A 144,179-nucleotide genomic window follows, 5' to 3' on the forward strand; every position below is an offset into this window, starting at 1 on the left:
CCTAAATGTGCTCGTTTCTAACCCTAACACTAAGTCGTCAATTTTAACACTAACCCTAAGCCTAAATGCACTCTATTCTAACCAAAATGCAATCCTGACACTAAGCCTAACACTAAACCTCGATTCTACGAAAAAAACTCTACTACTAACTATAACGAATTCTCACATAACTCTAACCCTACATGTGCTCCTTTCTAACCCTAACAGTAAGTCGTCAATTTTAACAGAAACCCTAAGCCTAAATGCACTCTTTACTAACGAAAATGCAATCCTGACACTAAGCCTACCACTAAACCTCGATTCTACGAAAACAAACGCTACTACTAACTATAACGTATTCTCACATAACTCTAACACTAAATGTGCTCGTTTCTAACCCTAAAACTAAGTCGTCAATTTTAACACAAACCCTAAGCCTAAATGCACTCTTTTCTAAGGAAAATGCAATCCTGACACTAAGCCTAACCTTAAACCTCGATTCTATGACAAAAAACTCTACTACTAACTTTCTCACATAACTCTAACCCTAAATGTGCTCCTTTCTAACCCTAACAGTAAGTCGTCAATTTTAACAGAAACCCTAAGCCTAAATGCACTCTTTTCTAACGAAAATGCAATCCTGACACTAAGCCTAGCACTAAACCTCGATTCTACGAAAAAAACTCTACTACTAACTATAACGTATTCTCACATAACTCTAACCCTAAATGTGCTCGTTTCTAACCCTAACACTAAGTCGCCAATTTCAACACTAACCCTAAGCCTAATTGCACTCTTTTCTAACCAAAATGCAATCCTGACATTAAGCCTCACCATAAACCTCGATTCTACGAAAAAATCTCTAATACTAACTATAACAAATTCTCACCATATCTCTAACCTTAAATGTGCTCGCTTCTAACCCCAACACTAAGTCCCCAATTTCAACATTAACCCTAAGCCTAAATGCACTCTATTCTAACCAAAATGCAATCCTGACACTAAGCCTCACCATAAACCTCGATTCTACGAAAAAACTCGACTACTAACTATAACCAATTCCCACATAACTCTAACCCTAAATGTGCTCGTTTCTAACCCTTACACTATGTCGTCAAATTCAACACTAACCCTAAGCCTAAATGCACTCTTTTCTAACGAAAATGCAATCCTGACACTAAGCCTAACCCTAAACCTCGATTCTACGAAAAAATCTCTACTACTAACTATAACGAATTCTCACATAACTCTAACCCTGAATGTGCTCGTTTCTAACCCGAACACTAAGTCGTCAATTTCAACACTAACCCTAACACTAAATGCACTCTATTCTAACCAAAATGCAATCCTGACACTAAGCCTAACCCTAAACCTCGATTCTAGAAAAAACTTTGATACTAACTATAACAAATACTCACCATATCTCTAACCCTAAATGTGCTCGTTTCTAACCCTAACACTAAGCCTCCAATTTCAACACTAACCCTAAGCCTAAATGCTCTCTATTCTAACCAAAATGCAATCCTGACAGTAAGCCTAACACTAAACCTCGATTCTACGAAAAAAACTCTACTACTAACTTTCTCACATAACTCTAACCCTAAATGTGCTCGTTTCTAACCCTAACACTAAGTCGTCAATTTTAACACTAACCCTAAGCCTAAATGCACTCTATTCTAACCAAAATGCAATCCTGACACTAAGCCTCACCAAAAACCTCAATTCTACGAAAAAAACTCTACTACTAACTACAACGAATTCCCACATAACTCTAACCCTAAATGTGCTCGTTTCTAACCCTAACACTAAGTCGCCAATTTCAACACTAACCCTAAGCCTAAATGCACTCTATTCTAACCAAAATGCAATCCTGACACTAAGCCTCACTACAAACCTCGATTCTACGAAAAAAAATCTAATACTAACTATAAAGAATTCTCACCTTAACTCTAACCCTAAATGGGCTCGTTTCTAACCTGAACACTAAGTCGTCAATTTTAACACTAACCTTAAGCCTAAATGCACTCTATTCTAACCAAAATGCAATCCTGACACTAAGCCTAACCCTAAACCTCGATTTACGAAAAAAACTCTACTACTAACTATAACGAATTCTCACATAACTCTAACCCTAAATGTGCTCGTTTCTAACCCTAACACTAAGTCGTCAATTTTAACACTAACCCTAAGCCTAAATGCACTCTATTCTAACCAAAATGCAATCCTGACACTAAGCCTCACCATAAACCTCAATTCTACGAAAAAAACTCTACTACTAACTACAACGAATTCCCACATAACTCTAACCCTAAATGTGCTCGTTTCTAACCCTAACACTAAGTCGCCAATTTCAACACTAACCCTAAGCCTAAATGCACTCTATTCTAACCAAAATGCAATCCTGACACTAAGCCTCACTACAAACCTCGATTCTACGAAAAAAAATCTAATACTAACTATAAAGAATTCTCACCTTAACTCTAACCCTAAATGGGCTCGTAACTAACCTGAACACTAAGTCGTCAATTTTAACACTAACCGTAAGCCTAAATGCACTCTATTCTAACCAAAATGCAATCCTGACACTAAGCCTAACCCTAAACCTCGATTTACGAAAAAAACTCTACTACTAACTATAACGAATTCTCACATAACTCTAACCCTAAATGTGCTCGTTTCTAACCCTAACACTAAGTCGTCAATTTTAACACAAACCCTAAGCCTAAATGCACTCTATTCTAACGAAAATGCAATCCTGACACTAAGCCTAACTCTAAACCTCGATTCTACGAAAAAAACTCTACTACTAACTATAACGAATTCTCACCATAACTCTAACCCTAAATGTGCTCGTTTCTAACCCTAAAACTAAGTCGTCAATTTCAACACTAACCCTAAGCCTAAATGCACTCTATTCTAACCAAAATGCAATCCTGACACTAAGCCTAACCCTAAACCTCGATTCTACGAAAAAAACTCTACTACTAACTATAACGAATTCTCACATAACTCTAACCCTAAATGTGCTCGTTTCTAACCCTAACACTAAGTCGTCAATTTTAACACTAACCCTAAGCCTAAATGCACTCTATTCTAACCAAAATGCAATCCTGACACTAAGCCTAACACTAAACCTCGATTCTACGAAAAAAACTCTACTACTAACTATAACGAATTCTCATCATCACTCTAACACTAAATGTGCTCGTTTCTAACCCTTACACTAAGTCGTCAATTTCAACACTAACCCTAAGCCTAAATGCACTCTATTCTAACCAAAATGCAATCCTGACACTAAGCCTAACTCTAAACCTCGATTCTACGAAAAAAACTCTACTACTAACTATAACGAATTCTCACATAACTCTAACCCTAAATGTGCTCGTTTCTAACCCTAAAACTAAGTCGTCAATTTTAACACTAACCCTAAGCCTAAATGCACTCTATTCTAACCAAAATGCAATCCTGACACTAAGCCTAACACTAAACCTCGATTCTACGAAAAAAACTCTACTACTAACTGTAACGAATTCTCACCATCACTCTAACCCTAAATGTGCTCGTTTCCAACCCTTACACAAAGTCGTCAATTTCAACACTAACCCTAAGCCTAAATGCATTCTATTCTAACCAAAATGCAATCCTGACACTAAGCCTAACCCTAAACTTCGATTCTACGGAAAAAAGTCTGATACTCACTATAACGAATTCTCACATAACTCTAACCCTAAATGTGCTCGTTTCTCACCCTAACACTAAGCCGTCAATTTTAACACTAACCTTAAGCCTAAATGCACTCTATTTTAACCAAAATGCAATCCTGACACTAAACCTAACCCTAAACCTCGATTCTAGAAAAAAACTTTGATACTAACTATAACAAATTATCACGATATCTCTAACCCTAAATGTGCTCGTTTCTAACCCTAACACTAAGTCTGCAATTTCAACACTAACCCTAAGCCTAAATGCACTCTATTCTAACCAAAATGAAATCCTGACACTAAGCCTCACTACAAACCTCGATTCTACGAAAAAAAATCTAATACTAACTATAAAGAATTCTCACCTTAACTCTAACCCTAAATGGGCTCGTTTCTAACCTGAACACTAAGTCGTCAATTTTAACACAAACCCTAAGCCTAAATGCACTCTATTCTAACGAAAATGCAATCCTGACACTAAGCCTAACTCTAAACCTCGATTCTAGGAAAAAAACTCTACTACTAACTATAACGAATTCTCACCATAACTCTAACCCTAAATGTGCTCGTTTCGAACCCTAAAACTAAGTCGTCAATTTCAACACTAACCCTAAGCCTAAATGCACTCTATTCTAACCAAAATGCAATCCTGACACTAAGCCTAACCCTAAACCTCGATTCTACGAAAAAAACTCTACTACTAACTATAACGAATTCTCACATAACTCTAACCCTAAATGTGCTCGTTTCTAACCCTAACACTAAGTCGTCAATTTTAACACAAACCCTAAGCCTAAATGCACTCTTTTCTAAAGAAAATGCAATCCTGACACTAAGCCTAGCACTAAACCTCGATTCTAAGAAAACAAACTCTACTACTAACTATAACGTATTCTCACATAACTCTAACCCTAAATGTGCTCGTTTCTAACCCTAACACTAAGTCGTCAATTTTAACACTAACCCTGAGCCTAAATGCACTCTATTCTAACCAAAATGCAATCCTGACATTAAGCCTCACTACAAACCTCGATTCTACGAAAAAAAACTCTAATACTAACTATAACTAATTCTCACATAACTCTAACCCTAAATGAGCTCGTTTCTAACCCTAACACTAAGTTGTCAATTTCAACCCTAACCCTGAGCCTGAATGCACTTTATTCTAACCAAAATGCAATCCTGACACTAAGCCTAACCTTAAACCTCGCTTCTACGAAAAAAACTCTACTACTAATTTTCTCACATAACTCTAAACCTAAATGTGCTCGTTTCTAACCCTAACACTAAGTCGTGAATTTTAACACTAACCCTAAGCCTAAATGCACTCTTTTCTAACCAAAATGCAAACCTGACACTAAGCCTAAACTTAAACCTCGCTTCTACGAAAAAAACTCTACTACTTATTTTCTCACATAACTCTAACCCTAAATGTGCTCGTTTCTAACCCTAACACTAAGTCGTCAATTTTAACACTTACCCTAAGCCTAAATGCACTCTATTCTAACCAAAATGCAATCCTGACACTAAGCCTAACCCTAAACCTCGATTCTACGAAAAAAACTCTACTACTAGCTATAACGAATTCTCACCATAACTCTAACCCTAAATGTGCTCGTTTCTAACCCTAACATTACGTCGTCAATTTTAACACAAACCCTAAGCCTAAATGCACTCTTTTCTAACGAAAATGCAATCCTGACACTAAGCCTAGCACTAAACCTCGATTCTACGAAAAAAACTCTACTACTAACTATAACGAATTCTCACATAACTCTAACCCTAAATGTGCTCGTTTCTAACCCTAACACTAAGTCGCCAATTTCAACACTAACCCTAAGCCTAATTGCACTCTTTTCTAACCAAAATGCAATCCTGACATTAAGCCTCACCATAAACCTCGATTCTACGAAAAAATCTCTAATACTAACTATAACAAATTCTCACCATATCTCTAACCTTAAATGTGCTCGCTTCTAACCCCAACACTAAGTCCCCAATTTCAACATTAACCCTAAGCCTAAATGCACTCTATTCTAACCAAAATGCAATCCTGACACTAAGCCTCACCATAAACCTCGATTCTACGAAAAAACTCGACTACTAACTATAACCAATTCCCACATAACTCTAACCCTAAATGTGCTCGTTTCTAACCCTTACACTAAGTCGTCAAATTCAACACTAACCCTAAGCCTAAATGCACTCTTTTCTAACGAAAATGCAATCCTGACACTAAGCCTAACCCTAAACCTCGATTCTACGAAAAAACTCGACTACTAACTATAACGAATTCTCACATAACTCTAACCCTGAATGTGCTCGTTTCTAACCCGAACACTAAGTCGTCAATTTCAACACTAACCCTAACACTAAATGCACTCTATTCTAACCAAAATGCAATCCTGACACTAAGCCTAACCCTAAACCTCGATTCTAGAAAAAACTTTGATACTAACTATAACAAATACTCACCATATCTCTAACCCTAAATGTGCTCGTTTCTAACCCTAACACTAAGCCTCCAATTTCAACACTAACCCTAAGCCTAAATGCTCTCTATTCTAACCAAAATGCAATCCTGACAGTAAGCCTAACACTAAACCTCGATTCTACGAAAAAAACTCTACTACTAACTTTCTCACATAACTCTAACCCTAAATGTGCTCGTTTCTAACCCTAACACTGAGTCGTCAATTTTAACACTAACCCTAAGCCTAAATGCACTCTATTCTAACCAAAATGCAATCCTGACACTAAGCCTCACCAAAAACCTCAATTCTACGAAAAAAACTCTACTACTAACTACAACGAATTCCCACATAACTCTAACCCTAAATGTGCTCGTTTCTAACCCTAACACTAAGTCGCCAATTTCAACACTAACCCTAAGCCTAAATGCACTCTATTCTAACCAAAATGCAATCCTGACACTAAGCCTCACTACAAACCTCGATTCTACGAAAAAAAATCTAATACTAACTATAAAGAATTCTCACCTTAACTCTAACCCTAAATGGGCTCGTTTCTAACCTGAACACTAAGTCGTCAATTTTAACACTAACCTTAAGCCTAAATGCACTCTATTCTAACCAAAATGCAATCCTGACACTAAGCCTAACCCTAAACCTCGATTTACGAAAAAAACTCTACTACTAACTATAACGAATTCTCACATAACTCTAACCCTAAATGTGCTCGTTTCTAACCCTAACACTAAGTCGTCAATTTTAACACTAACCCTAAGCCTAAATGCACTCTATTCTAACCAAAATGCAATCCTGACACTAAGCCTCACCATAAACCTCAATTCTACGAAAAAAACTCTACTACTAACTACAACGAATTCCCACATAACTCTAACCCTAAATGTGCTCGTTTCTAACCCTAACACTAAGTCGCCAATTTCAACACTAACCCTAAGCCTAAATGCACTCTATTCTAACCAAAATGCAATCCTGACACTAAGCCTCACTACAAACCTCGATTCTACGAAAAAAAATCTAATACTAACTATAAAGAATTCTCACCTTAACTCTAACCCTAAATGGGCTCGTTTCTAACCTGAACACTAAGTCGTCAATTTTAACACTAATCGTAAGCCTAAATGCACTCTATTCTAACCAAAATGCAATCCTGACACTAAGCCTAACCCTAAACCTCGATTTACGAAAAAAACTCTACTACTAACTATAACGAATTCTCACATAACTCTAACCCTAAATGTGCTCGTTTCTAACCCTAACACTAAGTCGTCAATTTTAACACAAACCCTAAGCCTAAATGCACTCTATTCTAACCAAAATGCAATCCTGACACAAAGCCTTACCTTAAACCTCGATTCTACGAAAAAAACTCTGCTAGTAACTATAAGGAATTCTCACATAACTATAAGCCTAAATGTGCTCGATTCTAACCCTAACACTAAGTCGCCAATTTCAACACTAACCCTAAGCCTAAATGCACTCTATTCTAACCAAAATGCAATCCTGACGGTAAGCCTAGCACTAAACCTCGATTCTACGAAAAAAACTCTACTACTAACTATAACGAATTCTCACCATAACTCTAACCCTAATGTGCTCGTTTCTAACCCGAAAATTAAGTCGCCAATTTCAACACTAATCCTAAGCCTCAATTCGCTCTATTCTAACCAAAATGCAATCCTGACAGTAAGCCTAACACTAAACCTCGATTGTACGAAAAAAACTCTACTACTAACTATAACGAATTCCCACATAACTCTAAGCCTAAATGTGCTCCTTTCTAACCCTAACACTAAGTCGTCAATTTTAACACTAACCCTAAGCCGAAATGCACTCTTTTCTAACGAAAATGCAATCCTGACACTAAGCCTAACCTTAAATCTGGCTTCTACAAAAAAACTCTACTACTAACTTTCTCACATAACTCTAACCCTAAATGTGCTCGTTTCTAACCCTAACACTAAGTCGTCAATTTTAACACTAACCCTAAGGCTAAATGCACTCTATTCTAACCAAAATGCAATCCTGACACTAAGCCTAACCGTAAACCTCGATTCTATGACAAAAAACTCTACTTCTAACTTTCTCACATAACTCTAACCCTAAATGTGCTCCTTTCTAACCCTAACAATAAGTCGTCAATTTTAACACAAACCCTAAGCCTAAATGCACTCTATTCTAACCAAAATGCAATCCTGACAGTAAGCCTAACCCTAAACCTCGATTCTACGAAAAAAACTCTACTACTAACTATAACGTATTCTCACATAACTCTAACCCTACATGTACTCCTTTCTAACCCTAACAGTAAGTCGTCAATTTTAACAGAAACCCTAAGCCTAAATGCACTCTTTACTAACGAAAATGCAATCCTGACACTAAGCCTACCACTAAACCTCGATTCTACGAAAACAAACTCTACTACTAACTATAACGTATTCTCACATAACTCTAACACTAAATGTGCTCGTTTCTAACCCTAAAACTAAGTCGTCAATTTTAACACAAACCGTAAGCCTAAATGCACTCTTTTCTAACGAAAATGCAATCCTGACACTAAGCCTAACCTTAAACCTCGATTCTATGACAAAAAACTCTACTACTAACTTTCTCACATAACTCTAACCCTAAATGTGCTCGTTTCTAACCCTAACACTAAGTCGTCAATTTTAACACAAACCCTAAGCCTAAATGCACTCTATTCTAACCAAAATGCAATCCTGACAGTAAGCCTAACACTAAATCTCAATTCTACGAAAAAAACTCTACTACTAACTTTCTCACATAACTCTAAGGCTAAATGTGCTCGTTTCTAACCCTAACACTAAGTCGTCAATTTCAACACTAACCCTAAGCCTAAATGCACTCTATTCTAACCAAAATGCAATCCTGACAGTAAGCCTAACACTAAACCTCGATTCCACGAAAAAAACTCTAGTACTAACTATAACGAATTCCCACATAACTCTAAGCCTAAATGTGCTCCTTTCTAACCCGAAAACTAAGTCGTCAATTTTAACAGAAACCCTAAGCCTAAATGCACTCTTTACTAACGAAAATGCAATCCTGACACTAAGCCTACCACTAAACCTCGATTCTACGAAAACAAACTCTACTACTAACTATAACGTATTCTCACATAACTCTAACACTAAATGTGCTCGTTTCTAACCCTAAAACTAAGTCGTCAATTTTAACACAAACCCTAAGCCTAAATTCACTCTTTTCTAAGGAAAATGCAATCCTGACACTAAGCCTAACCTTAAACCTCGATTCTATGACAAAAAACTCTACTACTAACTTTCTCACATAACTCTAACCCTAAATGTGCTCGTTTCTAACCCTAACACTAAGTCGTCAATTTTAACACAAACCCTAAGCCTAAATGCACTCTATTCTAACCAAAATGCAATCCTGACAGTAAGCCTAGCACTAAACCTCGATTCTACGAAAAAAACTCTACTACTAACTTTCTCACATAACTCTAACCCTAATGTGCTCGTTTCTAACCCGAAAATTAAGTCGCCAATTTCAACACTAATCCTAAGCCTCAATGCACTCTATTCTAACCAAAATGCAATCCTGACAGTAAGCCTAACACTAAACCTCGATTGTACGAAAAAAACTCTACTACTAACTATAACGAATTCCCACATAACTCTAAGCCTAAATGTGCTCGTTTCTAACCCTAACACTAAGTCGTCAATTTTAACACTAACCCTAAGCCGAAATGCACTCTTTTCTAACGAAAATGCAATCCTGACACTAAGCCTAACCTTAAACCTCGATTCTACGAAAAAAACTCTACTACTAACTTTCTCACATAACTCTAAGCCTAAATGTGCTCGTTTCTAACCCTAACACTAAGTCGTCAATTTCAACACTAACCCTAAGCCTAAATGCACTCTATTCTAACCAAAATGCAATCCTGACACTAAGCCTAGCACTAAACCTCGATTCTACGAAAAAAACTCTAATACTAACTATAACTAATTCTCACCATATCTCTAACCCTAAATGTGCTCGTTTCTAACCCTTACACTAAGTCGCCAATTTCAACACTAACCCTAAGCCTAAATGCACTCTATTCTAACCAAAATGCAATCCTGACAGTAAGCCTAGCATTAAACCTCGATTCTACGAAAAAAACTCTACTACTAACTATAACGAATTCTCACATAACTCTAACCCTAAATGTGCTCGTTTCTAACCCTAAAACTAAGTCGTCAATTTTAACACTAACCCTAAGCCTAAATGCACTCTATTCTAACCAAAATGCAATCCTGACACTAAGCCTAACACTAAACCTCGATTCTACGAAAAAAACTCTACTACTAACTGTAACGAATTCTCACCATCACTCTAACCCTAAATGTGCTCGTTTCCAACCCTTACACAAAGTCGTCAATTTCAACACTAACCCTAAGCCTAAATGCACTCTATTCTAACCAAAATGCAATCCTGACACTAAGCCTAACCCTAAACCTCGATTCTACGGAAAAAAGTCTGATACTCACTATAACGAATTCTCACATAACTCTAACCCTAAATGTGCTCGTTTCTAACCCTAACACTAAGCCGTCAATTTTAACACTAACCTTAAGCCTAAATGCACTCTATTTTAACCAAAATGCAATCCTGACACTAAGCCTAACCCTAAACCTCGATTCTAGAAAAAAACTTTGATACTAACTATAACAAATTATCACGATATCTCTAACCCTAAATGTGCTCGTTTCTAACCCTAACACTAAGTCTCCAATTTCAACACTAACCCTAAGCCTAAATGCACTCTATTCTAACCAAAATGAAATCCTGACACTAAGCCTCACTACAAACCTCGATTCTACGAAAAAAAATCTAATACTAACTATAAAGAATTCTCACCTTAACTCTAACCCTAAATGGGCTCGTTTCTAACCTGAACACTAAGTCGTCAATTTTAACACAAACCCTAAGCCTAAATGCACTCTATTCTAACCAAAATGCAATCCTGACACTAAGCCTAACCCTAAACCTCGATTTACGAAAAAAACTCTACTACTAACTATAACGAATTCTCACATAACTCTAACCCTAAATGTGCTCGTTTCTAACCCTAACACTAAGTCGTCAATTTTAACACAAACCCTAAGCCTAAATGCACTCTATTCTAACGAAAATGCAATCCTGACACTAAGCCTAACTCTAAACCTCGATTCTACGAAAAAAACTCTACTACTAACTATAACGAATTCTCACCATAACTCTAACCCTAAATGTGCTCGTTTCTAACCCTAAAACTAAGTCGTCAATTTCAACACTAACCCTAAGCCTAAATGCACTCTATTCTAACCAAAATGCAATCCTGACACTAAGCCTAACCCTAAACCTCGATTCTACGAAAAAAACTCTACTACTAACTATAACGAATTCTCACATAACTCTAACCCTAAATGTGCTCGTTTCTAACCCTAACACTAAGTCGTCAATTTTAACACAAACCCTAAGCCTAAATGCACTCTTTTCTAAAGAAAATGCAATCCTGACACTAAGCCTAGCACTAAACCTTGATTCTACGAAAACAAACTCTACTACTAACTATAACGTATTCTCACATAATTCTAACCCTAAATGTGCTCGTTTCTAACCCTAACATTAAGTCGTCAATTTTAACACTAACCCTAAGCCTAAATGCACTCTATTCTAACCAAAATGCAATCCTGACATTAAGCCTCACTACAAACCTCGATTCTACGAAAAAAAACTCTAATACTAACTATAACTAATTCTCACATAACTCTAACCCTAAATGAGCTCGTTTCTAACCCTAACACTAAGTTGTCAATTTCAACCCTAACCCTGAGCCTGAATGCACTTTATTCTAACCAAAATGCAATCCTGACACTAAGCCTAACCTTAAACCTCGCTTCTACGAAAAAAACTCTACTACTAATTTTCTCACATAACTCTAAACCTAAATGTGCTCGTTTCTAACCCTAACACTAAGTCGTGAATTTTAACACTAACCCTAAGCCTAAATGCACTCTTTTCTAACCAAAATGCAAACCTGACACTAAGCCTAAACTTAAACCTCGCTTCTACGAAAAAAACTCTACTACTTATTTTCTCACATAACTCTAACCCTAAATGTGCTCGTTTCTAACCCTAACACTAAGTCGTCAATTTTAACACTTACCCTAAGCCTAAATGCACTCTATTCTAACCAAAATGCAATCCTGACACTAAGCCTAACCCTAAACCTCGATTCTACGAAAAAAACTCTACTACTAGCTATAACGAATTCTCACCATAACTCTAACCCTAAATGTGCTCGTTTCTAACCCTAACATTACGTCGTCAATTTTAACACAAACCCTAAGCCTAAATGCACTCTTTTCTAACGAAAATGCAATCCTGACACTAAGCCTAGCACTAAACCTCGATTCTACGAAAAAAACTCTACTACTAACTATAACGTATTCTCACATAACTCTAACCCTAAATGTGCTCGTTTCTAACCCTAACACTAAGTCGCCAATTTCAACACTAACCCTAAGCCTAATTGCACTCTTTTCTAACCAAAATGCAATCCTGACATTAAGCCTCACCATAAACCTCGATTCTACGAAAAAATCTCTAATACTAACTATAACAAATTCTCACCATATCTCTAACCTTAAATGTGCTCGCTTCTAACCCCAACACTAAGTCCCCAATTTCAACATTAACCCTAAGCCTAAATGCACTCTATTCTAACCAAAATGCAATCCTGACACTAAGCCTCACCATAAACCTCGATTCTACGAAAAAACTCGACTACTAACTATAACCAATTCCCACATAACTCTAACCCTAAATGTGCTCGTTTCTAACCCTTACACTAAGTCGTCAAATTCAACACTAACCCTAAGCCTAAATGCACTCTTTTCTAATGAAAATGCAATCCTGACACTAAGCCTAACCCTAAACCTCGATTCTACGAAAAAATCTCTACTACTAACTATAACGAATTCTCACATAACTCTAACCCTGAATGTGCTCGTTTCTAACCCGAACATTAAGTCGTCAATTTCAACACTAACCCTAACACTAAATGCACTCTATTCTAACCAAAATGCAATCCTGACACTAAGCCTAACCCTAAACCTCGATTCTAGAAAAAACTTTGATACTAACTATAACAAATACTCACCATATCTCTAACCCTAAATGTGCTCGTTTCTAACCCTAACACTAAGCCTCCAATTTCAACACTAACCCTAAGCCTAAATGCTCTCTATTCTAACCAAAATGCAATCCTGACAGTAAGCCTAACAATAAACCTCGATTCTACGAAAAAAACTCTACTACTAACTTTCTCACATAACTCTAACCCTAAATGTGCTCGTTTCTAACCCTAACACTAAGTCGTCAATTTTAACACTAACCCTAAGCCTAAATGCACTCTATTCTAACCAAAATGCAATCCTGACACTAAGCCTAACCCTAAACCTCGATTTACGAAAAAAACTCTACTACTAACTATAACGAATTCTCACATAACTCTAACCCTAAATGTGCTCGTTTCTAACCCTAAAACTAAGTCGTCAATTTCAACACTAACCCTAAGCCTAAATGTACTCTATTCTAACCAAAATGCAATCCTGACACTAAGCCTAACCCTAAACCTCGATTCTACGAAAAAAACTCTACTACTAACTATAACGAATTCTCACATAACTCTAACCCTAAATGTGCTCGTTTCTAACCCTAACACTAAGTCGTCAATTTTAACACTAACCCTAAGCCTAAATGCACTCTATTCTAACCAAAATGCAATCCTGACACTAAGCCTAACACTAAACCTCGATTCTACGAAAAAAACTCTACTACTAACTATAACGAATTCTCATCATCACTCTAACACTAAATGTGCTCGTTTCTAACCCTTACACTAAGTCGTCAATTTCAACACTAACCCTAAGCCTAAATGCACTCTATTCTAACCAAAATGCAATCCTGACACTAAGCCTAACACTAAACCTCGATTCTACGAAAAAAACTCTACTACTAACTGTAACGAATTCTCACCATCACTCTAACCCTAAATGTGCTCGTTTCCAACCCTTACACAAAGTCGTCAATTTCAACACTAACCCTAAGCCTAAATGCACTCTATTCTAACCAAAATGCAATCCTGACACTAAGCCTAACCCTAAACCTCGATTCTACGGAAAAAAGTCTGATACTCACTATAACGAATTCTCACATAACTCTAACCCTAAATGTGCTCGTTTCTAACCCTAACACTAAGCCGTAAATTTTAACACTAACCTTAAGCCTAAATGCACTCTATTTTAACCAAAATGCAATCCTGACACTAAGCCTAACCCTAAACCTCGATTCTAGAAAAAAACTTTGATACTAACTATAACAAATTATCACGATATCTCTAACCCTAAATGTGCTCGTTTCTAACCCTAACACTAAGTCTCCAATTTCAACACTAACCCTAAGCCTAAATGCACTCTATTCTAACCAAAATGAAATCCTGACACTAAGCCTCACTACAAACCTCGATTCTACGAAAAAAAATCTAATACTAACTATAAAGAATTCTCACCTTAACTCTAACCCTAAATGGGCTCGTTTCTAACCTGAACACTAAGTCGTCAATTTTAACACAAACCCTAAGCCTAAATGCACTCTATTCTAACCAAAATGCAATCCTGACACTAAGCCTAACCCTAAACCTCGATTCTACGAAAAAAACTCTACTACTAGCTATAACGAATTCTCACCATAACTCTAACCCTAAATGTGCTCGTTTCTAACCCTAACATTACGTCGTCAATTTTAACACAAACCCTAAGCCTAAATGCACTCTTTTCTAACGAAAATGCAATCCTGACACTAAGCCTAGCACTAAACCTCGATTCTACGAAAAAAACTCTACTACTAACTATAACGTATTCTCACATAACTCTAACCCTAAATGTGCTCGTTTCTAACCCTAACACTAAGTCGCCAATTTCAACACTAACCCTAAGCCTAATTGCACTCTTTTCTAACCAAAATGCAATCCTGACATTAAGCCTCACCATAAACCTCGATTCTACGAAAAAATCTCTAATACTAACTATAACAAATTCTCACCATATCTCTAACCTTAAATGTGCTCGCTTCTAACCCCAACACTAAGTCCCCAATTTCAACATTAACCCTAAGCCTAAATGCACTCTATTCTAACCAAAATGCAATCCTGACACTAAGCCTCACCATAAACCTCGATTCTACGAAAAAACTCGACTACTAACTATAACCAATTCCCACATAACTCTAACCCTAAATGTGCTCGTTTCTAACCCTTACACTAAGTCGTCAAATTCAACACTAACCCTAAGCCTAAATGCACTCTTTTCTAACGAAAATGCAATCCTGACACTAAGCCTAACCCTAAACCTCGATTCTACGAAAAAATCTCTACTACTAACTATAACGAATTCTCACATAACTCTAACCCTGAATGTGCTCGTTTCTAACCCGAACACTAAGTCGTCAATTTCAACACTAACCCTAACACTAAATGCACTCTATTCTAACCAAAATGCAATCCTGACACTAAGCCTAACCCTAAACCTCGATTCTAGAAAAAACTTTGATACTAACTATAACAAATACTCACCATATCTCTAACCCTAAATGTGCTCGTTTCTAACCCTAACACTAAGCCTCCAATTTCAACACTAACCCTAAGCCTAAATGCTCTCTATTCTAACCAAAATGCAATCCTGACAGTAAGCCTAACACTAAACCTCGATTCTACGAAAAAAACTCTACTACTAACTTTCTCACATAACTCTAACCCTAAATGTGCTCGTTTCTAACCCTAACACTAAGTCGTCAATTTTAACACTAACCCTAAGCCTAAATGCACTCTATTCTAACCAAAATGCAATCCTGACACTAAGCCTAACACTAAACCTCGATTCTACGAAAAAAACTCTACTACTAACTATAACGAATTCTCATCATCACTCTAACACTAAATGTGCTCGTTTCTAACCCTTACACTAAGTCGTCAATTTCAACACTAACCCTAAGCCTAAATGCACTCTATTCTAACCAAAATGCAATCCTGACACTAAGCCTAACACTAAACCTCGATTCTACGAAAAAAACTCTACTACTAACTGTAACGAATTCTCACCATCACTCTAACCCTAAATGTGCTCGTTTCCAACCCTTACACAAAGTCGTCAATTTCAACACTAACCCTAAGCCTAAATGCACTCTATTCTAACCAAAATGCAATCCTGACACTAAGCCTAACCCTAAACCTCGATTCTACGGAAAAAAGTCTGATACTCACTATAACGAATTCTCACATAACTCTAACCCTAAATGTGCTCGTTTCTAACCCTAACACTAAGCCGTCAATTTTAACACTAACCTTAAGCCTAAATGCACTCTATTTTAACCAAAATGCAATCCTGACACTAAGCCTAACCCTAAACCTCGATTCTAGAAAAAAACTTTGATACTAACTATAACAAATTATCACGATATCTCTAACCCTAAATGTGCTCGTTTCTAACCCTAACACTAAGTCTCCAATTTCAACACTAACCCTAAGCCTAAATGCACTCTATTCTAACCAAAATGAAATCCTGACACTAAGCCTCACTACAAACCTCGATTCTACGAAAAAAAATCTAATACTAACTATAAAGAATTCTCACCTTAACTCTAACCCTAAATGGGCTCGTTTCTAACCTGAACACTAAGTCGTCAATTTTAACACAAACCCTAAGCCTAAATGCACTCTATTCTAACCAAAATGCAATCCTGACACTAAGCCTAACCCTAAACCTCGATTCTACGAAAAAAACTCTACTACTAGCTATAACGAATTCTCACCATAACTCTAACCCTAAATGTGCTCGTTTCTAACCCTAACATTACGTCGTCAATTTTAACACAAACCCTAAGCCTAAATGCACTCTTTTCTAACGAAAATGCAATCCTGACACTAAGCCTAGCACTAAACCTCGATTCTACGAAAAAAACTCTACTACTAACTATAACGTATTCTCACATAACTCTAACCCTAAATGTGCTCGTTTCTAACCCTAACACTAAGTCGCCAATTTCAACACTAACCCTAAGCCTAATTGCACTCTTTTCTAACCAAAATGCAATCCTGACATTAAGCCTCACCATAAACCTCGATTCTACGAAAAAATCTCTAATACTAACTATAACAAATTCTCACCATATCTCTAACCTTAAATGTGCTCGCTTCTAACCCCAACACTAAGTCCCCAATTTCAACATTAACCCTAAGCCTAAATGCACTCTATTCTAACCAAAATGCAATCCTGACACTAAGCCTCACCATAAACCTCGATTCTACGAAAAAACTCGACTACTAACTATAACCAATTCCCACATAACTCTAACCCTAAATGTGCTCGTTTCTAACCCTTACACTAAGTCGTCAAATTCAACACTAACCCTAAGCCTAAATGCACTCTTTTCTAACGAAAATGCAATCCTGACACTAAGCCTAACCCTAAACCTCGATTCTACGAAAAAATCTCTACTACTAACTATAACGAATTCTCACATAACTCTAACCCTGAATGTGCTCGTTTCTAACCCGAACACTAAGTCGTCAATTTCAACACTAACCCTAACACTAAATGCACTCTATTCTAACCAAAATGCAATCCTGACACTAAGCCTAACCCTAAACCTCGATTCTAGAAAAAACTTTGATACTAACTATAACAAATACTCACCATATCTCTAACCCTAAATGTGCTCGTTTCTAACCCTAACACTAAGCCTCCAATTTCAACACTAACCCTAAGCCTAAATGCTCTCTATTCTAACCAAAATGCAATCCTGACAGTAAGCCTAACACTAAACCTCGATTCTACGAAAAAAACTCTACTACTAACTTTCTCACATAACTCTAACCCTAAATGTGCTCGTTTCTAACCCTAACACTGAGTCGTCAATTTTAACACTAACCCTAAGCCTAAATGCACTCTATTCTAACCAAAATGCAATCCTGACACTAAGCCTCACCTAAAACCTCAATTCTACGAAAAAAACTCTACTACTAACTACAACGAATTCCCACATAACTCTAACCCTAAATGTGCTCGTTTCTAACCCTAACACTAAGTCGCCAATTTCAACACTAACCCTAAGCCTAAATGCACTCTATTCTAACCAAAATGCAATCCTGACACTAAGCCTCACTACAAACCTCGATTCTACGAAAAAAAATCTAATACTAACTATAAAGAATTCTCACCTTAACTCTAACCCTAAATGGGCTCGTTTCTAACCTGAACACTAAGTCGTCAATTTTAACACTAACCTTAAGCCTAAATGCACTCTATTCTAACCAAAATGCAATCCTGACACTAAGCCTAACCCTAAACCTCGATTTACGAAAAAAACTCTACTACTAACTATAACGAATTCTCACATAACTCTAACCCTAAATGTGCTCGTTTCTAACCCTAACACTAAGTCGTCAATTTCAACACTAACCCTAAGCCTAAATGCACTCTATTCTAACCAAAATGAAATCCTGACACTAAGCCTCACTACAAACCTCGATTCTACGAAAAAAAATCTAATACTAACTATAAAGAATTCTCACCTTAACTCTAACCCTAAATGGGCTCGTTTCTAACCTGAACACTAAGTCGTCAATTTTAACACAAACCCTAAGCCTAAATGCACTCTATTCTAACCAAAATGCAATCCTGACACTAAGCCTAACCCTAAACCTCGATTTACGAAAAAAACTCTACTACTAACTATAACGAATTCTCACATAACTCTAACCCTAAATGTGCTCGTTTCTAACCCTAACACTAAGTCGTCAATTTTAACACAAACCCTAAGCCTAAATGCACTCTATTCTAACGAAAATGCAATCCTGACACTAAGCCTAACTCTAAACCTCGATTCTACGAAAAAAACTCTACTACTAACTATAACGAATTCTCACCATAACTCTAACCCTAAATGTGCTCGTTTCTAACCCTAAAACTAAGTCGTCAATTTCAACACTAACCCTAAGCCTAAATGCACTCTATTCTAACCAAAATGCAATCCTGACATTAAGCCTCACCATAAACCTCGATTCTACGAAAAAATCTCTAATACTAACTATAACAAATTCTCACCATATCTCTAACCTTAAATGTGCTCCCTTCTAACCCCAACACTAAGTCCCCAATTTCAACATTAACCCTAAGCCTAAATGCACTCTATTCTAACCAAAATGCAATCCTGACACTAAGCCTCACCATAAACCTCGATTCTACGAAAAAACTCGACTACTAACTATAACCAATTCCCACATAACTCTAACCCTAAATGTGCTCGTTTCTAACCCTTACACTAAGTCGTCAAATTCAACACTAACCCTAAGCCTAAATGCACTCTTTTCTAACGAAAATGCAATCCTGACACTAAGCCTAACCCTAAACCTCGATTCTACGAAAAAATCTCTACTACTAACTATAACGAATTCTCACATAACTCTAACCCTGAATGTGCTCGTTTCTAACCCGAACACTAAGTCGTCAATTTCAACACTAACCCTAACACTAAATGCACTCTATTCTAACCAAAATGCAATCCTGACACTAAGCCTAACCCTAAACCTCGATTCTAGAAAAAACTTTGATACTAACTATAACAAATACTCACCATATCTCTAACCCTAAATGTGCTCGTTTCTAACCCTAACACTAAGCCTCCAATTTCAACACTAACCCTAAGCCTAAATGCTCTCTATTCTAACCAAAATGCAATCCTGACAGTAAGCCTAACACTAAACCTCGATTCTACGAAAAAAACTCTACTACTAACTTTCTCACATAACTCTAACCCTAAATGTGCTCGTTTCTAACCCTAACACTAAGTCGTCAATTTTAACACTAACCCTAAGCCTAAATGCACTCTATTCTAACCAAAATGCAATCCTGACACTAAGCCTAACACTAAACCTCGATTCTACGAAAAAAACTCTACTACTAACTATAACGAATTCTCATCATCACTCTAACACTAAATGTGCTCGTTTCTAACCCTTACACTAAGTCGTCAATTTCAACACTAACCCTAAGCCTAAATGCACTCTATTCTAACCAAAATGCAATCCTGACACTAAGCCTAACACTAAACCTCGATTCTACGAAAAAAACTCTACTACTAACTGTAACGAATTCTCACCATCACTCTAACCCTAAATGTGCTCGTTTCCAACCCTTACACAAAGTCGTCAATTTCAACACTAACCCTAAGCCTAAATGCACTCTATTCTAACCAAAATGCAATCCTGACACTAAGCCTAACCCTAAACCTCGATTCTACGGAAAAAAGTCTGATACTCACTATAACGAATTCTCACATAACTCTAACCCTAAATGTGCTCGTTTCTAACCCTAACACTAAGCCGTCAATTTTAACACTAACCTTAAGCCTAAATGCACTCTATTTTAACCAAAATGCAATCCTGACACTAAGCCTAACCCTAAACCTCGATTCTAGAAAAAAACTTTGATACTAACTATAACAAATTATCACGATATCTCTAACCCTAAATGTGCTCGTTTCTAACCCTAACACTAAGTCTCCAATTTCAACACTAACCCTAAGCCTAAATGCACTCTATTCTAACCAAAATGAAATCCTGACACTAAGCCTCACTACAAACCTCGATTCTACGAAAAAAAATCTAATACTAACTATAAAGAATTCTCACCTTAACTCTAACCCTAAATGGGCTCGTTTCTAACCTGAACACTAAGTCGTCAATTTTAACACAAACCCTAAGCCTAAATGCACTCTATTCTAACCAAAATGCAATCCTGACACTAAGCCTAACCCTAAACCTCGATTCTACGAAAAAAACTCTACTACTAGCTATAACGAATTCTCACCATAACTCTAACCCTAAATGTGCTCGTTTCTAACCCTAACATTACGTCGTCAATTTTAACACAAACCCTAAGCCTAAATGCACTCTTTTCTAACGAAAATGCAATCCTGACACTAAGCCTAGCACTAAACCTCGATTCTACGAAAAAAACTCTACTACTAACTATAACGTATTCTCACATAACTCTAACCCTAAATGTGCTCGTTTCTAACCCTAACACTAAGTCGCCAATTTCAACACTAACCCTAAGCCTAATTGCACTCTTTTCTAACCAAAATGCAATCCTGACATTAAGCCTCACCATAAACCTCGATTCTACGAAAAAATCTCTAATACTAACTATAACAAATTCTCACCATATCTCTAACCTTAAATGTGCTCGCTTCTAACCCCAACACTAAGTCCCCAATTTCAACATTAACCCTAAGCCTAAATGCACTCTATTCTAACCAAAATGCAATCCTGACACTAAGCCTCACCATAAACCTCGATTCTACGAAAAAACTCGACTACTAACTATAACCAATTCCCACATAACTCTAACCCTAAATGTGCTCGTTTCTAACCCTTACACTAAGTCGTCAAATTCAACACTAACCCTAAGCCTAAATGCACTCTTTTCTAACGAAAATGCAATCCTGACACTAAGCCTAACCCTAAACCTCGATTCTACGAAAAAATCTCTACTACTAACTATAACGAATTCTCACATAACTCTAACCCTGAATGTGCTCGTTTCTAACCCGAACACTAAGTCGTCAATTTCAACACTAACCCTAACACTAAATGCACTCTATTCTAACCAAAATGCAATCCTGACACTAAGCCTAACCCTAAACCTCGATTCTAGAAAAAACTTTGATACTAACTATAACAAATACTCACCATATCTCTAACCCTAAATGTGCTCGTTTCTAACCCTAACACTAAGCCTCCAATTTCAACACTAACCCTAAGCCTAAATGCTCTCTATTCTAACCAAAATGCAATCCTGACAGTAAGCCTAACACTAAACCTCGATTCTACGAAAAAAACTCTACTACTAACTTTCTCACATAACTCTAACCCTAAATGTGCTCGTTTCTAACCCTAACACTGAGTCGTCAATTTTAACACTAACCCTAAGCCTAAATGCACTCTATTCTAACCAAAATGCAATCCTGACACTAAGCCTCACCAAAAACCTCAATTCTACGAAAAAAACTCTACTACTAACTACAACGAATTCCCACATAACTCTAACCCTAAATGTGCTCGTTTCTAACCCTAACACTAAGTCGCCAATTTCAACACTAACCCTAAGCCTAAATGCACTCTATTCTAACCAAAATGCAATCCTGACACTAAGCCTCACTACAAACCTCGATTCTACGAAAAAAAATCTAATACTAACTATAAAGAATTCTCACCTTAACTCTAACCCTAAATGGGCTCGTTTCTAACCTGAACACTAAGTCGTCAATTTTAACACTAACCTTAAGCCTAAATGCACTCTATTCTAACCAAAATGCAATCCTGACACTAAGCCTAACCCTAAACCTCGATTTACGAAAAAAACTCTACTACTAACTATAACGAATTCTCACATAACTCTAACCCTAAATGTGCTCGTTTCTAACCCTAACAGTAAGTCGTCAATTTCAACACTAACCCTAAGCCTAAATGCACTCTATTCTAACCAAAATGAAATCCTGACACTAAGCCTCACTACAAACCTCGATTCTACGAAAAAAAATCTAATACTAACTATAAAGAATTCTCACCTTAACTCTAACCCTAAATGGGCTCGTTTCTAACCTGAACACTAAGTCGTCAATTTTAACACAAACCCTAAGCCTAAATGCACTCTATTCTAACCAAAATGCAATCCTGACACTAAGCCTAACCCTAAACCTCGATTTACGAAAAAAACTCTACTACTAACTATAACGAATTCTCACATAACTCTAACCCTAAATGTGCTCGTTTCTAACCCTAACACTAAGTCGTCAATTTTAACACAAACCCTAAGCCTAAATGCACTCTATTCTAACGAAAATGCAATCCTGACACTAAGCCTAACTCTAAACCTCGATTCTACGAAAAAAACTCTACTACTAACTATAACGAATTCTCACCATAACTCTAACCCTAAATGTGCTCGTTTCTAACCCTAAAACTAAGTCGTCAATTTCAACACTAACCCTAAGCCTAAATGCACTCTTTTCTAACGAAAATGCAATCCTGACACTAAGCCTAACCCTAAACCTCGATTCTACGAAAAAATCTCTACTACTAACTATAACGAATTCTCACATAACTCTAACCCTGAATGTGCTCGTTTCTAACCCGAACACTAAGTCGTCAATTTCAACACTAACCCTAACACTAAATGCACTCTATTCTAACCAAAATGCAATCCTGACACTAAGCCTAACCCTAAACCTCGATTCTAGAAAAAACTTTGATACTAACTATAACAAATACTCACCATATCTCTAACCCTAAATGTGCTCGTTTCTAACCCTAACACTAAGCCTCCAATTTCAACACTAACCCTAAGCCTAAATGCTCTCTATTCTAACCAAAATGCAATCCTGACAGTAAGCCTAACACTAAACCTCGATTCTACGAAAAAAACTCTACTACTAACTTTCTCACATAACTCTAACCCTAAATGTGCTCGTTTCTAACCCTAACACTAAGTCGTCAATTTTAACACTAACCCTAAGCCTAAATGCACTCTATTCTAACCAAAATGCAATCCTGACACTAAGCCTCACCATAAACCTCAATTCTACGAAAAAAACTCTACTACTAACTACAACGAATTCCCACATAACTCTAACCCTAAATGTACTCGTTTCTAACCCTAACACTAAGTCGCCAATTTCAACACTAACCCTAAGCCTAAATGCACTCTATTCTAACCAAAATGCAATCCTGACACTAAGCCTCACTACAAACCTCGATTCTACGAAAAAAAATCTAATACTAACTATAAAGAATTCTCACCTTAACTCTAACCCTAAATGGGCTCGTTTCTAACCTGAACACTAAGTCGTCAATTTTAACACTAACCGTAAGCCTAAATGCACTCTATTCTAACCAAAATGCAATCCTGACACTAAGCCTAACCCTAAACCTCGATTTACGAAAAAAACTCTACTACTAACTATAACGAATTCTCACATAACTCTAACCCTAAATGTGCTCGTTTCTAACCCTAAAACTAAGTCGTCAATTTCAACACTAACCCTAAGCCTAAATGTACTCTATTCTAACCAAAATGCAATCCTGACACTAAGCCTAACCCTAAACCTCGATTCTACGAAAAAAACTCTACTACTAACTATAACGAATTCTCACATAACTCTAACCCTAAATGTGCTCGTTTCTAACCCAAACACTAAGTCGTCAATTTTAACACTAACCCTAAGCCTAAATGCACTCTATTCTAACCAAAATGCAATCCTGACACTAAGCCTAACACTAAACCTCGATTCTACGAAAAAAACTCTACTACTAACTATAACGAATTCTCATCATCACTCTAACACTAAATGTGCTCGTTTCTAACCCTTACACTAAGTCGTCAATTTCAACACTAACCCTAAGCCTAAATGCACTCTATTCTAACCAAAATGCAATCCTGACACTAAGCCTAACCCTAAACCTCGATTCTACGAAAAAAACTCTACTACTAACTATAACGAATTCTCACATAACTCTAACCCTAAATGTGCTCGTTTCTAACCCTAAAACTAAGTCGTCAATTTTAACACTAACCCTAAGCCTAAATGCACTCTATTCTAACCAAAATGCAATCCTGACACTAAGCCTAACACTAAACCTCGATTCTACGAAAAAAACTCTACTAACTGTAACGAATTCTCACCATCACTCTAACCCTAAATGTGCTCGTTTCCAACCCTTACACAAAGTCGTCAATTTCAACACTAACCCTAAGCCTAAATGCACTCTATTCTAACCAAAATGCAATCCTGACACTAAGCCTAACCCTAAACCTCGATTCTACGGAAAAAAGTCTGATACTCACTATAACGAATTCTCACATAACTCTAACCCTAAATGTGCTCGTTTCTAACCCTAACACTAAGCCGTCAATTTTAACACTAACCTTAAGCCTAAATGCACTCTATTTTAACCAAAATGCAATCCTGACACTAAGCCTAACCCTAAACCTCGATTCTAGAAAAAAACTTTGATACTAACTATAACAAATTATCACGATATCTCTAACCCTAAATGTGCTCGTTTCTAACCCTAACACTAAGTCTCCAATTTCAACACTAACCCTAAGCCTAAATGCACTCTATTCTAACCAAAATGAAATCCTGACACTAAGCCTCACTACAAACCTCGATTCTACGAAAAAAAATCTAATACTAACTATAAAGAATTCTCACCTTAACTCTAACCCTAAATGGGCTCGTTTCTAACCTGAACACTAAGTCGTCAATTTTAACACAAACCCTAAGCCTAAAAGCACTCTATTCTAACCAAAATGCAATCCTGACACTAAGCCTAACCCTAAACCTCGATTTACGAAAAAAACTCTACTACTAACTATAACGAATTCTCACATAACTCTAACCCTAAATGTGCTCGTTTCTAACCCTAACACTAAGTCGTCAATTTTAACACAAACCCTAAGCCTAAATGCACTCTATTCTAACGAAAATGCAATCCTGACACTAAGCCTAACTCTAAACCTCGATTCTACGAAAAAAACTCTACTACTAACTATAACGAATTCTCACCATAACTCTAACCCTAAATGTGCTCGTTTCTAACCCTAAAACTAAGTCGTAAATTTCAACACTAACCCTAAGCCTAAATGCACTCTATTCTAACCAAAATGCAATCCTGACATTAAGCCTCACTACAAACCTCGATTCTACGAAAAAAAACTCTAATACTAACTATAACTAATTCTCACATAACTCTAACCCTAAATGAGCTCGTTTCTAACCCTAACACTAAGTTGTCAATTTCAACCCTAACCCTGAGCCTGAATGCACTTTATTCTAACCAAAATGCAATCCTGACACTAAGCCTAACCTTAAACCTCGCTTCTACGAAAAAAACTCTACTACTAATTTTCTCACATAACTCTAAACCTAAATGTGCTCGTTTCTAACCCTAACACTAAGTCGTGAATTTTAACACTAACCCTAAGCCTAAATGCACTCTTTTCTAACCAAAATGCAAACCTGACACTAAGCCTAAACTTAAACCTCGCTTCTACGAAAAAAACTCTACTACTTATTTTCTCACATAACTCTAAACCTAAATGTGCTGGTTTCTAACCCTAACACTAAGTCGTCAATTTTAACACTAACCCGGAGCCTAAATGCACTCTATTCTAACCAAAATGCAATCCTGACACTAAGCCTAACCCTAAACCTCGATTCTACGAAAAAAACTCTACTACTAGCTATAACGAATTCTCACCATAACTCTAACCCTAAATGTGCTCGTTTCTAACCCTAACATTACGTCGTCAATTTTAACACAAACCCTAAGCCTAAATGCACTCTTTTCTAACGAAAATGCAATCCTGACACTAAGCCTAGCACTAAACCTCGATTCTACGAAAAAAACTCTACTACTAACTATAACGTATTCTCACATAACTCTAACCCTAAATGTGCTCGTTTCTAACCCTAACACTAAGTCGCCAATTTCAACACTAACCCTAAGCCTAATTGCACTCTTTTCTAACCAAAATGCAATCCTGACATTAAGCCTCACCATAAACCTCGATTCTACGAAAAAATCTCTAATACTAACTATAACAAATTCTCACCATATCTCTAACCTTAAATGTGCTCGCTTCTAACCCCAACACTAAGTCCCCAATTTCAACATTAACCCTAAGCCTAAATGCACTCTATTCTAACCAAAATGCAATCCTGACACTAAGCCTCACCATAAACCTCGATTCTACGAAAAAACTCGACTACTAACTATAACCAATTCCCACATAACTCTAACCCTAAATGTGCTCGTTTCTAACCCTTACACTAAGTCGTCAAATTCAACACTAACCCTAAGCCTAAATGCACTCTTTTCTAACGAAAATGCAATCCTGACACTAAGCCTAACCCTAAACCTCGATTCTACGAAAAAATCTCTACTACTAACTATAACGAATTCTCACATAACTCTAACCCTGAATGTGCTCGTTTCTAACCCGAACACTAAGTCGTCAATTTCAACACTAACCCTAACACTAAATGCACTCTATTCTAACCAAAATGCAATCCTGACACTAAGCCTAACCCTAAACCTCGATTCTAGAAAAAACTTTGATACTAACTATAACAAATACTCACCATATCTCTAACCCTAAATGTGCTCGTTTCTAACCCTAACACTAAGCCTCCAATTTCAACACTAACCCTAAGCCTAAATGCTCTCTATTCTAACCAAAATGCAATCCTGACAGTAAGCCTAACACTAAACCTCGATTCTACGAAAAAAACTCTACTACTAACTTTCTCACATAACTCTAACCCTAAATGTGCTCGTTTCTAACCCTAACACTAAGTCGTCAATTTTAACACTAACCCTAAGCCTAAATGCACTCTATTCTAACCAAAATGCAATCCTGACACTAAGCCTCACCAAAAACCTCAATTCTACGAAAAAAACTCTACTACTAACTACAACGAATTCCCACATAACTCTAACCCTAAATGTGCTCGTTTCTAACCCTAACACTAAGTCGCCAATTTCAACACTAACCCTAAGCCTAAATGCACACTATTCTAACCAAAATGCAATCCTGACACTAAGCCTCACTACAAACCTCGATTCTACGAAAAAAAATCTAATACTAACTATAAAGAATTCTCACCTTAACTCTAACCCTAAATGGGCTCGTTTCTAACCTGAACACTAAGTCGTCAATTTTAACACTAACCGTAAGCCTAAATGCACTCTATTCTAACCAAAATGCAATCCTGACACTAAGCCTAACCCTAAACCTCGATTTACGAAAAAAACTCTACTACTAACTATAACGAATTCTCACATAACTCTAACCCTAAATGTGCTCGTTTCTAACCCTAACACTAAGTCGTCAATTTTAACACTAACCCTAAGCCTAAATGCACTCTATTCTAACCAAAATGCAATCCTGACACTAAGCCTCACCATAAACCTCAATTCTACAAAAAAAACTCTACTACTAACTACAACGAATTCCCACATAACTCTAACCCTAAATGTGCTCGTTTCTAACCCTAACACTAAGTCGCCAATTTCAACACTAACCCTAAGCCTAAATGCACTCTATTCTAACCAAAATGCAATCCTGACACTAAGCCTCACTACAAACCTCGATTCTACGAAAAAAAATCTAATACTAACTATAAAGAATTCTCACCTTAACTCTAACCCTAAATGGGCTCGTTTCTAACCTGAACACTAAGTCGTCAATTTTAACACTAACCGTAAGCCTAAATGCACTCTATTCTAACCAAAATGCAATCCTGACACTAAGCCTAACCCTAAACCTCGATTTACGAAAAAAACTCTACTACTAACTATAACGAATTCTCACATAACTCTAACCCTAAATGTGCTCGTTTCTAACCCTAACACTAAGTCGTCAATTTTAACACAAACCCTAAGCCTAAATGCACTCTATTCTAACGAAAATGCAATCCTGACACTAAGCCTAACTCTAAACCTCGATTCTACGAAAAAAACTCTACTACTAACTATAACGAATTCTCACCATAACTCTAACCCTAAATGTGCTCGTTTCTAACCCTAAAACTAAGTCGTCAATTTCAACACTAACCCTAAGCCTAAATGCACTCTATTCTAACCAAAATGCAATCCTGACACTAAGCCTAACCCTAAACCTCGATTCTACGAAAAAAACTCTACTACTAACTATAACGAATTCTCACATAACTCTAACCCTAAATGTGCTCGTTTCTAACCCTAACACTAAGTCGTCAATTTTAACACTAACCCTAAGCCTAAATGCACTCTATTCTAACCAAAATGCAATCCTGACACTAAGCCTAACACTAAACCTCGATTCTACGAAAAAAACTCTACTACTAACTATAACGAATTCTCATCATCACTCTAACACTAAATGTGCTCGTTTCTAACCCTTACACTAAGTCGTCAATTTCAACACTAACCCTAAGCCTAAATGCACTCTATTCTAACCAAAATGAAATCCTGACACTAAGCCTAACCTTAAACCTCGATTCTACGAAAAAAACTCTACTACTAACTATAACGAATTCTCACATAACTCTAACCCTAAATGTGCTCGTTTCTAACCCTAAAACTAAGTCGTCAATTTTAACACTAACCCTAAGCCTAAATGCACTCTATTCTAACCAAAATGCAATCCTGACACTAAGCCTAACCCTAAACCTCGATTCTAGAAAAAAACTTTGATACTAACTATAACAAATTATCACGATATCTCTAACCCTAAATGTGCTCGTTTCTAACCCTAACACTAAGTCGTCAATTTTAACACTAACCCTAAGCCTAAATGCACTCTATTCTAACCAAAATGCAATCCTGACACTAAGCCTCACCATAAACCTCAATTCTACGAAAAAAACTCTACTACTAACTACAACGAATTCCCACATAACTCTAACCCTAAATGTGCTCGTTTCTAACCCTAACACTAAGTCGCCAATTTCAACACTAACCCTAAGCCTAAATGCACTCTATTCTAACCAAAATGCAATCCTGACACTAAGCCTCACTACAAACCTCGATTCTACGAAAAAAAATCTAATACTAACTATAAAGAATTCTCACCTTAACTCTAACCCTAAATGGGCTCGTTTCTAACCTGAACACTAAGTCGTCAATTTTAACACTAACCGTAAGCCTAAATGCACTCTATTCTAACCAAAATGCAATCCTGACACTAAGCCTAACCCTAAACCTCGATTTACGAAAAAAACTCTACTACTAACTATAACGAATTCTCACATAACTCTAACCCTAAATGTGCTCGTTTCTAACCCTAACACTAAGTCGTCAATTTTAACACAAACCCTAAGCCTAAATGCACTCTATTCTAACGAAAATGCAATCCTGACACTAAGCCTAACTCTAAACCTCGATTCTACGAAAAAAACTCTACTACTAACTATAACGAATTCTCACCATAACTCTAACCCTAAATGTGCTCGTTTCTAACCCTAAAACTAAGTCGTCAATTTCAACACTAACCCTAAGCCTAAATGCACTCTATTCTAACCAAAATGCAATCCTGACACTAAGCCTAACCCTAAACCTCGATTCTACGAAAAAAACTCTACTACTAACTATAACGAATTCTCACATAACTCTAACCCTAAATGTGCTCGTTTCTAACCCTAACACTAAGTCGTCAATTTTAACACTAACCCTAAGCCTAAATGCACTCTATTCTAACCAAAATGCAATCCTGACACTAAGCCTAACACTAAACCTCGATTCTACGAAAAAAACTCTACTACTAACTATAACGAATTCTCATCATCACTCTAACACTAAATGTGCTCGTTTCTAACCCTTACACTAAGTCGTCAATTTCAACACTTACCCTAAGCCTAAATGCACTCTATTCTAACCAAAATGAAATCCTGACACTAAGCCTAACCTTAAACCTCGATTCTACGAAAAAAACTCTACTACTAACTATAACGAATTCTCACATAACTCTAACCCTAAATGTGCTCGTTTCTAACCCTAAAACTAAGTCGTCAATTTTAACACTAACCCTAAGCCTAAATGCACTCTATTCTAACCAAAATGCAATCCTGACACTAAGCCTAACCCTAAACCTCGATTCTAGAAAAAAACTTTGATACTAACTATAACAAATTATCACGATATCTCTAACCCTAAATGTGCTCGTTTCTAACCCTAACACTAAGTCTGCAATTTCAACACTAACCCTAAGCCTAAATGCACTCTATTCTAACCAAAATGAAATCCTGACACTAAGCCTCACTACAAACCTCGATTCTACGAAAAAAAATCCAATACTAACTATAAAGAATTCTCACCTTAACTCTAACCCTAAATGGGCTCGTTTCTAACCTGAACACTAAGTCGTCAATTTTAACACAAACCCTAAGCCTAAATGCACTCTATTCTAACGAAAATGCAATCCTGACACTAAACCTAACTCTAAACCTCGATTCTACGAAAAAACTCTACTACTAACTATAACGAATTCTCACCATAACTCTAACCCTAAATGTGCTCGTTTCTAACCCTAAAACTAAGTCGTCAATTTCAACACTAACCCTAAGCCTAAATGCACTCTATTCTAACCAAAATGCAATCCTGACACTAAGCCTAACCCTAAACCTCGATTCTACGAAAAAAACTCTACTACTAACTATAACGAATTCTCACATAACTCTAACCCTAAATGTGCTCGTTTCTAACCCTAACACTAAGTCGTCAATTTTAACACAAACCCTAAGCCTAAATGCACTCTTTTCTAAAGAAAATGCAATCCTGACACTAAGCCTAGCACTAAACCTCGATTCTAAGAAAACAAACTCTACTACTAACTATAACGTATTCTCACATAACTCTAACCCTAAATGTGCTCGTTTCTAACCCTAACACTAAGTCGTCAATTTTAACACTAACCCTGAGCCTAAATGCACTCTATTCTAACCAAAATGCAATCCTGACATTAAGCCTCACTACAAACCTCGATTCTACGAAAAAAAACTCTAATACTAACTATAACTAATTCTCACATAACTCTAACCCTAAATGAGCTCGTTTCTAACCCTAACACTAAGTTGTCAATTTCAACCCTAACCCTGAGCCTGAATGCACTTTATTCTAACCAAAATGCAATCCTGACACTAAGCCTAACCTTAAACCTCGCTTCTACGAAAAAAACTCTACTACTAATTTTCTCACATAACTCTAAACCTAAATGTGCTCGTTTCTAACCCTAACACTAAGTCGTGAATTTTAACACTAACCCTAAGCCTAAATGCACTCTTTTCTAACCAAAATGCAAACCTGACACTAAGCCTAAACTTAAACCTCGCTTCTACGAAAAAAACTCTACTACTTATTTTCTCACATAACTCTAACCCTAAATGTGCTCGTTTCTAACCCTAACACTAAGTCGTCAATTTTAACACTTACCCTAAGCCTAAATGCACTCTATTCTAACCAAAATGCAATCCTGACACTAAGCCTAACCCTAAACCTCGATTCTACGAAAAAAACTCTACTACTAGCTATAACGAATTCTCACCATAACTCTAACCCTAAATGTGCTCGTTTCTAACCCTAACATTACGTCGTCAATTTTAACACAAACCCTAAGCCTAAATGCACTCTTTTCTAACGAAAATGCAATCCTGACACTAAGCCTAGCACTAAACCTCGATTCTACGAAAAAAACTCTACTACTAACTATAACGAATTCTCACATAACTCTAACCCTAAATGTGCTCGTTTCTAACCCTAACACTAAGTCGCCAATTTCAACACTAACCCTAAGCCTAATTGCACTCTTTTCTAACCAAAATGCAATCCTGACATTAAGCCTCACCATAAACCTCGATTCTACGAAAAAATCTCTAATACTAACTATAACAAATTCTCACCATATCTCTAACCTTAAATGTGCTCGCTTCTAACCCCAACACTAAGTCCCCAATTTCAACATTAACCCTAAGCCTAAATGCACTCTATTCTAACCAAAATGCAATCCTGACACTAAGCCTCACCATAAACCTCGATTCTACGAAAAAACTCGACTACTAACTATAACCAATTCCCACATAACTCTAACCCTAAATGTGCTCGTTTCTAACCCTTACACTAAGTCGTCAAATTCAACACTAACCCTAAGCCTAAATGCACTCTTTTCTAACGAAAATGCAATCCTGACACTAAGCCTAACCCTAAACCTCGATTCTACGAAAAAACTCGACTACTAACTATAACGAATTCTCACATAACTCTAACCCTGAATGTGCTCGTTTCTAACCCGAACACTAAGTCGTCAATTTCAACACTAACCCTAACACTAAATGCACTCTATTCTAACCAAAATGCAATCCTGACACTAAGCCTAACCCTAAACCTCGATTCTAGAAAAAACTTTGATACTAACTATAACAAATACTCACCATATCTCTAACCCTAAATGTGCTCGTTTCTAACCCTAACACTAAGCCTCCAATTTCAACACTAACCCTAAGCCTAAATGCTCTCTATTCTAACCAAAATGCAATCCTGACAGTAAGCCTAACACTAAACCTCGATTCTACGAAAAAAACTCTACTACTAACTTTCTCACATAACTCTAACCCTAAATGTGCTCGTTTCTAACCCTAACACTGAGTCGTCAATTTTAACACTAACCCTAAGCCTAAATGCACTCTATTCTAACCAAAATGCAATCCTGACACTAAGCCTCACCAAAAACCTCAATTCTACGAAAAAAACTCTACTACTAACTACAACGAATTCCCACATAACTCTAACCCTAAATGTGCTCGTTTCTAACCCTAACACTAAGTCGCCAATTTCAACACTAACCCTAAGCCTAAATGCACTCTATTCTAACCAAAATGCAATCCTGACACTAAGCCTCACTACAAACCTCGATTCTACGAAAAAAAATCTAATACTAACTATAAAGAATTCTCACCTTAACTCTAACCCTAAATGGGCTCGTTTCTAACCTGAACACTAAGTCGTCAATTTTAACACTAACCTTAAGCCTAAATGCACTCTATTCTAACCAAAATGCAATCCTGACACTAAGCCTAACCCTAAACCTCGATTTACGAAAAAAACTCTACTACTAACTATAACGAATTCTCACATAACTCTAACCCTAAATGTGCTCGTTTCTAACCCTAACACTAAGTCGTCAATTTTAACACTAACCCTAAGCCTAAATGCACTCTATTCTAACCAAAATGCAATCCTGACACTAAGCCTCACCATAAACCTCAATTCTACGAAAAAAACTCTACTACTAACTACAACGAATTCCCACATAACTCTAACCCTAAATGTGCTCGTTTCTAACCCTAACACTAAGTCGCCAATTTCAACACTAACCCTAAGCCTAAATGCACTCTATTCTAACCAAAATGCAATCCTGACACTAAGCCTCACTACAAACCTCGATTCTACGAAAAAAAATCTAATACTAACTATAAAGAATTCTCACCTTAACTCTAACCCTAAATGGGCTCGTTTCTAACCTGAACACTAAGTCGTCAATTTTAACACTAATCGTAAGCCTAAATGCACTCTATTCTAACCAAAATGCAATCCTGACACTAAGCCTAACCCTAAACCTCGATTTACGAAAAAAACTCTACTACTAACTATAACGAATTCTCACATAACTCTAACCCTAAATGTGCTCGTTTCTAACCCTAACACTAAGTCGTCAATTTTAACACAAACCCTAAGCCTAAATGCACTCTATTCTAACCAAAATGCAATCCTGACACAAAGCCTTACCTTAAACCTCGATTCTACGAAAAAAACTCTGCTAGTAACTATAAGGAATTCTCACATAACTATAAGCCTAAATGTGCTCGATTCTAACCCTAACACTAAGTCGCCAATTTCAACACTAACCCTAAGCCTAAATGCACTCTATTCTAACCAAAATGCAATCCTGACGGTAAGCCTAGCACTAAACCTCGATTCTACGAAAAAAACTCTACTACTAACTATAACGAATTCTCACCATAACTCTAACCCTAATGTGCTCGTTTCTAACCCGAAAATTAAGTCGCCAATTTCAACACTAATCCTAAGCCTCAATTCGCTCTATTCTAACCAAAATGCAATCCTGACAGTAAGCCTAACACTAAACCTCGATTGTACGAAAAAAACTCTACTACTAACTATAACGAATTCCCACATAACTCTAAGCCTAAATGTGCTCCTTTCTAACCCTAACACTAAGTCGTCAATTTTAACACTAACCCTAAGCCGAAATGCACTCTTTTCTAACGAAAATGCAATCCTGACACTAAGCCTAACCTTAAATCTGGCTTCTACAAAAAAACTCTACTACTAACTTTCTCACATAACTCTAACCCTAAATGTGCTCGTTTCTAACCCTAACACTAAGTCGTCAATTTTAACACTAACCCTAAGGCTAAATGCACTCTATTCTAACCAAAATGCAATCCTGACACTAAGCCTAACCGTAAACCTCGATTCTATGACAAAAAACTCTACTTCTAACTTTCTCACATAACTCTAACCCTAAATGTGCTCCTTTCTAACCCTAACAATAAGTCGTCAATTTTAACACAAACCCTAAGCCTAAATGCACTCTATTCTAACCAAAATGCAATCCTGACAGTAAGCCTAACCCTAAACCTCGATTCTACGAAAAAAACTCTACTACTAACTATAACGTATTCTCACATAACTCTAACCCTACATGTACTCCTTTCTAACCCTAACAGTAAGTCGTCAATTTTAACAGAAACCCTAAGCCTAAATGCACTCTTTACTAACGAAAATGCAATCCTGACACTAAGCCTACCACTAAACCTCGATTCTACGAAAACAAACTCTACTACTAACTATAACGTATTCTCACATAACTCTAACACTAAATGTGCTCGTTTCTAACCCTAAAACTAAGTCGTCAATTTTAACACAAACCGTAAGCCTAAATGCACTCTTTTCTAACGAAAATGCAATCCTGACACTAAGCCTAACCTTAAACCTCGATTCTATGACAAAAAACTCTACTACTAACTTTCTCACATAACTCTAACCCTAAATGTGCTCGTTTCTAACCCTAACACTAAGTCGTCAATTTTAACACAAACCCTAAGCCTAAATGCACTCTATTCTAACCAAAATGCAATCCTGACAGTAAGCCTAACACTAAATCTCAATTCTACGAAAAAAACTCTACTACTAACTTTCTCACATAACTCTAAGGCTAAATGTGCTCGTTTCTAACCCTAACACTAAGTCGTCAATTTCAACACTAACCCTAAGCCTAAATGCACTCTATTCTAACCAAAATGCAATCCTGACAGTAAGCCTAACACTAAACCTCGATTCCACGAAAAAAACTCTAGTACTAACTATAACGAATTCCCACATAACTCTAAGCCTAAATGTGCTCCTTTCTAACCCGAAAACTAAGTCGTCAATTTTAACAGAAACCCTAAGCCTAAATGCACTCTTTACTAACGAAAATGCAATCCTGACACTAAGCCTACCACTAAACCTCGATTCTACGAAAACAAACTCTACTACTAACTATAACGTATTCTCACATAACTCTAACACTAAATGTGCTCGTTTCTAACCCTAAAACTAAGTCGTCAATTTTAACACAAACCCTAAGCCTAAATTCACTCTTTTCTAAGGAAAATGCAATCCTGACACTAAGCCTAACCTTAAACCTCGATTCTATGACAAAAAACTCTACTACTAACTTTCTCACATAACTCTAACCCTAAATGTGCTCGTTTCTAACCCTAACACTAAGTCGTCAATTTTAACACAAACCCTAAGCCTAAATGCACTCTATTCTAACCAAAATGCAATCCTGACAGTAAGCCTAGCACTAAACCTCGATTCTACGAAAAAAACTCTACTACTAACTTTCTCACATAACTCTAACCCTAATGTGCTCGTTTCTAACCCGAAAATTAAGTCGCCAATTTCAACACTAATCCTAAGCCTCAATGCACTCTATTCTAACCAAAATGCAATCCTGACAGTAAGCCTAACACTAAACCTCGATTGTACGAAAAAAACTCTACTACTAACTATAACGAATTCCCACATAACTCTAAGCCTAAATGTGCTCGTTTCTAACCCTAACACTAAGTCGTCAATTTTAACACTAACCCTAAGCCGAAATGCACTCTTTTCTAACGAAAATGCAATCCTGACACTAAGCCTAACCTTAAACCTCGATTCTACGAAAAAAACTCTACTACTAACTTTCTCACATAACTCTAAGCCTAAATGTGCTCGTTTCTAACCCTAACACTAAGTCGTCAATTTCAACACTAACCCTAAGCCTAAATGCACTCTATTCTAACCAAAATGCAATCCTGACACTAAGCCTAGCACTAAACCTCGATTCTACGAAAAAAACTCTAATACTAACTATAACTAATTCTCACCATATCTCTAACCCTAAATGTGCTCGTTTCTAACCCTTACACTAAGTCGCCAATTTCAACACTAACCCTAAGCCTAAATGCACTCTATTCTAACCAAAATGCAATCCTGACAGTAAGCCTAGCATTAAACCTCGATTCTACGAAAAAAACTCTACTACTAACTATAACGAATTCTCACATAACTCTAACCCTAAATGTGCTCGTTTCTAACCCTAAAACTAAGTCGTCAATTTTAACACTAACCCTAAGCCTAAATGCACTCTATTCTAACCAAAATGCAATCCTGACACTAAGCCTAACACTAAACCTCGATTCTACGAAAAAAACTCTACTACTAACTGTAACGAATTCTCACCATCACTCTAACCCTAAATGTGCTCGTTTCCAACCCTTACACAAAGTCGTCAATTTCAACACTAACCCTAAGCCTAAATGCACTCTATTCTAACCAAAATGCAATCCTGACACTAAGCCTAACCCTAAACCTCGATTCTACGGAAAAAAGTCTGATACTCACTATAACGAATTCTCACATAACTCTAACCCTAAATGTGCTCGTTTCTAACCCTAACACTAAGCCGTCAATTTTAACACTAACCTTAAGCCTAAATGCACTCTATTTTAACCAAAATGCAATCCTGACACTAAGCCTAACCCTAAACCTCGATTCTAGAAAAAAACTTTGATACTAACTATAACAAATTATCACGATATCTCTAACCCTAAATGTGCTCGTTTCTAACCCTAACACTAAGTCTCCAATTTCAACACTAACCCTAAGCCTAAATGCACTCTATTCTAACCAAAATGAAATCCTGACACTAAGCCTCACTACAAACCTCGATTCTACGAAAAAAAATCTAATACTAACTATAAAGAATTCTCACCTTAACTCTAACCCTAAATGGGCTCGTTTCTAACCTGAACACTAAGTCGTCAATTTTAACACAAACCCTAAGCCTAAATGCACTCTATTCTAACCAAAATGCAATCCTGACACTAAGCCTAACCCTAAACCTCGATTTACGAAAAAAACTCTACTACTAACTATAACGAATTCTCACATAACTCTAACCCTAAATGTGCTCGTTTCTAACCCTAACACTAAGTCGTCAATTTTAACACAAACCCTAAGCCTAAATGCACTCTATTCTAACGAAAATGCAATCCTGACACTAAGCCTAACTCTAAACCTCGATTCTACGAAAAAAACTCTACTACTAACTATAACGAATTCTCACCATAACTCTAACCCTAAATGTGCTCGTTTCTAACCCTAAAACTAAGTCGTCAATTTCAACACTAACCCTAAGCCTAAATGCACTCTATTCTAACCAAAATGCAATCCTGACACTAAGCCTAACCCTAAACCTCGATTCTACGAAAAAAACTCTACTACTAACTATAACGAATTCTCACATAACTCTAACCCTAAATGTGCTCGTTTCTAACCCTAACACTAAGTCGTCAATTTTAACACAAACCCTAAGCCTAAATGCACTCTTTTCTAAAGAAAATGCAATCCTGACACTAAGCCTAGCACTAAACCTTGATTCTACGAAAACAAACTCTACTACTAACTATAACGTATTCTCACATAATTCTAACCCTAAATGTGCTCGTTTCTAACCCTAACATTAAGTCGTCAATTTTAACACTAACCCTAAGCCTAAATGCACTCTATTCTAACCAAAATGCAATCCTGACATTAAGCCTCACTACAAACCTCGATTCTACGAAAAAAAACTCTAATACTAACTATAACTAATTCTCACATAACTCTAACCCTAAATGAGCTCGTTTCTAACCCTAACACTAAGTTGTCAATTTCAACCCTAACCCTGAGCCTGAATGCACTTTATTCTAACCAAAATGCAATCCTGACACTAAGCCTAACCTTAAACCTCGCTTCTACGAAAAAAACTCTACTACTAATTTTCTCACATAACTCTAAACCTAAATGTGCTCGTTTCTAACCCTAACACTAAGTCGTGAATTTTAACACTAACCCTAAGCCTAAATGCACTCTTTTCTAACCAAAATGCAAACCTGACACTAAGCCTAAACTTAAACCTCGCTTCTACGAAAAAAACTCTACTACTTATTTTCTCACATAACTCTAACCCTAAATGTGCTCGTTTCTAACCCTAACACTAAGTCGTCAATTTTAACACTTACCCTAAGCCTAAATGCACTCTATTCTAACCAAAATGCAATCCTGACACTAAGCCTAACCCTAAACCTCGATTCTACGAAAAAAACTCTACTACTAGCTATAACGAATTCTCACCATAACTCTAACCCTAAATGTGCTCGTTTCTAACCCTAACATTACGTCGTCAATTTTAACACAAACCCTAAGCCTAAATGCACTCTTTTCTAACGAAAATGCAATCCTGACACTAAGCCTAGCACTAAACCTCGATTCTACGAAAAAAACTCTACTACTAACTATAACGTATTCTCACATAACTCTAACCCTAAATGTGCTCGTTTCTAACCCTAACACTAAGTCGCCAATTTCAACACTAACCCTAAGCCTAATTGCACTCTTTTCTAACCAAAATGCAATCCTGACATTAAGCCTCACCATAAACCTCGATTCTACGAAAAAATCTCTAATACTAACTATAACAAATTCTCACCATATCTCTAACCTTAAATGTGCTCGCTTCTAACCCCAACACTAAGTCCCCAATTTCAACATTAACCCTAAGCCTAAATGCACTCTATTCTAACCAAAATGCAATCCTGACACTAAGCCTCACCATAAACCTCGATTCTACGAAAAAACTCGACTACTAACTATAACCAATTCCCACATAACTCTAACCCTAAATGTGCTCGTTTCTAACCCTTACACTAAGTCGTCAAATTCAACACTAACCCTAAGCCTAAATGCACTCTTTTCTAATGAAAATGCAATCCTGACACTAAGCCTAACCCTAAACCTCGATTCTACGAAAAAATCTCTACTACTAACTATAACGAATTCTCACATAACTCTAACCCTGAATGTGCTCGTTTCTAACCCGAACATTAAGTCGTCAATTTCAACACTAACCCTAACACTAAATGCACTCTATTCTAACCAAAATGCAATCCTGACACTAAGCCTAACCCTAAACCTCGATTCTAGAAAAAACTTTGATACTAACTATAACAAATACTCACCATATCTCTAACCCTAAATGTGCTCGTTTCTAACCCTAACACTAAGCCTCCAATTTCAACACTAACCCTAAGCCTAAATGCTCTCTATTCTAACCAAAATGCAATCCTGACAGTAAGCCTAACAATAAACCTCGATTCTACGAAAAAAACTCTACTACTAACTTTCTCACATAACTCTAACCCTAAATGTGCTCGTTTCTAACCCTAACACTAAGTCGTCAATTTTAACACTAACCCTAAGCCTAAATGCACTCTATTCTAACCAAAATGCAATCCTGACACTAAGCCTAACCCTAAACCTCGATTTACGAAAAAAACTCTACTACTAACTATAACGAATTCTCACATAACTCTAACCCTAAATGTGCTCGTTTCTAACCCTAAAACTAAGTCGTCAATTTCAACACTAACCCTAAGCCTAAATGTACTCTATTCTAACCAAAATGCAATCCTGACACTAAGCCTAACCCTAAACCTCGATTCTACGAAAAAAACTCTACTACTAACTATAACGAATTCTCACATAACTCTAACCCTAAATGTGCTCGTTTCTAACCCTAACACTAAGTCGTCAATTTTAACACTAACCCTAAGCCTAAATGCACTCTATTCTAACCAAAATGCAATCCTGACACTAAGCCTAACACTAAACCTCGATTCTACGAAAAAAACTCTACTACTAACTATAACGAATTCTCATCATCACTCTAACACTAAATGTGCTCGTTTCTAACCCTTACACTAAGTCGTCAATTTCAACACTAACCCTAAGCCTAAATGCACTCTATTCTAACCAAAATGCAATCCTGACACTAAGCCTAACACTAAACCTCGATTCTACGAAAAAAACTCTACTACTAACTGTAACGAATTCTCACCATCACTCTAACCCTAAATGTGCTCGTTTCCAACCCTTACACAAAGTCGTCAATTTCAACACTAACCCTAAGCCTAAATGCACTCTATTCTAACCAAAATGCAATCCTGACACTAAGCCTAACCCTAAACCTCGATTCTACGGAAAAAAGTCTGATACTCACTATAACGAATTCTCACATAACTCTAACCCTAAATGTGCTCGTTTCTAACCCTAACACTAAGCCGTAAATTTTAACACTAACCTTAAGCCTAAATGCACTCTATTTTAACCAAAATGCAATCCTGACACTAAGCCTAACCCTAAACCTCGATTCTAGAAAAAAACTTTGATACTAACTATAACAAATTATCACGATATCTCTAACCCTAAATGTGCTCGTTTCTAACCCTAACACTAAGTCTCCAATTTCAACACTAACCCTAAGCCTAAATGCACTCTATTCTAACCAAAATGAAATCCTGACACTAAGCCTCACTACAAACCTCGATTCTACGAAAAAAAATCTAATACTAACTATAAAGAATTCTCACCTTAACTCTAACCCTAAATGGGCTCGTTTCTAACCTGAACACTAAGTCGTCAATTTTAACACAAACCCTAAGCCTAAATGCACTCTATTCTAACCAAAATGCAATCCTGACACTAAGCCTAACCCTAAACCTCGATTCTACGAAAAAAACTCTACTACTAGCTATAACGAATTCTCACCATAACTCTAACCCTAAATGTGCTCGTTTCTAACCCTAACATTACGTCGTCAATTTTAACACAAACCCTAAGCCTAAATGCACTCTTTTCTAACGAAAATGCAATCCTGACACTAAGCCTAGCACTAAACCTCGATTCTACGAAAAAAACTCTACTACTAACTATAACGTATTCTCACATAACTCTAACCCTAAATGTGCTCGTTTCTAACCCTAACACTAAGTCGCCAATTTCAACACTAACCCTAAGCCTAATTGCACTCTTTTCTAACCAAAATGCAATCCTGACATTAAGCCTCACCATAAACCTCGATTCTACGAAAAAATCTCTAATACTAACTATAACAAATTCTCACCATATCTCTAACCTTAAATGTGCTCGCTTCTAACCCCAACACTAAGTCCCCAATTTCAACATTAACCCTAAGCCTAAATGCACTCTATTCTAACCAAAATGCAATCCTGACACTAAGCCTCACCATAAACCTCGATTCTACGAAAAAACTCGACTACTAACTATAACCAATTCCCACATAACTCTAACCCTAAATGTGCTCGTTTCTAACCCTTACACTAAGTCGTCAAATTCAACACTAACCCTAAGCCTAAATGCACTCTTTTCTAACGAAAATGCAATCCTGACACTAAGCCTAACCCTAAACCTCGATTCTACGAAAAAATCTCTACTACTAACTATAACGAATTCTCACATAACTCTAACCCTGAATGTGCTCGTTTCTAACCCGAACACTAAGTCGTCAATTTCAACACTAACCCTAACACTAAATGCACTCTATTCTAACCAAAATGCAATCCTGACACTAAGCCTAACCCTAAACCTCGATTCTAGAAAAAACTTTGATACTAACTATAACAAATACTCACCATATCTCTAACCCTAAATGTGCTCGTTTCTAACCCTAACACTAAGCCTCCAATTTCAACACTAACCCTAAGCCTAAATGCTCTCTATTCTAACCAAAATGCAATCCTGACAGTAAGCCTAACACTAAACCTCGATTCTACGAAAAAAACTCTACTACTAACTTTCTCACATAACTCTAACCCTAAATGTGCTCGTTTCTAACCCTAACACTAAGTCGTCAATTTTAACACTAACCCTAAGCCTAAATGCACTCTATTCTAACCAAAATGCAATCCTGACACTAAGCCTAACACTAAACCTCGATTCTACGAAAAAAACTCTACTACTAACTATAACGAATTCTCATCATCACTCTAACACTAAATGTGCTCGTTTCTAACCCTTACACTAAGTCGTCAATTTCAACACTAACCCTAAGCCTAAATGCACTCTATTCTAACCAAAATGCAATCCTGACACTAAGCCTAACACTAAACCTCGATTCTACGAAAAAAACTCTACTACTAACTGTAACGAATTCTCACCATCACTCTAACCCTAAATGTGCTCGTTTCCAACCCTTACACAAAGTCGTCAATTTCAACACTAACCCTAAGCCTAAATGCACTCTATTCTAACCAAAATGCAATCCTGACACTAAGCCTAACCCTAAACCTCGATTCTACGGAAAAAAGTCTGATACTCACTATAACGAATTCTCACATAACTCTAACCCTAAATGTGCTCGTTTCTAACCCTAACACTAAGCCGTCAATTTTAACACTAACCTTAAGCCTAAATGCACTCTATTTTAACCAAAATGCAATCCTGACACTAAGCCTAACCCTAAACCTCGATTCTAGAAAAAAACTTTGATACTAACTATAACAAATTATCACGATATCTCTAACCCTAAATGTGCTCGTTTCTAACCCTAACACTAAGTCTCCAATTTCAACACTAACCCTAAGCCTAAATGCACTCTATTCTAACCAAAATGAAATCCTGACACTAAGCCTCACTACAAACCTCGATTCTACGAAAAAAAATCTAATACTAACTATAAAGAATTCTCACCTTAACTCTAACCCTAAATGGGCTCGTTTCTAACCTGAACACTAAGTCGTCAATTTTAACACAAACCCTAAGCCTAAATGCACTCTATTCTAACCAAAATGCAATCCTGACACTAAGCCTAACCCTAAACCTCGATTCTACGAAAAAAACTCTACTACTAGCTATAACGAATTCTCACCATAACTCTAACCCTAAATGTGCTCGTTTCTAACCCTAACATTACGTCGTCAATTTTAACACAAACCCTAAGCCTAAATGCACTCTTTTCTAACGAAAATGCAATCCTGACACTAAGCCTAGCACTAAACCTCGATTCTACGAAAAAAACTCTACTACTAACTATAACGTATTCTCACATAACTCTAACCCTAAATGTGCTCGTTTCTAACCCTAACACTAAGTCGCCAATTTCAACACTAACCCTAAGCCTAATTGCACTCTTTTCTAACCAAAATGCAATCCTGACATTAAGCCTCACCATAAACCTCGATTCTACGAAAAAATCTCTAATACTAACTATAACAAATTCTCACCATATCTCTAACCTTAAATGTGCTCGCTTCTAACCCCAACACTAAGTCCCCAATTTCAACATTAACCATTAACCCTAAGCCTAAATGCACTCTATTCTAACCAAAATGCAATCCTGACACTAAGCCTCACCATAAACCTCGATTCTACGAAAAAACTCGACTACTAACTATAACCAATTCCCACATAACTCTAACCCTAAATGTGCTCGTTTCTAACCCTTACACTAAGTCGTCAAATTCAACACTAACCCTAAGCCTAAATGCACTCTTTTCTAACGAAAATGCAATCCTGACACTAAGCCTAACCCTAAACCTCGATTCTACGAAAAAATCTCTACTACTAACTATAACGAATTCTCACATAACTCTAACCCTGAATGTGCTCGTTTCTAACCCGAACACTAAGTCGTCAATTTCAACACTAACCCTAACACTAAATGCACTCTATTCTAACCAAAATGCAATCCTGACACTAAGCCTAACCCTAAACCTCGATTCTAGAAAAAACTTTGATACTAACTATAACAAATACTCACCATATCTCTAACCCTAAATGTGCTCGTTTCTAACCCTAACACTAAGCCTCCAATTTCAACACTAACCCTAAGCCTAAATGCTCTCTATTCTAACCAAAATGCAATCCTGACAGTAAGCCTAACACTAAACCTCGATTCTACGAAAAAAACTCTACTACTAACTTTCTCACATAACTCTAACCCTAAATGTGCTCGTTTCTAACCCTAACACTGAGTCGTCAATTTTAACACTAACCCTAAGCCTAAATGCACTCTATTCTAACCAAAATGCAATCCTGACACTAAGCCTCACCAAAAACCTCAATTCTACGAAAAAAACTCTACTACTAACTACAACGAATTCCCACATAACTCTAACCCTAAATGTGCTCGTTTCTAACCCTAACACTAAGTCGCCAATTTCAACACTAACCCTAAGCCTAAATGCACTCTATTCTAACCAAAATGCAATCCTGACACTAAGCCTCACTACAAACCTCGATTCTACGAAAAAAAATCTAATACTAACTATAAAGAATTCTCACCTTAACTCTAACCCTAAATGGGCTCGTTTCTAACCTGAACACTAAGTCGTCAATTTTAACACTAACCTTAAGCCTAAATGCACTCTATTCTAACCAAAATGCAATCCTGACACTAAGCCTAACCCTAAACCTCGATTTACGAAAAAAACTCTACTACTAACTATAACGAATTCTCACATAACTCTAACCCTAAATGTGCTCGTTTCTAACCCTAACACTAAGTCGTCAATTTCAACACTAACCCTAAGCCTAAATGCACTCTATTCTAACCAAAATGAAATCCTGACACTAAGCCTCACTACAAACCTCGATTCTACGAAAAAAAATCTAATACTAACTATAAAGAATTCTCACCTTAACTCTAACCCTAAATGGGCTCGTTTCTAACCTGAACACTAAGTCGTCAATTTTAACACAAACCCTAAGCCTAAATGCACTCTATTCTAACCAAAATGCAATCCTGACACTAAGCCTAACCCTAAACCTCGATTTACGAAAAAAACTCTACTACTAACTATAACGAATTCTCACATAACTCTAACCCTAAATGTGCTCGTTTCTAACCCTAACACTAAGTCGTCAATTTTAACACAAACCCTAAGCCTAAATGCACTCTATTCTAACGAAAATGCAATCCTGACACTAAGCCTAACTCTAAACCTCGATTCTACGAAAAAAACTCTACTACTAACTATAACGAATTCTCACCATAACTCTAACCCTAAATGTGCTCGTTTCTAACCCTAAAACTAAGTCGTCAATTTCAACACTAACCCTAAGCCTAAATGCACTCTATTCTAACCAAAATGCAATCCTGACATTAAGCCTCACCATAAACCTCGATTCTACGAAAAAATCTCTAATACTAACTATAACAAATTCTCACCATATCTCTAACCTTAAATGTGCTCCCTTCTAACCCCAACACTAAGTCCCCAATTTCAACATTAACCCTAAGCCTAAATGCACTCTATTCTAACCAAAATGCAATCCTGACACTAAGCCTCACCATAAACCTCGATTCTACGAAAAAACTCGACTACTAACTATAACCAATTCCCACATAACTCTAACCCTAAATGTGCTCGTTTCTAACCCTTACACTAAGTCGTCAAATTCAACACTAACCCTAAGCCTAAATGCACTCTTTTCTAACGAAAATGCAATCCTGACACTAAGCCTAACCCTAAACCTCGATTCTACGAAAAAATCTCTACTACTAACTATAACGAATTCTCACATAACTCTAACCCTGAATGTGCTCGTTTCTAACCCGAACACTAAGTCGTCAATTTCAACACTAACCCTAACACTAAATGCACTCTATTCTAACCAAAATGCAATCCTGACACTAAGCCTAACCCTAAACCTCGATTCTAGAAAAAACTTTGATACTAACTATAACAAATACTCACCATATCTCTAACCCTAAATGTGCTCGTTTCTAACCCTAACACTAAGCCTCCAATTTCAACACTAACCCTAAGCCTAAATGCTCTCTATTCTAACCAAAATGCAATCCTGACAGTAAGCCTAACACTAAACCTCGATTCTACGAAAAAAACTCTACTACTAACTTTCTCACATAACTCTAACCCTAAATGTGCTCGTTTCTAACCCTAACACTAAGTCGTCAATTTTAACACTAACCCTAAGCCTAAATGCACTCTATTCTAACCAAAATGCAATCCTGACACTAAGCCTAACACTAAACCTCGATTCTACGAAAAAAACTCTACTACTAACTATAACGAATTCTCATCATCACTCTAACACTAAATGTGCTCGTTTCTAACCCTTACACTAAGTCGTCAATTTCAACACTAACCCTAAGCCTAAATGCACTCTATTCTAACCAAAATGCAATCCTGACACTAAGCCTAACACTAAACCTCGATTCTACGAAAAAAACTCTACTACTAACTGTAACGAATTCTCACCATCACTCTAACCCTAAATGTGCTCGTTTCCAACCCTTACACAAAGTCGTCAATTTCAACACTAACCCTAAGCCTAAATGCACTCTATTCTAACCAAAATGCAATCCTGACACTAAGCCTAACCCTAAACCTCGATTCTACGGAAAAAAGTCTGATACTCACTATAACGAATTCTCACATAACTCTAACCCTAAATGTGCTCGTTTCTAACCCTAACACTAAGCCGTCAATTTTAACACTAACCTTAAGCCTAAATGCACTCTATTTTAACCAAAATGCAATCCTGACACTAAGCCTAACCCTAAACCTCGATTCTAGAAAAAAACTTTGATACTAACTATAACAAATTATCACGATATCTCTAACCCTAAATGTGCTCGTTTCTAACCCTAACACTAAGTCTCCAATTTCAACACTAACCCTAAGCCTAAATGCACTCTATTCTAACCAAAATGAAATCCTGACACTAAGCCTCACTACAAACCTCGATTCTACGAAAAAAAATCTAATACTAACTATAAAGAATTCTCACCTTAACTCTAACCCTAAATGGGCTCGTTTCTAACCTGAACACTAAGTCGTCAATTTTAACACAAACCCTAAGCCTAAATGCACTCTATTCTAACCAAAATGCAATCCTGACACTAAGCCTAACCCTAAACCTCGATTCTACGAAAAAAACTCTACTACTAGCTATAACGAATTCTCACCATAACTCTAACCCTAAATGTGCTCGTTTCTAACCCTAACATTACGTCGTCAATTTTAACACAAACCCTAAGCCTAAATGCACTCTTTTCTAACGAAAATGCAATCCTGACACTAAGCCTAGCACTAAACCTCGATTCTACGAAAAAAACTCTACTACTAACTATAACGTATTCTCACATAACTCTAACCCTAAATGTGCTCGTTTCTAACCCTAACACTAAGTCGCCAATTTCAACACTAACCCTAAGCCTAATTGCACTCTTTTCTAACCAAAATGCAATCCTGACATTAAGCCTCACCATAAACCTCGATTCTACGAAAAAATCTCTAATACTAACTATAACAAATTCTCACCATATCTCTAACCTTAAATGTGCTCGCTTCTAACCCCAACACTAAGTCCCCAATTTCAACATTAACCCTAAGCCTAAATGCACTCTATTCTAACCAAAATGCAATCCTGACACTAAGCCTCACCATAAACCTCGATTCTACGAAAAAACTCGACTACTAACTATAACCAATTCCCACATAACTCTAACCCTAAATGTGCTCGTTTCTAACCCTTACACTAAGTCGTCAAATTCAACACTAACCCTAAGCCTAAATGCACTCTTTTCTAACGAAAATGCAATCCTGACACTAAGCCTAACCCTAAACCTCGATTCTACGAAAAAATCTCTACTACTAACTATAACGAATTCTCACATAACTCTAACCCTGAATGTGCTCGTTTCTAACCCGAACACTAAGTCGTCAATTTCAACACTAACCCTAACACTAAATGCACTCTATTCTAACCAAAATGCAATCCTGACACTAAGCCTAACCCTAAACCTCGATTCTAGAAAAAACTTTGATACTAACTACTCACCATATCTCTAACCCTAAATGTGCTCGTTTCTAACCCTAACACTAAGCCTCCAATTTCAACACTAACCCTAAGCCTAAATGCTCTCTATTCTAACCAAAATGCAATCCTGACAGTAAGCCTAACACTAAACCTCGATTCTACGAAAAAAACTCTACTACTAACTTTCTCACATAACTCTAACCCTAAATGTGCTCGTTTCTAACCCTAACACTGAGTCGTCAATTTTAACACTAACCCTAAGCCTAAATGCACTCTATTCTAACCAAAATGCAATCCTGACACTAAGCCTCACCAAAAACCTCAATTCTACGAAAAAAACTCTACTACTAACTACAACGAATTCCCACATAACTCTAACCCTAAATGTGCTCGTTTCTAACCCTAACACTAAGTCGCCAATTTCAACACTAACCCTAAGCCTAAATGCACTCTATTCTAACCAAAATGCAATCCTGACACTAAGCCTCACTACAAACCTCGATTCTACGAAAAAAAATCTAATACTAACTATAAAGAATTCTCACCTTAACTCTAACCCTAAATGGGCTCGTTTCTAACCTGAACACTAAGTCGTCAATTTTAACACTAACCTTAAGCCTAAATGCACTCTATTCTAACCAAAATGCAATCCTGACACTAAGCCTAACCCTAAACCTCGATTTACGAAAAAAACTCTACTACTAACTATAACGAATTCTCACATAACTCTAACCCTAAATGTGCTCGTTTCTAACCCTAACAGTAAGTCGTCAATTTCAACACTAACCCTAAGCCTAAATGCACTCTATTCTAACCAAAATGAAATCCTGACACTAAGCCTCACTACAAACCTCGATTCTACGAAAAAAAATCTAATACTAACTATAAAGAATTCTCACCTTAACTCTAACCCTAAATGGGCTCGTTTCTAACCTGAACACTAAGTCGTCAATTTTAACACAAACCCTAAGCCTAAATGCACTCTATTCTAACCAAAATGCAATCCTGACACTAAGCCTAACCCTAAACCTCGATTTACGAAAAAAACTCTACTACTAACTATAACGAATTCTCACATAACTCTAACCCTAAATGTGCTCGTTTCTAACCCTAACACTAAGTCGTCAATTTTAACACAAACCCTAAGCCTAAATGCACTCTATTCTAACGAAAATGCAATCCTGACACTAAGCCTAACTCTAAACCTCGATTCTACGAAAAAAACTCTACTACTAACTATAACGAATTCTCACCATAACTCTAACCCTAAATGTGCTCGTTTCTAACCCTAAAACTAAGTCGTCAATTTCAACACTAACCCTAAGCCTAAATGCACTCTATTCTAACCAAAATGCAATCCTGACATTAAGCCTCACCATAAACCTCGATTCTACGAAAAAATCTCTAATACTAACTATAACAAATTCTCACCATATCTCTAACCTTAAATGTGCTCCCTTCTAACCCCAACACTAAGTCCCCAATTTCAACATTAACCCTAAGCCTAAATGCACTCTATTCTAACCAAAATGCAATCCTGACACTAAGCCTCACCATAAACCTCGATTCTACGAAAAAACTCGACTACTAACTATAACCAATTCCCACATAACTCTAACCCTAAATGTGCTCGTTTCTAACCCTTACACTAAGTCGTCAAATTCAACACTAACCCTAAGCCTAAATGCACTCTTTTCTAACGAAAATGCAATCCTGACACTAAGCCTAACCCTAAACCTCGATTCTACGAAAAAATCTCTACTACTAACTATAACGAATTCTCACATAACTCTAACCCTGAATGTGCTCGTTTCTAACCCGAACACTAAGTCGTCAATTTCAACACTAACCCTAACACTAAATGCACTCTATTCTAACCAAAATGCAATCCTGACACTAAGCCTAACCCTAAACCTCGATTCTAGAAAAAACTTTGATACTAACTATAACAAATACTCACCATATCTCTAACCCTAAATGTGCTCGTTTCTAACCCTAACACTAAGCCTCCAATTTCAACACTAACCCTAAGCCTAAATGCTCTCTATTCTAACCAAAATGCAATCCTGACAGTAAGCCTAACACTAAACCTCGATTCTACGAAAAAAACTCTACTACTAACTTTCTCACATAACTCTAACCCTAAATGTGCTCGTTTCTAACCCTAACACTAAGTCGTCAATTTTAACACTAACCCTAAGCCTAAATGCACTCTATTCTAACCAAAATGCAATCCTGACACTAAGCCTCACCATAAACCTCAATTCTACGAAAAAAACTCTACTACTAACTACAACGAATTCCCACATAACTCTAACCCTAAATGTACTCGTTTCTAACCCTAACACTAAGTCGCCAATTTCAACACTAACCCTAAGCCTAAATGCACTCTATTCTAACCAAAATGCAATCCTGACACTAAGCCTCACTACAAACCTCGATTCTACGAAAAAAAATCTAATACTAACTATAAAGAATTCTCACCTTAACTCTAACCCTAAATGGGCTCGTTTCTAACCTGAACACTAAGTCGTCAATTTTAACACTAACCGTAAGCCTAAATGCACTCTATTCTAACCAAAATGCAATCCTGACACTAAGCCTAACCCTAAACCTCGATTTACGAAAAAAACTCTACTACTAACTATAACGAATTCTCACATAACTCTAACCCTAAATGTGCTCGTTTCTAACCCTAAAACTAAGTCGTCAATTTCAACACTAACCCTAAGCCTAAATGTACTCTATTCTAACCAAAATGCAATCCTGACACTAAGCCTAACCCTAAACCTCGATTCTACGAAAAAAACTCTACTACTAACTATAACGAATTCTCACATAACTCTAACCCTAAATGTGCTCGTTTCTAACCCAAACACTAAGTCGTCAATTTTAACACTAACCCTAAGCCTAAATGCACTCTATTCTAACCAAAATGCAATCCTGACACTAAGCCTAACACTAAACCTCGATTCTACGAAAAAAACTCTACTACTAACTATAACGAATTCTCATCATCACTCTAACACTAAATGTGCTCGTTTCTAACCCTTACACTAAGTCGTCAATTTCAACACTAACCCTAAGCCTAAATGCACTCTATTCTAACCAAAATGCAATCCTGACACTAAGCCTAACCCTAAACCTCGATTCTACGAAAAAAACTCTACTACTAACTATAACGAATTCTCACATAACTCTAACCCTAAATGTGCTCGTTTCTAACCCTAAAACTAAGTCGTCAATTTTAACACTAACCCTAAGCCTAAATGCACTCTATTCTAACCAAAATGCAATCCTGACACTAAGCCTAACACTAAACCTCGATTCTACGAAAAAAACTCTACTAACTGTAACGAATTCTCACCATCACTCTAACCCTAAATGTGCTCGTTTCCAACCCTTACACAAAGTCGTCAATTTCAACACTAACCCTAAGCCTAAATGCACTCTATTCTAACCAAAATGCAATCCTGACACTAAGCCTAACCCTAAACCTCGATTCTACGGAAAAAAGTCTGATACTCACTATAACGAATTCTCACATAACTCTAACCCTAAATGTGCTCGTTTCTAACCCTAACACTAAGCCGTCAATTTTAACACTAACCTTAAGCCTAAATGCACTCTATTTTAACCAAAATGCAATCCTGACACTAAGCCTAACCCTAAACCTCGATTCTAGAAAAAAACTTTGATACTAACTATAACAAATTATCACGATATCTCTAACCCTAAATGTGCTCGTTTCTAACCCTAACACTAAGTCTCCAATTTCAACACTAACCCTAAGCCTAAATGCACTCTATTCTAACCAAAATGAAATCCTGACACTAAGCCTCACTACAAACCTCGATTCTACGAAAAAAAATCTAATACTAACTATAAAGAATTCTCACCTTAACTCTAACCCTAAATGGGCTCGTTTCTAACCTGAACACTAAGTCGTCAATTTTAACACAAACCCTAAGCCTAAAAGCACTCTATTCTAACCAAAATGCAATCCTGACACTAAGCCTAACCCTAAACCTCGATTTACGAAAAAAACTCTACTACTAACTATAACGAATTCTCACATAACTCTAACCCTAAATGTGCTCGTTTCTAACCCTAACACTAAGTCGTCAATTTTAACACAAACCCTAAGCCTAAATGCACTCTATTCTAACGAAAATGCAATCCTGACACTAAGCCTAACTCTAAACCTCGATTCTACGAAAAAAACTCTACTACTAACTATAACGAATTCTCACCATAACTCTAACCCTAAATGTGCTCGTTTCTAACCCTAAAACTAAGTCGTAAATTTCAACACTAACCCTAAGCCTAAATGCACTCTATTCTAACCAAAATGCAATCCTGACATTAAGCCTCACTACAAACCTCGATTCTACGAAAAAAAACTCTAATACTAACTATAACTAATTCTCACATAACTCTAACCCTAAATGAGCTCGTTTCTAACCCTAACACTAAGTTGTCAATTTCAACCCTAACCCTGAGCCTGAATGCACTTTATTCTAACCAAAATGCAATCCTGACACTAAGCCTAACCTTAAACCTCGCTTCTACGAAAAAAACTCTACTACTAATTTTCTCACATAACTCTAAACCTAAATGTGCTCGTTTCTAACCCTAACACTAAGTCGTGAATTTTAACACTAACCCTAAGCCTAAATGCACTCTTTTCTAACCAAAATGCAAACCTGACACTAAGCCTAAACTTAAACCTCGCTTCTACGAAAAAAACTCTACTACTTATTTTCTCACATAACTCTAAACCTAAATGTGCTGGTTTCTAACCCTAACACTAAGTCGTCAATTTTAACACTAACCCGGAGCCTAAATGCACTCTATTCTAACCAAAATGCAATCCTGACACTAAGCCTAACCCTAAACCTCGATTCTACGAAAAAAACTCTACTACTAGCTATAACGAATTCTCACCATAACTCTAACCCTAAATGTGCTCGTTTCTAACCCTAACATTACGTCGTCAATTTTAACACAAACCCTAAGCCTAAATGCACTCTTTTCTAACGAAAATGCAATCCTGACACTAAGCCTAGCACTAAACCTCGATTCTACGAAAAAAACTCTACTACTAACTATAACGTATTCTCACATAACTCTAACCCTAAATGTGCTCGTTTCTAACCCTAACACTAAGTCGCCAATTTCAACACTAACCCTAAGCCTAATTGCACTCTTTTCTAACCAAAATGCAATCCTGACATTAAGCCTCACCATAAACCTCGATTCTACGAAAAAATCTCTAATACTAACTATAACAAATTCTCACCATATCTCTAACCTTAAATGTGCTCGCTTCTAACCCCAACACTAAGTCCCCAATTTCAACATTAACCCTAAGCCTAAATGCACTCTATTCTAACCAAAATGCAATCCTGACACTAAGCCTCACCATAAACCTCGATTCTACGAAAAAACTCGACTACTAACTATAACCAATTCCCACATAACTCTAACCCTAAATGTGCTCGTTTCTAACCCTTACACTAAGTCGTCAAATTCAACACTAACCCTAAGCCTAAATGCACTCTTTTCTAACGAAAATGCAATCCTGACACTAAGCCTAACCCTAAACCTCGATTCTACGAAAAAATCTCTACTACTAACTATAACGAATTCTCACATAACTCTAACCCTGAATGTGCTCGTTTCTAACCCGAACACTAAGTCGTCAATTTCAACACTAACCCTAACACTAAATGCACTCTATTCTAACCAAAATGCAATCCTGACACTAAGCCTAACCCTAAACCTCGATTCTAGAAAAAACTTTGATACTAACTATAACAAATACTCACCATATCTCTAACCCTAAATGTGCTCGTTTCTAACCCTAACACTAAGCCTCCAATTTCAACACTAACCCTAAGCCTAAATGCTCTCTATTCTAACCAAAATGCAATCCTGACAGTAAGCCTAACACTAAACCTCGATTCTACGAAAAAAACTCTACTACTAACTTTCTCACATAACTCTAACCCTAAATGTGCTCGTTTCTAACCCTAACACTAAGTCGTCAATTTTAACACTAACCCTAAGCCTAAATGCACTCTATTCTAACCAAAATGCAATCCTGACACTAAGCCTCACCAAAAACCTCAATTCTACGAAAAAAACTCTACTACTAACTACAACGAATTCCCACATAACTCTAACCCTAAATGTGCTCGTTTCTAACCCTAACACTAAGTCGCCAATTTCAACACTAACCCTAAGCCTAAATGCACACTATTCTAACCAAAATGCAATCCTGACACTAAGCCTCACTACAAACCTCGATTCTACGAAAAAAAATCTAATACTAACTATAAAGAATTCTCACCTTAACTCTAACCCTAAATGGGCTCGTTTCTAACCTGAACACTAAGTCGTCAATTTTAACACTAACCGTAAGCCTAAATGCACTCTATTCTAACCAAAATGCAATCCTGACACTAAGCCTAACCCTAAACCTCGATTTACGAAAAAAACTCTACTACTAACTATAACGAATTCTCACATAACTCTAACCCTAAATGTGCTCGTTTCTAACCCTAACACTAAGTCGTCAATTTTAACACTAACCCTAAGCCTAAATGCACTCTATTCTAACCAAAATGCAATCCTGACACTAAGCCTCACCATAAACCTCAATTCTACGAAAAAAACTCTACTACTAACTACAACGAATTCCCACATAACTCTAACCCTAAATGTGCTCGTTTCTAACCCTAACACTAAGTCGCCAATTTCAACACTAACCCTAAGCCTAAATGCACTCTATTCTAACCAAAATGCAATCCTGACACTAAGCCTCACTACAAACCTCGATTCTACGAAAAAAAATCTAATACTAACTATAAAGAATTCTCACCTTAACTCTAACCCTAAATGGGCTCGTTTCTAACCTGAACACTAAGTCGTCAATTTTAACACTAACCGTAAGCCTAAATGCACTCTATTCTAACCAAAATGCAATCCTGACACTAAGCCTAACCCTAAACCTCGATTTACGAAAAAAACTCTACTACTAACTATAACGAATTCTCACATAACTCTAACCCTAAATGTGCTCGTTTCTAACCCTAACACTAAGTCGTCAATTTTAACACAAACCCTAAGCCTAAATGCACTCTATTCTAACGAAAATGCAATCCTGACACTAAGCCTAACTCTAAACCTCGATTCTACGAAAAAAACTCTACTACTAACTATAACGAATTCTCACCATAACTCTAACCCTAAATGTGCTCGTTTCTAACCCTAAAACTAAGTCGTCAATTTCAACACTAACCCTAAGCCTAAATGCACTCTATTCTAACCAAAATGCAATCCTGACACTAAGCCTAACCCTAAACCTCGATTCTACGAAAAAAACTCTACTACTAACTATAACGAATTCTCACATAACTCTAACCCTAAATGTGCTCGTTTCTAACCCTAACACTAAGTCGTCAATTTTAACACTAACCCTAAGCCTAAATGCACTCTATTCTAACCAAAATGCAATCCTGACACTAAGCCTAACACTAAACCTCGATTCTACGAAAAAAACTCTACTACTAACTATAACGAATTCTCATCATCACTCTAACACTAAATGTGCTCGTTTCTAACCCTTACACTAAGTCGTCAATTTCAACACTAACCCTAAGCCTAAATGCACTCTATTCTAACCAAAATGAAATCCTGACACTAAGCCTAACCTTAAACCTCGATTCTACGAAAAAAACTCTACTACTAACTATAACGAATTCTCACATAACTCTAACCCTAAATGTGCTCGTTTCTAACCCTAAAACTAAGTCGTCAATTTTAACACTAACCCTAAGCCTAAATGCACTCTATTCTAACCAAAATGCAATCCTGACACTAAGCCTAACCCTAAACCTCGATTCTAGAAAAAAACTTTGATACTAACTATAACAAATTATCACGATATCTCTAACCCTAAATGTGCTCGTTTCTAACCCTAACACTAAGTCGTCAATTTTAACACTAACCCTAAGCCTAAATGCACTCTATTCTAACCAAAATGCAATCCTGACACTAAGCCTCACCATAAACCTCAATTCTACGAAAAAAACTCTACTACTAACTACAACGAATTCCCACATAACTCTAACCCTAAATGTGCTCGTTTCTAACCCTAACACTAAGTCGCCAATTTCAACACTAACCCTAAGCCTAAATGCACTCTATTCTAACCAAAATGCAATCCTGACACTAAGCCTCACTACAAACCTCGATTCTACGAAAAAAAATCTAATACTAACTATAAAGAATTCTCACCTTAACTCTAACCCTAAATGGGCTCGTTTCTAACCTGAACACTAAGTCGTCAATTTTAACACTAACCGTAAGCCTAAATGCACTCTATTCTAACCAAAATGCAATCCTGACACTAAGCCTAACCCTAAACCTCGATTTACGAAAAAAACTCTACTACTAACTATAACGAATTCTCACATAACTCTAACCCTAAATGTGCTCGTTTCTAACCCTAACACTAAGTCGTCAATTTTAACACAAACCCTAAGCCTAAATGCACTCTATTCTAACGAAAATGCAATCCTGACACTAAGCCTAACTCTAAACCTCGATTCTACGAAAAAAACTCTACTACTAACTATAACGAATTCTCACCATAACTCTAACCCTAAATGTGCTCGTTTCTAACCCTAAAACTAAGTCGTCAATTTCAACACTAACCCTAAGCCTAAATGCACTCTATTCTAACCAAAATGCAATCCTGACACTAAGCCTAACCCTAAACCTCGATTCTACGAAAAAAACTCTACTACTAACTATAACGAATTCTCACATAACTCTAACCCTAAATGTGCTCGTTTCTAACCCTAACACTAAGTCGTCAATTTTAACACTAACCCTAAGCCTAAATGCACTCTATTCTAACCAAAATGCAATCCTGACACTAAGCCTAACACTAAACCTCGATTCTACGAAAAAAACTCTACTACTAACTATAACGAATTCTCATCATCACTCTAACACTAAATGTGCTCGTTTCTAACCCTTACACTAAGTCGTCAATTTCAACACTTACCCTAAGCCTAAATGCACTCTATTCTAACCAAAATGAAATCCTGACACTAAGCCTAACCTTAAACCTCGATTCTACGAAAAAAACTCTACTACTAACTATAACGAATTCTCACATAACTCTAACCCTAAATGTGCTCGTTTCTAACCCTAAAACTAAGTCGTCAATTTTAACACTAACCCTAAGCCTAAATGCACTCTATTCTAACCAAAATGCAATCCTGACACTAAGCCTAACCCTAAACCTCGATTCTAGAAAAAAACTTTGATACTAACTATAACAAATTATCACGATATCTCTAACCCTAAATGTGCTCGTTTCTAACCCTAACACTAAGTCTGCAATTTCAACACTAACCCTAAGCCTAAATGCACTCTATTCTAACCAAAATGAAATCCTGACACTAAGCCTCACTACAAACCTCGATTCTACGAAAAAAAATCCAATACTAACTATAAAGAATTCTCACCTTAACTCTAACCCTAAATGGGCTCGTTTCTAACCTGAACACTAAGTCGTCAATTTTAACACAAACCCTAAGCCTAAATGCACTCTATTCTAACGAAAATGCAATCCTGACACTAAACCTAACTCTAAACCTCGATTCTACGAAAAAACTCTACTACTAACTATAACGAATTCTCACCATAACTCTAACCCTAAATGTGCTCGTTTCTAACCCTAAAACTAAGTCGTCAATTTCAACACTAACCCTAAGCCTAAATGCACTCTATTCTAACCAAAATGCAATCCTGACACTAAGCCTAACCCTAAACCTCGATTCTACGAAAAAAACTCTACTACTAACTATAACGAATTCTCACATAACTCTAACCCTAAATGTGCTCGTTTCTAACCCTAACACTAAGTCGTCAATTTTAACACAAACCCTAAGCCTAAATGCACTCTTTTCTAAAGAAAATGCAATCCTGACACTAAGCCTAGCACTAAACCTCGATTCTAAGAAAACAAACTCTACTACTAACTATAACGTATTCTCACATAACTCTAACCCTAAATGTGCTCGTTTCTAACCCTAACACTAAGTCGTCAATTTTAACACTAACCCTGAGCCTAAATGCACTCTATTCTAACCAAAATGCAATCCTGACATTAAGCCTCACTACAAACCTCGATTCTACGAAAAAAAACTCTAATACTAACTATAACTAATTCTCACATAACTCTAACCCTAAATGAGCTCGTTTCTAACCCTAACACTAAGTTGTCAATTTCAACCCTAACCCTGAGCCTGAATGCACTTTATTCTAACCAAAATGCAATCCTGACACTAAGCCTAACCTTAAACCTCGCTTCTACGAAAAAAACTCTACTACTAATTTTCTCACATAACTCTAAACCTAAATGTGCTCGTTTCTAACCCTAACACTAAGTCGTGAATTTTAACACTAACCCTAAGCCTAAATGCACTCTTTTCTAACCAAAATGCAAACCTGACACTAAGCCTAAACTTAAACCTCGCTTCTACGAAAAAAACTCTACTACTTATTTTCTCACATAACTCTAACCCTAAATGTGCTCGTTTCTAACCCTAACACTAAGTCGTCAATTTTAACACTTACCCTAAGCCTAAATGCACTCTATTCTAACCAAAATGCAATCCTGACACTAAGCCTAACCCTAAACCTCGATTCTACGAAAAAAACTCTACTACTAGCTATAACGAATTCTCACCATAACTCTAACCCTAAATGTGCTCGTTTCTAACCCTAACATTACGTCGTCAATTTTAACACAAACCCTAAGCCTAAATGCACTCTTTTCTAACGAAAATGCAATCCTGACACTAAGCCTAGCACTAAACCTCGATTCTACGAAAAAAACTCTACTACTAACTATAACGTATTCTCACATAACTCTAACCCTAAATGTGCTCGTTTCTAACCCTAACACTACGTCGCCAATTTCAACACTAACCCTAAGCCTAATTGCACTCTTTTCTAACCAAAATGCAATCCTGACATTAAGCCTCACCATAAACCTCGATTCTACGAAAAAATCTCTAATACTAACTATAACAAATTCTCACCATATCTCTAACCTTAAATGTGCTCGCTTCTAACCCCAACACTAAGTCCCCAATTTCAACATTAACCCTAAGCCTAAATGCACTCTATTCTAACCAAAATGCAATCCTGACACTAAGCCTCACCATAAACCTCGATTCTACGAAAAAACTCGACTACTAACTATAACCAATTCCCACATAACTCTAACCCTAAATGTGCTCGTTTCTAACCCTTACACTAAGTCATCAAATTCAACACTAACCCTAAGCCTAAATGCACTCTTTTCTAACGAAAATGCAATCCTGACACTAAGCCTAACCCTAAACCTCGATTCTACGAAAAAATCTCTACTACTAACTATAACGAATTCTCACATAACTCTAACCCTGAATGTGCTCGTTTCTAACCCGAACACTAAGTCGTCAATTTCAACACTAACCCTAACACTAAATGCACTCTATTCTAACCAAAATGCAATCCTGACACTAAGCCTAACCCTAAACCTCGATTCTAGAAAAAACTTTGATACTAACTATAACAAATACTCACCATATCTCTAACCCTAAATGTGCTCGTTTCTAACCCTAACACTAAGCCTCCAATTTCAACACTAACCCTAAGCCTAAATGCTCTCTATTCTAACCAAAATGCAATCCTGACAGTAAGCCTAACACTAAACCTCGATTCTACGAAAAAAACTCTACTACTAACTTTCTCACATAACTCTAACCCTAAATGTGCTCGTTTTTAACCCTAACACTAAGTCGTCAATTTTAACACTAACCCTAAGCCTAAATGCACTCTATTCTAACCAAAATGCAATCCTGACACTAAGCCTCACCATAAACCTCAATTCTACGAAAAAAACTCTACTACTAACTACAACGAATTCCCATATAACTCTAACCCTAAATGTGCTCGTTTCTAACCCTAACACTAAGTCGCCAATTTCAACACTAACCCTAAGCCTAAATGCACTCTATTCTAACCAAAATGCAATCCTGACACTAAGCCTCACCACAAACCTCGATTCTACGAAAAAAACTCTACTACTAACTATAACCAATTCCCACATAACTCTAACCCTAAATGTGCTCATTTCTAACCTGAACAGTAAGTCGTCAATTTTAACACAAACCCTAAGCCTAAATGCACTCTATTCTAACCAAAATGCAATCCTGACACTAAGCCTCACCACAAATATCGATTCTACGAAAAAAATCTACTACTAACTATAACGAATTCTCACATAACTCTAACCCTAAATGTGCTCTTTTCTAACCCGAACACTAAGTCGGCAATTTCAACACTAACCCTAAGCCTAAATGCACTCTATTCTAACCAAAATGCAATCCTGACAGTAAGCCTAACACTAAACCTCGATTCTACGAAAAAACTCTACTACTTACTATTACGAATTCCCACATAACTCTAAGCCTAAATGTGCTCCTTTCTAACCTTAACACTAAGTCGTCAATTTTAACCCAAACCCTAAGCCTCAATGCACTCTATTCTAACCAAAATGCAATCCTGACACTAAGCCTAACCTTGAACCTCGATTCTATGACAAAAAACTCTACTACTAACTTTCTCACATAACTCTAACCCTAAATGTGCTCGTTTCTAACCCGAAAACTAAGTCGTCAATTTTAACACTAACCCTAAGCGTAACTGCACTCTATTCTAACCAAAATGCAATCCTGACAGTAAGCCTAACACTAAACCTCGATTCTACGAAAAAAACTCTACTACTAACTTTCTCACATAACTCTAGCCCTAAATGTGCTCGTTTCTAACCCTAACACTAAGTCGTCAATTTTAACACTAACCCTAAGCCTAAAGGCACTCTATTCTAACCAAAATACAATCCTGACATTAAGCCTCACTACAAACCTCGATTCTACGAAAAAAAACTCTAATACTAACTATAACTAATTCTCACATAACTCTAACCCTAAATGAGCTCGTTTCTAACCCTAACACTAAGTTGTCAATTTCAACCCTAACCCTGAGCCTGAATGCACTTTATTCTAACCAAAATGCAATCCTGACACTAAGCCTAACCTTAAACCTCGCTTCTACGAAAAAAACTCTACTACTAATTTTCTCACATAACTCTAAACCTAAATGTGCTCGTTTCTAACCCTAACACTAAGTCGTGAATTTTAACACTAACCCTAAGCCTAAATGCACTCTTTTCTAACCAAAATGCAAACCTGACACTAAGCCTCACTACAAACCTCGATTCTACGAAAAAAAATCTAATACTAACTATAAAGAATTCTCACCTTAACTCTAACCCTAAATGGGCTCGTTTCTAACCTGAACACTAAGTCGTCAATTTTAACACTAACCGTAAGCCTAAATGCACTCTATTCTAACCAAAATGCAATCCTGACACTAAGCCTAACCCTAAACCTCGATTTACGAAAAAAACTCTACTACTAACTATAACGAATTCTCACATAACTCTAACCCTAAATGTGCTCGTTTCTAACCCTAACACTAAGTCGTCAATTTTAACACTAACCCTAAGCCTAAATGCACTCTATTCTAACCAAAATGCAATCCTGACACTAAGCCTCACCATAAACCTCAATTCTACGAAAAAAACTCTACTACTAACTACAACGAATTCCCACATAACTCTAACCCTAAATGTGCTCGTTTCTAACCCTAACACTAAGTCGCCAATTTCAACACTAACCCTAAGCCTAAATGCACTCTATTCTAACCAAAATGCAATCCTGACACTAAGCCTCACTACAAACCTCGATTCTACGAAAAAAACTCTACTACTAACTATAACGAATTCTCATCATCACTCTAACACTAAATGTGCTCGTTTCTAACCCTTACACTAAGTCGTCAATTTCAACACTAACCCTAAGCCTAAATGCACTCTATTCTAACCAAAATGAAATCCTGACACTAAGCCTAACCTTAAACCTCGATTCTACGAAAAAAACTCTACTACTAACTATAACGAATTCTCACATAACTCTAACCCTAAATGTGCTCGTTTCTAACCCTAAAACTAAGTCGTCAATTTTAACACTAACCCTAAGCCTAAATGCACTCTATTCTAACCAAAATGCAATCCTGACACTAAGCCTAACCCTAAACCTCGATTCTAGAAAAAAACTTTGATACTAACTATAACAAATTATCACGATATCTCTAACCCTAAATGTGCTCGTTTCTAACCCTAACACTAAGTCTGCAATTTCAACACTAACCCTAAGCCTAAATGCACTCTATTCTACCCAAAATGAAATCCTGACACTAAGCCTCACTACAAACCTCGATTCTACGAAAAAAAATCTAATACTAACTATAAAGAATTCTCACCTTAACTCTAACCCTAAATGGGCTCGTTTCTAACCTGAACACTAAGTCGTCAATTTTAACACAAACCCTAAGCCTAAATGCACTCTATTCTAACGAAAATGCAATCCTGACACTAAGCCTAACTCTAAACCTCGATTCTACGAAAAAACTCTACTACTAACTATAACGAATTCTCACCATAACTCTAACCCTAAATGTGCTCGTTTCTAACCCTAAAACTAAGTCGTCAATTTCAACACTAACCCTAAGCCTAAATGCACTCTATTCTAACCAAAATGCAATCCTGACACTAAGCCTAACCCTAAACCTCGATTCTACGAAAAAAACTCTACTACTAACTATAACGAATTCTCACATAACTCTAACCCTAAATGTGCTCGTTTCTAACCCTAACACTAAGTCGTCAATTTTAACACAAACCCTAAGCCTAAATGCACTCTTTTCTAAAGAAAATGCAATCCTGACACTAAGCCTAGCACTAAACCTCGATTCTAAGAAAACAAACTCTACTACTAACTATAACGTATTCTCACATAACTCTAACCCTAAATGTGCTCGTTTCTAACCCTAACACTAAGTCGTCAATTTTAACACTAACCCTGAGCCTAAATGCACTCTATTCTAACCAAAATGCAATCCTGACATTAAGCCTCACTACAAACCTCGATTCTACGAAAAAAAACTCTAATACTAACTATAACTAATTCTCACATAACTCTAACCCTAAATGAGCTCGTTTCTAACCCTAACACTAAGTTGTCAATTTCAACCCTAACCCTGAGCCTGAATGCACTTAATTCTAACCAAAATGCAATCCTGACACTAAGCCTAACCTTAAACCTCGCTTCTACGAAAAAAACTCTACTACTAATTTTCTCACATAACTCTAAACCTAAATGTGCTCGTTTCTAACCCTAACACTAAGTCGTGAATTTTAACACTAACCCTAAGCCTAAATGCACTCTTTTCTAACCAAAATGCAAACCTGACACTAAGCCTAAACTTAAACCTCGCTTCTACGAAAAAAACTCTACTACTTATTTTCTCACATAACTCTAACCCTAAATGTGCTGGTTTCTAACCCTAACACTAAGTCGTCAATTTTAACACTTACCCTAAGCCTAAATGCACTCTATTCTAACCAAAATGCAATCCTGACACTAAGCCTAACCCTAAACCTCGATTCTACGAAAAAAACTCTACTACTAGCTATAACGAATTCTCACCATAACTCTAACCCTAAATGTGCTCGTTTCTAACCCTAACATTACGTCGTCAATTTTAACACAAACCCTAAGCCTAAATGCACTCTTTTCTAACGAAAATGCAATCCTGACACTAAGCCTAGCACTAAACCTCGATTCTACGAAAAAAACTCTACTACTAACTATAACGTATTCTCACATAACTCTAACCCTAAATGTGCTCGTTTCTAACCCTAACACTACGTCGCCAATTTCAACACTAACCCTAAGCCTAATTGCACTCTTTTCTAACCAAAATGCAATCCTGACATTAAGCCTCACCATAAACCTCGATTCTACTAAAAAATCTCTAATACTAACTATAACAAATTCTCACCATATCTCTAACCTTAAATGTGCTCGCTTCTAACCCCAACACTAAGTCCCCAATTTCAACATTAACCCTAAGCCTAAATGCACTCTATTCTAACCAAAATGCAATCCTGACACTAAGCCTCACCATAAACCTCGATTCTACGAAAAAACTCGACTACTAACTATAACCAATTCCCACATAACTCTAACCCTAAATGTGCTCGTTTCTAACCCTTACACTAAGTCGTCAAATTCAACACTAACCCTAAGCCTAAATGCACTCTTTTCTAACGAAAATGCAATCCTGACACTAAGCCTAACCCTAAACCTCGATTCTACGAAAAAATCTCTACTACTAACTATAACGAATTCTCACATAACTCTAACCCTGAATGTGCTCGTTTCTAACCCGAACACTAAGTCGTCAATTTCAACACTAACCCTAACACTAAATGCACTCTATTCTAACCAAAATGCAATCCTGACACTAAGCCTAACCCTAAACCTCGATTCTAGAAAAAACTTTGATACTAACTATAACAAATACTCACCATATCTCTAACCCTAAATGTGCTCGTTTCTAACCCTAACACTAAGCCTCCAATTTCAACACTAACCCTAAGCCTAAATGCTCTCTATTCTAACCAAAATGCAATCCTGACACTAAGCCTAACACTAAACCTCGATTCTACGAAAAAAACTCTACTACTAACTTTCTCACATAACTCTAACCCTAAATGTGCTCGTTTTTAACCCTAACACTAAGTCGTCAATTTTAACACTAACCCTAAGCCTAAATGCACTCTATTCTAACCAAAATGCAATCCTGACACTAAGCCTCACCATAAACCTCAATTCTACGAAAAAAACTCTACTACTAACTACAACGAATTCCCATATAACTCTAACCCTAAATGTGCTCGTTTCTAACCCTAACACTAAGTCGCCAATTTCAACACTAACCCTAAGCCTAAATGCACTCTATTCTAACCAAAATGCAATCCTGACACTAAGCCTCACCACAAACCTCGATTCTACGAAAAAAACTCTACTACTAACTATAACCAATTCCCACATAACTCTAACCCTAAATGTGCTCATTTCTAACCTGAACAGTAAGTCGTCAATTTTAACACAAACCCTAAGCCTAAATGCACTCTATTCTAACCAAAATGCAATCCTGACACTAAGCCTCACCACAAATATCGATTCTACGAAAAAAATCTACTACTAACTATAACGAATTCTCACATAACTCTAACCCTAAATGTGCTCTTTTCTAACCCGAACACTAAGTCGGCAATTTCAACACTAACCCTAAGCCTAAATGCACTCTATTCTAACCAAAATGCAATCCTGACAGTAAGCCTAACACTAAACCTCGATTCTACGAAAAAACTCTACTACTTACTATTACGAATTCCCACATAACTCTAAGCCTAAATGTGCTCCTTTCTAACCTTAACACTAAGTCGTCAATTTTAACCCAAACCCTAAGCCTCAATGCACTCTATTCTAACCAAAATGCAATCCTGACACTAAGCCTAACCTTGAACCTCGATTCTATGACAAAAAACTCTACTACTAACTTTCTCACATAACTCTAACACTAAATGTGCTCGTTTCTAACCCGAAAACTAAGTCGTCAATTTTAACACTAACCCTAAGCGTAACTGCACTCTATTCTAACCAAAATGCAATCCTGACAGTAAGCCTAACACTAAACCTCGATTCTACGAAAAAAACTCTACTACTAACTTTCTCACATAACTCTAGCCCTAAATGTGCTCGTTTCTAACCCTAACACTAAGTCGTCAATTTTAACACTAACCCTAAGCCTAAAGGCACTCTATTCTAACCAAAATATAATCCTGACAGTAAGCCTAACACTAAACCTCGATTCTACGAAAAAAAACTCTACTACTAACTATAACGAATTCTCACCATAACTCTAACCCTAAATGTGCTCGTTTCTAACCCGAAAACTAAGTCGTCAATTTCAACACTAACCCTAAGCCTAAATGCACTCTATTCTAACCAAAATGCAATCCTGACACTAAGCCTAACCGTAAACCTCGATTCTATGACAAAAAACTCTACTTCTAACTTTCTCACATAACTCTAACCCTAAATGTGCTCATTTCTAACACTAACACTAAGTCGTCAATGTTAACACTAACCCTAAGCCTAAATGCACTCTATTCTAACCAAAATGTAATCCTGACAGTAAGCCTAACCCTAAACCTCGATTCTACGAAAAAAACTCTACTACTAACTATAACGAATTCTCACCATAACTCTAACCCTAAATGTGCTCGTTTCTAACCCGAAAACTAAGTCGTCAATTTCAACACTAACCCTAAGCCTAAATGCACTCTATTCTAACCAAAATGCAATCCTGACACTAAGCCTAACCGTAAACCTCGATTCTATGACAAAAAACTCTACTTCTAACTTTCTCACATAACTCTAACCCTAAATGTGCTCATTTCTAACACTAACACTAAGTCGTCAATGTTAACACTAACCCTAAGCCTAAATGCACTCTATTCTAACCAAAATGCAATCCTGACACTAAGCCTAACACTAAACCTCGATTCTACGAAAAAAACTCTACTACTAACTTTCTCACATAACTCTAGCCCTAAATGTGCTCGTTTCTAACCCTAACACTAAGTCGTCAATTTTAACACTAACCCTAAGCCTAAAGGCACTCTATTCTAACCAAAATACAATCCTGACAGTAAGCCTAACACTAAACCTCGATTCTACGAAAGAAAACTCTACTACTAACTATAACTAATTCTCACCATAACTCTAACCCTAAATGTGCTCGTTTCTAACCGGAAAACTAAGTCGTCAATTTCAACACTAACCCTAAGCCTAAATGTACTCTATTCTAACCAAAATGCAATCCTGACACTAAGACTAACACTAAACCTCGATTCTACGAAAAAAACTCTTATACTAACTATAACGAATTCTCACATAACTCTAACCCTAAATGTGCTCGTTTCTAACCCTAACACTAAGTCGTCAATGTTAACACTAACCCTAAGCCTAAATGCACTCTATTCTAACCAAAATGCAATCCTGACACTAAGCCTAACACTAAACCTCGATTCTACGAAAAAAACTCTACTACTAACTATAACGAATTCTCATCATCACTCTAACACTAAATGTGCTCGTTTCTAACCCTTACACTAAGTCGTCAATTTCAACACTAACCCTAAGCCTAAATGCACTCTATTCTAACCAAAATGCAATCCTGACACTAAGCCTAACCCTAAACCTCGATTCTACGAAAAAAACTCTACTACTAACTATAACGAATTCTCACATAACTCTAACCCTAAATGTGCTCGTTTCTAACCCTAAAACTAAGTCGTCAATTTTAACACTAACCCTAAGCCTAAATGCACTCTATTATAACCAAAATGCAATCCTGACACTAAGCCTAACACTAAACCTCGATTCTACGAAAAAAACTCTACTACTAACTGTAACGAATTCTCACCATCACTCTAACCCTAAATGTGCTCGTTTCCAACCCTTACACAAAGTCGTCAATTTTAACACAAACCCTAAGCCTAAATGCACTCTATTCTAACCAAAATGCAATCCTGACACTAAGCCTAACCCTAAACCTCGATTTACGAAAAAAACTCTACTACTAACTATAACGAATTCTCACATAACTCTAACCCTAAATGTGCTCGTTTCTAACCCTAACACTAAGTCGTCAATTTTAACACAAACCCTAAGCCTAAATGCACTCTATTCTAACGAAAATGCAATCCTGACACTAAGCCTAACTCTAAACCTCGATTCTACGAAAAAAACTCTACTACTAACTATAACGAATTCTCACCATAACTCTAACCCTAAATGTGCTCGTTTCTAACCCTAAAACTAAGTCGTCAATTTCAACACTAACCCTAAGCCTAAATGCACTCTATTCTAACCAAAATGCAATCCTGACACTAAGCCTAACCCTAAACCTCGATTCTACGAAAAAAACTCTACTACTAACTATAACGAATTCTCACATAACTCTAACCCTAAATGTGCTCGTTTCTAACCCTAACACTAAGTCGCCAATTTCAACACTAACCCTAAGCCTAAATGCACTCTATTCTAACCAAAATGCAATCCTGACACTAAGCCTCACTACAAACCTCGATTCTACGAAAAAAAATCTAATACTAACTATAAAGAATTCTCACCTTAACTCTAACCCTAAATGGGCTCGTTTCTAACCTGAACACTAAGTCGTCAATTTTAACACTAACCGTAAGCCTAAATGCACTCTATTCTAACCAAAATGCAATCCTGACACTAAGCCTAACCCTAAACCTCGATTTACGAAAAAAACTCTACTACTAACTATAACGAATTCTCACATAACTCTAACCCTAAATGTGCTCGTTTCTAACCCTAACACTAAGTCGTCAATTTTAACACAAACCCTAAGCCTAAATGCACTCTATTCTAACGAAAATGCAATCCTGACACTAAGCCTAACCTTGAACCTCGATTCTATGACAAAAAACTCTACTACTAACTTTCTCACATAACTCTAACACTAAATGTGCTCGTTTCTAACCCTAAAACTAAGTCGTCAATTTCAACACTAACCCTAAGCCTAAATGCACTCTATTCTAACCAAAATGCAAATCTGACACTAAGCCTAACCCTAAACCTCGATTCTACGAAAAAAACTCTACTACTAACTATAACGAATTCTCACATAACTCTAACCCTAAATGTGCTCGTTTCTAACCCTAACACTAAGTCGTCAATTTTAACACTAACCCTAAGCGTAACTGCACTCTATTCTAACCAAAATGCAATCCTGACACTAAGCCTAACACTAAACCTCGATTCTACGAAAAAAACTCTACTACTAACTTTCTCACATAACTCTAGCCCTAAATGTGCTCGTTTCTAACCCTAACACTAAGTCGTCAATTTTAACACTAACCCTAAGCCTAAAGGCACTCTATTCTAACCAAAATACAATCCTGACAGTAAGCCTAACACTAAACCTCGATTCTACGAAAAAAAACTCTACTACTAACTATAACTAATTCTCACCATAACTCTAACCCTAAATGTGCTCGTTTCTAACCGGAAAACTAAGTCGTCAATTTCAACACTAACCCTAAGCCTAAATGTACTCTATTCTAACCAAAATGCAATCCTGACACTAAGCCTAACACTAAACCTCGATTCTACGAAAAAAACTCTTATACTAACTATAACGAATTCTCACATAACTCTAACCCTAAATGTGCTCGTTTCTAACCCTAACACTAAGTCGTCAATGTTAACACTAACCCTAAGCCTAAATGCACTCTATTCTAACCAAAATGCAATCCTGACACTAAGCCTAACACTAAACCTCGATTCTACGAAAAAAACTCTACTACTAACTATAACGAATTCTCATCATCACTCTAACACTAAATGTGCTCGTTTCTAACCCTTACACTAAGTCGTCAATTTCAACACTAACCCTAAGCCTAAATGCACTCTATTCTAACCAAAATGCAATCCTGACACTAAGCCTAACCCTAAACCTCGATTCTACGAAAAAAACTCTACTACTAACTATAACGAATTCTCACATAACTCTAACCCTAAATGTGCTCGTTTCTAACCCTAAAACTAAGTCGTCAATTTTAACACTAACCCTAAGCCTAAATGCACTCTATTATAACCAAAATGCAATCCTGACACTAAGCCTAACACTAAACCTCGATTCTACGAAAAAAACTCTACTACTAACTGTAACGAATTCTCACCATCACTCTAACCCTAAATGTGCTCGTTTCCAACCCTTACACAAAGTCGTCAATTTCAACACTAACCCTAAGCCTAAATGCACTCTATTCTAACCAAAATGCAATCCTGACACTAAGCCTAACCCTAAACCTCGATTCTACGGAAAAAAGTCTGATACTCACTATAACGAATTCTCACATAACTCTAACCCTAAATGTGCTCGTTTCTAACCCTAACACTAAGCCGTCAATTTTAACACTAACCTTAAGCCTAAATGCACTCTATTTTAACCAAAATGCAATCCTGACACTAAGCCTAACCCTAAACCTCGATTCTAGAAAAAAACTTTGATACTAACTATAACAAATTATCACGATATCTCTAACCCTAAATGTGCTCGTTTCTAACCCTAACACGAAGTCTCCAATTTCAACACTAACCCTAAGCCTAAATGCACTCTATTCTAACCAAAATGAAATCCTGACACTAAGCCTCACTACAAACCTCGATTCTACGAAAAAAAATCTAATACTAACTATAAAGAATTCTCACCTTAACTCTAACCCTAAATGGGCTCGTTTCTAACCTGAACACTAAGTCGTCAATTTTAACACAAACCCTAAGCCTAAATGCACTCTATTCTAACCAAAATGCAATCCTGACACTAAGCCTAACCCTAAACCTCGATTTACGAAAAAAACTCTACTACTAACTGTAACGAATTCTCACCATCACTCTAACCCTAAATGTGCTCGTTTCCAACCCTTACACAAAGTCGTCAATTTTAACACTAACCCTAAGCCTAAATGCACTCTATTCTAACGAAAATGCAATCCTGACACTAAGCCTAACCTTGAACCTCGATTCTATGACAAAAAACTCTACTACTAACTTTCTCACATAACTCTAACACTAAATGTGCTCGTTTCTAACCCTAAAACTAAGTCGTCAATTTCAACACTAACCCTAAGCCTAAATGCACTCTATTCTAACCAAAATGCAAATCTGACACTAAGCCTAACCCTAAACCTCGATTCTACGAAAAAAACTCTACTACTAACTATAACGAATTCTCACATAACTCTAACCCTAAATGTGCTCGTTTCTAACCCTAACACTAAGTCGTCAATTTTAACACTAACCCTAAGCGTAACTGCACTCTATTCTAACCAAAATGCAATCCTGACACTAAGCCTAACACTAAACCTCGATTCTACGAAAAAAACTCTACTACTAACTTTCTCACATAACTCTAGCCCTAAATGTGCTCGTTTCTAACCCTAACACTAAGTCGTCAATTTTAACACTAACCCTAAGCCTAAAGGCACTCTATTCTAACCAAAATACAATCCTGACAGTAAGCCTAACACTAAACCTCGATTCTACGAAAAAAAACTCTACTACTAACTATAACTAATTCTCACCATAACTCTAACCCTAAATGTGCTCGTTTCTAACCGGAAAACTAAGTCGTCAATTTCAACACTAACCCTAAGCCTAAATGTACTCTATTCTAACCAAAATGCAATCCTGACACTAAGCCTAACACTAAACCTCGATTCTACGAAAAAAACTCTTATACTAACTATAACGAATTCTCACATAACTCTAACCCTAAATGTGCTCGTTTCTAACCCTAACACTAAGTCGTCAATGTTAACACTAACCCTAAGCCTAAATGCACTCTATTCTAACCAAAATGCAATCCTGACACTAAGCCTAACACTAAACCTCGATTCTACGAAAAAAACTCTACTACTAACTATAACGAATTCTCATCATCACTCTAACACTAAATGTGCTCGTTTCTAACCCTTACACTAAGTCGTCAATTTCAACACTAACCCTAAGCCTAAATGCACTCTATTCTAACCAAAATGCAATCCTGACACTAAGCCTAACCCTAAACCTCGATTCTACGAAAAAAACTCTACTACTAACTATAACGAATTCTCACATAACTCTAACCCTAAATGTGCTCGTTTCTAACCCTAAAACTAAGTCGTCAATTTTAACACTAACCCTAAGCCTAAATGCACTCTATTATAACCAAAATGCAATCCTGACACTAAGCCTAACACTAAACCTCGATTCTACGAAAAAAACTCTACTACTAACTGTAACGAATTCTCACCATCACTCTAACCCTAAATGTGCTCGTTTCCAACCCTTACACAAAGTCGTCAATTTCAACACTAACCCTAAGCCTAAATGCACTCTATTCTAACCAAAATGCAATCCTGACACTAAGCCTAACCCTAAACCTCGATTCTACGGAAAAAAGTCTGATACTCACTATAACGAATTCTCACATAACTCTAACCCTAAATGTGCTCGTTTCTAACCCTAACACTAAGCCGTCAATTTTAACACTAACCTTAAGCCTAAATGCACTCTATTTTAACCAAAATGCAATCCTGACACTAAGCCTAACCCTAAACCTCGATTCTAGAAAAAAACTTAGATACTAACTATAACAAATTATCACTATATCTCTAACCCTAAATGTGCTCGTTTCTAACCCTAACACGAAGTCTCCAATTTCAACACTAACCCTAAGCCTAAATGCACTCTATTCTAACCAAAATGAAATCCTGACACTAAGCCTCACTACAAACCTCGATTCTACGAAAAAAAATCTAATACTAACTATAAAGAATTCTCACCTTAACTCTAACCCTAAATGGGCTCGTTTCTAACCTGAACACTAAGTCGTCAATTTTAACACAAACCCTAAGCCTAAATGCACTCTATTCTAACCAAAATGCAATCCTGACACTAAGCCTAACCCTAAACCTCGATTTACGAAAAAAACTCTACTACTAACTATAACGAATTCTCACCATAACTCTAACCCTAAATGTGCTCGTTTCTAACCCTAACACTAAGTCGTCAATTTTAACACAAACCCTAAGCCTAAATGCACTCTATTCTAACGAAAATGCAATCCTGACACTAAGCCTAACTCTAAACCTCGATTCTACGAAAAAAACTCTACTACTAACTATAACGAATTCTCACCATAACTCTAACCCTAAATGTGCTCGTTTCTAACCCTAAAACTAAGTCGTCAATTTCAACACTAACCCTAAGCCTAAATGCACTCTATTCTAACCAAAATGCAATCCTGACACTAAGCCTAACCCTAAACCTCGATTCTACGAAAAAAACTCTACTACTAACTATAACGAATTCTCACATAACTCTAACCCTAAATGTGCTCGTTTCTAACCCTAACACTAAGTCGCCAATTTCAACACTAACCCTAAGCCTAAATGCACTCTATTCTAACCAAAATGCAATCCTGACACTAAGCCTCACTACAAACCTCGATTCTACGAAAAAAAATCTAATACTAACTATAAAGAATTCTCACCTTAACTCTAACCCTAAATGGGCTCGTTTCTAACCTGAACACTAAGTCGTCAATTTTAACACTAACCGTAAGCCTAAATGCACTCTATTCTAACCAAAATGCAATCCTGACACTAAGCCTAACCCTAAACCTCGATTTACGAAAAAAACTCTACTACTAACTATAACGAATTCTCACATAACTCTAACCCTAAATGTGCTCGTTTCTAACCCTAACACTAAGTCGTCAATTTTAACACAAACCCTAAGCCTAAATGCACTCTATTCTAACGAAAATGCAATCCTGACACTAAGCCTAACTCTAAACCTCGATTCTACGAAAAAAACTCTACTACTAACTATAACGAATTCTCACCATAACTCTAACCCTAAATGTGCTCGTTTCTAACCCTAAAACTAAGTCGTCAATTTCAACACTAACCCTAAGCCTAAATGCACTCTATTCTAACCAAAATGCAAATCTGACACTAAGCCTAACCCTAAACCTCGATTCTACGAAAAAAACTCTACTACTAACTATAACGAATTCTCACATAACTCTAACCCTAAATGTGCTCGTTTCTAACCCTAACACTAAGTCGTCAATTTTAACACTAACCCTAAGCCTAAATGCACTCTATTCTAACCAAAATGCAATCCTGACACTAAGCCTAACACTAAACCTCGATTCTACGAAAAAAACTCTACTACTAACTATAACGAATTCTCATCATCACTCTAACACTAAATGTGCTCGTTTCTAACCCTTACACTAAGTCGTCAATTTCAACACTAACCCTAAGCCTAAATGCACTCTATTCTAACCAAAATGCAATCCTGACACTAAGCCTAACTCTAAACCTCGATTCTACGAAAAAAACTCTACTACTAACTATAACGAATTCTCACATAACTCTAACCCTAAATGTGCTCGTTTCTAACCCTAAAACTAAGTCGTCAATTTTAACACTAACCCTAAGCCTAAATGCACTCTATTCTAACCAAAATGCAATCCTGACACTAAGCCTAACACTAAACCTCGATTCTACGAAAAAAACTCTACTACTAACTGTAACGAATTCTCACCATCACTCTAACCCTAAATGTGCTCGTTTCCAACCCTTACACAAAGTCGTCAATTTCAACACTAACCCTAAGCCTAAATGCACTCTATTCTAACCAAAATGCAATCCTGACACTAAGCCTAACCCTAAACTTCGATTCTACGGAAAAAAGTCTGATACTCACTATAACGAATTCTCACATAACTCTAACCCTAAATGTGCTCGTTTCTCACCCTAACACTAAGCCGTCAATTTGAACACTAACCTTAAGCCTAAATGCACTCTATTTTAACCAAAATGCAATCCTGACACTAAGCCTAACCCTAAACCTCGATTCTAGAAAAAAACTTTGATACTAACTATAACAAATTATCACGATATCTCTAACCCTAAATGTGCTCGTTTCTAACCCTAACACTAAGTCTGCAATTTCAACACTAACCCTAAGCCTAAATGCACTCTATTCTAACCAAAATGAAATCCTGACACTAAGCCTCACTACAAACCTCGATTCTACGAAAAAAAATCTAATACTAACTATAAAGAATTCTCACCTTAACTCTAACCCTAAATGGGCTCGTTTCTAACCTGAACACTAAGTCGTCAATTTTAACACAAACCCTAAGCCTAAATGCACTCTATTCTAACGAAAATGCAATCCTGACACTAAGCCTAACTCTAAACCTCGATTCTAGGAAAAAAACTCTACTACTAACTATAACGAATTCTCACCATAACTCTAACCCTAAATGTGCTCGTTTCTAACCCTAAAACTAAGTCGTCAATTTCAACACTAACCCTAAGCCTAAATGCACTCTATTCTAACCAAAATGCAATCCTGACACTAAGCCTAACCCTAAACCTCGATTCTACGAAAAAAACTCTACTACTAACTATAACGAATTCTCACATAACTCTAACCCTAAATGTGCTCGTTTCTAACCCTAACACTAAGTCGTCAATTTTAACACAAACCCTAAGCCTAAATGCACTCTTTTCTAAAGAAAATGCAATCCTGACACTAAGCCTAGCACTAAACCTCGATTCTAAGAAAACAAACTCTACTACTAACTATAACGTATTCTCACATAACTCTAACCCTAAATGTGCTCGTTTCTAACCCTAACACTAAGTCGTCAATTTTAACACTAACCCTGAGCCTAAATGCACTCTATTCTAACCAAAATGCAATCCTGACATTAAGCCTCACTACAAACCTCGATTCTACGAAAAAAAACTCTAATACTAACTATAACTAATTCTCACATAACTCTAACCCTAAATGAGCTCGTTTCTAACCCTAACACTAAGTTGTCAATTTCAACCCTAACCCTGAGCCTGAATGCACTTTATTCTAACCAAAATGCAATCCTGACACTAAGCCTAACCTTAAACCTCGCTTCTACGAAAAAAACTCTACTACTAATTTTCTCACATAACTCTAAACCTAAATGTGCTCGTTTCTAACCCTAACACTAAGTCGTGAATTTTAACACTAACCCTAAGCCTAAATGCACTCTTTTCTAACCAAAATGCAAACCTGACACTAAGCCTAAACTTAAACCTCGCTTCTACGAAAAAAACTCTACTACTTATTTTCTCACATAACTCTAACCCTAAATGTGCTCGTTTCTAACCCTAACACTAAGTCGTCAATTTTAACACTTACCCTAAGCCTAAATGCACTCTATTCTAACCAAAATGCAATCCTGACACTAAGCCTAACCCTAAACCTCGATTCTACGAAAAAAACTCTACTACTAGCTATAACGAATTCTCACCATAACTCTAACCCTAAATGTGCTCGTTTCTAACCCTAACATTACGTCGTCAATTTTAACACAAACCCTAAGCCTAAATGCACTCTTTTCTAACGAAAATGCAATCCTGACACTAAGCCTAGCACTAAACCTCGATTCTACGAAAAAAACTCTACTACTAACTATAACGTATTCTCACATAACTCTAACCCTAAATGTGCTCGTTTCTAACCCTAACACTAAGTCGCCAATTTCAACACTAACCCTAAGCCTAATTGCACTCTTTTCTAACCAAAATGCAATCCTGACATTAAGCCTCACCATAAACCTCGATTCTACGAAAAAATCTCTAATACTAACTATAACAAATTCTCACCATATCTCTAACCTTAAATGTGCTCGCTTCTAACCCCAACACTAAGTCCCCAATTTCAACATTAACCCTAAGCCTAAATGCACTCTATTCTAACCAAAATGCAATCCTGACACTAAGCCTCACCATAAACCTCGATTCTACGAAAAAACTCGACTACTAACTATAACCAATTCCCACATAACTCTAACCCTAAATGTGCTCGTTTCTAACCCTTACACTAAGTCGTCAAATTCAACACTAACCCTAAGCCTAAATGCACTCTTTTCTAACGAAAATGCAATCCTGACACTAAGCCTAACCCTAAACCTCGATTCTACGAAAAAATCTCTACTACTAACTATAACGAATTCTCACATAACTCTAACCCTGAATGTGCTCGTTTCTAACCCGAACACTAAGTCGTCAATTTCAACACTAACCCTAACACTAAATGCACTCTATTCTAACCAAAATGCAATCCTGACACTAAGCCTAACCCTAAACCTCGATTCTAGAAAAAACTTTGATACTAACTATAACAAATACTCACCATATCTCTAACCCTAAATGTGCTCGTTTCTAACCCTAACACTAAGCCTCCAATTTCAACACTAACCCTAAGCCTAAATGCTCTCTATTCTAACCAAAATGCAATCCTGACAGTAAGCCTAACACTAAACCTCGATTCTACGAAAAAAACTCTACTACTAACTTTCTCACATAACTCTAACCCTAAATGTGCTCGTTTCTAACCCTAACACTAAGTCGTCAATTTTAACACTAACCCTAAGCCTAAATGCACTCTATTCTAACCAAAATGCAATCCTGACACTAAGCCTCACCAAAAACCTCAATTCTACGAAAAAAACTCTACTACTAACTACAACGAATTCCCACATAACTCTAACCCTAAATGTGCTCGTTTCTAACCCTAACACTAAGTCGCCAATTTCAACACTAACCCTAAGCCTAAATGCACTCTATTCTAACCAAAATGCAATCCTGACACTAAGCCTCACTACAAACCTCGATTCTACGAAAAAAAATCTAATACTAACTATAAAGAATTCTCACCTTAACTCTAACCCTAAATGGGCTCGTTTCTAACCTGAACACTAAGTCGTCAATTTTAACACTAACCTTAAGCCTAAATGCACTCTATTCTAACCAAAATGCAATCCTGACACTAAGCCTAACCCTAAACCTCGATTTACGAAAAAAACTCTACTACTAACTATAACGAATTCTCACATAACTCTAACCCTAAATGTGCTCGTTTCTAACCCTAACACTAAGTCGTCAATTTTAACACTAACCCTAAGCCTAAATGCACTCTATTCTAACCAAAATGCAATCCTGACACTAAGCCTCACCATAAACCTCAATTCTACGAAAAAAACTCTACTACTAACTACAACGAATTCCCACATAACTCTAACCCTAAATGTGCTCGTTTCTAACCCTAACACTAAGTCGCCAATTTCAACACTAACCCTAAGCCTAAATGCACTCTATTCTAACCAAAATGCAATCCTGACACTAAGCCTCACTACAAACCTCGATTCTACGAAAAAAAATCTAATACTAACTATAAAGAATTCTCACCTTAACTCTAACCCTAAATGGGCTCGTTTCTAACCTGAACACTAAGTCGTCAATTTTAACACTAACCATAAGCCTAAATGCACTCTATTCTAACCAAAATGCAATCCTGACACTAAGCCTAACCCTAAACCTCGATTTACGAAAAAAACTCTACTACTAACTATAACGAATTCTCACATAACTCTAACCCTAAATGTGCTCGTTTCTAACCCTAACACTAAGTCGTCAATTTTAACACAAACCCTAAGCCTAAATGCACTCTATTCTAACCAAAATGCAATCCTGACACTAAGCCTAACTCTAAACCTCGATTCTACGAAAAAAACTCTACTACTAACTATAACGAATTCTCACCATAACTCTAACCCTAAATGTGCTCGTTTCTAACCCTAAAACTAAGTCGTCAATTTCAACACTAACCCTAAGCCTAAATGCACTCTATTCTAACCAAAATGCAAATCTGACACTAAGCCTAACCCTAAACCTCGATTCTACGAAAAAAACTCTACTACTAACTATAACGAATTCTCACATAACTCTAACCCTAAATGTGCTCGTTTCTAACCCTAACACTAAGTCGTCAATTTTAACACTAACCCTAAGCCTAAATGCACTCTATTCTAACCAAAATGCAATCCTGACACTAAGCCTCACCAAAAACCTCAATTCTACGAAAAAAACTCTACTACTAACTACAACGAATTCCCACATAACTCTAACCCTAAATGTGCTCGTTTCTAACCCTAACACTAAGTCGCCAATTTCAACACTAACCCTAAGCCTAAATGCACTCTATTCTAACCAAAATGCAATCCTGACACTAAGCCTCACTACAAACCTCGATTCTACGAAAAAAAATCTAATACTAACTATAAAGAATTCTCACCTTAACTCTAACCCTAAATGGGCTCGTTTCTAACCTGAACACTAAGTCGTCAATTTTAACACTAACCGTAAGCCTAAATGCACTCTATTCTAACCAAAATGCAATCCTGACACTAAGCCTAACCCTAAACCTCGATTTACGAAAAAAACTCTACTACTAACTATAACGAATTCTCACATAACTCTAACCCTAAATGTGCTCGTTTCTAACCCTAACACTAAGTCGTCAATTTTAACACAAACCCTAAGCCTAAATGCACTCTATTCTAACGAAAATGCAATCCTGACACTAAGCCTAACTCTAAACCTCGATTCTACGAAAAAAACTCTACTACTAACTATAACGAATTCTCACCATAACTCTAACCCTAAATGTGCTCGTTTCTAACCCTAAAACTAAGTCGTCAATTTCAACACTAACCCTAAGCCTAAATGCACTCTATTCTAACCAAAATGCAAATCTGACACTAAGCCTAACCCTAAACCTCGATTCTACGAAAAAAACTCTACTACTAACTATAACGAATTCTCACATAACTCTAACCCTAAATGTGCTCGTTTCTAACCCTAACACTAAGTCGTCAATTTTAACACTAACCCTAAGCCTAAATGCACTCTATTCTAACCAAAATGCAATCCTGACACTAAGCCTAACACTAAACCTCGATTCTACGAAAAAAACTCTACTACTAACTATAACGAATTCTCATCATCACTCTAACACTAAATGTGCTCGTTTCTAACCCTTACACTAAGTCGTCAATTTCAACACTAACCCTAAGCCTAAATGCACTCTATTCTAACCAAAATGCAATCCTGACACTAAGCCTAACTCTAAACCTCGATTCTACGAAAAAAACTCTACTACTAACTATAACGAATTCTCACATAACTCTAACCCTAAATGTGCTCGTTTCTAACCCTAAAACTAAGTCGTCAATTTTAACACTAACCCTAAGCCTAAATGCACTCTATTCTAACCAAAATGCAATCCTGACACTAAGCCTAACACTAAACCTCGATTCTACGAAAAAAACTCTACTACTAACTGTAACGAATTCTCACCATCACTCTAACCCTAAATGTGCTCGTTTCCAACCCTTACACAAAGTCGTCAATTTCAACACTAACCCTAAGCCTAAATGCACTCTATTCTAACCAAAATGCAATCCTGACACTAAGCCTAACCCTAAACTTCGATTCTACGGAAAAAAGTCTGATACTCACTATAACGAATTCTCACATAACTCTAACCCTAAATGTGCTCGTTTCTCACCCTAACACTAAGCCGTCAATTTGAACACTAACCTTAAGCCTAAATGCACTCTATTTTAACCAAAATGCAATCCTGACACTAAGCCTAACCCTAAACCTCGATTCTAGAAAAAAACTTTGATACTAACTATAACAAATTATCACGATATCTCTAACCCTAAATGTGCTCGTTTCTAACCCTAACACTAAGTCTGCAATTTCAACACTAACCCTAAGCCTAAATGCACTCTATTCTAACCAAAATGAAATCCTGACACTAAGCCTCACTACAAACCTCGATTCTACGAAAAAAAATCTAATACTAACTATAAAGAATTCTCACCTTAACTCTAACCCTAAATGGGCTCGTTTCTAACCTGAACACTAAGTCGTCAATTTTAACACAAACCCTAAGCCTAAATGCACTCTATTCTAACGAAAATGCAATCCTGACACTAAGCCTAACTCTAAACCTCGATTCTAGGAAAAAAACTCTACTACTAACTATAACGAATTCTCACCATAACTCTAACCCTAAATGTGCTCGTTTCTAACCCTAAAACTAAGTCGTCAATTTCAACACTAACCCTAAGCCTAAATGCACTCTATTCTAACCAAAATGCAATCCTGACACTAAGCCTAACCCTAAACCTCGATTCTACGAAAAAAACTCTACTACTAACTATAACGAATTCTCACATAACTCTAACCCTAAATGTGCTCGTTTCTAACCCTAACACTAAGTCGTCAATTTTAACACAAACCCTAAGCCTAAATGCACTCTTTTCTAAAGAAAATGCAATCCTGACACTAAGCCTAGCACTAAACCTCGATTCTAAGAAAACAAACTCTACTACTAACTATAACGTATTCTCACATAACTCTAACCCTAAATGTGCTCGTTTCTAACCCTAACACTAAGTCGTCAATTTTAACACTAACCCTGAGCCTAAATGCACTCTATTCTAACCAAAATGCAATCCTGACATTAAGCCTCACTACAAACCTCGATTCTACGAAAAAAAACTCTAATACTAACTATAACTAATTCTCACATAACTCTAACCCTAAATGAGCTCGTTTCTAACCCTAACACTAAGTTGTCAATTTCAACCCTAACCCTGAGCCTGAATGCACTTTATTCTAACCAAAATGCAATCCTGACACTAAGCCTAACCTTAAACCTCGCTTCTACGAAAAAAACTCTACTACTAATTTTCTCACATAACTCTAAACCTAAATGTGCTCGTTTCTAACCCTAACACTAAGTCGTGAATTTTAACACTAACCCTAAGCCTAAATGCACTCTTTTCTAACCAAAATGCAAACCTGACACTAAGCCTAAACTTAAACCTCGCTTCTACGAAAAAAACTCTACTACTTATTTTCTCACATAACTCTAACCCTAAATGTGCTCGTTTCTAACCCTAACACTAAGTCGTCAATTTTAACACTTACCCTAAGCCTAAATGCACTCTATTCTAACCAAAATGCAATCCTGACACTAAGCCTAACCCTAAACCTCGATTCTACGAAAAAAACTCTACTACTAGCTATAACGAATTCTCACCATAACTCTAACCCTAAATGTGCTCGTTTCTAACCCTAACATTACGTCGTCAATTTTAACACAAACCCTAAGCCTAAATGCACTCTTTTCTAACGAAAATGCAATCCTGACACTAAGCCTAGCACTAAACCTCGATTCTACGAAAAAAACTCTACTACTAACTATAACGTATTCTCACATAACTCTAACCCTAAATGTGCTCGTTTCTAACCCTAACACTAAGTCGCCAATTTCAACACTAACCCTAAGCCTAATTGCACTCTTTTCTAACCAAAATGCAATCCTGACATTAAGCCTCACCATAAACCTCGATTCTACGAAAAAATCTCTAATACTAACTATAACAAATTCTCACCATATCTCTAACCTTAAATGTGCTCGCTTCTAACCCCAACACTAAGTCCCCAATTTCAACATTAACCCTAAGCCTAAATGCACTCTATTCTAACCAAAATGCAATCCTGACACTAAGCCTCACCATAAACCTCGATTCTACGAAAAAACTCGACTACTAACTATAACCAATTCCCACATAACTCTAACCCTAAATGTGCTCGTTTCTAACCCTTACACTAAGTCGTCAAATTCAACACTAACCCTAAGCCTAAATGCACTCTTTTCTAACGAAAATGCAATCCTGACACTAAGCCTAACCCTAAACCTCGATTCTACGAAAAAATCTCTACTACTAACTATAACGAATTCTCACATAACTCTAACCCTGAATGTGCTCGTTTCTAACCCGAACACTAAGTCGTCAATTTCAACACTAACCCTAACACTAAATGCACTCTATTCTAACCAAAATGCAATCCTGACACTAAGCCTAACCCTAAACCTCGATTCTAGAAAAAACTTTGATACTAACTATAACAAATACTCACCATATCTCTAACCCTAAATGTGCTCGTTTCTAACCCTAACACTAAGCCTCCAATTTCAACACTAACCCTAAGCCTAAATGCTCTCTATTCTAACCAAAATGCAATCCTGACAGTAAGCCTAACACTAAACCTCGATTCTACGAAAAAAACTCTACTACTAACTTTCTCACATAACTCTAACCCTAAATGTGCTCGTTTCTAACCCTAACACTAAGTCGTCAATTTTAACACTAACCCTAAGCCTAAATGCACTCTATTCTAACCAAAATGCAATCCTGACACTAAGCCTCACCAAAAACCTCAATTCTACGAAAAAAACTCTACTACTAACTACAACGAATTCCCACATAACTCTAACCCTAAATGTGCTCGTTTCTAACCCTAACACTAAGTCGCCAATTTCAACACTAACCCTAAGCCTAAATGCACTCTATTCTAACCAAAATGCAATCCTGACACTAAGCCTCACTACAAACCTCGATTCTACGAAAAAAAATCTAATACTAACTATAAAGAATTCTCACCTTAACTCTAACCCTAAATGGGCTCGTTTCTAACCTGAACACTAAGTCGTCAATTTTAACACTAACCTTAAGCCTAAATGCACTCTATTCTAACCAAAATGCAATCCTGACACTAAGCCTAACCCTAAACCTCGATTTACGAAAAAAACTCTACTACTAACTATAACGAATTCTCACATAACTCTAACCCTAAATGTGCTCGTTTCTAACCCTAACACTAAGTCGTCAATTTTAACACTAACCCTAAGCCTAAATGCACTCTATTCTAACCAAAATGCAATCCTGACACTAAGCCTCACCATAAACCTCAATTCTACGAAAAAAACTCTACTACTAACTACAACGAATTCCCACATAACTCTAACCCTAAATGTGCTCGTTTCTAACCCTAACACTAAGTCGCCAATTTCAACACTAACCCTAAGCCTAAATGCACTCTATTCTAACCAAAATGCAATCCTGACACTAAGCCTCACTACAAACCTCGATTCTACGAAAAAAAATCTAATACTAACTATAAAGAATTCTCACCTTAACTCTAACCCTAAATGGGCTCGTTTCTAACCTGAACACTAAGTCGTCAATTTTAACACTAACCATAAGCCTAAATGCACTCTATTCTAACCAAAATGCAATCCTGACACTAAGCCTAACCCTAAACCTCGATTTACGAAAAAAACTCTACTACTAACTATAACGAATTCTCACATAACTCTAACCCTAAATGTGCTCGTTTCTAACCCTAACACTAAGTCGTCAATTTTAACACAAACCCTAAGCCTAAATGCACTCTATTCTAACCAAAATGCAATCCTGACACTAAGCCTAACTCTAAACCTCGATTCTACGAAAAAAACTCTACTACTAACTATAACGAATTCTCACCATAACTCTAACCCTAAATGTGCTCGTTTCTACCCCTAAACTAAGTCGTCAATTTCAACACTAACCCTAAGCCTAAATGCACTCTATTCTAACCAAAATGCAAATCTGACACTAAGCCTAACCCTAAACCTCGATTCTACGAAAAAAACTCTACTACTAACTATAACGAATTCTCACATAACTCTAACCCTAAATGTGCTCGTTTCTAACCCTAACACTAAGTCGTCAATTTTAACACTAACCCTAAGCCTAAATGCACTCTATTCTAACCAAAATGCAATCCTGACACTAAGCCTAACACTAAACCTCGATTCTACGAAAAAACTCTACTACTAACTATAACGAATTCTCATCATCACTCTAACACTAAATGTGCTCGTTTCTAACCCTTTACACTAAGTCGTCAATTTCAACACTACCCTAAGCCTAAATGCACTCTATTCTAACCAAAATGCAATCCTGACACTAAGCCTAACTCTAAACCTCGATTCTACGAAAAAAACTCTACTACTAACTATAACGAATTCTCACCATAACTCTAACCCTAAATGTGCTCGTTTCTAACCCGAAAACTAAGTCGTCAATTTCAACACTAATCCTAAGCCTAAATGCACTCTATTCTAACCAAAATGCAATCCTGACACTAAGCCTAACACTAAACCTCGATTCTACGAAAAAAATTCTTATACTAACTATAACAAATTCTCACCGTATCTCTAACCCTAAATGTGCTCATTTCTAACCCTAACACTAAGTCGCCAATTTCTACACTAACCCTAGGCCTAAATGCACTCTATTCTAACCAAAATGCAATCCTGACACTAAGCCTAACCGTAAACCTCGATTCTATGACAAAACACTCTACTTCTAACTTTCTCACATAACTCTAACCCTAAATGTGCTCCTTTCTAACCCTAACACTAAGTCGTCAATTTTAACACTAACCCTAAGCCTAAATGCACTCTATTCTAACCAAAATGCAATCCTGACAGTAAGCCTAACCCTAAACCTCGATTCTACGAAAAAAACTCTGCTACTAACTATAACGAATTCTCACCATAACTCTAACCCTAAATGTGCTCGTTTCTAACCCTAACACTCAGTCGTCAATTTCAACACTAATCCTAAGCCTCAATGCACTCTATTCTAACCAAAATGCAATCCTGACAGTAAGCCTAACACTAAACCTCGATTGTACGAAAAAAACTCTACTACTAACTATAACGAATTCCCACATAACTCTAAGCCTAAATGTGCTCCTTTCTAACCCTAACACTAAGTCGGCCATTTCAACACTAACCCTAAGCCTAAATGCACTCTATTCTAACCAAAATGCAATCCTGACGGTAAGCCTAGCACTAAACCTCGATTCTACGAAAAAAACTCTACTACTAACTATAACGAATTCTCACCATAACTCTAACCCTAATGTGCTCGTTTCAAACCCGAAAATTAAGTCGCCAATTTCAACACTAATCCTAAGCCTCAATGCACTCTATTCTAACCAAAATGCAATACTGACAGTAAGCCTAACCCTAAACTTCGATTCTACGAAAAAAACTCTACTACTAACTATAACGAATTCTCACATAACTCTAACCCTACATGTGCTCCTTTCTAACCCTAACAGTAAGTCGTCAATTTTAACAGAAACCCTAAGCCTAAATGCACTCTTTACTAACGAAAATGCAATCCTGACACTAAGCCTACCACTAAACCTCGATTCTACGAAAACAAACGCTACTACTAACTATAACGTATTCTCACATAACTCTAACACTAAATGTGCTCGTTTCTAACCCTAAAACTAAGTCGTCAATTTTAACACAAACCCTAAGCCTAAATGCACTCTTTTCTAAGGAAAATGCAATCCTGACACTAAGCCTAACCTTAAACCTCGATTCTATGACAAAAAACTCTACTACTAACTTTCTCACATAACTCTAACCCTAAATGTGCTCGTTTCTAACCCTAACACTAAGTCGTCAATTTCAACACTAACCCTAAGCCTAAATGCACTCTATTCTAACCAAAATGCAATCCTGACAGTAAGCCTAACACTAAACCTCGATTCTACGAAAAAAACTCTTCTACTAACTATAACGAATTCTCACCATAACTCTAACCCTAAATGTCCTCGTTTCTAACCCTAACACTAAGTCGTTAATTTCAACACTAACCCTAAGCCTAAATGCACTCTTTTCTAACGAAAATGCAATCCTGACACTAAGCCTAACCGTAAACCTCGATTCTATGACAAAAAACTCTACTACTAACTTTCTCACATAACGCTAACCCTAAATGTGCTCGTTTCTAACCCTAACACTAAGTCGTGAATTTTAACACTCACCCTAAGCCTAAATGCACTCTATTCTAACCAAAATGCAATCCTGACACTAAGCCTAACCCTAAACCTCGATTCTACGAAAAAAACTCTACTACTAGCTATAACGAATTCTCACCATAACTCTAACCCTAAATGTGCTCGTTTCTAACCCTAACATTACGTCGTCAATTTTAACACAAACCCTAAGCCTAAATGCACTCTTTTCTAACGAAAATGCAATCCTGACACTAAGCCTAGCACTAAACCTCGATTCTACGAAAAAAACTCTACTACTAACTATAACGTATTCTCACATAACTCTAACCCTAAATGTGCTCGTTTCTAACCCTAACACTACGTCGCCAATTTCAACACTAACCCTAAGCCTAAATGCACTCTATTCTAACCAAAATGCAATCCTGACACTAAGCCTCACCATAAACCTCAATTCTACGAAAAAAACTCTACTACTAACTACAACGAATTCCCACATAACTCTAACCCTAAATGTGCTCGTTTCTAACCCTAACACTAAGTCGCCAATTTCAACACTAACCCTAAGCCTAAATGCACTCTATTCTAACCAAAATGCAATCCTGACACTAAGCCTCACCACAAACCTCGATTCTACGAAAAAACTCTACTACTAACTATAACCAATTCCCACATAACTCTAACCCTAAATGTGCTCATTTCTAACCTGAACAGTAAGTCGTCAATTTTAACACAAACCCTAAGCCTAAATGCACTCTATTCTAACCAAAATGCAATCCTGACACTAAGCCTCACCACAAATATCGATTCTACGAAAAAACTCTACTACTTACTATTACGAATTCCCACATAACTCTAAGCCTAAATGTGCTCCTTTCCAACCTTAACACTAAGTCGTCAATTTTAACACAAACCCTAAGCCTCAATGCACTCTATTCTAACCAAAATGCAATCCTGACACTAAGCCTAACCTTGAACCTCGATTCTATGACAAAAAACTCTACTACTAACTTTCTCACATAACTCTAACCCTAAATGTGCTCGTTTCTAACCCGAAAACTAAGTCGTCAATTTTAACACTAACCCTAAGCGTAACTGCACTCTATTCTAACCAAAATGCAATCCTGACAGTAAGCCTAACACTAAACCTCGATTCTACGAAAAAAACTCTACTACTAACTTTCTCACATAACTCTAGCCCTAAATGTGCTCGTTTCTAACCCTAACACTAAGTCGTCAATTTTAACACTAACCCTAAGCCTAAAGGCACTCTATTCTAACCAAAATACAATCCTGACAGTAAGCCTAACACTAAACCTCGATTCTACGAAAAAAAACTCTACTACTAACTATAACTAATTCTCACCATAACTCTAACCCCAAATGTGCTCGTTTCTAACCCGAAAACTAAGTCGTCAATTTCAACACTAACCCTAAGCCTAAATGCACTCTATTCTAACCAAAATGCAATCCTGACACTAAGCCTAACCGTAAACCTCGATTCTATGACAAAAAACTCTACTTCTAACTTTCTCACATAACTCTAACCCTAAATGTGCTCATTTCTAACACTAACACTAAGTCGTCAATGTTAACACTAACCCTAAGCCTAAATGCACTCTATTCTAACCAAAATGCAATCCTGACAGTAAGCCTAACCCTAAACCTCGATTCTACGAAAAAAACTCTACTACTAACTATAACGAATTCTCACCATAACTCTAACCCTAAATGTGCTCGTTTCTAACCCGAAAACTAAGTCGTCAATTTCAACACTAACCCTAAGCCTAAATGCACTCTATTCTAACCAAAATGCAATCCTGACACTAAGCCTAACGCTAAACCTCGATTCTACGAAAAAAACTCTACTACTAACTGTAACGAATTCCCACATAACTCTAACCCTACATGTGCTCCTTTCTAACCCTAACAGTAAGTCGTCAATTTTAACAGAAACCCTAAGCCTAAATGCACTCTTTACTAACGAAAATGCAATCCTGACACTAAGCCTACCACTAAACCTCGATTCTACGAAAACAAACTCTACTACTAACTATAACGTATTCTCACATAACTCTAACACTAAATGTGCTCGTTTCTAACCCTAAAACTAAGTCGTCAATTTTAACACAAACCCTAAGCCTAAATGCACTCTATTCTAACCAAAATGCAATCCTGACACTAAGCCTAACCTTAAACCTCGATTCTATGACAAAAAACTCTACTACTAACTTTCTCACATAACTCTAACCCTAAATGTGCTCGTTTCTAACCCTAACACTAAGTCGTCAATTTTAACACAAACCCTAAGCCTAAATGCACTCTTTTCTAACGAAAATGCAATCCTGACACTAAGCCTAACCTTAAACCTCGATTCTATGACAAAAAACTCTACTACTAACTTTCTCACATAACTCTAACCCTAAATGTGCTCGTTTCTAACCCTAACACTAAGTCGTCAATTTTAACACAAACCCTAAGCCTAAATGCACTCTATTCTAACCAAAATGCAATCCTGACAGTAAGCCTAACACTAAATCTCAATTCTACGAAAAAAACTCTACTACTAACTTTCTCACATAACTCTAAGCCTAAATGTGCTCGTTTCTAACCCTAACACTAAGTCGTCAATTTCAACACTAACCCTAAGCCTAAATGCACTCTATTCTAACCAAAATGCAATCCTGACAGTAAGCCTAACACTAAACCTCGATTGTACGAAAAAAACTCTAGTACTAACTATAACGAATTCCCACATAACTCTAAGCCTAAATGTGCTCCTTTCTAACCCTAACTCTAAGTCGTCAATTTTAACACAAACCCTAAGCCTCAATGCACTCTATTCTAACCAAAATGCAATCCTGACACTAAGCCTAACCGTAAACCTCGATTCTATGACAAAAAACTCTACTACTAACTTTCTCACATAACTCTAACCCTAAATGTGCTCGTTTCTAACTCTAACACTAAGTCGTCAATTTTAACACTAACCCTAAGCCTAAATGCACTCTGTTCTAAACAAAATGCAATCCTGACAGTAAGCCTAACACTAAACCTCGATTCTACGAAAAAAACTCTTCTACTAACTATAACGAATTCTCACCATAACTCTAATCCTAAATGTGCTCGTTTCTAACCCGACAACTAACTCGTCAATTTCAACACTAACCCTAAGCCTAAATGCACTCTATTCTAACCAAAATGCAATCCTGACAGTAAGCCTAGCACTAAACCTCGATTCTACGAAAAAAACTCTACTACTAATTATCTCACATAACTCTAAGCCTAAATGTGCTCGTTTCTAATCCTAACACTGAGTCGTCAATTTTAACACTCACCCTAAGCCTAAATGCACTCTATTCTAACCAAAATGCAATCCTGACACAAAGCCTAACCTTAACCCTCGATTCTACGAAAAAAACTCTGCTAGTAACTATAAGGAATTCTCACATAACTCTCAGCCTAAATGTGCTCGTTTCTAACCCTAACACTAAGTCGTCAATTTTAACACAAACCCTAAGCCTCAATGCACTCTTTTCTAACGAAAATGCAATCCTGACACTAAGCCTAACTTTGAACCTCGATTCTCCGAAAAAAAATCTACTACTAACTTTCTCACATAACTCTAACCCTAAATGTGCTCGTTTCTAACCCTAACACTAAGTCGTCAATTTTAACACTAACCCTGAGCCTAAATGCACTCTATTCTAACCAAAATGCAATCCTGACAGTAAGCCTAACACTGAACCTCGATTCTACGTAAAAAACTCTACTACTAACTTTGTCACATAACTCTAAGCCTAAATGTGCTCCTTTCTAACCCTAACACTAAGTCGTCAATTTTAACACAAACCCTAAGCCTCAATGCACGCTTTTCTAACGAAAATGCAATCCTGACACTAAGCCTAACCGTAAACCTCGATTCTATGACAAAAAACTCTACTACTAACTTTTTCACGTAACTCTAACCCTAAATGTGCTCCTTTCTAACCCTAACACTAAGTCGTCAATTTTAACACTAACCCTCAGCCTAAATGCACTCTATTCTAACCAAAATGCAATCCTGACAGTAAGCCTAACCTTAAATCTGGCTTCTACAAAAAAACTCTACTACTAACTTTCTCACATAACTCTAACCCTAAATGTGCTCGTTTCTAACCCTAACACTAAGTCGTCAATTTTAACACTAACCCTAAGCCTAAATGCACTCTATTCTAACCAAAATGCAATCCTGACAGTAAGCCTAACCCTAAACCTCGATTCTACGAAAAAAACTCTGCTACTAACTATAACGAATTCTCACCATAACTCTAACCCTAAATGTGCTCGTTTCTAACCCTAACACTAAGTCGTCAATTTCAACACTAACCCTAAGCCTAAATGCACTTTATTCTAACCAAAATGCAATCCTGACACTAAGCCTAACCCTAAACCTCGATTCTACGAAAAAAACTCTACTACTAACTATAACGAATTCTCACATAACTCTAACCCTACATGTGCTCCTTTCTAACCCTAACAGTAAGTCGTCAATTTTAACAGAAACCCTAAGCCTAAATGCACTCTTTACTAACGAAAATGCAATCCTGACACTAAGCCTAGCACTAAACCTCGATTCTACGAAAACAAACTCTACTACTAACTATAACGTATTCTCACATAACTCTAACACTAAATGTGCTCGTTTCTAACCCTAAAACTAAGTCGTCAATTTTAACACAAACCCTAAGCCTAAATGCACTCTATTCTAACCAAAATGCAATCCTGACAGTAAGCCTAACACTAAATCTCAATTCTACGAAAAAAACTCTACTACTAACTTTCTCACATAACTCTAAGCCTAAATGTGCTCGTTTCTAACCCTAACACTAAGTCGTCAATTTCAACACTAACCCTAAGCCTAAATGCACTCTATTCTAACCAAAATGCAATCCTGACACTAAGCCTTACCTTAAACCTCGATTCTACGAAAAAAACTCTACTACTAACTTTCTCACATAACTCTAAGCCTAAATGTGCTCGTTTCTAACCCTAACACTAAGTCGTCAATTTCAACACTAACCCTAAGCCTAAATGCACTCTATTCTAACCAAAATGCAATCCTGACAGTAAGCCTAACACTAAACCTCGATTCTACGAAAAAAACTCTAGTACTAACTATAAGGAATTCCCACATAACTCTAAGCCAAAATGTGCTCCTTTCTAACCCTAACACTAAGTCGTCAATTTTAACACAAACCCTAAGCCTCAATGCACTCTATTCTAACCAAAATGCAATCCTGACACTAAGCCTAACCGTAAACCTCGATTCTATGACAAAAAACTCTACTACTAACTTTCTCACATAACTCTAACCCTAAATGTGCTCGTTTCTAACCCTAACACTAAGTCGTCAATTTTAACACTAACCCTAAGCCTAAATGCACTCTATTCTAAACAAAATGCAATCCTGACAGTAAGCCTAACACTAAACCTCGATTCTACGAAAAAAACTCTTCTACTAACTATAACGAATTCTCACCATAACTCTAATCCTAAATGTGCTCGTTTCTAACCCTAAAACTTAGTCGTCAATTTTAACACAAACCCTAAGCCTAAATGCACTCTTTTCTAACGAAAATGCAATCCTGACACTAAGCCTAACCTTAAACCTCGATTCCATGACAAAAAACTCTACTACTAACTTTCTCACATAACTCTAACCCTAAATGTGCTAGTTTCTAACCCGAAAACTAAGTCGTCAATTTCAACACTAACCCTAAGCCTAAATGCACTCTATTCTAACCAAAATGCAATCCTGACAGTAAGCCTAGCACTAAACCTCGATTCTACGAAAAAAACTCTACTACTAACTTTCTCACACAACTCTAAGCCTAAATGTGCTCGTTTCTAACCCTAACACTAAGTCGTCAATTTTAACACTCAACCTAAGCCTAAATGCACTCTATTGTAACCAAAATGCAATCCTAACACTAAGCCTAGAACTAAACCTCGATTCTACGAAAAAAACTCTACTACTAACTATAACGAATTCTCAACATAACTCTAACCCTAAATGTGCTCGTTTCTAACCCGAAAACTAAGTCGTCAATTTCAACACTAACCCTAAGCCTAAATGCACTCTATTCTAACCAAAATGCAATCCTGACACTAAGCCTAGCACTAAACCTCGATTCTACGAAAAAAACTCTACTACTAACTATAACGAATTCCCACATAACTCTAACCCTAAATGTGCTCCTTTCTAACCCTAACAGTAAGTCGTCAATTTTAACAGAAACCCTAAGCCTAAATGCACTCTTTTCTAACGAAAATGCAATCCTGACACTAAGCCCAGCACTAAACCTCGATTCTACGAAAACAAACTCTACTACTAACTATCACGTATTCTCACATAACTCTAACCCTAAATGTGCTCGTTTCTAACCCTAAAACTAAGTCGTCAATTTTAACACAAACCCTAAGCCTAAATGCACTCTATTCTAACCAAAATGCAATCCTGACAGTAAGCCTAACACTAAATCTCAATTCTACGAAAAAAGCTCTACTACTAACTTTCTCACATAACTCTAAGCCTAAATGTGCTCATTTCTAACCCTAACACTAAGTCGTCAATTTCAACACTAACCCTAAGCCTAAATGCACTCTATTCTAACCAAAATGCAATCCTGACAGTAAGCCTAACACTAAACCTCGATTCTACGAAAAAAACTCTAGTACTAACTATAACGAATTCCCACATAACTCTAAGCCTAAATGTGCTCCTTTCTAACCCTAACACTAAGTCGTCAATTTTAACACAAACCCTAAGCCTCAATGCACTCTATTCTAACCAAAATGAAATCCTGACACTAAGCCTAACCGTAAACCTCGATTCTATGACAAAAAACTCTACTACTAACTTTCTCACATAACTCTAACCCTAAATGTGCTCGTTTCTAAACCTAACACTAAGTCGTCAATTTTAACACTAACCCTAAGCCTAAATGCACTCTGTTCTAAACAAAATGCAATCCTGACAGTAAGCCTAACACTAAACCTCGATTCTACGAAAAAAACTCTTCTACTAACTATAACGAATTCTCACCATAACTCTAATCCTAAATGTGCTCGTTTCTAACCCGACAACTAACTCGTCAATTTCAACACTAACCCTAAGCCTAAATGCACTCTATTCTAACCAAAATGCAATCCTGACAGTAAGCCTAGCACTAAACCTCGATTCTACGAAAAAAACTCTACTACTAACTTTCTCACATAACTCTAAGCCTAAATGTGCTCGTTTCTAATCCTAACACTGAGCCGTCAATTTTAACACTCACCCTAAGCCTAAATGCACTCTATTCTAACCAAAATGCAATCCTGACACAAAGCCTTACCTAAACCTCGATTCTACGAAAAAAACTCTGCTAGTAACTATAAGGAATTCTCACATAACTATAAGCCTAAATGTGCTCGATTCTAACCCTAACACTAAGTCGCCAATTTCAACACTAACCCTAAGCCTAAATGCACTCTATTCTAACCAAAATGCAATCCTGACGGTAAGCCTAGCACTAAACCTCGATTCTACGAAAAAAACTCTACTACTAACTATAACGAATTCTCACCATAACTCTAACCCTAATGTGCTCGTTTCTAACCCGAAAATTAAGTCGCCAATTTCAACACTAATCCTAAGCCTCAATTCACTCTATTCTAACCAAAATGCAATCCTGACAGTAAGCCTAACACTAAACCTCGATTGTACGAAAAAAACTCTACTACTAACTATAACGAATTCCCACATAACTCTAAGCCTAAATGTGCTCCTTTCTAACCCTAACACTAAGTCGTCAATTTTAACACTAACCCTAAGCCGAAATGCACTCTTTTCTAACGAAAATGCAATCCTGACACTAAGTCTAACCTTAAACCTCGATTCTACGAAAAAAACTCTACTACTAACTTTCTCACATAACTCTAAGCCTAAATGTGCTCGTTTCTAACCCTAACACTAAGTCGTCAATTTCAACACTAACCCTAAGCCTAAATGCACTCTATTCTAACCAAAATGCAATCCTGACACTAAGCCTAACACTAAACCTCGATTCTACGAAAAAAACTCTAATACTAACTAAAACAAATTCTCACCATATCTCTAACCCTAAATGTGCTCGATTCTAACCCTAACACTCAGTCGTCAATTTCAACACTAATCCTAAGCCTCAATGCACTCTATTCTAACCAAAATGCAATCCTGACAGTAAGCCTAACACTAAACCTCGATTGTACGAAAAAAACTCTACTACTAACTATAACGAATTCCCACATAACTCTAAGCCTGAATGTGCTCCTTTCTAACCCTAACACTAAGTCGGCCATTTCAACACTAACCCTAAGCCTAAATGCACTCTATTCTAACCAAAATGCAATCCTGACGGTAAGCCTAGCACTAAACCTCGATTCTACGAAAAAAACTCTACTACTAACTATAACGAATTCTCACCATAACTCTAACCCTAATGTGCTCGTTTCAAACCCGAAAATTAAGTCGCCAATTTCAACACTAATCCTAAGCCTCAATGCACTCTATTCTAACCAAAATGCAATACTGACAGTAAGCCTAACCCTAAACCTCGATTCTACGAAAAAAACTCTACTACTAACTATAACGAATTCTCACATAACTCTAACCCTACATGTGCTCCTTTCTAACCCTAACAGTAAGTCGTCAATTTTAACAGAAACCCTAAGCCTAAATGCACTCTTTACTAACGAAAATGCAATCCTGACACTAAGCCTACCACTAAACCTCGATTCTACGAAAACAAACGCTACTACTAACTATAACGTATTCTCACATAACTCTAACACTAAATGTGCTCGTTTCTAACCCTAAAACTAAGTCGTCAATTTTAACACAAACCCTAAGCCTAAATGCACTCTTTTCTAAGGAAAATGCAATCCTGACACTAAGCCTAACCTTAACCTCGATTCTATGACAAAAAACTCTACTACTAACTTTCTCACATAACTCTAACCCTAAATGTGCTCGTTTCTAACCCTAACACTAAGTCGTCAATTTCAACACTAACCCTAAGCCTAAATGCACTCTATTCTAACCAAAATGCAATCCTGACAGTAAGCCTAACACTAAACCTCGATTCTACGAAAAAAACTCTTCTACTAACTATAACGAATTCTCACCATAACTCTAACCCTAAATGTCCTCGTTTCTAACCCTAACACTAAGTCGTTAATTTCAACACTAACCCTAAGCCTAAATGCACTCTTTTCTAACGAAAATGCAATCCTGACACTAAGCCTAACCGTAAACCTCGATTCTATGACAAAAAACTCTACTACTAACTTTCTCACATAACGCTAACCCTAAATGTGCTCGTTTCTAACCCTAACACTAAGTCGTGAATTTTAACACTCACCCTAAGCCTAAATGCACTCTATTCTAACCAAAATGCAATCCTGACACTAAGCCTAACCCTAAACCTCGATTCTACGAAAAAAACTCTACTACTAGCTATAACGAATTCTCACCATAACTCTAACCCTAAATGTGCTCGTTTCTAACCCTAACATTACGTCGTCAATTTTAACACAAACCCTAAGCCTAAATGCACTCTTTTCTAACGAAAATGCAATCCTGACACTAAGCCTAGCACTAAACCTCGATTCTACGAAAAAAACTCTACTACTAACTATAACGTATTCTCACATAACTCTAACCCTAAATGTGCTCGTTTCTAACCCTAACACTACGTCGCCAATTTCAACACTAACCCTAAGCCTAAATGCACTCTATTCTAACCAAAATGCAATCCTGACACTAAGCCTCACCATAAACCTCAATTCTACGAAAAAAACTCTACTACTAACTACAACGAATTCCCACATAACTCTAACCCTAAATGTGCTCGTTTCTAACCCTAACACTAAGTCGCCAATTTCAACACTAACCCTAAGCCTAAATGCACTCTATTCTAACCAAAATGCAATCCTGACACTAAGCCTCACCACAAACCTCGATTCTACGAAAAAACTCTACTACTAACTATAACCAATTCCCACATAACTCTAACCCTAAATGTGCTCATTTCTAACCTGAACAGTAAGTCGTCAATTTTAACACAAACCCTAAGCCTAAATGCACTCTATTCTAACCAAAATGCAATCCTGACACTAAGCCTCACCACAAATATCGATTCTACGAAAAAAATCTACTACTAACTATAACGAATTCTCACATAACTCTAACCCTAAATGTGCTCTTTTCTAACCCGAACACTAAGTCGGCAATTTCAACACTAACCCTAAGCCTAAATGCACTCTATTCTAACCAAAATGCAATCCTGACAGTAAGCCTAACACTAAACCTCGATTGTGCGAAAAAAACTCTAGTACTAACTATAACGAATTCCCACATAACTCTAAGCCTAAATGTGCTCCTTTCTAACCCTAACACTAAGTCGTCAATTTTAACACAAACCCTAAGCCTCAATGCACTCTTTTCTAACGAAAATGCAATCCTGACACTAAGCCTAACCTTGAACCTCGATTCTATGACAAAAAACTCTACTACTAACTTTCTCACATAACTCTAACCCTAAATGTGCTCGTTTCTAACCCGAAAACTAAGTCGTCAATTTTAACACTAACCCTAAGCGTAACTGCACTCTATTCTAACCAAAATGCAATCCTGACAGTAAGCCTAACACTAAACCTCGATTCTACGAAAAAAACTCTACTACTAACTTTCTCACATAACTCTAGCCCTAAATGTGCTCGTTTCTAACCCTAACACTAAGTCGTCAATTTTAACACTAACCCTAAGCCTAAGGCACTCTATTCTAACCAAAATACAATCCTGACAGTAAGCCTAACACTAAACCTCGATTCTACGAAAAAAACTCTACTACTAACTATAACTAATTCTCACCATAACTCTAACCCTAAATGTGCTCGTTTCTAACCCGAAAACTAAGTCGTCAATTTCAACACTAACCCTAAGCCTAAATGCACTCTATTCTAACCAAAATGCAATCCTGACACTAAGCCTAACCGTAAACCTCGATTCTATGACAAAAAACTCTACTTCTAACTTCTCACATAACTCTAACCCTAAATGTGCTCATTTCTAACACTAACACTAAGTCGTCAATGTTAACACTAACCTAAGCCTAAATGCACTCTATTCTAACCAAAATGCAATCCTGACAGTAAGCCTAACCCTAAACCTCGATTCTACGAAAAAAACTCTACTACTAACTATAACGAATTCTCACCATAACTCTAACCCTAAATGTGCTCGTTTCTAACCCGAAAACTAAGTCGTCAATTTCAACACTAACCCTAAGCCTAAATGCACTCTATTCTAACCAAAATGCAATCCTGACACTAAGCCTAACGCTAAACCTCGATTCTACGAAAAAAACTCTACTACTAACTGTAACGAATTCCCACATAACTCTAACCCTACATGTGCTCCTTTCTAACCCTAACAGTAAGTCGTCAATTTTAACAGAAACCCTAAGCCTAAATGCACTCTTTACTAACGAAAATGCAATCCTGACACTAAGCCTACCACTAAACCTCGATTCTACGAAAACAAACTCTACTACTAACTATAACGTATTCTCACATAACTCTAACACTAAATGTGCTCGTTTCTAACCCTAAAACTAAGTCGTCAATTTTAACACAAACCGTAAGCCTAAATGCACTCTTTTCTAACGAAAATGCAATCCTGACACTAAGCCTAACCTTAAACCTCGATTCTATGACAAAAAACTCTACTACTAACTTTCTCACATAACTCTAACCCTAAATGTGCTCGTTTCTAACCCTAACACTAAGTCGTCAATTTTAACACAAACCCTAAGCCTAAATGCACTCTATTCTAACCAAAATGCAATCCTGACAGTAAGCCTAACACTAAATCTCAATTCTACGAAAAAAACTCTACTACTAACTTTCTCACATAACTCTAAGGCTAAATGTGCTCGTTTCTAACCCTAACACTAAGTCGTCAATTTCAACACTAACCCTAAGCCTAAATGCACTCTATTCTAACCAAAATGCAATCCTGACAGTAAGCCTAACACTAAACCTCGATTGTACGAAAAAAACTCTAGTACTAACTATAACGAATTCCCACATAACTGTAAGCCTAAATGTGCTCCTTTCTAACCCTAACTCTAAGTCGTCAATTTTAACACAAACCCTAAGCCTCAATGCACTCTATTCTAACCAAAATGCAATCCTGACACTAAGCCTAACCGTAAACCTCGATTCTATGACAAAAAACTCTACTACTAACTTTCTCACATAACTCTAACCCTAAATGTGCTCGTTTCTAACTCTAACACTAAGTCGTCAATTTTAACACTAACCCTAAGCCTAAATGCACTCTGTTCTAAACAAAATGCAATCCTGACAGTAAGCCTAACACTAAACCTCGATTCTACGAAAAAAACTCTTCTACTAACTATAACGAATTCTCACCATAACTCTAATCCTAAATGTGCTCGTTTCTAACCCGACAACTAACTCGTCAATTTCAACACTAACCCTAAGCCTAAATGCACTCTATTCTAACCAAAATGCAATCCTGACAGTAAGCCTAGCATTAAACCTCGATTCTACGAAAAAAACTCTACTACTAATTATCTCACATAACTCTAAGCCTAAATGTGCTCGTTTCTAATCCTAACACTGAGTCGTCAATTTTAACACTCACCCTAAGCCTAAATGCACTCTATTCTAACCAAAATGCAATCCTGACACAAAGCCTAACCTTAACCCTCGATTCTACGAAAAAAACTCTGCTAGTAACTATAAGGAATTCTCACATAACTCTCAGCCTAAATGTGCTCGTTTCTAACCCTAACACTAAGTCGTCAATTTTAACACAAACCCTAAGCCTCAATGCACTCTTTTCTAACGAAAATGCAATCCTGACACTAAGCCTAACTTTGAACCTCGATTCTCCGAAAAAAAATCTACTACTAACTTTCTCACATAACTCTAACCCTAAATGTGCTCGTTTCTAACCCTAACACTAAGTCGTCAATTTTAACACTAACCCTGAGCCTAAATGCACTCTATTCTAACCAAAATGCAATCCTGACAGTAAGCCTAACACTAAATCTCAATTCTACGAAAAAAACTCTACTACTAACTTTCTCACATAACTCTAAGGCTAAATGTGCTCGTTTCTAACCCTAACACTAAGTCGTCAATTTCAACACTAACCCTAAGCCTAAATGCACTCTATTCTAACCAAAATGCAATCCTGACAGTAAGCCTAACACTAAACCTCGATTCTACGAAAAAAACTCTAGTACTAACTATAACGAATTCCCACATAACTCTAAGCCTAAATGTGCTCCTTTCTAACCCGAAAACTAAGTCGTCAATTTTAACAGAAACCCTAAGCCTAAATGCACTCTTTACTAACGAAAATGCAATCCTGACACTAAGCCTACCACTAAACCTCGATTCTACGAAAACAAACTCTACTACTAACTATAACGTATTCTCACATAACTCTAACACTAAATGTGCTCGTTTCTAACCCTAAAACTAAGTCGTCAATTTTAACACAAACCCTAAGCCTAAATGCACTCTTTTCTAACGAAAATGCAATCCTGACACTAAGCCTAACCTTAAACCTCGATTCTATGATAAAAAACTCTACTACTAACTTTCTCACATAACTCTAACCCTAAATGTGCTCGTTTCTAACCCTAACACTAAGTCGTCAATTTTAACACCAACCCTAAGCCTAAATGCACTCTATTCTAACCAAAATGCAATCCTGACATAAGCCTAACACTAAATCTCAATTCTACGAAAAAAACTCTACTACTAACTTTCTCACATAACTCTAAGGCTAAATGTGCTCGTTTCTAACCCTAACACTAAGTCGTCAATTTCAACACTAACCCTAAGCCTAAATGCACTCTATTCTAACCAAAATGCAATCCTGACAGTAAGCCTAACACTAAACCTCGATTGTACGAAAAAAACTCTAGTACTAACTATAACGAATTCCCACATAACTCTAAGCCTAAATGTGCTCCTTTCTAACCCTAACTCTAAGTCGTCAATTTTAACACAAACCCTAAGCCTCAATGCACTCTATTCTAACCAAAATGCAATCCTGACACTAAGCCTAACCGTAAACCTCGAATCTATGACAAAAAACTCTACTACTAACTTTCTCACATAACTCTAACCCTAAATGTGCTCGTTTCTAACTCTAACACTAAGTCGTCAATTTTAACACTAACCCTAAGCCTAAATGCACTCTGTTCTAAACAAAATGCAATCCTGACAGTAAGCCTAACACTAAACCTCGATTCTACGAAAAAAACTCTTCTACTAACTATAACGAATTCTCACCATAACTCTAATCCTAAATGTGCTCGTTTCTAACCCGACAACTAACTCGTCAATTTCAACACTAACCCTAAGCCTAAATGCACTCTATTCTAACCAAAATGCAATCCTGACAGTAAGCCTAGCACTAAACCTCGATTCTACGAAAAAAACTCTACTACTAACTATCTCACATAACTCTAAGCCTAAATGTGCTCGTTTCTAATCCTAACACTGAGTCGTCAATTTTAACACTCACCCTAAGCCTAAATGCACTCTATTCTAACCAAAATGCAATCCTGACACAAAGCCTAACCTTAAACCTCGATTCTACGAAAAAAACTCTGCTAGTAACTATAAGGAATTCTCACATAACTCTCAGCCTAAATGTGCTCGTTCCTAACCCTAACACTAAGTCGTCAATTTTAACACAAACCCTAAGCCTAAATGCACACTTTTCTAACGAAAATGCAATACTGACACTAAGCCTAACTTTGAACCTCGATTCTCCGAAAAAAAATCTACTACTAACTTTCTCACATAACTCTAACCCTAAATGTGCTCGTTTCTAACCCTAACACTAAGTCGTCAATTTTATCACTAACCCTGAGCCTAAATGCACTCTATTCTAACCAAAATGCAATCCTGACAGTAAGCCTAACACTGAACCTCGATTCTATGTAAAAAACTCTACTACTAACTTTGTCACATAACTCTAAGCCTAAATGTGCTCCTTTCTAACCCTAACACTAAGTCGTCAATTTTAACACAAACCCTAAGCCTCAATGCACGCTTTTCTAACGAAAATGCAATCCTGACACTAAGCCTAACCGTAAACCTCGATTCTATGACAAAAAACTCTACTACTAACTTTTTCACGTAACTCTAACCCTAAATGTGCTCCTTTCTAACCCTAACACTAAGTCGTCAATTTTAACACTAACCCTCAGCCTAAATGCACTCTATTCTAACCAAAATGCAATCCTGACAGTAAGCCTAACCTTAAATCTGGCTTCTACAAAAAAACTCTACTACTAACTTTCTCACATAACTCTAACCCTAAATGTGCTCGTTTCTAACCCTAACACTAAGTCGTCAATTTTAACACTAACCCTAAGCCTAAATGCACTCTATTCTAACCAAAATGCAATCTTGACAGTAAGCCTAACACTAAACCTCGATTCTACGAAAAAAACTCTACTACTAACTATAACGAATTCTCACCATAACTCTAACCCTAAATGTGCTCGTTTTAACCCGAAAACTAAGTCGTCAATTTCAACACTAACCCTAAGCCTAAATGCACTCTATTCTAACCAAAATGCAATCCTGACACTAAGCCTAACACTAAACCTCGATTCTACGAAAAAAACTCTTATACTAACTATAACAAATTCTCACCGTATCTCTAACCCTAAATGTGCTCGTTTCTAACCCTAACACTAAGTCGCCAATTTCTACACTAACCCTAAGCCTAAATGCACTCTATTCTAACCAAAATGCAATCCTGACACTAAGCCTAACCGTAAACCTCGATTCTATGACAAAAAACTCTACTTCTAACTTTCTCACATAACTCTAACCCTAAATGTGCTCCTTTCTAACCCTAAAAATAAGTCGTCAATTTTAACACAAACCCTAAGCCTAAATGCACTCTATTCTAACCAAAATGCAATCCTGACAGTAAGCCTAACCCTAAACCTCGATTCTACGAAAAAAACTCTACTACTAACTATAACGAATTCTCACCATAACTCTAACCCTAAATGTGCTCGTTTCTAACCCTAACACTAAGTCGTCAATTTCAACACTAACCCTAAGCCTAAATGCACTTTATTCTAACCAAAATGCAATCCTGACACTAAGCCTAACCCTAAACCTCGATTCTACGAAAAAAACTCTACTACTAACTATAACGTATTCTCACATAACTCTAACCCTACATGTGCTCCTTTCTAACCCTAACAGTAAGTCGTCAATTTTAACAGAAACCCTAAGCCTAAATGCACTCTTTACTAACGAAAATGCAATCCTGACACTAAGCCTAACCTTAAACCTCGATTCTATGACAAAAAACTCTACTACTAACTTTCTCACATAACTCTAACCCTAAATGTGCTCGTTTCTAACCCTAACACTAAGTCGTCAATTTTAACACAAACCCTAAGCCTAAATGCACTCTATTCTAACCAAAATGCAATCCTGACAGTAAGCCTAACACTAAATCTCAATTCTACGAAAAAAACTCTACTACTAACTTTCTCACATAACTCTAAGGCTAAATGTGCTCGTTCTAACCCTAACACTAAGTCGTCAATTTCAACACTAACCCTAAGCCTAATGCACTCTATTCTAACCAAAATGCAATCCTGACAGTAAGCCTAACACTAAACCTCGATTCTACGAAAAAAACCTCTAGTACTAACTATAACGAATTCCCACATAACTCTAAGCCTAAATGTGCTCCTTTCTAACCCGAAAACTAAGTCGTCAATTTTAACAGAAACCCTAAGCTTAAATGCACTCTTTACTAACGAAAATGCAATCCTGACACTAAGCCTAACCTTAAACCTCGATTCTATGACAAAAAACTCTACTACTAACTTTCTCACATAACTCTAACCCTAAATGTGCTCGTTTCTAACCCTAACACTAAGTCGTCAATTTTAACACAAACCCTAAGCCTAAATGCACTCTATTCTAACCAAAATGCAATCCTGACAGTAAGCTAACACTAAACCTCGATTCTACGAAAAAAACTCTTCTACTAACTATAACGAATTCTCACCATAACTCTAATCCTAAATGTGCTCGTTTCTAACCCGACAACTAAACTCGTCAATTTCAACACTAACCCTAAGCCTAAATGCACTCTATTCTAACCAAAATGCAATCCTGACAGTAAGCCTAGCATTAAACCTCGATTCTACGAAAAAAACTCTACTACTAATTATCTCACATAACCCTAAGCCTAAATGCACTCTATTCTAACCAAAATGCAATCCTGACACTAAGCCTAACACTAAACCTCGATTCTACGAAAAAAAACTCTTATACTAACTATAACAAATTCTCACCGTATCTCTAACCCTAAATGTGCTCGTTTCTAACCCTAACACTAAGTCGCCAATTTCTACACTAACCCTAAGCCTAAATGCACTCTATTCTAACCAAAATGCAATCCTGACACTAAGCCTAACCGTAAACCTCGATTCTATGACAAAAAACTCTACTTCTAACTTTCTCACATAACTCTAACCCTAAATGTGCTCCTTTCTAACCCTAAAAATAAGTCGTCAATTTTAACACAAACCCTAAGCCTAAATGCACTCTATTCTAACCAAAATGCAATCCTGACAGTAAGCCTAACCCTAAACCTCGATTCTACGAAAAAAACTCTACTACTAACTATAACGAATTCTCACCATAACTCTAACCCTAAATGTGCTCGTTTCTAACCCTAACACTAAGTCGTCAATTTCAACACTAACCCTAAGCCTAAATGCACTTTATTCTAACCAAAATGCAATCCTGACACTAAGCCTAACCCTAAACCTCGATTCTACGAAAAAAACTCTACTACTAACTATAACGTATTCTCACATAACTCTAACCCTACATGTGCTCCTTTCTAACCCTAACAGTAAGTCGTCAATTTTAACAGAAACCCTAAGCCTAAATGCACTCTTTACTAACGAAAATGCAATCCTGACACTAAGCCTAACCTTAAACCTCGATTCTATGACAAAAAACTCTACTACTAACTTTCTCACATAACTCTAACCCTAAATGTGCTCGTTTCTAACCCTAACACTAAGTCGTCAATTTTAACACAAACCCTAAGCCTAAATGCACTCTATTCTAACCAAAATGCAATCCTGACAGTAAGCCTAACACTAAATCTCAATTCTACGAAAAAAACTCTACTACTAACTTTCTCACATAACTCTAAGGCTAAATGTGCTCGTTTCTAACCCTAACACTAAGTCGTCAATTTCAACACTAACCCTAAGCCTAAATGCACTCTATTCTAACCAAAATGCAATCCTGACAGTAAGCCTAACACTAAACCTCGATTCTACGAAAAAAACTCTAGTACTAACTATAACGAATTCCCACATAACTCTAAGCCTAAATGTGCTCCTTTCTAACCCGAAAACTAAGTCGTCAATTTTAACAGAAACCCTAAGCTTAAATGCACTCTTTACTAACGAAAATGCAATCCTGACACTAAGCCTAACCTTAAACCTCGATTCTATGACAAAAAACTCTACTACTAACTTTCTCACATAACTCTAACCCTAAATGTGCTCGTTTCTAACCCTAACACTAAGTCGTCAATTTTAACACAAACCCTAAGCCTAAATGCACTCTATTCTAACCAAAATGCAATCCTGACAGTAAGCCTAACACTAAACCTCGATTCTACGAAAAAAACTCTTCTACTAACTATAACGAATTCTCACCATAACTCTAATCCTAAATGTGCTCGTTTCTAACCCGACAACTAACTCGTCAATTTCAACACTAACCCTAAGCCTAAATGCACTCTATTCTAACCAAAATGCAATCCTGACAGTAAGCCTAGCATTAAACCTCGATTCTACGAAAAAAACTCTACTACTAATTATCTCACATAACTCTAAGCCTAAATGTGCTCGTTTCTAATCCTAACACTGAGTCGTCAATTTTAACACTCACCCTAAGCCTAAATGCACTCTATTCTAACCAAAATGCAATCCTGACACAAAGCCTAACCTTAACCCTCGATTCTACGAAAAAAACTCTGCTAGTAACTATAAGGAATTCTCACATAACTCTCAGCCTAAATGTGCTCGTTTCTAACCCTAACACTAAGTCGTCAATTTTAACACTAACCCTGAGCCTAAATGCACTCTATTCAAACCAAAATGCAATCCTGACAGTAAGCCTAACACTAAATCTCAATTCTACGAAAAAAACTCTACTACTAACTTTCTCACATAACTCTAAGGCTAAATGTGCTCGTTTCTAACCCTAACACTAAGTCGTCAATTTCAACACTAACCCTAAGCCTAAATGCACTCTATTCTAACCAAAATGCAATCCTGACAGTAAGCCTAACACTAAACCTCGATTCTACGAAAAAAACTCTAGTACTAACTATAACGAATTCCCACATAACTCTAAGCCTAAATGTGCTCCTTTCTAACCCGAAAACTAAGTCGTCAATTTTAACAGAAACCCTAAGCCTAAATGCACTCTTTACTAACGAAAATGCAATCCTGACACTAAGCCTACCACTAAACCTCGATTCTACGAAAACAAACTCTACTACTAACTATAACGTATTCTCACATAACTCTAACCCTAAATGTGCTCGTTTCTAACCCTAACACTAAGTCGTCAATTTTAACACTAACCCTGAGCCTAAATGCACTCTATTCTAACCAAAATGCAATCCTGACAGTAAGCCTAACACTAAATCTCAATTCTACGAAAAAAACTCTACTACTAACTTTCTCACATAACTCTAAGGCTAAATGTGCTCGTTTCTAACCCTAACACTAAGTCGTCAATTTCAACACTAACCCTAAGCCTAAATGCACTCTATTCTAACCAAAATGCAATCCTGACAGTAAGCCTAACACTAAACCTCGATTCTACGAAAAAAACTCTAGTACTAACTATAACGAATTCCCACATAACTCTAAGCCTAAATGTGCTCCTTTCTAACCCGAAAACTAAGTCGTCAATTTTAACAGAAACCCTAAGCCTAAATGCACTCTTTACTAACGAAAATGCAATCCTGACACTAAGCCTACCACTAAACCTCGATTCTACGAAAACAAACTCTACTACTAACTATAACGTATTCTCACATAACTCTAACACTAAATGTGCTCGTTTCTAACCCTAAAACTAAGTCGTCAATTTTAACACAAACCCTAAGCCTAAATGCACTCTTTTCTAACGAAAATGCAATCCTGACACTAAGCCTAACCTTAAACCTCGATTCTATGACAAAAAACTCTACTACTAACTTTCTCACATAACTCTAACCCTAAATGTGCTCGTTTCTAACCCTAACACTAAGTCGTCAATTTTAACACCAACCCTAAGCCTAAATGCACTCTATTCTAACCAAAATGCAATCCTGACATAAGCCTAACACTAAATCTCAATTCTACGAAAAAAACTCTACTACTAACTTTCTCACATAACTCTAAGGCTAAATGTGCTCGTTTCTAACCCTAACACTAAGTCGTCAATTTCAACACTAACCCTAAGCCTAAATGCACTCTATTCTAACCAAAATGCAATCCTGACAGTAAGCCTAACACTAAACCTCGATTGTACGAAAAAAACTCTAGTACTAACTATAACGAATTCCCACATAACTCTAAGCCTAAATGTGCTCCTTTCTAACCCTAACTCTAAGTCGTCAATTTTAACACAAACCCTAAGCCTCAATGCACTCTATTCTAACCAAAATGCAATCCTGACACTAAGCCTAACCGTAAACCTCGATTCTATGACAAAAAACTCTACTACTAACTTTCTCACATAACTCTAACCCTAAATGTGCTCGTTTCTAACTCTAACACTAAGTCGTCAATTTTAACACTAACCCTAAGCCTAAATGCACTCTGTTCTAAACAAAATGCAATCCTGACAGTAAGCCTAACACTAAACCTCGATTCTACGAAAAAAACTCTTCTACTAACTATAACGAATTCTCACCATAACTCTAATCCTAAATGTGCTCGTTTCTAACCCGACAACTAACTCGTCAATTTCAACACTAACCCTAAGCCTAAATGCACTCTATTCTAACCAAAATGCAATCCTGACAGTAAGCCTAGCACTAAACCTCGATTCTACGAAAAAAACTCTACTACTAACTATCTCACATAACTCTAAGCCTAAATGTGCTCGTTTCTAATCCTAACACTGAGTCGTCAATTTTAACACTCACCCTAAGCCTAAATGCACTCTATTCTAACCAAAATGCAATCCTGACACAAAGCCTAACCTTAAACCTCGATTCTACGAAAAAAACTCTGCTAGTAACTATAAGGAATTCTCACATAACTCTCAGCCTAAATGTGCTCGTTCCTAACCCTAACACTAAGTCGTCAATTTTAACACAAACCCTAAGCCTAAATGCACACTTTTCTAACGAAAATGCAATACTGACACTAAGCCTAACTTTGAACCTCGATTCTCCGAAAAAAAATCTACTACTAACTTTCTCACATAACTCTAACCCTAAATGTGCTCGTTTCTAACCCTAACACTAAGTCGTCAATTTTAACACTAACCCTGAGCCTAAATGCACTCTATTCTAACCAAAATGCAATCCTGACAGTAAGCCTAACACTGAACCTCGATTCTATGTAAAAAACTCTACTACTAACTTTGTCACATAACTCTAAGCCTAAATGTGCTCCTTTCTAACCCTAACACTAAGTCGTCAATTTTAACACAAACCCTAAGCCTCAATGCACGCTTTTCTAACGAAAATGCAATCCTGACACTAAGCCTAACCGTAAACCTCGATTCTATGACAAAAAACTCTACTACTAACTTTTTCACGTAACTCTAACCCTAAATGTGCTCCTTTCTAACCCTAACACTAAGTCGTCAATTTTAACACTAACCCTCAGCCTAAATGCACTCTATTCTAACCAAAATGCAATCCTGACAGTAAGCCTAACCTTAAATCTGGCTTCTACAAAAAAACTCTACTACTAACTTTCTCACATAACTCTAACCCTAAATGTGCTCGTTTCTAACCCTAACACTAAGTCGTCAATTTTAACACTAACCCTAAGCCTAAATGCACTCTATTCTAACCAAAATGCAATCTTGACAGTAAGCCTAACACTAAACCTCGATTCTACGAAAAAAACTCTACTACTAACTATAACGAATTCTCACCATAACTCTAACCCTAAATGTGCTTGTTTTAACCCGAAAACTAAGTCGTCAATTTCAACACTAACCCTAAGCCTAAATGCACTCTATTCTAACCAAAATGCAATCCTGACACTAAGCCTAACACTAAACCTCGATTCTACGAAAAAAACTCTTATACTAACTATAACAAATTCTCACCGTATCTCTAACCCTAAATGTGCTCGTTTCTAACCCTAACACTAAGTCGCCAATTTCTACACTAACCCTAAGCCTAAATGCACTCTATTCTAACCAAAATGCAATCCTGACACTAAGCCTAACCGTAAACCTCGATTCTATGACAAAAAACTCTACTTCTAACTTTCTCACATAACTCTAACCCTAAATGTGCTCCTTTCTAACCCTAAAAATAAGTCGTCAATTTTAACACAAACCCTAAGCCTAAATGCACTCTATTCTAACCAAAATGCAATCCTGACAGTAAGCCTAACCCTAAACCTCGATTCTACGAAAAAAACTCTACTACTAACTATAACGAATTCTCACCATAACTCTAACCCTAAATGTGCTCGTTTCTAACCCTAACACTAAGTCGTCAATTTCAACACTAACCCTAAGCCTAAATGCACTTTATTCTAACCAAAATGCAATCCTGACACTAAGCCTAACCCTAAACCTCGATTCTACGAAAAAAACTCTACTACTAACTATAACGTATTCTCACATAACTCTAACCCTACATGTGCTCCTTTCTAACCCTAACAGTAAGTCGTCAATTTTAACAGAAACCCTAAGCCTAAATGCACTCTTTACTAACGAAAATGCAATCCTGACACTAAGCCTAACCTTAAACCTCGATTCTATGACAAAAAACTCTACTACTAACTTTCTCACATAACTCTAACCCTAAATGTGCTCGTTTCTAACCCTAACACTAAGTCGTCAATTTTAACACAAACCCTAAGCCTAAATGCACTCTATTCTAACCAAAATGCAATCCTGACAGTAAGCCTAACACTAAATCTCAATTCTACGAAAAAAACTCTACTACTAACTTTCTCACATAACTCTAAGGCTAAATGTGCTCGTTTCTAACCCTAACACTAAGTCGTCAATTTCAACACTAACCCTAAGCCTAAATGCACTCTATTCTAACCAAAATGCAATCCTGACAGTAAGCCTAACACTAAACCTCGATTCTACGAAAAAAACTCTAGTACTAACTATAACGAATTCCCACATAACTCTAAGCCTAAATGTGCTCCTTTCTAACCCGAAAACTAAGTCGTCAATTTTAACAGAAACCCTAAGCTTAAATGCACTCTTTACTAACGAAAATGCAATCCTGACACTAAGCCTAACCTTAAACCTCGATTCTATGACAAAAAACTCTACTACTAACTTTCTCACATAACTCTAACCCTAAATGTGCTCGTTTCTAACCCTAACACTAAGTCGTCAATTTTAACACAAACCCTAAGCCTAAATGCACTCTATTCTAACCAAAATGCAATCCTGACAGTAAGCCTAACACTAAACCTCGATTCTACGAAAAAAACTCTTCTACTAACTATAACGAATTCTCACCATAACTCTAATCCTAAATGTGCTCGTTTCTAACCCGACAACTAACTCGTCAATTTCAACACTAACCCTAAGCCTAAATGCACTCTATTCTAACCAAAATGCAATCCTGACAGTAAGCCTAGCATTAAACCTCGATTCTACGAAAAAAACTCTACTACTAATTATCTCACATAACTCTAAGCCTAAATGTGCTCGTTTCTAATCCTAACACTGAGTCGTCAATTTTAACACTCACCCTAAGCCTAAATGCACTCTATTCTAACCAAAATGCAATCCTGACACAAAGCCTAACCTTAACCCTCGATTCTACGAAAAAAACTCTGCTAGTAACTATAAGGAATTCTCACATAACTCTCAGCCTAAATGTGCTCGTTTCTAACCCTAACACTAAGTCGTCAATTTTAACACTAACCCTGAGCCTAAATGCACTCTATTCTAACCAAAATGCAATCCTGACAGTAAGCCTAACACTAAATCTCAATTCTACGAAAAAAACTCTACTACTAACTTTCTCACATAACTCTAAGGCTAAATGTGCTCGTTTCTAACCCTAACACTAAGTCGTCAATTTCAACACTAACCCTAAGCCTAAATGCACTCTATTCTAACCAAAATGCAATCCTGACAGTAAGCCTAACACTAAACCTCGATTCTACGAAAAAAACTCTAGTACTAACTATAACGAATTCCCACATAACTCTAAGCCTAAATGTGCTCCTTTCTAACCCGAAAACTAAGTCGTCAATTTTAACAGAAACCCTAAGCCTAAATGCACTCTTTACTAACGAAAATGCAATCCTGACACTAAGCCTACCACTAAACCTCGATTCTACGAAAACAAACTCTACTACTAACTATAACGTATTCTCACATAACTCTAACACTAAATGTGCTCGTTTCTAACCCTAAAACTAAGTCGTCAATTTTAACACAAACCCTAAGCCTAAATGCACTCTTTTCTAACGAAAATGCAATCCTGACACTAAGCCTAACCTTAAACCTCGATTCTATGACAAAAAACTCTACTACTAACTTTCTCACATAACTCTAACCCTAAATGTGCTCGTTTCTAACCCTAACACTAAGTCGTCAATTTTAACACCAACCCTAAGCCTAAATGCACTCTATTCTAACCAAAATGCAATCCTGACATAAGCCTAACACTAAATCTCAATTCTACGAAAAAAACTCTACTACTAACTTTCTCACATAACTCTAAGGCTAAATGTGCTCGTTTCTAACCCTAACACTAAGTCGTCAATTTCAACACTAACCCTAAGCCTAAATGCACTCTATTCTAACCAAAATGCAATCCTGACAGTAAGCCTAACACTAAACCTCGATTGTACGAAAAAAACTCTAGTACTAACTATAACGAATTCCCACATAACTCTAAGCCTAAATGTGCTCCTTTCTAACCCTAACTCTAAGTCGTCAATTTTAACACAAACCCTAAGCCTCAATGCACTCTATTCTAACCAAAATGCAATCCTGACACTAAGCCTAACCGTAAACCTCGATTCTATGACAAAAAACTCTACTACTAACTTTCTCACATAACTCTAACCCTAAATGTGCTCGTTTCTAACTCTAACACTAAGTCGTCAATTTTAACACTAACCCTAAGCCTAAATGCACTCTGTTCTAAACAAAATGCAATCCTGACAGTAAGCCTAACACTAAACCTCGATTCTACGAAAAAAACTCTTCTACTAACTATAACGAATTCTCACCATAACTCTAATCCTAAATGTGCTCGTTTCTAACCCGACAACTAACTCGTCAATTTCAACACTAACCCTAAGCCTAAATGCACTCTATTCTAACCAAAATGCAATCCTGACAGTAAGCCTAGCACTAAACCTCGATTCTACGAAAAAAACTCTACTACTAACTATCTCACATAACTCTAAGCCTAAATGTGCTCGTTTCTAATCCTAACACTGAGTCGTCAATTTTAACACTCACCCTAAGCCTAAATGCACTCTATTCTAACCAAAATGCAATCCTGACACAAAGCCTAACCTTAAACCTCGATTCTACGAAAAAAACTCTGCTAGTAACTATAAGGAATTCTCACATAACTCTCAGCCTAAATGTGCTCGTTCCTAACCCTAACACTAAGTCGTCAATTTTAACACAAACCCTAAGCCTAAATGCACACTTTTCTAACGAAAATGCAATACTGACACTAAGCCTAACTTTGAACCTCGATTCTCCGAAAAAAAATCTACTACTAACTTTCTCACATAACTCTAACCCTAAATGTGCTCGTTTCTAACCCTAACACTAAGTCGTCAATTTTAACACTAACCCTGAGCCTAAATGCACTCTATTCTAACCAAAATGCAATCCTGACAGTAAGCCTAACACTGAACCTCGATTCTATGTAAAAAACTCTACTACTAACTTTGTCACATAACTCTAAGCCTAAATGAGCTCCTTTCTAACCCTAACACTAAGTCGTCAATTTTAACACAAACCCTAAGCCTCAATGCACGCTTTTCTAACGAAAATGCAATCCTGACACTAAGCCTAACCGTAAACCTCGATTCTATGACAAAAAACTCTACTACTAACTTTTTCACGTAACTCTAACCCTAAATGTGCTCCTTTCTAACCCTAACACTAAGTCGTCAATTTTAACACTAACCCTCAGCCTAAATGCACTCTATTCTAACCAAAATGCAATCCTGACAGTAAGCCTAACCTTAAATCTGGCTTCTACAAAAAAACTCTACTACTAACTTTCTCACATAACTCTAACCCTAAATGTGCTCGTTTCTAACCCTAACACTAAGTCGTCAATTTTAACACTAACCCTAAGCCTAAATGCACTCTATTCTAACCAAAATGCAATCTTGACAGTAAGCCTAACACTAAACCTCGATTCTACGAAAAAAACTCTACTACTAACTATAACGAATTCTCACCATAACTCTAACCCTAAATGTGCTCGTTTTAACCCGAAAACTAAGTCGTCAATTTCAACACTAACCCTAAGCCTAAATGCACTCTATTCTAACCAAAATGCAATCCTGACACTAAGCCTAACACTAAACCTCGATTCTACGAAAAAAACTCTTATACTAACTATAACAAATTCTCACCGTATCTCTAACCCTAAATGTGCTCGTTTCTAACCCTAACACTAAGTCGCCAATTTCTACACTAACCCTAAGCCTAAATGCACTCTATTCTAACCAAAATGCAATCCTGACACTAAGCCTAACCGTAAACCTCGATTCTATGACAAAAAACTCTACTTCTAACTTTCTCACATAACTCTAACCCTAAATGTGCTCCTTTCTAACCCTAAAAATAAGTCGTCAATTTTAACACAAACCCTAAGCCTAAATGCACTCTATTCTAACCAAAATGCAATCCTGACAGTAAGCCTAACCCTAAACCTCGATTCTACGAAAAAAACTCTACTACTAACTATAACGAATTCTCACCATATCTCTAACCCTAAATGTGCTCGATTCTAACCCTAACACTAAGTCGCCAATTTCAACACTAACCCTAAGCCTAAATGCACTCTATTCTAACCAAAATGCAATCCTGACAGTAAGCCTAGCATTAAACCTCGATTCTACGAAAAAAACTCTACTACTAACTATAACGAATTCTCACCATAACTCTAACCCTAATGTGCTCGTTTCTAACCCGAAAATTAAGTCGCCAATTTCAACACTAATCCTAAGCCTCAATGCACTCTATTCTAACCAAAATGCAATCCTGACAGTAAGCCTAACACTAAACCTCGATTGTACGAAAAAAACTCTAGTACTAACTATAACGAATTCCCACATAACTCTAAGCCTAAATGTGCTCCTTTCTAACCCTAACACTAAGTCGTCAATTTTAACACAAACCCTAAGCCTCAATGCACTCTTTTCTAACGAAAATGCAATCCTGACACTAAGCCCAGCACTAAACCTCGATTCTACGAAAACAAACTCTACTACTAACTATCACGTATTCTCACATAACTCTAACCCTAAATGTGCTCGTTTCTAACCCTAAAACTAAGTCGTCAATTTTAACACAAACCCTAAGCCTAAATGCACTCTATTCTAACCAAAATGCAATCCTGACAGTAAGCCTAACACTAAATCTCAATTCTACGAAAAAAACTCTACTACTAACTTTCTCACATAACTCTAAGCCTAAATGTGCTCATTTCTAACCCTAACACTAAGTCGTCAATTTCAACACTAACCCTAAGCCTAAATGCACTCTATTCTAACCAAAATGCAATCCTGACAGTAAGCCTAACACTAAATCTCAATTCTACGAAAAAAACTCTACTACTAACTTTCTCACATAACTCTAAGCCTAAATGTGCTCATTTCTAACCCTAACACTAAGTCGTCAATTTCAACACTAACCCTAAGCCTAAATGCACTCTATTCTAACCAAAATGCAATCCTGACAGTAAGCCTAGCACTAAACCTCGATTCTACGAAAAAAACTCTACTACTAACTTTCTCACATAACTCTAAGCCTAAATGTGCTCGTTTCTAACCCTAACACTAAGTCGTCAATTTTAACACTAACCCTGAGCCTAAATGCACTCTATTCTAACCAAAATGCAATCCTGACAATAAGCCTAACACTAAACCTCGATTCTACGAAAAAAACTCTACTACTAACTATAACGAATTCCCACATAACTCTAATCCTAAATGTGCTCGTTTCTAACCCGACAACTAACTCGTCAATTTTAACACAAACCCTAAGCCTCAATGCACTCTATTCTAACCAAAATGCAATCCTGACACTAAGCCTAACCGTAAACCTCGATTCTATGACAAAAAACTCTACTACTAACTTTCTCACATAACTCTAACCCTAAATGTGCTCGTTTCTAACCCTAACACTAAGTCGTCAATTTCAACACTAACCCTAAGCCTAAATGCACTCTATTCTAACCAAAATGCAATCCTGACAGTAAGCCTAACACTAAACCTCGATTCTACGAAAAAAACTCTTCTACTAACTATAACGAATTCTCACCATAACTCTAACCCTAAATGTGCTCCTTTCTAACCCTAACAATAAGTCGTCAATTTTAACAGAAACCCTAAGCCTAAATGCACTCTTTACTAACGAAAATGCAATCCTGACACTAAGCCTACCACTAAACCTCGATTCTACGAAAACAAACTCTACTACTAACTATAACGTATTCTCACATAACTCTAACACTAAATGTGCTCGTTTCTAACCCTAAAACTAAGTCGTCAATTTTAACACAAACCCTAAGCCTAAATGCACTCTTTTCTAACGAAAATGCAATTCTGACACTAAGCCTAACCTTAAACCTCGATTCTATGACAAAAAACTCTACTACTAACTTTCTTACATAACTCTAACCCTAAATGTGCTCCTTTCTAACCCTAATACTAAGTCGTCAATTTTAACACAAACCCTAAGCCTCAATGCACTCTATTCTAACCAAAATGCAATCCTGACAGTAAGCCTAACACTAAATCTCAATTCTACGAAAAAAACTCTACTACTAACTTTCTCACATAACTCTAAGGCTAAATGTGCTCGTTTCTAACCCTAACACTAAGTCGTCAATTTCAACACTAACCCTAAGCCTAAATGCACTCTATTCTAACCAAAATGCAATCCTGACAGTAAGCCTAACACTAAACCTCGATTCTACGAAAAAACCTCTAGTACTAACTATAACGAATTCCCACATAACTCTAAGCCTAAATGTGCTCCTTTCTAACCCGAAAACTAAGTCGTCAATTTTAACAGAAACCCTAAGCCTAAATGCACTCTTTACTAACGAAAATGCAATCCTGACACTAAGCCTAACCTTAAACCTCGATTCTACGAAAAAAACTCTACTACTAACTTTCTCACATAACTCTAAGCCTAAATGTGCTCGTTTCTAACCCTAACACTAAGTCGTCAATTTCAACACTAACCCTAAGCCTAAATGCACTCTATTCTAACCAAAATGCAATCCTGACACTAAGCCTAGCACTAAACCTCGATTCTACGAAAAAAACTCTAATACTAACTATAACAAATTCTCACCATATCTCTAACCCTAAATGTGCTCGATTCTAACCCTAACACTAAGTCGCCAATTTCAACACTAACCCTAAGCCTAAATGCACTCTATTCTAACCAAAATGCAATCCTGACAGTAAGCCTAGCATTAAACCTCGATTCTACGAAAAAAACTCTACTACTAACTATAACGAATTCTCACCATAACTCTAACCCTAATGTGCTCGTTTCTAACCCGAAAATTAAGTCGCCAATTTCAACACTAATCCTAAGCCACAATGCACTCTATTCTAACCAAAATGCAATCCTGACAGTAAGCCTAACACTAAACCTCGATTGTACGAAAAAAACTCTAGTACTAACTATAACGAATTCCCACATAACTCTAAGCCTAAATGTGCTCCTTTCTAACCCTAACACTAAGTCGTCAATTTTAACACAAACCCTAAGCCTCAATGCACTCTTTTCTAACGAAAATGCAATCCTGACACTAAGCCCAGCACTAAACCTCGATTCTACGAAAACAAACTCTACTACTAACTATCACGTATTCTCACATAACTCTAACCCTAAATGTGCTCGTTTCTAACCCTAAAACTAAGTCGTCAATTTTAACACAAACCCTAAGCCTAAATGCACTCTATTCTAACCAAAATGCAATCCTGACAGTAAGCCTAACACTAAATCTCAATTCTACGAAAAAAACTCTACTACTAACTTTCTCACATAACTCTAAGCCTAAATGTGCTCATTTCTAACCCTAACACTAAGTCGTCAATTTCAACACTAACCCTAAGCCTAAATGCACTCTATTCTAACCAAAATGCAATCCTGACAGTAAGCCTAACACTAAATCTCAATTCTACGAAAAAAACTCTACTACTAACTTTCTCACATAACTCTAAGCCTAAATGTGCTCATTTCTAACCCTAACACTAAGTCGTCAATTTCAACACTAACCCTAAGCCTAAATGCACTCTATTCTAACCAAAATGCAATCCTGACAGTAAGCCTAGCACTAAACCTCGATTCTACGAAAAAAACTCTACTACTAACTTTCTCACATAACTCTAAGCCTAAATGTGCTCGTTTCTAACCCTAACACTAAGTCGTCAATTTTAACACTAACCCTGAGCCTAAATGCACTCTATTCTAACCAAAATGCAATCCTGACAGTAAGCCTTACACTAAACCTCGATTCTACGAAAAAAACTCTACTACTAACTATAACGAATTCCCACATAACTCTAATCCTAAATGTGCTCGTTTCTAACCCGACAACTAACTCGTCAATTTTAACACAAACCCTAAGCCTCAATGCACTCTATTCTAACCAAAATGCAATCCTGACACTAAGCCTAACCGTAAACCTCGATTCTATGACAAAAAACTCTACTACTAACTTTCTCACATAACTCTAACCCTAAATGTGCTCGTTTCTAACCCTAACACTAAGTCGTCAATTTCAACACTAACCCTAAGCCTAAATGCACTCTATTCTAACCAAAATGCAATCCTGACAGTAAGCCTAACACTAAACCTCGATTCTACGAAAAAAACTCTTCTACTAACTATAACGAATTCTCACCATAACTCTAACCCTAAATGTGCTCCTTTCTAACCCTAACAATAAGTCGTCAATTTTAACAGAAACCCTAAGCCTAAATGCACTCTTTACTAACGAAAATGCAATCCTGACACTAAGCCTACCACTAAACCTCGATTCTACGAAAACAAACTCTACTACTAACTATAACGTATTCTCACATAACTCTAACACTAAATGTGCTCGTTTCTAACCCTAAAACTAAGTCGTCAATTTTAACACAAACCCTAAGCCTAAATGCACTCTTTTCTAACGAAAATGCAATTCTGACACTAAGCCTAACCTTAAACCTCGATTCTATGACAAAAAACTCTACTACTAACTTTCTTACATAACTCTAACCCTAAATGTGCTCCTTTCTAACCCTAATACTAAGTCGTCAATTTTAACACAAACCCTAAGCCTAAATGCACTCTATTCTAACCAAAATGCAATCCTGACAGTAAGCCTAACACTAAATCTCAATTCTACGAAAAAAACTCTACTACTAACTTTCTCACATAACTCTAAGGCTAAATGTGCTCGTTTCTAACCCTAACACTAAGTCGTCAATTTCAACACTAACCCTAAGCCTAAATGCACTCTATTCTAACCAAAATGCAATCCTGACAGTAAGCCTAACACTAAACCTCGATTCTACGAAAAAAACTCTAGTACTAACTATAACGAATTCCCACATAACTCTAAGCCTAAATGTGCTCCTTTCTAACCCGAAAACTAAGTCGTCAATTTTAACAGAAACCCTAAGCCTAAATGCACTCTTTACTAACGAAAATGCAATCCTGACACTAAGCCTAACCTTAAACCTCGATTCTACGAAAAAAACTCTACTACTAACTTTCTCACATAACTCTAAGCCTAAATGTGCTCGTTTCTAACCCTAACACTAAGTCGTCAATTTCAACACTAACCCTAAGCCTAAATGCACTCTATTCTAACCAAAATGCAATCCTGACACTAAGCCTAGCACTAAACCTCGATTCTACGAAAAAAACTCTAATACTAACTATAACAAATTCTCACCATATCTCTAACCCTAAATGTGCTCGATTCTAACCCTAACACTAAGTCGCCAATTTCAACACTAACCCTAAGCCTAAATGCACTCTATTCTAACCAAAATGCAATCCTGACAGTAAGCCTAGCATTAAACCTCGATTCTACGAAAAAAACTCTACTACTAACTATAACGAATTCTCACCATAACTCTAACCCTAATGTGCTCGTTTCTAACCCGAAAATTAAGTCGCCAATTTCAACACTAATCCTAAGCCTCAATGCACTCTATTCTAACCAAAATGCAATCCTGACAGTAAGCCTAACACTAAACCTCGATTGTACGAAAAAAACTCTAGTACTAACTATAACGAATTCCCACATAACTCTAAGCCTAAATGTGCTCCTTTCTAACCCTAACACTAAGTCGTCAATTTTAACACAAACCCTAAGCCTCAATGCACTCTTTTCTAACGAAAATGCAATCCTGACACTAAGCCCAGCACTAAACCTCGATTCTACGAAAACAAACTCTACTACTAACTATCACGTATTCTCACATAACTCTAACCCTAAATGTGCTCGTTTCTAACCCTAAAACTAAGTCGTCAATTTTAACACAAACCCTAAGCCTAAATGCACTCTATTCTAACCAAAATGCAATCCTGACAGTAAGCCTAACACTAAATCTCAATTCTACGAAAAAAACTCTACTACTAACTTTCTCACATAACTCTAAGCCTAAATGTGCTCATTTCTAACCCTAACACTAAGTCGTCAATTTCAACACTAACCCTAAGCCTAAATGCACTCTATTCTAACCAAAATGCAATCCTGACAGTAAGCCTAACACTAAATCTCAATTCTACGAAAAAAACTCTACTACTAACTTTCTCACATAACTCTAAGCCTAAATGTGCTCATTTCTAACCCTAACACTAAGTCGTCAATTTCAACACTAACCCTAAGCCTAAATGCACTCTATTCTAACCAAAATGCAATCCTGACAGTAAGCCTAGCACTAAACCTCGATTCTACGAAAAAAACTCTACTACTAACTTTCTCACATAACTCTAAGCCTAAATGTGCTCGTTTCTAACCCTAACACTAAGTCGTCAATTTTAACACTAACCCTGAGCCTAAATGCACTCTATTCTAACCAAAATGCAATCCTGACAGTAAGCCTAACACTAAACCTCGATTCTACGAAAAAAACTCTACTACTAACTATAACGAATTCCCACATAACTCTAACCCTAAATGTGCTCCTTTCTAACCCTAACACTAAGTCGTCAATTTTAACACAAACCCTAAGCCTCAATGCACTCTATTCTAACCAAAATGCAATCCTGACACTAAGCCTAACCGTAAACCTCGATTCTATGACAAAAAACTCTACTACTAACTTTCTCACATAACTCTAACCCTAAATGTGCTCGTTTCTAACTCTAACACTAAGTCGTCAATTTTAACACTAACCCTAAGCCTAAATGCACTCTGTTCTAAACAAAATGCAATCCTGACAGTAAGCCTAACACTAAACCTCGATTCTACGAAAAAAACTCTTCTACTAACTATAACGAATTCTCACCATAACTCTCATCCTAAATGTGCTCGTTTCTAACCCGACAACTAACTCGTCAATTTCAACACTAACCCTAAGCCTAAATGCACTCTATTCTAACCAAAATGCAATCCTGACAGTAAGCCTAGCACTAAACCTCGATTCTACGAAAAAAACTCTACTACTAACTATCTCACATAACTCTAAGCCTAAATGTGCTCGTTTCTAATCCTAACACTGAGTCGTCAATTTTAACACTCACCCTAAGCCTAAATGCACTCTATTCTAACCAAAATGCAATCCTGACACAAAGCCTAACCTTAAACCTCGATTCTACGAAAAAAACTCTGCTAGTAACTATAAGGAATTCTCACATAACTCTCAGCCTAAATGTGCTCGTTTCTAACACTAACACTAAGTCGTCAATTTTAACACAAACCCTAAGCCTAAATGCACACTTTTCTAACGAAAATGCAATCCTGACACTAAGCCTAACTTTGAACCTCGATTCTCCGAAAAAAAATCTACTACTAACTTTCTCACATAACTCTAACCCTAAATGTGCTCGTTTCTAACCCTAACACTAAGTCGTCAATTTTAACACTAACCCTGAGCCTAAATGCACTCTATTCTAACCAAAATGCAATCCTGACAGTAAGCCTAACACTAAACCTCGATTCTACGAAAAAAACTCTACTACTAACTATAACGAATTCTCACCATAACTCTAACCCTAAATGTGCTCGTTTCTAACCCTAACTCTAAGTCGTCAATTTCAACACTAACCCTAAGCCTAAATGCACTCTATTCTAACCAAAATGCAATCCTGACACTAAGCCTAGCACTAAACCTCGATTCTACGAAAAAAACTCTAATACTAACTATAACAAATTCTCACCATATCTCTAACCCTAAATGTGCTCTTTTTTAACCCGAAAACTATGTCGTAAATTTTAACACTAACCCTAAGCCTAAATGCACTCTATTTTAACCAAAATGCAATCCTGACACTAAGCCTAACCTTAAACCTCGATTCTACGAAAAAAACTCTGCTACTAACTATAAGGAATTCTCACATAACTCTAATCCTAAATGTTCTCCTTTCTAACCCTAACACTAAGTCGTCAATTTTAACACAAACCCTAAGCCTCAATGCACTCTATTCTAACCAAAATGCAATCCTGACACTAAGCCTAACCGTAAACCTCGATTCTATGACAAAAAACTCTACTACTAACTTTCTCACATAACTCTAACCCTAAATGTGCTCGTTTCTAACCCTAACACTAAGTCGTCAATTTCAACACTAACCCTAAGCCTAAATGCACTCTATTCTAACCAAAATGCAATCCTGACAGTAAGCCTAACACTAAACCTCGATTCTACGAAAAAAACTCTTCTACTAACTATAACGAATTCTCACCATAACTCTAACCCTAAATGTGCTCGATTCTAACCCTAACACTCAGTCGTCAATTTCAACACTAATCCTAAGCCTCAATGCACTCTATTCTAACCAAAATGCAATCCTGACAGTAAGCCTAACACTAAACCTCGATTGTACGAAAAAAACTCTACTACTAACTATAACGAATTCCCACATAACTCTAAGCCTGAATGTGCTCCTTTCTAACCCTAACACTAAGTCGGCCATTTCAACACTAACCCTAAGCCTAAATGCACTCTATTCTAACCAAAATGCAATCCTGACGGTAAGCCTAGCACTAAACCTCGATTCTACGAAAAAAACTCTACTACTAACTATAACGAATTCTCACCATAACTCTAACCCTAATGTGCTCGTTTCAAACCCGAAAATTAAGTCGCCAATTTCAACACTAATCCTAAGCCTCAATGCACTCTATTCTAACCAAAATGCAATACTGACAGTAAGCCTAACCCTAAACCTCGATTCTACGAAAAAAACTCTACTACTAACTATAACGAATTCTCACATAACTCTAACCCTACATGTGCTCCTTTCTAACCCTAACAGTAAGTCGTCAATTTTAACAGAAACCCTAAGCCTAAATGCACTCTTTACTAACGAAAATGCAATCCTGACACTAAGCCTACCACTAAACCTCGATTCTACGAAAACAAACGCTACTACTAACTATAACGTATTCTCACATAACTCTAACACTAAATGTGCTCGTTTCTAACCCTAAAACTAAGTCGTCAATTTTAACACAAACCCTAAGCCTAAATGCACTCTTTTCTAAGGAAAATGCAATCCTGACACTAAGCCTAACCTTAAACCTCGATTCTATGACAAAAAACTCTACTACTAACTTTCTCACATAACTCTAACCCTAAATGTGCTCGTTTCTAACCCTAACACTAAGTCGTCAATTTCAACACTAACCCTAAGCCTAAATGCACTCTATTCTAACCAAAATGCAATCCTGACAGTAAGCCTAACACTAAACCTCGATTCTACGAAAAAAACTCTTCTACTAACTATAACGAATTCTCACCATAACTCTAACCCTAAATGTCCTCGTTTCTAACCCTAACACTAAGTCGTTAATTTCAACACTAACCCTAAGCCTAAATGCACTCTTTTCTAACGAAAATGCAATCCTGACACTAAGCCTAACCGTAAACCTCGATTCTATGACAAAAAACTCTACTACTAACTTTCTCACATAACGCTAACCCTAAATGTGCTCGTTTCTAACCCTAACACTAAGTCGTGAATTTTAACACTCACCCTAAGCCTAAATGCACTCTATTCTAACCAAAATGCAATCCTGACACTAAGCCTAACCCTAAACCTCGATTCTACGAAAAAAACTCTACTACTAGCTATAACGAATTCTCACCATAACTCTAACCCTAAATGTGCTCGTTTCTAACCCTAACATTACGTCGTCAATTTTAACACAAACCCTAAGCCTAAATGCACTCTTTTCTAACGAAAATGCAATCCTGACACTAAGCCTAGCACTAAACCTCGATTCTACGAAAAAAACTCTACTACTAACTATAACGTATTCTCACATAACTCTAACCCTAAATGTGCTCGTTTCTAACCCTAACACTACGTCGCCAATTTCAACACTAACCCTAAGCCTAAATGCACTCTATTCTAACCAAAATGCAATCCTGACACTAAGCCTCACCATAAACCTCAATTCTACGAAAAAAACTCTACTACTAACTACAACGAATTCCCACATAACTCTAACCCTAAATGTGCTCGTTTCTAACCCTAACACTAAGTCGCCAATTTCAACACTAACCCTAAGCCTAAATGCACTCTATTCTAACCAAAATGCAATCCTGACACTAAGCCTCACCACAAACCTCGATTCTACGAAAAAACTCTACTACTAACTATAACCAATTCCCACATAACTCTAACCCTAAATGTGCTCATTTCTAACCTGAACAGTAAGTCGTCAATTTTAACACAAACCCTAAGCCTAAATGCACTCTATTCTAACCAAAATGCAATCCTGACACTAAGCCTCACCACAAATATCGATTCTACGAAAAAAATCTACTACTAACTATAACGAATTCTCACATAACTCTAACCCTAAATGTGCTCTTTTCTAACCCGAACACTAAGTCGGCAATTTCAACACTAACCCTAAGCCTAAATGCACTCTATTCTAACCAAAATGCAATCCTGACAGTAAGCCTAACACTAAACCTCGATTGTGCGAAAAAAACTCTAGTACTAACTATAACGAATTCCCACATAACTCTAAGCCTAAATGTGCTCCTTTCTAACCCTAACACTAAGTCGTCAATTTTAACACAAACCCTAAGCCTCAATGCACTCTTTTCTAACGAAAATGCAATCCTGACACTAAGCCTAACCTTGAACCTCGATTCTATGACAAAAAACTCTACTACTAACTTTCTCACATAACTCTAACCCTAAATGTGCTCGTTTCTAACCCGAAAACTAAGTCGTCAATTTTAACACTAACCCTAAGCGTAACTGCACTCTATTCTAACCAAAATGCAATCCTGACAGTAAGCCTAACACTAAACCTCGATTCTACGAAAAAAACTCTACTACTAACTTTCTCACATAACTCTAGCCCTAAATGTGCTCGTTTCTAACCCTAACACTAAGTCGTCAATTTTAACACTAACCCTAAGCCTAAAGGCACTCTATTCTAACCAAAATACAATCCTGACAGTAAGCCTAACACTAAACCTCGATTCTACGAAAAAAAACTCTACTACTAACTATAACTAATTCTCACCATAACTCTAACCCTAAATGTGCTCGTTTCTAACCCGAAAACTAAGTCGTCAATTTCAACACTAACCCTAAGCCTAAATGCACTCTATTCTAACCAAAATGCAATCCTGACACTAAGCCTAACCGTAAACCTCGATTCTATGACAAAAAACTCTACTTCTAACTTTCTCACATAACTCTAACCCTAAATGTGCTCATTTCTAACACTAACACTAAGTCGTCAATGTTAACACTAACCCTAAGCCTAAATGCACTCTATTCTAACCAAAATGCAATCCTGACAGTAAGCCTAACCCTAAACCTCGATTCTACGAAAAAAACTCTACTACTAACTATAACGAATTCTCACCATAACTCTAACCCTAAATGTGCTCGTTTCTAACCCGAAAACTAAGTCGTCAATTTCAACACTAACCCTAAGCCTAAATGCACTCTATTCTAACCAAAATGCAATCCTGACACTAAGCCTAACGCTAAACCTCGATTCTACGAAAAAAACTCTACTACTAACTGTAACGAATTCCCACATAACTCTAACCCTACATGTGCTCCTTTCTAACCCTAACAGTAAGTCGTCAATTTTAACAGAAACCCTAAGCCTAAATGCACTCTTTACTAACGAAAATGCAATCCTGACACTAAGCCTACCACTAAACCTCGATTCTACGAAAACAAACTCTACTACTAACTATAACGTATTCTCACATAACTCTAACACTAAATGTGCTCGTTTCTAACCCTAAAACTAAGTCGTCAATTTTAACACAAACCGTAAGCCTAAATGCACTCTTTTCTAACGAAAATGCAATCCTGACACTAAGCCTAACCTTAAACCTCGATTCTATGACAAAAAACTCTACTACTAACTTTCTCACATAACTCTAACCCTAAATGTGCTCGTTTCTAACCCTAACACTAAGTCGTCAATTTTAACACAAACCCTAAGCCTAAATGCACTCTATTCTAACCAAAATGCAATCCTGACAGTAAGCCTAACACTAAATCTCAATTCTACGAAAAAAACTCTACTACTAACTTTCTCACATAACTCTAAGCCTAAATGTGCTCGTTTCTAACCCTAACACTAAGTCGTCAATTTCAACACTAACCCTAAGCCTAAATGCACTCTATTCTAACCAAAATGCAATCCTGACAGTAAGCCTAACACTAAACCTCGATTGTACGAAAAAAACTCTAGTACTAACTATAACGAATTCCCACATAACTCTAAGCCTAAATGTGCTCTTTTCTAACCCTAACACTAAGTCGTCAATTTTAACACAAACCCTAAGCCTCAATGCACTCTATTCTAACCAAAATGCAATCCTGACACTAAGCCTAACCGTAAACCTCGATTCTATGACAAAAAACTCTACTACTAACTTTCTCACATAACTCTAACCCTAAATGTGCTCGTTTCTAACTCTAACACTAAGTCGTCAATTTTAACACTAACCCTAAGCCTAAATGCACTCTGTTCTAAACAAAATGCAATCCTGACAGTAAGCCTAACACTAAACCTCGATTCTACGAAAAAAACTCTTCTACTAACTATAACGAATTCTCACCATAACTCTAATCCTAAATGTGCTCGTTTCTAACCCGACAACTAACTCGTCAATTTCAACACTAACCCTAAGCCTAAATGCACTCTATTCTAACCAAAATGCAATCCTGACAGTAAGCCTAGCATTAAACCTCGATTCTACGAAAAAAACTCTACTACTAATCTCACATAACTCTAAGCCTAAATGTGCTCGTTTCTAATCCTAACACTGAGTCGTCAATTTTAACACTCACCCTAAGCCTAAATGCACTCTATTCTAACCAAAATGCAATCCTGACACAAAGCCTAACCTTAACCCTCGATTCTACGAAAAAAACTCTGCTAGTAACTATAAGGAATTCTCACATAACTCTCAGCCTAAATGTGCTCGTTTCTAACCCTAACACTAAGTCGTCAATTTTAACACAAACCCTAAGCCTCAATGCACTCTTTTCTAACGAAAATGCAATCCTGACACTAAGCCTAACTTTGAACCTCGATTCTCCGAAAAAAAATCTACTACTAACTTTCTCACATAACTCTAACCCTAAATGTGCTCGTTTCTAACCCTAACACTAAGTCGTCAATTTTAACACTAACCCTGAGCCTAAATGCACTCTATTCTAACCAAAATGCAATCCTGACAGTAAGCCTAACACTAAATCTCAATTCTACGAAAAAAACTCTACTACTAACTTTCTCACATAACTCTAAGGCTAAATGTGCTCGTTTCTAACCCTAACACTAAGTCGTCAATTTCAACACTAACCCTAAGCCTAAATGCACTCTATTCTAACCAAAATGCAATCCTGACAGTAAGCCTAACACTAAACCTCGATTCTACGAAAAAAACTCTAGTACTAACTATAACGAATTCCCACATAACTCTAAGCCTAAATGTGCTCCTTTCTAACCCGAAAACTAAGTCGTCAATTTTAACAGAAACCCTAAGCCTAAATGCACTCTTTACTAACGAAAATGCAATCCTGACACTAAGCCTACCACTAAACCTCGATTCTACGAAAACAAACTCTACTACTAACTATAACGTATTCTCACATAACTCTAACACTAAATGTGCTCGTTTCTAACCCTAAAACTAAGTCGTCAATTTTAACACAAACCCTAAGCCTAAATGCACTCTTTTCTAACGAAAATGCAATCCTGACACTAAGCCTAACCTTAAACCTCGATTCTATGACAAAAAACTCTACTACTAACTTTCTCACATAACTCTAACCCTAAATGTGCTCGTTTCTAACCCTAACACTAAGTCGTCAATTTTAACACCAACCCTAAGCCTAAATGCACTCTATTCTAACCAAAATGCAATCCTGACATAAGCCTAACACTAAATCTCAATTCTACGAAAAAAACTCTACTACTAACTTTCTCACATAACTCTAAGGCTAAATGTGCTCGTTTCTAACCCTAACACTAAGTCGTCAATTTCAACACTAACCCTAAGCCTAAATGCACTCTATTCTAACCAAAATGCAATCCTGACAGTAAGCCTAACACTAAACCTCGATTGTACGAAAAAAACTCTAGTACTAACTATAACGAATTCCCACATAACTCTAAGCCTAAATGTGCTCCTTTCTAACCCTAACTCTAAGTCGTCAATTTTAACACAAACCCTAAGCCTCAATGCACTCTATTCTAACCAAAATGCAATCCTGACACTAAGCCTAACCGTAAACCTCGATTCTATGACAAAAAACTCTACTACTAACTTTCTCACATAACTCTAACCCTAAATGTGCTCGTTTCTAACTCTAACACTAAGTCGTCAATTTTAACACTAACCCTAAGCCTAAATGCACTCTGTTCTAAACAAAATGCAATCCTGACAGTAAGCCTAACACTAAACCTCGATTCTACGAAAAAAACTCTTCTACTAACTATAACGAATTCTCACCATAACTCTAATCCTAAATGTGCTCGTTTCTAACCCGACAACTAACTCGTCAATTTCAACACTAACCCTAAGCCTAAATGCACTCTATTCTAACCAAAATGCAATCCTGACAGTAAGCCTAGCACTAAACCTCGATTCTACGAAAAAAACTCTACTACTAACTATCTCACATAACTCTAAGCCTAAAAGTGCTCGTTTCTAATCCTAACACTGAGTCGTCAATTTTAACACTCACCCTAAGCCTAAATGCACTCTATTCTAACCAAAATGCAATCCTGACACAAAGCCTAACCTTAAACCTCGATTCTACGAAAAAAACTCTGCTAGTAACTATAAGGAATTCTCACATAACTCTCAGCCTAAATGTGCTCGTTCCTAACCCTAACACTAAGTCGTCAATTTTAACACAAACCCTAAGCCTAAATGCACACTTTTCTAACGAAAATGCAATACTGACACTAAGCCTAACTTTGAACCTCGATTCTCCGAAAAAAAATCTACTACTAACTTTCTCACATAACTCTAACCCTAAATGTGCTCGTTTCTAACCCTAACACTAAGTCGTCAATTTTAACACTAACCCTGAGCCTAAATGCACTCTATTCTAACCAAAATGCAATCCTGACAGTAAGCCTAACACTGAACCTCGATTCTATGTAAAAAACTCTACTACTAACTTTGTCACATAACTCTAAGCCTAAATGTGCTCCTTTCTAACCCTAACACTAAGTCGTCAATTTTAACACAAACCCTAAGCCTCAATGCACGCTTTTCTAACGAAAATGCAATCCTGACACTAAGCCTAACCGTAAACCTCGATTCTATGACAAAAAACTCTACTAATAACTTTTTCACGTAACTCTAACCCTAAATGTGCTCCTTTCTAACCCTAACACTAAGTCGTCAATTTTAACACTAACCCTCAGCCTAAATGCACTCTATTCTAACCAAAATGCAATCCTGACACTAAGCCTAGCACTAAACCTCGATTCTACGAAAAAAACTCTAATACTAACTATAACAAATTCTCACCATATCTCTAAAGCTAAATGTGCTCTTTTTTAACCCGAAAACTATGTCGTAAATTTTAACACTAACCCTAAGCCTAAATGCACTCTATTTTAACCAAAATGCAATCCTGACACTAAGCCTAACCTTAAACCTCGATTCTACGAAAAAAACTCTGCTACTAACTATAAGGAATTCTCACATAACTCTAATCCTAAATGTTCTCCTTTCTAACCCTAACACTAAGTCGTCAATTTTAACACAAACCCTAAGCCTCAATGCACTCTATTCTAACCAAAATGCAATCCTGACACTAAGCCTAACCGTAAACCTCGATTCTATGACAAAAAACTCTACTACTAACTTTCTCACATAACTCTAACCCTAAATGTGCTCGTTTCTAACACTAACACTAAGTCGTCAATTTCAACACTAACCCTAAGCCTAAATGCACTCTATTCTAACCAAAATGCAATCCTGACAGTAAGCCTAACACTAAACCTCGATTCTACGAAAAAAACTCTTCTACTAACTATAACGAATTCTCACCATAACTCTAACCCTAAATGTGCTCCTTTCTAACCCTAACAATAAGTCGTCAATTTTAACAGAAACCCTAAGCCTAAATGCACTCTTTACTAACGAAAATGCAATCCTGACACTAAGCCTACCACTAAACCTCGATTCTACGAAAACAAACTCTACTACTAACTATAACGTATTCTCACATAACTCTAACACTAAATGTGCTCGTTTCTAACCCTAAAACTAAGTCGTCAATTTTAACACAAACCCTAAGCCTAAATGCACTCTTTTCTGACGAAAATGCAATTCTGACACTAAGCGTAACCTTAAACCTCGATTCTATGACAAAAAACTCTACTACTAACTTTCTTACATAACTCTAACCCTAAATGTGCTCCTTTCTAACCCTAATACTAAGTCGTCAATTTTAACACAAACCCTAAGCCTCAATGCACTCTATTCTAACCAAAATGCAATCCTGACAGTAAGCCTAACACTAAATCTCAATTCTACGAAAAAAACTCTACTACTAACTTTCTCACATAACTCTAAGGCTAAATGTGCTCGTTTCTAACCCTAACACTAAGTCGCCAATTTCAACACTAACCCTAAGCCTAAATGCACTCTATTCTAACCAAAATGCAATCTTGACAGTAAGCCTAGCATTAAACCTCGATTCTACGAAAAAAACTCTACTACTAACTATAACGAATTCTCACCATAACTCTAACCCTAATGTGCTCGTTTCTAACCCGAAAATTAAGTCGCCAATTTCAACACTAATCCTAAGCCACAATGCACTCTATTCTAACCAAAATGCAATCCTGACAGTAAGCCTAACACTAAACCTCGATTGTACGAAAAAAACTCTAGTACTAACTATAACGAATTCCCACATAACTCTAAGCCTAAATGTGCTCCTTTCTAACCCTAACACTAAGTCGTCAATTTTAACACAAACCCTAAGCCTCAATGCACTCTTTTCTAACGAAAATGCAATCCTGACACTAAGCCTAACCTTAAACCTCGATTCTATGACAAAAAACTCTACTACTAACTTTCTCACATAACTCTAACCCTAAATGTGCTCGTTTCTAACCCTAACACTAAGTCGTCAATTTTAACACCAACCCTAAGCCTAAATGCACTCTATTCTAACCAAAATGCAATCCTGACATAAGCCTAACACTAAATCTCAATTCTACGAAAAAAACTCTACTACTAACTTTCTCACATAACTCTAAGCCTAAATGTGCTCGTTTCTAACCCTAACACTAAGTCGTCAATTTCAACACTAACCCTAAGCCTAAATGCACTCTATTCTAACCAAAATGCGATCCTGACAGTAAGCCTAACACTAAACCTCGATTGTACGAAAAAAACTCTAGTACTAACTATAACGAATTCCCACATAACTCTAAGCCTAAATGTGCTCCTTTCTAACCCTAACTCTAAGTCGTCAATTTTAACACAAACCCTAAGCCTCAATGCACTCTATTCTAACCAAAATGCAATCCTGACACTAAGCCTAACCGTAAACCTCGATTCTATGACAAAAAACTCTACTACTAACTTTCTCACATAACTCTAACCCTAAATGTGCTCGTTTCTAACTCTAACACTAAGTCGTCAATTTTAACACTAACCCTAAGCCTAAATGCACTCTGTTCTAAACAAAATGCAATCCTGACAGTAAGCCTAACACTAAACCTCGATTCTACGAAAAAAACTCTTCTACTAACTATAACGAATTCTCACCATAACTCTAATCCTAAATGTGCTCGTTTCTAACCCAACAACTAACTCGTCAATTTCAACACTAACCCTAAGCCTAAATGCACTCTATTCTAACCAAAATGCAATCCTGACAGTAAGCCTAGAACTAAACCTCGATTCTACGAAAAAAACTCTACTACTAACTATCTCACATAACTCTAAGCCTAAATGTGCTCGTTTCTAATCCTAACACTGAGTCGTCAATTTTAACACTCACCCTAAGCCTAAATGCACTCTATTCTAACCAAAATGCAATCCTGACACAAAGCCTAACCTTAAACCTCGATTCTACGAAAAAAACTCTGCTAGTAACTATAAGGAATTCTCACATAACTCTCAGCTTAAATGTGCTCGTTCCTAACCCTAACACTAAGTCGTCAATTTTAACACAAACCCTAAGCCTAAATGCACACTTTTCTAACGAAAATGCAATCCTGACACTAAGCCTAACTTTGAACCTCGATTCTCCGAAAAAAAATCTACTACTAACTTTCTCACATAACTCTAACCCTAAATGTGCTCGTTTCTAACCCTAACACTAAGTCGTCAATTTTAACACTAACCCTGAGCCTAAATGCACTCTATTCTAACCAAAATGCAATCCTGACAGTAAGCCTAACACTGAACCTCGATTCTATGTAAAAAACTCTACTACTAACTTTGTCACATAACTCTAAGCCTAAATGTGCTCCTTTCTAACCCTAACACTAAGTCGTCAATTTTAACACAAACCCTAAGCCTCAATGCACGCTTTTCTAACGAAAATGCAATCCTGACACTAAGCCTAACCGTAAACCTCGATTCTATGACAAAAAACTCTACTACTAACTTTTTCACGTAACTCTAACCCTAAATGTGCTCCTTTCTAACCCTAACACTAAGTCGTCAATTTTAACACTAACCCTCAGCCTAAATGCACTCTATTCTAACCAAAATGCAATCCTGACAGTAAGCCTAACCTTAAATCTGGCTTCTACAAAAAAACTCTACTACTAACTTTCTCACATAACTCTAACCCTAAATGTGCTCGTTTCTAACCCTAACACTAAGTCGTCAATTTTAACACTAACCCTAAGCCTAAATGCACTCTATTCTAACCAAAATGCAATCTTGACAGTAAGCCTAACACTAAACCTCGATTCTACGAAAAAAACTCTACTACTAACTATAACGAATTCTCACCATAACTCTAACCCTAAATGTGCTCGTTTTAACCCGAAAACTAAGTCGTCAATTTCAACACTAACCCTAAGCCTAAATGCACTCTATTCTAACCAAAATGCAATCCTGACACTAAGCCTAACACTAAACCTCGATTCTACGAAAAAAACTCTTATACTAACTATAACAAATTCTCACCGTATCTCTAACCCTAAATGTGCTCGTTTCTAACCCTAACACTAAGGCGCCAATTTCTACACTAACCCTAAGCCTAAATGCACTCTATTCTAACCAAAATGCAATCCTGACAGTAAGCCTAACCCTAAACCTCGATTCTACGAAAAAAACTCTACTACTAACTATAACGAATTCTCACCATAACTCTAACCCTAAATGTGCTCGTTTCTAACCCTAACACTAAGTCGTCAATTTCAACACTAACCCTAAGCCTAAATGCACTTTATTCTAACCAAAATGCAATCCTGACACTAAGCCTAACCCTAAACCTCGATTCTACGAAAAAAACTCTACTACTAACTATAACGTATTCTCACATAACTCTAACCCTACATGTGCTCCTTTCTAACCCTAACAGTAAGTCGTCAATTTTAACAGAAACCCTAAGCCTAAATGCACTCTTTACTAACGAAAATGCAATCCTGACACTAAGCCTAACCTTAAACCTCGATTCTATGACAAAAAACTCTACTACTAACTTTCTCACATAACTCTAACCCTAAATGTGCTCGTTTCTAACCCTAACACTAAGTCGTCAATTTTAACACAAACCCTAAGCCTAAATGCACTCTATTCTAACCAAAATGCAATCCTGACAGTAAGCCTAACACTAAATCTCAATTCTACGAAAAAAACTCTACTACTAACTTTCTCACATAACTCTAAGGCTAAATGTGCTCGTTTCTAACCCTAACACTAAGTCGTCAATTTCAACACTAACCCTAAGCCTAAATGCACTCTATTCTAACCAAAATGCAATCCTGACAGTAAGCCTAACACTAAACCTCGATTCTACGAAAAAAACTCTAGTACTAACTATAACGAATTCCCACATAACTCTAAGCCTAAATGTGCTCCTTTCTAACCCGAAAACTAAGTCGTCAATTTTAACAGAAACCCTAAGCCTAAATGCACTCTTTACTAACGAAAATGCAATCCTGACACTAAGCCTAACCTTAAACCTCGATTCTACGAAAAAAACTCTACTACTAACTTTCTCACATAACTCTAAGCCTAAATGTGCTCGTTTCTAACCCTAACACTAAGTCGTCAATTTCAACACTAACCCTAAGCCTAAATGCACTCTATTCTAACCAAAATGCAATCCTGACACTAAGCCTAGCACTAAACCTCGATTCTACGAAAAAAACTCTAATACTAACTATAACAAATTCTCACCATATCTCTAACCCTAAATGTGCTCGATTCTAACCCTAACACTAAGTCGCCAATTTCAACACTAACCCTAAGCCTAAATGCACTCTATTCTAACCAAAATGCAATCCTGACAGTAAGCCTAGCATTAAACCTCGATTCTACGAAAAAAACTCTACTACTAACTATAACGAATTCTCACCATAACTCTAACCCTAATGTGCTCGTTTCTAACCCGAAAATTAAGTCGCCAATTTCAACACTAATCCTAAGCCTCAATGCACTCTATTCTAACCAAAATGCAATCCTGACAGTAAGCCTAACACTAAACCTCGATTGTACGAAAAAAACTCTAGTACTAACTATAACGAATTCCCACATAACTCTAAGCCTAAATGTGCTCCTTTCTAACCCTAACACTAAGTCGTCAATTTTAACACAAACCCTAAGCCTCAATGCACTCTTTTCTAACGAAAATGCAATCCTGACACTAAGCCTAACCGTAAACCTCGATTCTATGACAAAAAACTCTACTACTAACTTTCTCACATAACTCTAACCCTAAATGTGCTCGTTTCTAACCCTAACACTAAGTCGTCAATTTCAACACTAACCCTAAGCCTAAATGCACTCTATTCTAACCAAAATGCAATCCTGACAGTAAGCCTAACCCTAAACCTCGATTCTACGAAAAAAACTCTACTACTAACTATAACGAATTCTCACCATAACTCTAACCCTAAATGTGCTCGTTTCTAACCCTAACACTAAGTCGTCAATTTCAACACTGACCCTAAGCCTAAATGCACTCTATTCTAACCAAAATGCAATCCTGACACTAAGCCTAACCCTAAACCTCGATTCTACGAAAAAAACTCTACTACTAACTATAACGAATTCTCACATAACTCTAACCCTACATGTGCTCCTTTCTAACACTAACAGTAAGTCGTCAATTTTAACAGAAACCCTAAGCCTAAATGCACTCTTTACTAACGAAAATGCAATCCTGACACTAAGCCTACCACTAAACCTCGATTCTACGAAAACAAACGCTACTACTAACTATAACGTATTCTCACATAACTCTAACACTAAATGTGCTCGTTTCTAACCCTAAAACTAAGTCGTCAATTTTAACACAAACCCTAAGCCTAAATGCACTCTTTTCTAACGAAAATGCAATCCTGACACTAAGCCTAACCTTAAACCTCGATTCCATGACAAAAAACTCTACTACTAACTTTCTCACATAACTCTAACCCTAAATGTGCTCGTTTCTAACCCGAAAACTAAGTCGTCAATTTCAACACTAACCCTAAGCCTAAATGCACTCTATTCTAACCAAAATGCAATCCTGACAGTAAGCCTAGCACTAAACCTCGATTCTACGAAAAAAACTCTACTACTAACTTTCTCACACAACTCTAAGCCTAAATGTGCTCGTTTCTAACCCTAACACTAAGTCGTCAATTTTAACACTCAACCTAAGCCTAAATGCACTCTATTCTAACCAAAATGCAATCCTAACAGTAAGCCTAGCACTAAACCTCGATTCTACGAAAAAAACTCTACTACTAACTATAACGAATTCTCAACATAACTCTAACCCTAAATGTGCTCGTTTCTAACCCGAAAACTAAGTCGTCAATTTCAACACTAACCCTAAGCCTAAATGCACTCTATTCTAACCAAAATGCAATCCTGACACTAAGCCTAGCACTAAACCTCGATTCTACGAAAAAAACTCTACTACTAACTATAACGAATTCCCACATAACTCTAACCCTAAATGTGCTCCTTTCTAACCCTAACAGTAAGTCGTCAATTTTAACAGAAACCCTAAGCCTAAATGCACTCTTTTCTAACGAAAATGCAATCCTGACACTAAGCCTAGCACTAAACCTCGATTCTACGAAAACAAACTCTACTACTAACTATCACGTATTGCCACATAACTCTAACCCTAAATGTGCTCGTTTCTAACCCTAAAACTAAGTCGTCAATTTTAACACAAACCCTAAGCCTAAATGCACTCTATTCTAACCAAAATGCAATCCTGACAGTAAGCCTAACACTAAATCTCAATTCTACGAAAAAAACTCTACTACTAACTTTCTCACATAACTCTAAGCCTAAATGTGCTCGTTTCTAACCCTAACACTAAGTCGTCAATTTCAACACTAACCCTAAGCCTAAATGCACTCTATTCTAACCAAAATGCAATCCTGACAGTAAGCCTAACACTAAACCTCGATTCTACGAAAAAAACTCTAGTACTAACTATAAGGAATTCCCACATAACTCTAAGCCAAAATGTGCTCCTTTCTAACCCTAACACTAAGTCGTCAATTTTAACACAAACCCTAAGCCTCAATGCACTCTATTCTAACCAAAATGCAATCCTGACACTAAGCCTAACCGTAAACCTCGATTCTATGACAAAAAACTCTACTACTAACTTTCTCACATAACTCTAACCCTAAATGTGCTCGTTTCTAACCCTAACACTAAGTCGTCAATTTTAACACTAACCCTAAGCCTAAATGCACTCTATTCTAAACAAAATGCAATCCTGACAGTAAGCCTAACACTAAACCTCGATTCTACGAAAAAAACTCTTCTACTAACTATAACGAATTCTCACCATAACTCTAATCCTAAATGTGCTCGTTTCTAACCCTAAAACTAAGTCGTCAATTTTAACACAAACCCTAAGCCTAAATGCACTCTTTTCTAACGAAAATGCAATCCTGACACTAAGCCTAACCTTAAACCTCGATTCCATGACAAAAAACTCTACTACTAACTTTCTCACATAACTCTAACCCTAAATGTGCTCGTTTCTAACCCGAAAACTAAGTCGTCAATTTCAACACTAACCCTAAGCCTAAATGCACTCTATTCTAACCAAAATGCAATCCTGACAGTAAGCCTAGCACTAAACCTCGATTCTACGAAAAAAACTCTACTACTAACTTTCTCACATAACTCTAAGCCTAAATGTGCTCGTTTCTAACCCTAACACTAAGTCGTCAATTTTAACACTAACCCTGAGCCTAAATGCACTCTATTCTAACCAAAATGCAATCCTGACAGTAAGCCTAACACTAAACCTCGATTCTACGAAAAAAACTCTACTACTAACTATAACGAATTCCCACATAACTCTAATCCTAAATGTGCTCGTTTCTAACCCGACAACTAACTCGTCAATTTTAACACAAACCCTAAGCCTCAATGCACTCTATTCTAACCAAAATGCAATCCTGACACTAAGCCTAACCGTAAACCTCGATTCTATGACAAAAAACTCTACTACTAACTTTCTCACATAACTCTAACCCTAAATGTGCTCGTTTCTAACCCTAACACTAAGTCGTCAATTTCAACACTAACCCTAAGCCTAAATGCACTCTATTCTAACCAAAATGCAATCCTGACAGTAAGCCTAACACTAAACCTCGATTCTACGAAAAAAACTCTTCTACTAACTATAACGAATTCTCACCATAACTCTAACCCTAAATGTGCTCCTTTCTAACCCTAACAATAAGTCGTCAATTTTAACAGAAACCCTAAGCCTAAATGCACTCTTTACTAACGAAAATGCAATCCTGACACTAAGCCTACCACTAAACCTCGATTCTACGAAAACAAACTCTACTACTAACTATAACGTATTCTCACATAACTCTAACACTAAATGTGCTCGTTTCTAACCCTAAAACTAAGTCGTCAATTTTAACACAAACCCTAAGCCTAAATGCACTCTTTTCTAACGAAAATGCAATTCTGACACTAAGCCTAACCTTAAACCTCGATTCTATGACAAAAAACTCTACTACTAACTTTCTTACATAACTCTAACCCTAAATGTGCTCCTTTCTAACCCTAATACTAAGTCGTCAATTTTAACACAAACCCTAAGCCTCAATGCACTCTATTCTAACCAAAATGCAATCCTGACAGTAAGCCTAACACTAAATCTCAATTCTACGAAAAAAACTCTACTACTAACTTTCTCACATAACTCTAAGGCTAAATGTGCTCGTTTCTAACCCTAACACTAAGTCGTCAATTTCAACACTAACCCTAAGCCTAAATGCACTCTATTCTAACCAAAATGCAATCCTGACACTAAGCCTAGCACTAAACCTCGATTCTACGAAAAAAACTCTAATACTAACTATAACAAATTCTCACCATATCTCTAACCCTAAATGTGCTCGATTCTAACCCTAACACTAAGTCGCCAATTTCAACACTAACCCTAAGCCTAAATGCACTCTATTCTAACCAAAATGCAATCCTGACAGTAAGCCTAGCATTAAACCTCGATTCTACGAAAAAAACTCTACTACTAACTATAACGAATTCTCACCATAACTCTAACCCTAATGTGCTCGTTTCTAACCCGAAAATTAAGTCGCCAATTTCAACACTAATCCTAAGCCTCAATGCACTCTATTCTAACCAAAATGCAATCCTGACAGTAAGCCTAACACTAAACCTCGATTGTACGAAAAAAACTCTAGTACTAACTATAACGAATTCCCACATAACTCTAAGCCTAAATGTGCTCCTTTCTAACCCTAACACTAAGTCGTCAATTTTAACACAAACCCTAAGCCTCAATGCACTCTTTTCTAACGAAAATGCAATCCTGACACTAAGCCTAACCGTAAACCTCGATTCTATGACAAAAAACTCTACTACTAACTTTCTCACATAACTCTAACCCTAAATGTGCTCGTTTCTAACCCTAACACTAAGTCGTCAATTTCAACACTAACCCTAAGCCTAAATGCACTCTATTCTAACCAAAATGCAATCCTGACAGTAAGCCTAACCCTAAACCTCGATTCTACGAAAAAAACTCTACTACTAACTATAACGAATTCTCACCATAACTCTAACCCTAAATGTGCTCGTTTCTAACCCTAACACTAAGTCGTCAATTTCAACACTGACCCTAAGCCTAAATGCACTCTATTCTAACCAAAATGCAATCCTGACACTAAGCCTAACCCTAAACCTCGATTCTACGAAAAAAACTCTACTACTAACTATAACGAATTCTCACATAACTCTAACCCTACATGTGCTCCTTTCTAACACTAACAGTAAGTCGTCAATTTTAACAGAAACCCTAAGCCTAAATGCACTCTTTACTAACGAAAATGCAATCCTGACACTAAGCCTACCACTAAACCTCGATTCTACGAAAACAAACGCTACTACTAACTATAACGTATTCTCACATAACTCTAACACTAAATGTGCTCGTTTCTAACCCTAAAACTAAGTCGTCAATTTTAACACAAACCCTAAGCCTAAATGCACTCTTTTCTAACGAAAATGCAATCCTGACACTAAGCCTAACCTTAAACCTCGATTCCATGACAAAAAACTCTACTACTAACTTTCTCACATAACTCTAACCCTAAATGTGCTCGTTTCTAACCCGAAAACTAAGTCGTCAATTTCAACACTAACCCTAAGCCTAAATGCACTCTATTCTAACCAAAATGCAATCCTGACAGTAAGCCTAGCACTAAACCTCGATTCTACGAAAAAAACTCTACTACTAACTTTCTCACACAACTCTAAGCCTAAATGTGCTCGTTTCTAACCCTAACACTAAGTCGTCAATTTTAACACTCAACCTAAGCCTAAATGCACTCTATTCTAACCAAAATGCAATCCTAACAGTAAGCCTAGCACTAAACCTCGATTCTACGAAAAAAACTCTACTACTAACTATAACGAATTCTCAACATAACTCTAACCCTAAATGTGCTCGTTTCTAACCCGAAAACTAAGTCGTCAATTTCAACACTAACCCTAAGCCTAAATGCACTCTATTCTAACCAAAATGCAATCCTGACACTAAGCCTAGCACTAAACCTCGATTCTACGAAAAAAACTCTACTACTAACTATAACGAATTCCCACATAACTCTAACCCTAAATGTGCTCCTTTCTAACCCTAACAGTAAGTCGTCAATTTTAACAGAAACCCTAAGCCTAAATGCACTCTTTTCTAACGAAAATGCAATCCTGACACTAAGCCTAGCACTAAACCTCGATTCTACGAAAACAAACTCTACTACTAACTATCACGTATTGCCACATAACTCTAACCCTAAATGTGCTCGTTTCTAACCCTAAAACTAAGTCGTCAATTTTAACACAAACCCTAAGCCTAAATGCACTCTATTCTAACCAAAATGCAATCCTGACAGTAAGCCTAACACTAAATCTCAATTCTACGAAAAAAACTCTACTACTAACTTTCTCACATAACTCTAAGCCTAAATGTGCTCGTTTCTAACCCTAACACTAAGTCGTCAATTTCAACACTAACCCTAAGCCTAAATGCACTCTATTCTAACCAAAATGCAATCCTGACAGTAAGCCTAACACTAAACCTCGATTCTACGAAAAAAACTCTAGTACTAACTATAAGGAATTCCCACATAACTCTAAGCCAAAATGTGCTCCTTTCTAACCCTAACACTAAGTCGTCAATTTTAACACAAACCCTAAGCCTCAATGCACTCTATTCTAACCAAAATGCAATCCTGACACTAAGCCTAACCGTAAACCTCGATTCTATGACAAAAAACTCTACTACTAACTTTCTCACATAACTCTAACCCTAAATGTGCTCGTTTCTAACCCTAACACTAAGTCGTCAATTTTAACACTAACCCTAAGCCTAAATGCACTCTATTCTAAACAAAATGCAATCCTGACAGTAAGCCTAACACTAAACCTCGATTCTACGAAAAAAACTCTTCTACTAACTATAACGAATTCTCACCATAACTCTAATCCTAAATGTGCTCGTTTCTAACCCTAAAACTAAGTCGTCAATTTTAACACAAACCCTAAGCCTAAATGCACTCTTTTCTAACGAAAATGCAATCCTGACACTAAGCCTAACCTTAAACCTCGATTCCATGACAAAAAACTCTACTACTAACTTTCTCACATAACTCTAACCCTAAATGTGCTCGTTTCTAACCCGAAAACTAAGTCGTCAATTTCAACACTAACCCTAAGCCTAAATGCACTCTATTCTAACCAAAATGCAATCCTGACAGTAAGCCTAGCACTAAACCTCGATTCTACGAAAAAAACTCTACTACTAACTTTCTCACATAACTCTAAGCCTAAATGTGCTCGTTTCTAACCCTAACACTAAGTCGTCAATTTTAACACTAACCCTGAGCCTAAATGCACTCTATTCTAACCAAAATGCAATCCTGACAGTAAGCCTAACACTAAACCTCGATTCTACGAAAAAAACTCTACTACTAACTATAACGAATTCCCACATAACTCTAATCCTAAATGTGCTCGTTTCTAACCCGACAACTAACTCGTCAATTTTAACACAAACCCTAAGCCTCAATGCACTCTATTCTAACCAAAATGCAATCCTGACACTAAGCCTAACCGTAAACCTCGATTCTATGACAAAAAACTCTACTACTAACTTTCTCACATAACTCTAACCCTAAATGTGCTCGTTTCTAACCCTAACACTAAGTCGTCAATTTCAACACTAACCCTAAGCCTAAATGCACTCTATTCTAACCAAAATGCAATCCTGACAGTAAGCCTAACACTAAACCTCGATTCTACGAAAAAAACTCTTCTACTAACTATAACGAATTCTCACCATAACTCTAACCCTAAATGTGCTCCTTTCTAACCCTAACAATAAGTCGTCAATTTTAACAGAAACCCTAAGCCTAAATGCACTCTTTACTAACGAAAATGCAATCCTGACACTAAGCCTACCACTAAACCTCGATTCTACGAAAACAAACTCTACTACTAACTATAACGTATTCTCACATAACTCTAACACTAAATGTGCTCGTTTCTAACCCTAAAACTAAGTCGTCAATTTTAACACAAACCCTAAGCCTAAATGCACTCTTTTCTAACGAAAATGCAATTCTGACACTAAGCCTAACCTTAAACCTCGATTCTATGACAAAAAACTCTACTACTAACTTTCTTACATAACTCTAACCCTAAATGTGCTCCTTTCTAACCCTAATACTAAGTCGTCAATTTTAACACAAACCCTAAGCCTCAATGCACTCTATTCTAACCAAAATGCAATCCTGACAGTAAGCCTAACACTAAATCTCAATTCTACGAAAAAAACTCTACTACTAACTTTCTCACATAACTCTAAGGCTAAATGTGCTCGTTTCTAACCCTAACACTAAGTCGTCAATTTCAACACTAACCCTAAGCCTAAATGCACTCTATTCTAACCAAAATGCAATCCTGACAGTAAGCCTAACACTAAACCTCGATTCTACGAAAAAAACTCTAGTACTAACTATAACGAATTCCCACATAACTCTAAGCCTAAATGTGCTCCTTTCTAACCCGAAAACTAAGTCGTCAATTTTAACAGAAACCCTAAGCCTAAATGCACTCTTTACTAACGAAAATGCAATCCTGACACTAAGCCTAACCTTAAACCTCGATTCTACGAAAAAAACTCTACTACTAACTTTCTCACATAACTCTAAGCCTAAATGTGCTCGTTTCTAACCCTAACACTAAGTCGTCAATTTCAACACTAACCCTAAGCCTAAATGCACTCTATTCTAACCAAAATGCAATCCTGACACTAAGCCTAGCACTAAACCTCGATTCTACGAAAAAAACTCTAATACTAACTATAACAAATTCTCACCATATCTCTAACCCTAAATGTGCTCGATTCTAACCCTAACACTAAGTCGCCAATTTCAACACTAACCCTAAGCCTAAATGCACTCTATTCTAACCAAAATGCAACCCTGACAGTAAGCCTAGCATTAAACCTCGATTCTACGAAAAAAACTCTACTACTAACTATAACGAATTCTCACCATAACTCTAACCCTAAATGTGCTCGTTTCTAACCCGAAAACTAAGTCGTCAATTTCAACACTAACCCTAAGCCTAAATGCACTCTATTCTAACCAAAATGCAATCCTGACACTAAGCCTAACCGTAAACCTCGATTCTATGACAAAAAACTCTACTACTAACTTTCTCACATAACTCTAACCCTAAATGTGCTCGTTTCTAACCCTAACACTAAGTCGTCAATTTTAACACTAACCCTGAGCCTAAATGCACTCTATTCTAACCAAAATGCAATCCTGACAGTAAGCC

Source organism: Notamacropus eugenii, chromosome 7 (assembly GCF_028372415.1).
Source record: "Notamacropus eugenii isolate mMacEug1 chromosome 7, mMacEug1.pri_v2, whole genome shotgun sequence".
In the NCBI taxonomy this organism is placed as follows: domain Eukaryota; kingdom Metazoa; phylum Chordata; class Mammalia; order Diprotodontia; family Macropodidae; genus Notamacropus; species Notamacropus eugenii.